At 37.0% G+C, this 144,179-nt stretch overlaps 1 protein-coding gene and 1 long non-coding RNA gene across 3 annotated transcripts; one reads left to right on the forward strand and one right to left on the reverse strand.

Annotated features, from left to right (window-relative positions):
- Positions 1 to 1,691: 1,691 nt before the first annotated feature.
- LOC121133017 lies at positions 1,692 to 20,003 on the reverse strand. The gene is made up of 3 exons (XR_005869747.1): positions 19,666 to 20,003; positions 11,893 to 11,967; positions 1,692 to 2,255 (listed from the first exon to the last, which is right to left on the reverse strand). It is a non-coding gene; the product is annotated as an uncharacterized LOC121133017 (long non-coding RNA).
- A 1,351-nt stretch (positions 20,004 to 21,354) lies between these two features.
- Tfec (transcription factor EC) lies at positions 21,355 to 87,686 on the forward strand. 2 transcript variants are annotated; one of them, XM_021233496.2, is made up of 7 exons: positions 21,355 to 21,507; positions 51,632 to 51,883; positions 76,460 to 76,574; positions 77,689 to 77,745; positions 80,636 to 80,711; positions 85,728 to 85,875; positions 86,736 to 87,686. In XM_021233496.2, exons 2-7 carry the CDS (start codon positions 51,704 to 51,706, stop codon positions 87,111 to 87,113), a joined length of 954 nt encoding a protein of 317 aa, XP_021089155.1. In that variant the 5' UTR covers positions 21,355 to 21,507; positions 51,632 to 51,703; the 3' UTR covers positions 87,114 to 87,686. The 2 variants fall into 2 exon arrangements, with proteins under 2 accessions (XP_021089155.1, XP_040584624.1); XM_040728690.1 differs by having other exon boundaries at positions 51,632 to 51,721.
- The last annotated feature ends 56,493 nt before the right edge of the window (positions 87,687 to 144,179 follow it).

Consider the following 144,179-nt stretch of genomic DNA (forward strand, 5'->3'; position numbering starts at 1 on the left):
GTTGCTTTGTGTGTGTGTGTGTATGTGTGTGCGTGCGTGTGTGTGTCTGTGTGTGTGTGTGTGTATGTGGGTGTGCATGTGCATGTGTGTGTGTGTCTGTGTGTGCATGTGTGCGTGTGTGTGTGTATGTGTGATGCTTGGGTTTGAAACCAGGGCTTTGCACATGCTGGGAAGCTGGGCAGATACTCTACTACTGAGCTACAGTCTCAACTGTTTTCTTCCTCTTTATGCTTTTATGTTTCTATTTCCCTTAATTTGGGAGATATGTTTGTATGTGAGAGCTCAGGGCACTGCTAAAAAAATCAAGGTACGAAAAATTTAAAACACAAGCCTCGTTAGCAAGCTTGAAGAATTACATATTTTCCTTATTCTTAAAGTTGCAGTTGCATTTGTATTATCTCATTACATTCATGGCTAGCATTCATTTGCAGTATTTATTTATTTATTCATTGCAATGGTCTGACTCAATATATCTTTTTTTCCCCAGAAAGTATGATTGTGTATGAAAACTGAGTGTGCCTTCACAATAAAGAAGTGGAAGTGGCTCCATCAAGTGAGATTGTGCATGCTTAGGGTGGTATGCTCACACACAAGAACTGAATGTATCTGCTAGGCCACCAACAGTCTTCTTCTCACTTAGTTGTGTGGTTTTTGCTGTTTAAGACTTAGGGGGATAAAGCATTTTGATAGTATTGCTAAAATCATCATTCGCAGATAGTCTACTTATATATATGTAAATGAACTTTTTTTTCTCTCATACTTCAAAAAATTCCAGCAGGGCAGTGGTGGTACATGCTTATGATCCCAGCACTTGGGAGACAGAGGCAGGAGGATCTCTGTAAGTTCGAGGCCAACCTGGTCTATAAAGTAAGTTCCAGGACAACCAAGGCTGTTACAGAGAAACCCTGCCTCAGAAAAGAAAACAAAACAACAACAAAATCCCAATTTAGCCATTAAAGTAGGACTAAAATACATTGCATATATAATTTAGAGTATTAGAACTCTTTATAACCAGGAACATAGCTTGATTATTCAGACACAAGTAAGCATTTAAGTTTTATCTTCTCACCTACTTGCATTCCCACAACACATGCATGCTTTCATATTGTTGCAGGCTTTTAAAGCCAGATTATCTGAATACTTATTTTAGGTTGCACTTATGTGCAAATTAACCAGACTATACAGTCACAGAATTAGTAACACTGATATAATTTGTCTAGCTCTAGTGAGATTGGGGCTAGACTTACAGCAAAAAGGAACAATTTTCCGTTTACTCAATTTAAGGGAAGCAAGTTGTTCCCACTCTCCACATCTGTCTTCAAAGCCCAGACATGAAATTGCTTCAGTCTTGTTTGAAATCCTCATTTCATTTTAGGACAATTCACAAAATTAGGCATTCATTTGAGATACAGATATTAACCTCCTTCAAAGCAAACAAGAAAAAAGACCCCCATGGTGCACATCTGAATTGATAGATTCTTTTTAAAGTCTCTTTGGTTCTTTGCACAGACAGAGTAGGACTTTTGAAGGAGAAAATTGTGAGAAAACTTAGGGACAAGATTATGAGTGAAGGGACAGTATAGGTGACACAAGGAAACCTAAGTTACAATGAAATTGCCTCATCTCCCTTTCCGTGCTTTATCAGGGCACTGAATATATCAATGAACAAATTGCAAGTTGAATGCTGTATCTTAAGATGAAAATGCTTTATTAGTCAATGAAGAGTAAATGAAGACTTAGTCAAGGAAAAGGTTCATTTTGACTAAAGTAAATTAGGTAAAGTGAGTTTAGCAATAATTGCAATTGCTACGTAGTAGATTTCAAAACTAATTGATAATTTGACAATGAATGCATGCTGATGGAGAGCCGACATGTGTCAATATCCAAAGCAGTTTCACCGGGTAATGCACAGCAGATCAATCTGTATGATGGAAACTTACCCTGTATACGTGGTCTGAGCAACGGAATGTAAAATTCATTGAGTGAAAATGCTTGTAGTCATGGATATCCAGGAATCTTGGCTGAGTAACTGTAGCATGTTTTATATTTATCTTCTGGTATTCATTTTTGGTTCATCTTTTGTTTTATAAAGCAGAGTTAAGAGTGGTTGATTGTTCATTGAGATGGGTAACATTGGGTTATGCTGAAATAAGAAACTTAAGCTTTGCTGATCTTCTCAAATCGTCACTTGATATCACTGATTCCTTCCTGCTGGAGACAGAAACATCCAGGGAAACTGGGTCATGTTTAACCATCTGAAATGAGTAAGACAAAATTCGTGGGAAACGAGAGAGTCTTGAGAAACTTAAACTGTGAAAGACAAGTTCCTTTGCCCTTGCCCCAACTCTGATGGCCTCTTGCTTCTGGCCTGGCAGGTTGTCCCTGGGATTTTTCTTATCATGCTTTGTAAGACTCTACATGTGCATATTAAAATCTAGAACATGTTAGTAAATGAACAAGAGTTTAAATGTCCATTGAAATTCATTTTCACACCTTATATTTTTCCTATTGTTAATACATGTGTACATGTAGTGTATGTATGAGCAAGGGATCGCATGTTCCTCAGCATTCATGTAGACTCAGAGGTGGTTCTCTCCTGCCACCCTGGGTTCCAGACATCAAACTCTTGTCTTCAATCCTGTATGGCAAGTGCTTCACCCTTGCTCAACTATCTTCCTGGATGCATTTTTACCACTCATAACATTTTACCTGATAACATATTCTGCCTCCTTAAATACAAATAATTTTTGGAGTGGATGTTAAAGATTTCACTGAAAATTCTACTTGGTCATCAAGATATGATATGACTGTTAAATAACTGCTGTCTTACTTATTGAATTATATATTGTCTGTGTGTAAACTGTCCCTAGGGAATAACCTAAACCTTGGCAATTGTCCTTTCAAAACCACCAGGATACCCTTCCCATCGTGGATGTGACTGTGTTCACATAGATATAATCCATGCTCCACATTGAAATCTAGAGTTAAAAAAGTTTAAAGTCATAAGTGCATCAAAAATGCACAAAACAATTACAATTTTGTTAAATTGCTTCATCTGGACTAGTTTGTACTTCCCCAGTGAAGTTCAAAGCCCTAAAGCATTTTACACTTGTCCCCAGGCTTATTACAACTCAGAGAAAGGAAGTTTTCATTCCCAGATGTACTTTGACATTTAAAAATTAGGGGAAATATTGCTCTCTAGATTTATCTCCTGTGTGTGTGTGTGTATTACCTGGCAGTTTTGAAAACACAATATACTGTTTCATCTTCACTAACCAATAATTGCAAACTAAAAAACACTTATTTTCTATCATATTAAATGTTGTTTAATCTCTCAGGGATAGGCTTACATTAACCTAGATCAAAAGAAACTTGTAAATTGCATTAATTTCCAATGAGAAATTTAACAATCGCAGGTACTATCCAAGGGACACACTTGATCTTTATAGACCAGCTTTGTGATGGACCTAGGATTAGAGTGAGGGGGTGCCGGCTAAGTGCTTCTAAAGTTCACTAGACTTGAGTGAGTTCAGTCTTCATGAAGCATAGAATGCCCCAGGATCATAGAGTGATATGAACAGGAGGCTTTTTTTTCTTCACCAGTTTTAGAACAGACATCAACAACACAATTCATGCACCACCCTTTCCTCCCCATGTAGTCTCTTTCTCTTTGATTTATTTTCTGTTGGGTAAGCTATTAGTTTCATTAAGGTTGCCTTACTTTTATATTTTATATGAAATTACCTGTTTATTTGAAATGAAATAGAGTTACATCACTTCCCTTTTTTCCCCTTCTTCCTCCAGCCCATCTGATTTATCATCCTTCTACCCCTCCAAAGCCCTCTCCCACTCCAAAGTTGACAGCCTGTTTTTCTTTGATTACTATTGTTACATATATGTATATATACATGTATATATATTTAATTTTTTAATTTGAATTAGAAACAAGCTTGCTTCCCATGTCAATCCCAGCTCCCTGTCCCTCCCCCCTTCCCCTGCTTCCCAACCAGTTTCCCCAGTCCCTCCACCCACCCAATCCCCACTCCATTCCCCAGGGAGGGTGAGGCCCTCCATGGAGGATCTCCAGAGTCTGTCATTTCATTCAGGGAAGGGCCTTGGACCTCCCACAAGAGTCCAGGCTGAAAGAGCATCCCTCATTGTGGGATGGACACCCAAAGTCCATTTGTATGCCAGGGATAAATACTGATCTACTTCCCAAGGCCCCATAGATTGCCTAGGCCTCCTCACTGACTCCCACATTCAGGGATCTGGGTCAGTCCCATGCTGGATTCCCAGCCATCAGTCTGTGGTTCAAGAGCTCCCCCTTGTTCAGGTCAGCTGTTTCTGTGGGTTCCACCAGCCCAATCTTGATCCCTTTGCTCATCAGTCCTCCCACTCTGTCATTGGGTTCCAGGAACTCAGTTCACTGTTTAGCTGTGGGTATCTGCCTCTGCTTTCATCAGTCACTGGGTGAAGGTTCTAGGATGGCATACAAGGTAGACGTTAAGCTTATTATCATGGAGGGGCATTTAAGGTAGTCTCTCCACTATTGCTTAGTTTGCCAATTGGTATCATCCATGTAGATCTCTGGAAATCTCACTAGTGCCAGATCTCTCCTCAAACCTATAATGACTCCTTCTATTATGTTATCTCTTATCCTGCTCTCTGCTATTCTTTCCCCAACTCAACCTTCCTGCTCCCCCATGTCCCCCTCTCCCCTCTATACTGAGTATACATATTCACCAGTTGAATTTGTATTTGTTTTGTGACAAGTGGTTTTTTCCCCCCTTTTAAAGGATGCTAATGCTAGTGGAAACTGTTGTGTTTCTATTCTACTGCAGAGGGCAGTATGATTCTCTGTAGGGTCATCAGGAGATCACTGTTCTTTTGTACTCCTCACAGTAAATCCATGCACAAATATGTACACACTCTTTGATACCTTACATTATCTATTCATACAGAATAGAATGAAGACCAGGGCATCCAGAATGTGATGTATTCTTTATGAAGTTACTTTCTGGGCTGGAGAGATGGCTCAGCCGTTAAAAGCTAGGCTCACGAAGTTACTTTCTAATTCATGCCTTTCTGTGTGAATATGCAGTATTTAAACATTGGTAATAGAGAGAAATATGGTTCTGGTTGCCATTTTCATAAAACCAACAGGAGTTCACGAAGGCTAGGAAATCAAGCAGTCTACTCTACCTTCCCTCTTCTCCACCTCAGGCAAATATATATATATATATATATATATATATATATATATATATGTTTTTATGAGACAGGGTTTCTCTGTATTGTTTTGGAGGCTGTCAGTCCAGCCTGGCCTCGAACTCACAGAGATCTGCCTGCCTCTGCCTCCCAAGTGCTGGGATTAAAGGCGTGTGCCACCACAGCCCGGCTGCCTCAGGCAATTATATTAACGTAACTTTAGCTTATTTGTTAGGTACAAATAAAGTCTTAATAGTGTGGAGTTTGTCAATTTTAGCTATTATCAGTTGATTTACAAGTCTAAAGGATTGAATGTGACTTTTTTACTCACCCCCACAATGCAGTTTCCCTAGTATAATTGTGTTGTTATTTGGTTAATTCAAGGCCTGTGTCTCGTGGAGTTACAAATTATTCTTATTGTCTATTTAAATCCATTTTCTATTGATTAGCAATTGATTCAGAGGCCAAGTCTTTCTAGGACTGTCTGCAGTTTTTCCACAGATTTAAAATTACACCAGTTTAATGTAATTTCATGTTGCAACAAGGGTTGGGAGAAATGCCACTTTACAATACAGACTGGTTACACTTGACAGCTGGGACAGAGTTGTCACACAGGATCTCTCCACCTGTAGCCTCAGAGCACAGCTTCTTCCTCATATCTGAGATTCCTTGCCCCGCCTCACACATGTTTTGGCCCATTTCCTTGTCTGTATGGTAGAAACTTTTCTTTCAGAGGTTTTAAATGATAGATATGAAAAAGTAAAAAAGTCACCGTAGCTTTAGCTTTTTGTCTCTCCTTCCCCAGACTTGTAGGATTCATTTTTTATACCACCCATTTTTATGTCTTATCCTTACTGGGTCATTTTAGGATTTTAATTCATATCCTTAAATTCTCAGAATTTTCCATAAGTTTTATTTATCATTCTTCACATCACAGTCTGTCTCACCTCTTTGTGTGTGGGTGGTTGAAGGGGGTTGGAGGAGTGTGTCTATGTGAGTACCTGAAGATGCCAGAAGAGGGAGTCAGACCCATAGGAGCAGGAGTTACAGACAGCTGTAAATCATCCCAGGAGGATGCTGGCACCTGAACCCAGGTCCTCTGAAAGAGCAGTATATACTATTGGCTTGTGAGTAATTTCTCAAGCCCCCACTCCCGATGGCATTTTAATTATCTTGCATATGAGCATTTCATTTGTAATCTCCAGACGTATCTGGGAAAAATCTAGAGCTTTGGGTACAACACTAAGACCTTCTTGACTGTCCTTGATCCTAGCTGTTATTTTACTTTTATTTTTTTTCGGTGCCATTTAGTCAGTTGCTTTTAACTTTTCATAACTTTTCTTTTTCTTTTCTTTCCTATGTGATCTTCTGGGTTCTGCTCATTAGAGGTTTATTGAAGTTTTATTCACATAGAGCAAACTACATACCTGGAAAGGGTACATTTTTAATTAGTAATTTTGTTGGCAAATAAAAATTATATGTATTTCTTAAGCATAATATATTTTAAAACTTAATATATGACTTTAACTATAAAAATATTCAGATTTTAAAAATAAGAACACAAAGTCTATTTTTCTGGCAGTTTTCAAGAATAGTTGTCAGGATGCACAACATGTCTGTTGAATTCATTCCTCTGTCTAACTCAACTTTTGTGTCCTTTGATCAACATCTCTCTATGTTCTCACCAGTGTTCCACAATCTACATTCTATTCTTTTGTCTTCTGAGGCCATTTTTGGATTGCATGTATCAGTGAGGTCATTCAGTGTTTGTCTTTTTGTGCATCTTTTATTTCACTGGGGAACATGCCAAAAGAAAACAGTTATGTTAATGAGATACCTTGTGTTCATTTTAGCATTAGTCAAAGTAACCAAAGACATGGAATAAGTTTTAATATCCATTAACAAAATAATACATAAAGAAAATGTAGTGTATACACCCAAGAGGGTATTATTCAGTCTTTACAAACAAGGAAATGATAGTATTTGCAGCTAACACTATTCACCTAACAGAGGCAAAATCTTTCCTGCCTCAGACCCCAAGACGGGAAGATTTTCAGGATGGATTGTGGGAAGTGACAATATTCTTGGTTCAGTGTAAGACCTGGACACTTAGCTCTAGCAGGCAGCTGCCTTCTTTTCTAGTATTTTCCTTGCATTGCCCTTTTAATCAGAATGTAGCTAACTACTTTCAGGAGGATAGCTTCACCTCCTCTCTCTAGGGCACTTTGCCTTTGATATTCTGACCTGTTTGGTCTATGCTATCAGACTTCCTCACCTCTGAACCACAGCCTGGAAACTTGGGGTTTTAAGCTAGGGTGGCCACTAGGTTCACTTTTCTTCCTTTTTGACTTTCTATCGCTTAGGAATCACTCCCTTTTTTTCAGTGTGCATTCTATTGAAAGCTTGTGTTTGAAGCACTTTGTCTTTGTTTTATTTGGTTCCATTTAGAGTTACTGATTCCTGTGAGTTTTCTTAGTAATATCAAACAGTACAGTCTTGGAAAGTATTTAAATTACTACTTTAGTGAGATTTCAGCAACATATTAACAATCTTGTGTGCCTGGGCATCAGTGGTTGATATCAGGTGTCTCTCTCCATCTTTCCCACTTTACTTTTAGAGATACAGTCTCTCACAGAGCCTCAAGTTCCTTGAGTTGGCTGGGCTGGCTGGACAATGATCTTCAGGTATGGTCTGCCTGTTTCTGACTTCTGACTCCCAAGATGTGCTGTCAAGGAAGGATCCCACAGAGCCCTGCCTATGATGTGCTTGCTGGAATTTGAATTTATAGTTTCTATTGTGTGACAGACATGTTCTTCACTTGCTATCTCCCCAGTCCTCCATGAAGTGTTTAAACCATTTCATTCTTTGAAAATTCATACACATTTGAAATATATTTAGATTACATAATCCCTCCTCATCTCCCAATTCCGTTTCCAATCCCCCCACCACATCCTCCTCTCAACTCATGTCCTCTCTTCAGAGCTCATTGATTGTAATCAGTATTGTATACAAATACACGGGTGTAGGACTCCCAACTGGAGCACGGGAAACCTATTAGGTCCCACTTTCCAGAAGAAATAGTCTTCTTAAATAGTTTCCAGACACTGCCAATGCTCCTCAGATAGGATTGTGGCTCTCTGAGTTCTTTCTCATTTGTACTGAAATGTTACCTGGCTTCATCTTATGTAGGTCAAACAGAGAGACTGTGGGTTCATGAACGCAGCATTATTGTCATGTCCAGAAGACACTGTTGCACAGCAGCCCACCCCAACTATGATGCTCAGAGTCTTTCCTCTTCATTTTCTTCAGTGTTTCCTGAGCCATGTGGGAGAGTGTGCTACAGATGTCCCATTTAGTGTTGAGCACTTCATAATTACTCATTTTCTGGCTTCTTTGAATCTCTGGATTAATCATCACCCACTGAAAAACAGGAGCTTCTCTGATGAAGGCTAAAAAAATACCTATTTGTATTGTAAAAATACCAATGGGTGTTTTTAACAGCTGTTAATTATAATTTCAACAAAGGCAAGTGATCGTAGAGTATAACATGTATGGGACAGAATTATCTGAACACATAGGCCACTGGACTAGAAAGGTTGTAGATGCAATAATGAGAATATCTTGTTCTTAAATCTCCCATGGATTAGCAGGGGTCTTTTGAATGTTTCTGCTCATACTTGGTTTTATAATTTACCAAGTAATGATAGTAATATCAATGTTCATTCGTATAATTGTGAGTTACTTGCTACAATAATTTTTAATCTGCTTTGAAAAAAATCAACATTATTTACAGTAATATTACATGCAATTATACAGTTTCTTTTAAAAATTATAATTTGGCTTTATAAAATGTTTATTTAAGTATTTTTGTATTGCTTAATTCATGGGTATTTACTATATTACTTATTTCATTCATAGGAAATGCCCAAACTACGAAAACACCAAAAGAGTTAGAGCAGAATGTAAATTACTATGTAGCTAATATTAAAAAATATTTGTATGTTTAATTTATCTAGAATCACATACCTTTCTATTTATGTACGTATTTTCCTATCTTTCATAACTTTTCTACATAATTCAATAAGGTTTAAATTAATAATGAAATAGCATGAAACAGCATTAGTAAAATGTAAAAGAGCCATGTTTTAATGACAGACATTTACAGTATTGATCCCAAATTGTGGGACCCATTACTTTTAAAAGCATAACTTCAAACACAATACTAGATTTGTTTTAAATGTAACTATGGAGTTGCCAAGAAGAATCTTTTCCCATTTACATCAAAGATGAAAGCTGATTTGTGATAATGCACAGGCTATTTTCCTGTCATCATAATTGGACTGTTCACCAAACTGAATTAACAACAGAGAGATGAGTAGGGAGCCTGCCCATTAATACCTTCCTACATACCTAACCAGTGATAAAAATGTTAGATTGCACTTGATGCCATCAAAATACTTTTGCTTTCATAAAATGTCATATGCATTTATATTTTCATGAGAACATATTGTTGTAAGATTATGGAATACATTTGCTATAATTTAGCAAATAGGAGCAGAACTTTGACTTGGTAAGGTTTTGTTCCCCATTTTATTTGTTTAAATTTATGCTTGTGGTGAAGACCTGTCATATCCAGTTTTGGAACTTGGTGTATGAGTGTGACAAATGGGATCTGCAATGTGGGTGCCATTAGTAGGGCTTCTAGATAAAATACAAGATGCTTAGCTACATTTAAAATTCAGATGAACAATAAATAATTTTGGCATATATATGTTCCAAGCAACATTTGAAAGATACTTACACTAAAATATTCATTTTCAAAAATCTGAAATTCAAATGCATTTCTGTTCGTTAGTTCTGGCAAGATTGTTACTCACCAGTCAGCAGGGGAGTGTCAACTCCTTGTTCAGTAGCCTTATAGACCTGGGTTTAAACTATTCTTCCCAAACTAAATCCATTTTTGTAATATCAATGCATCTTCAGATAACTGTTTCTAAATTTTTATGTCTCTTCCTTGCTGTTTTTGTTTTTTTATCTTTTAAATATTTGTTGTTATTTGTGTGTGTGTGTGTGTATGTGTGTGTGTGTGTGTGTGTGTGTGTTGTGTATCCCACATGTGTGCTGGTGCATCCAGTTTCCTGGATATGGAGTTATACGCAGGCGTGAGCCACCTAACATAGGGGTTGGCAACTGGACCCAGAGCACCTAAAAGAGCAACACACTAGTGACTATCAAATCATTTCCCTAGCTCATGATATATTTGTTCAGCGCTTTTTGATTCTCATTACACTGGTTATATTTTTATATGATTATTAACTAGACCCTAACATTCCAAGTGCACCTCTTTGTAGCATGTAGTCCCTAATTCTAAGTACCCCATTCTCTAAGCATCCTGCATTCTAATTTGTCTCTTAGAATACCCTAACTCTAAAATTTGACTTTTACTTTGAAAATAAATTAATGCCTCACCAGTTTTTACTTCATCTGCCATTTTGTTATGTTCATCTTTAATGTTACTAGTTTTTTTTCCATGTGCACCATAGTCCTTCACGGTGGTATAGAATTATTGTTATGTAGAGCAGATGGCCTGGATTTCCAGAGCCTTTTACTGCTTTCACTATTTACTAGTTGTAATTTTAATCCAATTCCAATCTATTTCAGTTGTGGACATCAACAAAATAGAAATGGTAATGAGACAGGCCACATAAGGTAGGTTTTGTGATCAAATATTGTTTGTAAAGTACACAATTTTTTCTGGTCTATGGTAAGCATTATAACAGCTTGTGTTATTATCATCATCATCACTATTATGGCCATCAACAGAACCTAAATCTCCTCATACATTCAACCATCTGCCCATCAAACCTGTCCACCTATAGTCTACGACACTCCATATACAAACATTAAGAAAGAGAGGTTTTGCTTTTAGTTCATAAATGTGAACCTCAACTTGGTCCTCTATACTACCCAGCAGAGGCTCATTCCACCACTTTTTCATGTTTTTTTCTTCTGTCACCAGCTGTGGTCATCTCTATTTAATATTTGGATCTGCTTTGTTGAGAATGTGTAGGTAGATAGAAGTAAACTTCCATAGACTCGTTACCCCTTTTTCGTGCCCAGCATCAGCCTGCACTTACTGGCCTCCACCATGTGGCTCCAAATCTATTCTCAATTGTCCTTAACCTTACTTTTTTGCATGTACATTATCTCTCTCCACTTATTTTATGTTGAGCATCTAGGAGACATGACAAGTGTCACACCCCTGACTTCTTCTTCAGATCACCTACATCCCAAGTCCCACCTTGCAATTCCTTAGCACAAAACCTCTGATTCCTACTTTTTTCTCATAGTGCATGTCTTCTACATAAGGTCCAGGCATCGTCCCTTTACATAAAAAGTTAATTTACATAATGCTTTTGTGCATTAGTCTGGAAAAACTAAATTATAGAAAGTAAACAATTCTTGCCAAAATTCATGGAAGAATTAAATTAACAACCCATGAAAGCACTGAAAATTCTGTTTTATGAAAATACTAACAAATAATTACAGCTATTTTTGAGCCTATCAATACATATTTTCTCCTCAATAAAATTGACGTTGAGTGTGCTGATACAGACAAACACACATAAATATAAAATATAACAGGCTTAAAAGCCATTAGATGTCTATCAACATAAAACGTACCACACTGTTATTCCTAGATTTGTAGAAAGACTTCTCCGTTTTCAACTGTTCATGTGATACTCCTTTGAAAAGTGCCTAGAATAAAGAAAAAATGTTTAGCTGTACTGAAAGTTTAAGGAATATATTAAATGTTTTCCACTTTCATTCATCCAACAAATAGTTATAAAACTCTAAACACTATGTGTGATGTTCTAAGGTATAGATGGGTCATAATTATGAGTCCACTACAGTGCTTTTGTGAGAAATTAAGAGAAACATTATTCATAAATGGCTGTAAGAGCAACCTTTTCTTTTCTTTGGATAATCCCTTTGGATTAAGTTCTAACAATGACTACTTTTCCTTTTTAGCACTATGCGATGTAGGCATTTAGGAGTCACTGAAAAAGAAACAATGGAACTCATTGGATTAAATTACTCTTTTGCTCAGGTTCCTTCACACAATTTCTCACCTAACTGGTCAAACCTAATTTGGCCTCATTTCCATGGAAGTAGATAGTGTTTCTCAGTGCAAGTAAACAAAACAAAACAATTCTCTTTATCCTAGTTGAATATTTTGCATCTGGCATAGGGAAGTCACAAACAGGACTGCAGACTGTGCCTCCCTCTACACCCGAGTACAGGTGTGTGATGTCAGCATCTGTACTCATTTCAAGTGTTAGAGAATCATGCACACAGTCTGGCTTTTGACCACAAGCAGGCAATTGACTTCATTCCTTAACCTTAAACATGCTTCCCAAATAAGAGTGGGGAAGGAATGAACGGAGGAAACAGAAGAGTAGCCCGAGAAAATAAGCACCTATTCTGATAAATGTTTTGTAGTAAGTAAACTGTAAGTTAGTCAAGTCTGTTTCTGCACCTATAACTGTTATGGTAAAATACTCCAAACTATTGACATTTCATGTTCAAGGTAAGTAATAAATGTTGTGTTATATCACTACAGTAAAAATAAATTTATTTTGACTATCACTTAGCATATTGTCATTATTATTATCTAGAATAAGTATCTCAAATATGTCTTATACAAATTCCTTGTAATATTAGAAACAAGCAATCGTTATTTTTCTGACTTGTAGCCTGTACCATTAGCTCTGGGCACAGTGAAAAAAGTTCATAAGATAACTTTGTATTATTTAATGAATTCATGTCCCGACTTCTTTGGGGAAAATTACTTTAATGTTTATTATTCAGAGGTCAAAATCTGTAACTGCAGACTAAAACTTTTTAGTTTTCAGGATGGAAGATTCTAACTCCACCCTAAAATCAGATGGCATGCTCTTAGACAGTGTAGAACATCTGTTTGATTATAGGAAATAACTGCATTACAGGGTGGCTTGAGGTTTCCAGCAAGTGCTTCCTATTTTTTAGGCTTACAGTCAGAAAGACCTGGTAGGGTCTCACTCCACACAGTCATGCTCCTATACTCACATCCAGCTTTATTAACCCCAAAGCACAGTAGCTCTTGTTAATTTGATTTCTTTGAGCACAGCAACTATGTATGAGTATTTTCTTTGAGAAGAAGAGATGGTTTATGTTTGGTCCATTTTGATAAATGGAAATTAATAATTCAAAATCAATCATAGCTTGCTTAGTGAAATTTGTAAGAAAAAACCCTTATTTCACTTACATCCTTGTCCATTATTTCCAAATTTAACAGGTTTTCATTTTAGCACACTGTTGTCTTACTCATAGGCTTATTGTTGTTTATAATAAGCTTACTTACAGTGACTATATCTATATTTTTTTTAAAAACTTTAGCTTTTGATTTGTAGTGTGAGGCATCTATTACTAATGAAATATTGGTGTTTTCCCCCCTTGAATTGCCTTAAAAAATAGCATTCTCTTATTTGGAAAAAGTCCTTTGGATAGGAGTGTTCTTACAGAAAAATCACTATATCCGCATATATTCTTAAGATTCACTATTAAACTTAGTAGTCCCATCACACGTGAGCTACAGATATTGTTGCTTTAATGCATTCCCTCACTACTTTGATAAAAGCCTTAAGATGTTACCACTAGTTCTTTGATGATATCCTCTGATGTTACAGTACCTTTCTTTTTTTCCTCAAAATTCTGTTTTGCATAAACATGAGAAGTCAAGGCAGTTTGAATTAACGAGTAAAGATATTCAAGTTTTAGCAACAAAGATGCATCTATTTATAGCTAATTTCTCTCCCATGTTGTAACTATCTCCCAATCTAAGGAAATATTATGTTAGATTTCTAGAAAATACGAACAATTAACTTTAAAGAAGTCCAAATATGTCATTCAAGTTTATAATTTTGAGATTTGTTCAGCAGTGTACTACTGAATTAATGAGATTTTTAATGGAATTTAGGAAGAGGAGAGTCATATTGACCTAGATATTGACTTATTCTGATTCATTTCTCTGTCACCTCATCTCCTGAATGAGTTCCATATTCTGCTTCATGGCTGTGACTGCTTTCTTTAAAAAATGTTTAGTTTTTAGCTTCCAGGTACTCTGTAGGGATTATTAGTAATAACAAGCCATTGTAGAATATTTATTACGTCCAAAGCTAAGTTTAACATTTCTATTGGGATAAACTGTTCACAAATCACCCATGAACTCAAATTGTCTAAATTGTCTATTTTAACCCTGAAGTTGACCTTCTGTTAAGTATGTTCTGTTCAGATTTGAATGCTGCTAGCCAAAGACCCCTAAAGAATTGCTGATGCTGTAGGCTGCCTGCTTCACATTGCTTCTCATAGTCAGGTATGCTGTGTCTCCCTGACCTAGCATAACCCATTTAGTTGCTTTCTTGTCATGTATAATGTAGCTCTTCGGATGCTTACACTGTATTATATATATTTTAAAGCTAAGAATGTTCTTCCACAGCTCTATTCTAGGACAGAATGCCATCCTGCCAACTCTCTGTGGTACCTGTGGGATTACTCTTTTCCCATTGTGATGAAATGTCATTTTTACTTTTCTTCCCGTACTGTGTGAATTGATGATTTAGACATCTAAAATCTGACTGCGTCTGATATTTTCACCCTGTTTTCCCCCCTTAAAATGAGGGTTACTAGGTTTCCCTCCTACCTTTGTCCTTCCTCTGTCACACCTGTTGTCTTTCTCTCCTAGCAGACTGGGCGCTTTGTGTCTGCAGTCAAAGGAGAACATTTGTAGGTCAGCACATTGTGAGGAAGATGGGTGTCTCTTCTGTGTTTTTGGAACTGCCTCATCTTGTACTGTCCTGGAGGGGTTAAAGTCAACCACAGCCAAACTGCTTGCATGTGTACAAGTATGCACGGGTCATGTCTCTTTGTTTCAGAGATCCCAACCAAGATACAGAAGAAGCCTAGCAAAGAATGTAAAAGCTGTGCCATTTGTACTTTTTAAAATGCTGTCTGCTTTGTGTTGAAACTGTACGATGAAGTACAGTTTTCTACATATTTAGCAAGCTCTAGACACAGAAGCCAAAAAAAAAAAACCCTCTTCTGAGCATGCCATTGTTTGTTCGGGCTTTTCAGATACTCTGTCGAAGCCACTGTAAATAGTCAGTGCTCTCTTATTTACACTGCAAGTTCTCCAAGAGGTCTAATTTTTCAGTGTTCTAATTTTACAATTTATAAGGTTTGTTGTCTGATTTTAGTTTGCTTTGTTTCTTAAACCACTGTCTGTTATAGCACATGTAAGGAAGAGCTGGCATTCAATACATGGGTTCTACTTGCTTGAAACTAGACCGATATTTTTAAATATAATTGTGTTTATATCGTAAATGTTTGATATTTTGTCTCTCACCTTTTTTAATATGTTTCTTTTGTTTTTTTGTGCCTTCTTACTATTATTAGTTATGGCTCACTTCCTCATAAGTTGTCACTAGCAAAATGAAAGGATAAACCACAGGTTACAGTACATATGTTATACTAAGAGATAAGGCCATTCATGTACCAATCAATGCAATTAGTATATTTAGTAATATCAGTATAGTATCCATTTACTTAAATGGTAGGATTTTGTAGATTTAAGGAATCCTTTTGGTCTTTGTGTGAAGACAAAGACAATGCTGGGGATGGATGAATTGTATAATGGACAAGTGAGAATTGACTTTTTCTTGATGGAAACTTCTACTAAATTGGAATCCACTTAACATTTTTTTCAGCTGTGAAAATGCATCTTTTTCCATTTTAATTCTGTTCAAATAAAAGAAATACAATATTTATTCTTTACCACACAGTGTAAAAATTTTAACACTCATCAAATTATGTGCCATGTAGAGAGCATGGAAATCTGGAGTTAAACCATTGAGCCCATTCCTAAGTGGTGGCGAGAAAGCTAGGGAAGTGATGCGGAAAGAGAAAACAGTTTCCAATAGTCAGGATAGGCCCAGTATTGTGGGTTGTGATTATATATTTGAATTTTCCAGGTTCCATGTTTTTTATTCAGGAACTCACATCGCAGCATGTGCACTTTTATCTCTATAATAGTCTTTAAAAATTGTTATAATTTTGACAATATTGTACATGTATGAATATTATTCTAATCACATTCATACCCCGAAATCTTTTTCTTACCCAATCATTACTGCTAACAATCTTATTCTTCTCAGCTTCCTACTTTCATGTTTCTTTTTGGTGCTGATTTTGTGCAGGAGGTCATAGCAAATTCTTTTTGCAAGAAGGGAATACGTATTTAAAGAGAGCATATAAAATTCAGTCAGCACTCTTAACCACTGAACCGTCTTTCTGACACATTTTTATAGCATTTTGCAGTATACACATGTATAGAGTTCTTAATTGTAGTTTGATCTCCAGTTGATGCTACTATCACTTTCAAATGTTTTTCTTCATGCTTCCCCCCATCTTTCTATAACTCTTATATGATCTTTTCCTCTTACCTTTTACTTTTAGCTACTGTAAAGGATGAAGAACATGCTTACAGCTTAATTGATGGACTGTTTGTTCACTACATGACATTATAGGAGAACCACATTTGCTAAAAATGCAATTCTTAGCAACAAGTCAGACTGTATAACCACTGTTACAATTAAATAAACTAAGTTCTCTTTTCTTAGCTTGCGTTAGGGTTGCAAGCTCATTGTTTTTAGAAACAGGTAGAGCCATTGAAGGCTTTGAACAATAAACTATGGACTGAAATGAAGACTATCATTTCCAACAGAATCTTCAAGAGCTGTTTATTATTCTCCATATTCCATGTTCTCCAGTGTGCAGAAATCACATCTGGAGATGAGTGTCTGTCATTCTAGGTCCTTAAGTGACCAGATGGAACAACTTTCTCACCATTACAAATCGCACACGCACGCACACACACACACACACACACACACACACACACACATACACATACACAGACTAATTTTTGGAGTTGTTGTTATGACAGCATATTCCACCCTATCCTTTCTGACAGGGAATAATTGTGTAAGACTTGTCATTTTTTTCTTATCTCTAGGGAAGTGAATTGTCAATCATGGGAGATGACATCTAATTTGGAATACCCTAACATTACAAAGAAAGAAGATACGCTTTTATTTATTTTACAGATAACATGGTGTCAAGTCTCTGTATACCATGCTCAGACTAAATGGAAGACTACATGAGGATTTTTGCTTGTTTGAAGATGTTTGTATATAACCCTTTCTTTCCAACATTAAGTTTACCTTCTCTTCTTTTAGGTCATATTAACTTTGAAATATAAATGTCTTTGTGGGAGGTTATTGTAATTTTATTACTCGCTTATTCCTTAGTGGGTAAGGTATGTAATGAGTTAGAGTGTTTTCTAAAAATAGTTTTAGATGGCATGAAAAATGGAGACATGATAAAGGGCCGTGGCACCTGTCTGGAAACAGGAAAAAAGGCAAAGAGATTGATTGTTGAAAACTAATTTTGTCTACTTCCAAAATTTTAGTTGGACTTGGTCCTTGTGTAATTAATACTCTAGTGAATTTTACAATTAAATATAAGCTCTAGAGAAAATTTAAGATTCTTGGTATTATAGAAAATTAATTTGTATTTATGCCATAGGGTTTCTAGAGATTTCTGTTCTTCAAAACTGGTGTGTTGGGGACAGAAAACTTTGGAAAGTAATTTGCTTATTTTAAGTATTTTTACTGCTTTTAATGGAACAATGGTGAGTATATAAACTTCTGCTGAGATTGTTGAGAAATCAATGAACTGGTCTCAGATTTCGTTGACATGAACAAAAAATATTTAGAAGTGAAAACACCCCACTCCTGTCATTATATAGCAATGCCCATGCGTGGAATATATCCAGTAGCACTTCTGCAGGGAGTGTTTCTAGTTAAGAACTTCATCAGTTTGGTCAAGAAAGTTTTAGTGCAGTTTTATAGATATCTTAAATGTTTACAAGTAGTTTACTTACTAATAATATCCTTAGTTCTACTCAACCTGGACCTAATACTAGATTTGTCATTTACTGTTTTTTCTCAAAGTGTTATCCAAGCAACATTTGTTCTCAACACATATATAAAAAAGCTTTTAGCTTTATAACATCTGTCCTTCTCCAAAGTGCTAATGAAAACAAGCTTTTGGATGATATTTCTTTGACAGTGCTCTTGTGTATAATATTAATCTTTCTAGATATAACTTCCATTAACAAATAGCATAAAATAGACAGTTCTATATATTATATCTTATCTTTGGCTTGTTTTCTGGGGTCATATTGATTTTCCACTTTGTGTTATGAGATTTATCTTTTCCTTGGTTTAAATTTTTAGGAGACTTTAGTTCTTTTTTAGAGCTTAATATTGAAAGTTTTCAATAAAGTAATTATTGTCTGTAACTAGTAGATATGTATAACACACAAATCTCTCTCTCTCTCTCTCTCTCACACACACACACACACACACACACACACACACGTGCACACACAAGAGATGATCCTTATAGGCATAACAACCAAAATTCCTTGAAAAAAATCAACTCTTATTAGAAGGACTTTTTGTTCAATGACTTTTATTTTTGAGAGTTTAGTGAAGGTAATAACTGAAGTAAGAGGAAATATATGTTTTTCCTGCTTTTGAAGGCCTAACATAAGAATTTTAAGTAAAACTGTTTTCAGAATCCATTTACAAATTATGCTAGCTGTTACATGATAACCAGATTTGTTAATATTTTTGACTTAAAAATTATCTTACTGATCATTGCCTTCATTATCATTGCAAACCATACTCTCTCTCTCTCTCTCTCTCTGTTTCATTTTCATTGTTCTCTGTCTTTCCAAAGGCCTGGTCTAATGAAGACTCTCATCCTGGCATCAATTTTATTTCTTATTTCACATATTTTCTTACTAAATCCTTAGTTTACTGTCATGAACTAATCTAAGCAATGAGTGATCTATCCTTAAAAACTGGGTTGGAGCTCTTGGAAGGCAAAAGCAGTTGGGCCTTTCCCCTATCCATATTGGTGGGTCATCTGGTGTTTTTAGGGTGCAGGTCTTGTTTAGGTGACCATGTTTTTGAAATTTCATGAGTGCACCTCCCTAAAAAAATTAGAAAATAAAATCATAAATAAATGAATAAGTATTGTACTTCTTTTGCTGGGGAGGCTAATATAGATAAAACTATGAATTATTTTTATTCATATTATCTAGTATGTGGCAAGACTTATTCCAAGTGGTCACAGCAGCTGTAATTGATATTTGATCTCTACTTCCATAGAAATGCTGCCTTTTTTTGCCTTTGAAACAAATACCTGAAGAAATATCAAATAGCAAGGAAAGTATATATATGGGATCACATTTCTAGGATGTTTCAGTTCAAAGATTAGTTGACTTACCACTCTGTGGCTTGGAAGGTGATTTGTGGAAAGAATGGCTGCCAGAAGGAATCAGCTCTCTTCAAGGCCTGAGGGCAGAAGCGTAAGACAGATGTCCACTGGAGACCCACAGAACTCTTCAAAAGCATGTCTGCAGCAACCAGTGCCTTTCACCAAGTCCTGCTTCTTCAAGCGTTCCACTATTTCTTAAGAGTGCCAAACTCAGACCAGCCATTTTAGTACATGAGCCTTTGGAAAACATTTGCGATCCGAACCACAGCAAAAGCCTACATACTTTAGAGGATGTCAGCTTCCTTTCCAGCATACAGAGGTTTTGTTGAGGTTGCAGAAGGGAGAAAAACCCTGCAAATAATTCAATTGTAGAAATCAGAAAAAAGAAGGAAATGGAAAAGGACATCTGAACACCTAGGGAACAGGAGAGTGTCTGAGTGTGCTACCCTGAAAGAGCATGAAGATGAAGGTGGTGAGGCCTACTACTCTATATAACTGGTGTTCACTGACAGAAATGGAAGAAGATATCAAAGGCTTCATAACCTATGCTGTTGGTGTACAATATAGATTGGAACTGAAGAAAATGACTGCCAGTGGTCATATTGATGAAGCTAGCTAAGGTGTTCTGATCAGAAGTGTTTTAAAGAGAACGCAAAATGTGGAATCTCAGGCAGCGAGCACAAACTTCACTGGAGCTTTCAGATGGAGACAAAGAAATACAGATGCTACTGTGGTCATCCATTTGTGGATTATGCAAGTATGCCATTACAGTAATAGAGCCCAGGAGTTGTAAATGGTATGTGCCCTGACAAGCACACAACATTTATTATCTTGTTCTTTGCAGGAAATGTGTATCAAATTTCCTTATAGAAGACATTTGCATTATGGTTTCAAAATTAGACTCATCTACTGGCTCCTGACCTGGATTCTTATGAGAATCATTTGGGATTCTGGCGAAAAGGTCATATTTTAGCCTCTCAAATCAATCAAATCTGATTGAGTACAAAAGAGCAAGCAAGCAAGAAAGAAAGCAAGGATGAAGAAAGAAAGAAAAACAGAAAGGAAGAAACAAAGTCAGGTGATAGCTGATTTGAGAGCAGCACTGAGGGTCAAGAGGAAGGGTGTTGCTTTTTTTGTTTCCTTTTTAGTGAAGGACCATATATCTCAGAAATTCAATTTCGTATTTCTATCTAATGTTCTTGGGAAGATCAGTTATTCTTGGTCAATATTTATGATGAAGTCTTTGAGAGCAATTGAAATGTAAAAAAAACTTGCATTATGTGAAATTTGGGAAATCATCTTAAAGCAAAACCTCAGTCTATTAGCACTCAAAGCCAAAGTGCAATTCTTAACTGAAAAGTGGGGAAGGTCAGTGTTCTGAAGAAACTCCCTTGTAAAGCAGATGTGTTGCAATAACTGTGGGGTCTTAGTCCACTCTGATAACAACCACACATGGCCTCTGTAAATTCTGGGGAAAATGTTCATTATGGGGCAACCATGGCATCAATGACAAGAGTGTTCCATTGTAGCCACAGCTTTGTGGTATAGTTCGGCTGGAATGCTGTTTCTCAAATTAGTAGCATATTTCAGATAAAGAAAGGAAGTCGCCTTAACTTGAAACTGCTGTGTCATTTCTTCTTCCTTAACTGAAATTCCTACCAGAGTTCAGGAAATGCCCCTAATGAGTGACTTCTCTTTTCTCCTTCCTCAACTAAGTGGATTCCAAGCAGTTCTAACCATTCATTACTTGCGAACAGATCCTTGACTTTTGTGCTTAAGTTATGGGACAGGGGACTGTAATTTGGAGCTGTTCGTAGAGGTGATGACACTGCTGGAATCCAATCACTGCTGGTAGGTAACCAACCTGGAAGGTTAATTTTCTATACTTCAAATAAATGTGAAACCGAGTTCAATCAATACCTGTTTTACTTTGGTATGTAGAGCTCGCTTGTAATTATGCTTTCGTCTTGTGTGATAACCAGCTATCAGGATATTAGAGCAGTCAAACTATGATTTGCTATAACGTGGATGAAATATAACTGGATTGCTATTAATGTCTTAGTTTAATCAAGATGTAGAAATCACTGTTTTAGTTCTTGATAACCAAGGGAATCTCTTCTTTCAGTTTAATATTCTCAGATATTTACTATATTGGAATATAATTTACATTTTATTGCATCGCATGCTATTTTATGAGTAAGTGTTAATTTCTATTTACAATCTAGCAATGTCTATTTTATTTGTTTTTAGAGGTAAACATATATATATGCATATATATATATATATATATATATATATATATAAGTTTTATTCAAAGCAGAAATAACACCAGGCTGGATTTTAACTCATGCTCTTTCCCCCAGGTTAGGTTATTCTATTCTTTTTGAACACATATAGATCTAACTATTTTGTTTAGCAGCTTTCAAGTATACTAGTTATTTTAAAGTAAAAATTTTACATAGGAACAAATAAGAGTTACTATAAGGTCTTAACGACTAGGGTCAGGGTTGTTTCCCTCTAAGTGCACAAACATAAATATAGAAATGTTGTATATGACTATATACATATATTTGTTTCTATGATTATTCCATATTATCAGTGCTGTCTCACGTATGCATTAGGAGTAGACATTTTGAGAAGAATAACGAACCTGAGATAATATTTAATTCTGTTAAAGTAGTTCATTGTAATTTATTTACTAGAAACTTCACTTAGTGATAAAAGACTTTTCAATGCCCTTGACAGTTTTTCCTTCTTCAGAGGCTGTGTCAACAAAGTAAGCTGAAATGAAATGGAGGGTTCAGCAAGATCATGAGAGAAGGCTGCTTCCCTTGGATCTTACATGAAACTGATTGTGGCTAGACACTTTCAAGTAGCTTTTGAATTAAATCTTTCCCATGTTTGGTGAAAGCAACCTTAAATAGGTCAAATTTGAGGTTGACACTTGAGTGTTTAAAGAAATGTTAAAAGCTATGAACTCGACGGAATACATATAATCTTCACATTGTCTCTTCTGTGGTTTTTGACTGTTACTTCCTAGTCTTTGGTTTCTTTGTGAAGCAGTAGAGCAGTGGTGGAGTATATGAGCCCCCTTTGCTGATCTGAAACTTGTGATTGATGTCAAAAACAAAACAAGTTTCTTAGAAGTTATCTCAACTATAATGCTTTAGAGATGAGCGCTTAAATTCTAACTAGCCAAGATACTTGCAAGATGTTTGTGTATATGCCAAAATTTAGCACAAGTGCACCTTTCAGGAATTGTAGTGATTTGCATAGTGGAAAAAGAAAATGATTTTAAAAACAGTGGCTTGTATACCCAGAAAGGAGAAATAGGGAAAGCAGAAACTGAAAAAACAAAGTGTCTTTACACAATGGTTTGAATACATGGATTGAAAGTTGCTTCAGGTGGAGCCATGTGGATACCGATAGAAATCCTGTATGTTCATCTTTTGTCCATTGGTGTACAACTAAAACTATTTCAAATCAGCTCAACATTGTGGAATTTTCAGGAAGATCAACTCTTACAGTTAAAAACCATCAGGACAACACCATAGTAAGAAATGTAGAGATGACAGATCTAGAAAATGTCAAAGTTTGCAAAGAACAGATCACTATTGCCAGCCTGTTTACAAATGACACGTTGCTATGGATAACTGTTGGCAACAAACAAAGCTACTGTAGAGAGTAAAATGTTGTTCCTCAGGTTTCACTGGTAGTACTTCTTATGACCTAGCAGATGAATTCAAGGAAAAAGCAGAAAAGAATGACAGAAGCACAAAACAAAAAAACCAATGAAGCCTGGGTAGTAGATTTGTTGGAGAGAAAGGAGGGAGTGAGGAGTGAACAGGAAATGAATCTCTCTCTCTCTCTCTCTCTCTCTCTCTCTCTCTCTCTCTCTCTCTGTTTCTCTCTCTCCTAAAACTATTCTAGAGCTAAGCTACCCTCAGAAATTTCCTTTGACTACAAAGTTCTTTCCTACTAAGTCAACCTATAGCACTCTTTAAAAATGAATCTGATCTTTTTATCATAGACAGTCATGGAGATTTTTCTCTTTCTCCTCAGAAAAACTACAATAGCTAGCTTCATCACAGTTTCTGAAACTAAGTAGACCTTATTCCTGTTGATATAAAAGAAAAGAGCATTAAGACATCCTTAAAAACTGAGTCTACAAAACTTGCCTTTGTACAGTTGTGAATTGCAATCCAGGACTCAGTGAAGATGAATTGCAGGTGTTTGGAAATGTCTCATCATTTGGCTGACCTCACATTGTGAATGCAGTTGATTGCTGGTCTTGTCATTCCATGAAATTGTATTCTTTAGGACATGAAAAGTCCCAAACACTTCAAACTGCAACATGAGCAGTGTAAGCATAGAGGCAATTTATATTAGAAATTAAGAAAGTTGGGGAAAGGCAAGTGTTGGAAAGGTGAAATGTTGTGCAATTTCCTGAGGAGACCAGTGTTAAAAATAGATTGGTTGCCAGGCATAGTGGTGAATGCTTGTAATCCCTGAACTTGGCTAGCAGAGGTGGAAAGATCATGAGTTTACATTCCAGGTTAACATGGGTGAATAGTGAATCCCAGTGGAGAGGAAGCCCTTACTATTGCTTTTTAAAAATCACTCCCAGAGAAAACAGGAGGTTGAGCCCAGTAACACCAAAGACCCATTAGGTTGCACTTTTTTTTTCTTTTATCTTTTCGGATTTGAAGGAGGAGGTGAGAAGTTGATGTAGAAGTTTCCCTTGATGTACATTTTTGAGAATAGATCCACAGGGCTAGAACTGGACCTCTGCTAGGATTCCTGTGCTCTCATGTTGGTTTCTGTGTCACACTGAAGAGTTTTCCAAATCATCTCTTGTACTGACTGAAGCAGTCTTTAGCTTGCCCAATGAAGACATTATGTTTATGCTTTAGCTGCTTCCACTGGACCAGAGACTTCTACCCTCTCTTCTACTTCCTCCCTTATTTCTTTCTTACACAAACATGCTTCCAACGCTTAGAAGACTGTGAACAAGGATAAATATTTGGTTTTCTTAGTACTTAAACCCAAATGAGAGGGTGAGCCAGGACTTTCTACATAATTAGATATTTGTTTTCTTGTCTGCCCATTGCCAATAGTTATTCCATTAAGCACCTTTATACAACAATCTAGATCAGGATCTGCTACACTGGAGATCTTTCTCTAGGCATGTGGTGTTTTCATGTCTTCTGTTCCCTTAGGGGAGGGGTTCTCAACCTGTGGGTCAAAACCCCTTTGGGGGTTGCATATCAGATATCCTGCATATCAGATATTTACATAGCAATTCATAACAGTAGCAAAATTACAATTAAGAAGTAGCAAACAGTGCTGAAGGGTTGGCTCAGCCATTAAAGGCTAGGCTCACAACCAAGAAGTAGTAAACAATAATACAAATATTATTTTATGGTTTTGGATCACCACCACTGGAAGAACTGTATTAAAAGGTCAGAACATTAGAAAGGTTTTGTTAATGTAAACACATTCAAACCCACTAGACCACCCTTTACCAGCCGAGTTTTGGTAGGCAGCATTTCAACTATCAGATTTTAAACGTTGGTAAAATTCTATGCTTCTCTTTAATAAATTTTAGTGAGCAGGCATCTGGCCCTTTGACCATCCTCTCACATGTTTCTCTACAATTTGAAAATCACTTTTCTCTTCTATAATTATAATTTGCAGGCAATTTTCTAGCAAAGGATAATTTGTTCTTTCTATCAAAATTGTAGTTACCATTATAAATCTTTTTTTTTCCTGTGAAGTCCATTCAAATCTTTTGAATTTTTCTCAGTATTTTCAAATTTTAATCATCAGTCTCTCTCTCATTCTTTTTAAGTGAAAATAACCATTGCTCATGAGCTTTTCCCACAATTATATGAAGAGACAAGTGTCATATTAGAAGTGTAGACGAATTCTCTGAGTCTGAGGGTGTGAGAAGGTCACAGAGATATGAAGGATGAAGTGTATCTTGAAAAACAGTTGGCTATTCTCTAGATAGACAAAATGAGGCACAAAGTTTCCTTTAGAGCTTGGGGCCATTGTGAGGAACAGCAAGAAGGAAAAGAGAAGACCTTGACGAGTTCTGTTTTCTTTTAAGACTTGAAGGAATTTGTTGAGAGGTATAGCTTGATCTGACCACACATCAGCATCAGTATCTGAACAGCCTCTTTGGTTCTAGTCATTCGGAGGAGAAATTAAAAGACAAATGCCTCAAGTGGATTAGCTGTGTAATTTTGTTTGCAGAATGCTACTATGCCTGCTTTAACCCATTGGGGTTCCAGTTCTGAGAGGGGGTTAGTCGACATGATCTTCCATCCCTAACGCAGAAGGTCTTTCAAATTCACATCTGCTTCCAAAAGAAAAGCTAATTCTTCCCAATGAAGTCTCACTGGTCTCATTAACCATTTAAGTGTAGGCCTATTCTGAAGCAGTATATGGTCAACACAAAATAAGCTCAATGGTATCTTCGAGGACATTTTGTCGCATGTTGCTTTTTTTTTGTCTTACCAGTGTTTTACCTGTATATCATAGTTTCTGATTTTGTATTTTTATGTGTGTGTGTTTATTTTTGCCTTTTTTGTTCTGCATTTGTGTGTGTGTGTGTGTGTGTGTATGTGTGTGTGTGTGTGTGTGTGTGTGCGTGAGTGCTGGTTTGTTTTCTAAAGAAAGAGAGAAAGACAGGACATGGAGTTGGATAGATAGGGAGATGGGAAGGTAGGAGCATCTGGGAAGAGTTATGGTCAGGGGGAACTATGATCAGAATATGTTGAATGAAAAAACATTTTAAATAAAATAATATATATAAACATATATATGTATGTATGTAAGTATGTATTTCTGGGCCGTATTTTGCTAAGAGGTGTACTATTGGCAATCAGAAAGCACATCGCAGAGAATATGATAGACCCCACCTCATGACAGAACTGAAGGCGATATGCTGTGACATTTCCCAGTGTAGAAATATTCATTTTTGTTAGCATACGTTATCTCTCAAACAAATTGTTCAAGCAAACACATGATTCAGGGATTTCTCTGTGGTTGCCTGGTGTGGAGTTGGTGGAACACACAGTGAATAGGAAGTCAGATGATCAGCATTTTTAGTTTGTTACTCATTTCCCATGTGATTTTGAATAAGTCTCTTTACATTTGTGTAACTCTAGGAATTACTGCCTAGTGTGGAGAGTGAAGGCTCAGGTCACAGCATGAGGGAAAAGCATAAGCAATCTCATGGAGCTTAAAGTCCACTCTTTGAATCTATTCTTAGCAGGTCAAACTTGCTTTGGACACAGGAGTTATGAGACTGAAAGTTTACCTCTGAGCATAAAAAGAAGCCTTTCCCTGACTCCTTGTGAAGTCTCAATTTCACATTTTTGACAGATTTCCAAAGCACAAATTGTATCAATGAGCTCCTGCCTCACACTGAACCTTCTAATATTGTCTCCTGTTAGAGAGCTCTGCTTTGGGATAGAACTATCAGAGCACAATGAAGCAAAGAATAAGGTAACTGTGCATAATTTGGGAATTAACTGTCACTTTGCTGTTTATAAGGTATTACACATCTTCTTAGTCTCCAGAATGCATTACCAATACATTCACTTTCTGCTGTTTGTGCTAACACGTCTCCACTCCACTAAACACAGCCAATGGGACATTTGATGATGCTTTTGTCAATTTGTGTAGAGATGGAACAAATCACCACAGCAACAAAAACTACACTCACCATCATCCACAATTGTCTAAGAAAAGAAAAATACTTACAAAACAGTTAGTAAGCTGGTTTTAACTCTTTCAGTGGGAAACCAACTTTAGTACTAACCACTCCTGCCTGAGTAGCAGTCTGTTTAGATGAATTTTAACACATGCCCAAAGCAGTTATATTTGGTGGAATCTTCTTCTCCATTTCCCACCTCTTCTTCCCTATCTCTCATCCCCTCACCTTCCCTCCTCTCCTCTCTGTGAACTCTTTTTTTCTCTCATCTCTTCTTGCAGTTGTTTTTTTCTTAGGTGATCATAGGAAACACTGATTATGTATTAAGTACGACTAGAAGCTTTCCATGAACTCATCATTTGAGTCTGACAATACTCTTGAAGCAAGTGGTGCTATCACTATGTCTCTAAACGGACAATGATGATTTGAAGACCACTTGACTTCTCCACAAGAGCTGATGGTTGAGCAATGCCCTGGGCCTGGAATGGATATGGGTCTGTCTGTGCTTAAACACATCATTTGTTGTAGACAAGCCCTCATCTTTATAGCAGAAAAGGGGGAAACTGTTTAAGGTGGGAGAGGACCCATCAGAATCCATGCTACACTGTTTCCTAGGTTCACACAGGATAACGAGGCCTCTAACTGTATTCAATTTGCAAAAATAGCAGATGCAGAGGTAGCAAGGGACCAGAAAAAATGTCTGCATTTCATGAAAGAAAGGGGCAAAGTGAAGAGACTCATTAATGTCGAAGCAGTAGATGGATAACCAGTGACAAATATCAAGTAGATTTGCTTCAGTTTGGGCAGAGAAAGGTCATTGATTATTTTTGGTTAAACTGGTTCACAGAGGCCAGGTCTCCACTAAAAAAGGGAATTAATTGCTTCCATTTCCCACTAATTGCCTCAACATTTCCCTTTGCTTTGTCATTGGAGATTTGGTCAGAGAGGAGAAAAGTCAGAAGTCAGAGTTTGATGGAATCTACATAAAAAGGGAATCTGAGGAGACCAAATTATGGCATTTGGTGTAATAATGATAATGATATTTAGCATTTTCCCTGGGAGTGCTGTGGATTTTTAGAGCCCTTTTCAATCTTTAATCAGACCATAGGGCACATTTAAAAGAGTTCACTGTTTTTATTTCCATCTAGAGGATAAGGCATCACAGAGCGATGAGCTGACCCAGGGCAAGTCCCCTGAGATGTTAATCCTGTACATTAGATCATACCCTCCAATGTTGAGTTTTAGCTGGAATCCCGGGCTCTTCCCAGTAGTGTAGTTCAGTCCTGCTCCTCCAGTCTTTAGGAATTTTGCACACTACTCTTTGAGATTATGGTCTCTAGCGAGGACTGAAAAGTCACCCTTGAAAGCAGTATGAAATGATCTTGATACTGTAAACATTTCTCAGTTTTCTGCCTATTTATATGGGGTTATCGTCATGTGACAAGGCATTATACCTTGTGTTTCCTGGAAAAGTTAGTCTTTAAAGTCCTTTAGAGCTCCAAGTCCTTTGAAACCTGGGAACTTTATCTGGAAAACACTCATTGTTTTGGAGCCTAATGTATCAATCTAGAAAGAAGACTAGCATAGTATTCTGCACATGCTAGGTAAGTGTTAGATGACTATAGTATCTATGGTTTACTGACAATTCCTTCTGAGTGACACCTGTCTCTTCAGGAAGTTCCAAACCTTCAATAGCAACCACTCTCTTTGCTGGGTAACCCAAAATGTAAACCATTATTAAGTGTATTATGCATTCTTAGAAACATGTATTGAAACATGTATTTCTAAAATGCCCTTGTCATATCAGCTGTTTGATCCCAGGTAGGTAAAGTGATTTATGGAATTCACCTTCTTTATTTGTGACTCTGATCTATGTGCCAGGACTTCTAAGGCTGTTAAACCAGAAACCAAGGACAAAACTTATCATTAATGTCTGCACAGAATAACAATCCTGCAATCTTGGCCATTATGCTTATTAGTGTTGTTATTGGATATTGGAAATATATTGAATGGTTAACTGTTAATGTGACTATACTGAAACAGCATATGCTGTTTAGACTACTACTTAATAAAATACTTCATTTGAAGAGGAAGCTTTCAATATTATGGAACCTTTGAGCTGGAACATCCTCCTGTGGAGCACAAGGCATTATCAAATGTTGGAAATGATCTTCCAAAATGAAGTAGTTTTGGTTGGAACAAGCCTGGAAATTATGTTGCTGTACTATGTCTATTGGGTAATTAAGTGTATAGGCACACTGGTAATGAATATCTGGTCCAAAGCCATAAGGCTTGCTATTCAGTGGGGAATCAGGTTTCATGACTAGCTGGATTGATTCTAGAGCTTGCAATCTAACACCTGCTTTGTAAGTTCTGGAACACATTTCCACATTGGCATTTCTCAATGAGTAGTTGAATTGCTTTCACCCTCATTTTCAAATGTAGTAAGGATGTATTTTCATGGTTGTCTCTTTCCTGACAAAATGGCTACTCATCCTGAGAATGAAAACGGACTGATATCACTTTCCCTAGATCTTCCATGGGATTGTCCTTTGTGTTTTGCTACATCTCAGAAAGAATGGTGAGCATGTACCTTTGTTTGGACACATGTTAACCTCCTAACTAAGAATTGTGGTCCCAAGTTCTCTTCTACAGCTCCTACCACTTGCCTCTTTTCCGTAGTTCTCAGACAGTCTATGAGCCTTTCCTCTTTGTGGAAGTTGTGAACTCACTCCAGTGTCAAGAGTTCAAACTAGCAGCTCACAACTTTTTGAACTTGCTATTCCTAAACAATGCCATGTAATAAAACTCTCTTCAAGAATACAAACAGAACACACCTACAGAAACAGCAGACCTGAGATTGTATACATGGGAAACCTGGTTTGACTATTTTGATTAACTTGACTGCTCAAGTCAGTCAAAATGTAATCACCAGTGAAGGCAACGGTTTGACAGATTTTTTGGCCTGCTGATTGCTGATTTGGTTGGCTTGCCTGTCAGGTTGAAGTGGTCAGATTGACTGGAGACATCCTAACAGACAAATTTGACTCAGGAGGACGTGGGTGGCTGTATACCAGAATGTACTTTAAATAACTTATTTGAAATCTGCACCTATTTCTCTGGGACCAGGGAGAGAAATGTGAAAGTGACATGCTACAGCATTTGACTTTCCAGACTGAGATGTCTCAGCAATAGTTAGAGTTAGCAATATGTATTTATAGGCTACCACACAATCACACTTTCCTGATACACACACTGTTCAATAAGACTGAAACTTTTTTCCAACTTGGGAGCATGCTAAGAAAGCCTTGCTTTTGCTGACTTTTCTGAAGGGCTGATGATAGATATATGATAGTAAGTGATTTCTCAGATATGGTGTAACTCATTTAATCAGCAGTGCATTTAATCAGCAGTGTGTTTTAGTAAACAAAGTTGACCTTGACAACAGTAATGGTCCTTTTAGAAAGAACTGATGAGATAAAACAAAAACAAAACACTGAATAGAACATAAGAGACAAGAAAGTTTGGCTGAACTTATTATTTGAGCTAGTTTTGAAGGAAGCCATTTCAGGTATCATTTATAATGTCCCCTCAGAAACTTGATTTTGTAATGAACTCCCAAACTCAGGCAAGACAAAAATAACACTATAAAAATGGAAAGAATGATTTATGCTTATATTATAGTCTTGGATTTTATGGGGAAGACATAACGAGGTTATTGTCTGCTCTAAGCATATTTTTATAAAGTCTGGTTTATGTTGGTTGAGTAGCCTAATGTATTTACATTGAGAATCTGAAACATCCTGTTATTGTTAGGCTGAATTATTTATGTGCTGTTCCTTAACTCCCCCCAAATTCTTACTTTTCATGTGAAAATGTTTTGTAAATGTGCAGGATTTAGATGTTATCTCATGTACTTAAAAAAATAAACTCAATGGTAAGTTTAGGTAGAAGTTAGGAGTAGAATGTTTGCAAAGACTTTAAAATAATGACAGGTTTCTTTATATAGCCTAACACTCATATTTTCTCTACATTAGAGTCACCTAATCTATCATGCAATTTTTTAAAATTTGTGATTGATCAAGAGAAAGGAAGCTTACTTTGGCTGTGCTGTCAAGTTTATGTTTCCTAGCCATATTATGAATAACTGTTCTTAGCAATAAAGCCTTTTACACGAGTGAGATAGCTATGTAAAATTTCTTACTATAAGAAATGTTGTCACAGGGGCTTTGGGTTATACATTCAAATACCATATATTCTTAAGCTGTAATATCAGTATTCATACTGTTTCAGTGACCATCTTGATGCCTCACATCATTTACACATTTAAGAGTATTTCATTAGGCTATGCAAAAGTATTGTACATTTTACCTTACCGGGGGATGATTTTTAGAATGTTCCCTCCTCAACATTAGCAATTTTCATGAAGATATTTGTCAACTTGAGTAGCAAAACTTTCAATGATGGATGCTGGTTGAAGCAATGAATTGGTTTTGGGTACTTGCTTTGTTCTGTCACCTACTTCCAATCTATAACATATTGTGTAGGGCATATGTGTAGGATTCTCCACTCACTGGCTAGATATATGGCCAGATAAGAAAAGGTAGACAGAACAGCAAGAAATTGATATGATCCAAAGAAAACAGTATATATCTACCAAGCTTTACTATTATTAGTAAGAGTATGAATATAATTTTTAACTTCAAAATAAACACAAGGACAGATGTAAGTAAACTTGGTTTGCTTTTAAGTCTGTAATCTTTATGTCTCTGCATCTTAGCTAATTAATTGAAATAAAATAAGGAATGCTTATTATGGTAATTAAGTTGGAGATCATAAAAGGGAAGAATTCAATGGACTTAAGAATTTTCTGTGAATAAATATTATTGCATAAGAATCAAATTCAATGTCATTATAATATAATCCTATAACCTTGCAGCTGCATATTAAAAAACCCAGCCTGCATGCTATATATACTGAGCCTCTGATGGAGAGTGAAGTTACCAGTGGTGGAAACCTTGAGCCACCAAATTGTGCACCATATCACTATTTTTGCTGTGCTCATGGGAAGTGGAAATATTTAATGCTAAGAAAATGTCTTCTACTTTGTCATTGTAGAGATCTATACACATCATAACAATGAAGTCAGAGCTGTGTTTGCCCCTGAAGTTTGAAGAAGCATGGTTGATAGACAAGCTAACTTTCTATACCTCTTTCATGGTGAACAAGAGTCAGGGCTGACAAGCATGTGAATTTGCTGTTAGGTTGAGCATCCTCTTAAATGGTCGGTGAACAATTGTAGGGGAAGGTGCAAGTGCTGCAAAAAGTCTATGTGAGTAGATCAGGGAGATCTGGACTCTGAGGCTGAAGTGTGTTCAGAAGGGTTCCAAGACCCTAGGCTAGATTCCAGAGCTCAGTCTGCAGCTCTTTCGCTCTCTCCCTCTCTGTGTATTCTCTTTGGTCTAATGGGATCCTTTCATCCACTGGATCCTCTGCTTTCTTCCTGCTTGACCAGGCCCTCATTCACTTTCACATCCAGCTTTTCCTAATTACAATGACATGTCTTGTCTCTTTCTTCTGCTATTTCACTAGCTCATCCATGGCCAGTGTAGTCTGCATGGTGCTGTCATAGAAGAGAGTCTTACAACAATATGTAATACTATTGCCACAAGTCTCCAGTTGCAGCTGGGACTTCTAGTCCACATGACCACACTCTAGCCTCTCTTCCTTCTCATTGGGCAAATTTCTTGTATTTAGCTTCTCTCATCCAGCTTCAGATGTTGTCAGCCCTCTCTACATTCTGAGTAGATGACTTTGTAAATAACCATATTGAGATAATATAATACAGAGATTCTCAGTCCCTTTTCAGAAATATAAAATGTTAGATGCTTTTCCCCAGAAAGAGAATATTTCTGATTAAGCTTGGGTCTCTGCTTTGGTCTAAAACCCGTTTTCAGTCAGCTATGTAATAAATTACGCCTTCCCCTTGGGTCTTCTGCTTGTGTTTAATAACCAATTACCTTCTGCCTATAAACACTGTGGTATCTCTGTAAGCATCCATGTAAACATGTTGTACACACACCTCTGTTCACCATAGAACCATTGCAATAACTGAAAACCACAAAATGTGTCTTATTGTTTATGATTTGGCACCACAACCTCCAGTGCACACACACAAACTTAAAAAATAAGAGCTTTTGATTATGAACACGCCTTTGAAGTATCCCTTGGTAACCACTGGATGGCATCACCTACACAAAGGTAAGGAGAGGTTCTGCTGAGTGCCATCTATTTCACAGATCACTGCATTCCTGATGCTACACCACACAGAGATCTTCTACTGAGAAGGCATTCACATGTAGCTGGCCTTTCAAACTAAATTATCAGATGAGCCCCTCCATGAAGCTTGTGGACAGAGAGGGGTCAACACCCCCATCTAAGTCATACCATCTCCTTGTTCACATTGTACTGTCCCTGCAGGCTGCTTCCACCCTCTGTCCATACCTGAGAAGGGTTCCCCTGAGAATCCCGAGTGACCCAGTTATTTCCAGGTCTGCTGACAGCATCTCCTACTCATTATCTTCTGTCTTCTCTGCGGCATTTGACTTTGTTAGACCCTCTTTTCCTCAAACCCTGCCCTACTTTGACCTTGTGATCTTACACTGTCCTCATTTCCTAGTACATTTGGGAGATTCTTTCTTCCTTCCACCACTTTGTGCTCCTCAGAATTCTGAATGCTTTGCCCTTCTGATTTTTGTTCTCCTGGATGACTTTATAAAAAAAACCAAAAACAACTCAGTGACTTCTTCCAAGTCTAAGTCTATCCTTCTACCTGTATCTCAGCCTCACACAAACTCCCTCTGAGGTGCTCCTTGGACTCCAATGTCTTTAAGCTTATGCCGAATTTAATCTTTTCTTCAAAACACACTTTGTGTGTTAATTCACGTCTATACTTTTTCTTATTTCATATCATAAAATCACAGAATATGGGACTATTCTTCCTCTTGATTGCCTGTGTAAATTTGTCACAGCTACACTTGTTGTTAATAATTACTTTGTATATATTATGATTAACACTTGGCTTGTATTTTACCACTACAAAAACTATTGCCTTCTCTTGAGCCCTCTGTTATAGTCTCCCAAGTTATTGAAAACTGCTATTTTTCTTGGCTCTAAGATGGTCTTCTAATAACTTAGTCTGCATTTCATTGCTGGAGGGATATGTCTTAGAGATAAGCTGATTATAAAACTGTCTTAAAAAAAATCAACTCTCAGTATTTCAATAGGGCTTTAAGAACAAAGCTCATAGTACTTTTTCACCTCTTTATCAGTTGTCTTCTACCTCGCTTTCTAGGTTTATTTCTTTTCATTTATATTTTGTTGAGGTCATTGTGAGAAGAAGGGATAGGGAGAATGAAGAGAAAAGATAGAGAGAAAGAGGGAAAAAGGGAGGGAGAGTGAGCGAGTAAAGAAGGAGAGAGGAAGGGAGGGAAGGAGGGAGGGAGGGGGGAGGGCTAGTTTTACCATCTGGGGAACTATTTTTTGGGCCAGCATTTTCTCAAGCATAGCTATGATTGGGAAATCCCATATTCTCAGCATTTGTAGGCTGGCTGTTTCTTAGAAGTCCTCTGCAAAATCCGTAATATCACTAGCAGGAGCAAGTAAAACAGAATTAATAAAAAGCATATCCTCATTTCTTTATCATTGCTGCTATAACTATTTTTGCTAACATATTTATATTTTAAAATCAGGACATAAATCTATTGCCTTTGAGTCTGATGGGTAAAGTCCTCACAGAGTTGTCTTGGGCTATGCTCTGGACATAGGCAAGGCTTAGTTAGTTCCTTTCTAGAGGCTCCAGGGAGTTTCTGTTTCCTTCCTTCTCCAGCTTTCTTGGTGAGTTTCCTGCATCATGTTGACTTCAGCACTTATTGCCACATCTTCCTCTGTTTGACTGTCCTGTCTCTTTCTAGTGGGACCCTTAGGGTTACATTTGACCTGGACAGCTGATCCTAGGTATATATCCATCTTAAGAACCTCAATTACATCTACAGAGTTCCTTGTACATTGAAAATTTCATATGCAGGTTTCTTCTAGGATCGTCTGAAGTTCTGAGAATTAGGATATTATCATCTTTGATGGGGGAGATATTATCAGAAAGGGTTAAACTGTCTTGTTAGTATAGTTTTCTCCTTTTTGTCATCAATACAAAGATGTTTCTCTTTTATTTCTTAATTAGTTTTTTCTTTTTAAAAAAGTATGGAAAAGAGATCCTAAGTCTGAAATTATGCTAGAAATTTTCTGTACATTCCAAATATCACTTAGCATTTGGGTTTTATTTTATGTGTCTAGATTAAGGGCTCCAGAAGAAATATTTAGTAGACATTCTTTCTGTCACAGTAACTGTATCCAGCTTCTTATAGTTTTAAAAATACTTTATTCGTTAGTTTGTGTGTGGGCATGGTGTGTGTGTGCGTGTGTGTGTGTGAACATGTGTACATCAGAGGACAATTTTGATAGGTTGTGCAAACTTTTTGGGGTGAAACTGTAGGCAAGCTTTGTTACCTACCTGCATCTGACAGCCCTCCAAGAAGTGTGAAGACAATCACTTGAATGATCGGAATGTGTGATTTAACTTGTGACTCATTGCTGTGTTTTTGCATTTTGGGTCATTCAACTAGTCCACCAGCTTCTGTGACTCCTCCCATTGAATTAATATTTCTTGGATAGATAATACCTTTTGTATTCATAAAAATTCAAACAGATGCATGTTTCCTTGATGCAAAGGAAATGTTCTTCAGTTACTAGGGGAGGTAAATCTGTAACAATTGTACATCTGTGGGTCATTTCTAAGGTGACACAATGCTTGAGAAATTTGATAGTATCGATATTATAATAAAAAGTACACATAAAACATAGAAAGCCAAAAAAACCTATCATATATCCTGTTACATAAAGCAAAGGTCAGATAAGTTTTACCCTCTTCTCACAAGGACTAGCAATCTCTGTAAAAACTGGATGATGGAAATGTACTCATGAACAAGGCCAGTGTCTGTAGTTTGTCAATCAAGATGAATAATCTTAAAGTCTCATTTTCAATTAGACCATTTTAATATTTAACTACCTAAAATGCCCCAATCATACTCTTCAGAAAATGTTAGACTAGAATACTGCAGTTCTAATGATGACATTTTATTATGATAGAAATGACTTCATTAATTGATGATCATATATCAACCCATAAAGTAGATAAAAGATATAAAAAATTTGAGTCAAAGACAGTTTAGAGACATTTTAATTGTTTAGTTTTTTTCTAAAGAGTAAACCTTTATATAACACTTCAGGTCTTACAAAAAATATGAAAATTTCATACATATATGTATATACATATTAATTTCAAGAAAATTAAATAGCCCATGGATTTCATTTATAAAGTTAAAATAAATTGACATTATATTGGTATCATCCCAAATGCAAATGCTAAAATGATAAATGTAGTAGATGTGTAACAGAATGATGCAAGACATTTCAAAAACAGTGAGTTTTGGATTTTTATCACAAACATTCTCTTTTGTGACTTCAGATCTATTTTAGAATGTAGAGATTGTTTTTAAAAGTACATTGGTAACTTTCCAAAAATATTTGAAACATGACCTTTTAAAGAAGTCAGTCCTGTTTCCCATTTATTCTCCGCACCATTGAAAGAACATTTGCCACTTCATAATGAAAATAATATCAAAAGGTCACTGGGGATGAAAAATAGTACAGTCAAGCATTACAGGAGAGTTTTGCTTTAACTGGTAAGTGAGTAAGAAATACAGAGTATTATTTAAACATGTTTGTTGACTCCTCTTAATAAATATTAGTATTTAAGCTCCCATGAAATCAGATAAGCCCTCCCCCTCGTCCTCTTGTTTTCTAGTTTCCACTCCATGTTAAATAAATGTAACTCAAAATAATTGAAGAGTCAAAGCTGGGAGCCATATATAAGAGAGGACATGTGGCAGTTGGCTTTATGGGCTCGGGTTGCATTACCCTGTATTTTTTTCAATTCCACCCATTTCTATGAAAATTTCATAGTTCAGTTTTTCTTTACAAAGGTGTCACATTCAATTGTATATATATATATAATATATATATCACTCTCTTTATAATTCATGAGTTAGTGGAATACAAGCTGCTTTCATCTCCTAGTTATTGTGAATAGAACAACAATGGACAAAAATATCTAAGTATTCACATCACAGAGTATAGTGCCCTTTGCTGAGGAGTGTATATTAGGGTCATGTAGTAGCTGTCTTTTTTTTATGAGAAACCTCCAGGATGCAATATCTTACACTTCCACTAACAGTGTGTAAGCGTTTCCTTTCCCCCACATCTACACCTGCATGAGTTATTATTAGTAGTTATTAATGGTAGTCATTCTGCTGGGGGGCATGGAATCTTATAGTGGTGTTGCATTACTCTTCACATTTCTTCTTCTGAGAACACGTCACCTATACCAGGATTTTGTCTAGCTTGTTAGTACACAGATCTGGGGTATGAAGGCTCAGGTGCTGAGAGTTCATATCTGCATTGGTGTTGCTGTGTCTGTAAAATGTTGTTTTCCCACAGATTCTCACTACTCCTGGCTCCTCCAGTCTCCATGCTCTCTCTTCCGTGATGATCCCTAATGTTCTTTGCAGGGACAGATTGTGACACTACTGTCTTAGTTAATCTCCATGTGTTGGTCAGTTGTGATTCTCACCATTTACTTTATAAAGAAGCTTCTGTAACATTTAAAGATGCACTAATCTGTGGATATACATAAAAATCTTATGTATTAATTTTATGTGGTAATTTATTACTATGTACATTCACTAGGAAAATAACATTAGATTTTCTCCTAGCTCCTGGGACCTAGTCACAGATTTTGATCCTGTTCAATGTACTATCCATGAATGAGTCTTAAATCTAATCAGAAAGTGGTTGGCTGCTCTCATCACATTTGTGTCACTATTATATCAGTGAACACACCATGAAAGGCTCATCATCACAGCTTTCAGCTGGCTTAAACTGTTTATTGTTTTACTCCCCTGTTGCCCATTTAAAAATTGGAATGTTTGGTTCTTGGTACTTAGCTTTTTAAATTCTTGGTATATTCTCATCCTGAATCATTTGTCAGATGCATGGCTGGCAAAAATAATACACAATTCCCAATCCTATAAAAAAAACCAGTTGCACAGTGATGGGCATTACTATCCATCCAGTTTTTAAGCCAGAGAACTTGGTTTTTCAACAACACATTTTTTTTTTTGGTTTTTCGAGACAGGGTTTCTCTGTGGCTTTGGAGGCTGTCCTGGAACTCGCTCTGTAGACCAGGCTGGCCTTGAACTCACAGAGATCCGCCTGCCTCTGCCTCCTGAGTGTCTTCAATCCATTTCCCTTTTCTGCTTGACCCTCTTAACTCTTATCATAGAGCAACTCTTAGTTTTTACCCCTTAAAAATTCACAGATGGACTTCTAACATGTACTCCTTGGGATGAGGAAAGTGAAACCATTAAATACCCCAAAGAAGAAATTTCAATCACTCTTGCAGTCTCAGTCTATGGCATATATGCTTTGGTCCAGCTTATTCCCTTCAGTGATTTTTTTCCTTATCTATTACTTCCTATTCCATGGCCCTTACACAAGATGCTACACCTTGCTGCAATGTTTTTTACCTTATACTTGAAGGTCTAGCCCTCAACGTCTTCAATGACATCTTCCTAGAATTCTGCTAAGATAGTATCTCTTTTCACATTCTCATAGTCATATTTATCTTTTTACTATTGCCTAGAGCATTTGAAGACATATAGTCATCTTTATGATTGTTTGATTAAAATCTTTACAAAAAGAGGGGCCACCTTAAACTTTTTGGCTATTGGGACCAGTTTAATATCTACTGAACACAAGTCTCCATGCATTTGTTTAAGTAGCACAAATTACTTTTCATTTGATTAACTCGCTTACATTTTGCCGAGGACTTTCATGCATGATTTTATGGCATCTTTTGGTTTCATCGAACTGGTCACATTTAATTATAAGTATATGTTTAAATATTGATCTCTCAGACTGTGACTACTTTGAAGAATGCATTGTATCTGACATGTACTAGGCACAGAAAAAAATTTTGTAAAATTGAGTTGAGGGTTGTATTTCAGAGATAGGTTAGTTATTTAGTTTTCATTGAGTCTGACCAGGGTTCAGTCTCTACCACTGGGACCAAGGAAAATAACTAATGAATATTAAACTTGTAAATATAACACTAACTAAATGTAGGATTTTAAAGTATCATGACTTTAAAGTATTATGAATGCTTTATAGTTATGCACAATACTTACTGACTTCAATGTGTGTGCATGTTGTACTGTTTTGAAATCTAGGTGATGGAGTTAATTTCTGAAGTGATTCCAGATTATTGCTTATGCCTCACCAATTTTCATTTCAATGTATTTAAGAGTAGGTCAGATTAAACAGTTTCCTGGTATGGACTGATAATTTGAAGAATTCATATAAACCAAACTAGTAAGCACCTGTACAAATGGGGCTGGATGGAATTAAAAAGGAAGCTAGATTTCTTTGAATCTCATCAAAGTAAACATTTTACTGCTAGACTGATATTGAACTAGGAAAATCCGGCTTAACAATATTCATGTCTTGCTAAAGTGTCTTAAGTGTAGATTTTTCCTTAAAGACACATCATTGGAATTATCCGAATTCAAATGATTGAGGCTGAAGGAATATGTTACAATCACATTTTACATCATTATCCATTAAATGGCTCTGAATTATATAACACTCTACTGAAATATGCTGACAGTTATTCAGAAACCTAAGTAAAACTTTTGATGAACTGAGTCCTACTTTAGTTCGGTAGTTACATCTCAATCAGACAGGCTCGGCTGTATAATTTTAGGTTTAGTCAAGATGAGATTTATGGGTATATCATATTCCCAGACTACTGTGAGGAAAGTAAGATGTGAAGAAATGAGTTATTAATCTTCACTGCAGAACATTAAGAAATGTCATGTGGCTATTATAAGTTGGTACCTAGGAGGTAGTGGATTCATAGCCCCCCAAAATAGATTTCTTCCTATATACCTCTGGTATCTGAGACATAATTAATTATTACCTATTAGTCACTTGTGAAGTCCAAATGTTTAACTTCATTTGTTATGTTCAAATGAAGTATAAAATTACCAAAGTTTCTTAAGGGCTGTCATGTTGTAGAGAACATGGCTGTCTATCATCCTTCTTAGCGTTTGTTTACATGAACATGTATAACTGGTGATTGCATATGAGCTTTGTTTGGTATCACCAAGTTATATACTTTCAATTTGTTAATACATTTTATTTTTATTTCACTGATGATATTCTTAGCTATGGGCCTGTGTTTGCTTTGCTAGTCAAAATAGTGGTGACAACAGTCTTGTTACTGAGACGACTGTGATGTGATATTTGCTGTCACTCTAGTTTTGAGTTTCTGTAGAGAGGTGGTACCCAGAGGTGGATGCATCTCCTAACAGGTATTTTTTTTGTTCTCAGTTTGAATAAATGATGTTCAGATGGATGGTGACATGTGGGTCATAGTTTTGTTTTCTGGAGAGGAATAACTTTCTCTTGGGATTGTTTTCTTTATAATAGGAAACATTTAAATGCTTGTTGAATGGTTGTTGAATTAGCCGAGAGCTTTCATCAATTGTCTTCTTTCTGCATACTAAAAGATAACTTTAAAAAGAAGCAAAAAATGTAATCCTATAATATAGAGCAATTTATATTATTCATAACAAGACTTAAAGATATATAAGTAGACAGTATTATAGAATACAAAAATCACTGGGTCTGCATGTAGAGTTAGTTGGTTTTGACATAAATAACCCACTTGCAACTTAAATTTCCTTGCAGAAAGTAAAACAAAACAAAAACAAACAAACAAAACCTGTTATCTATTTGATGGGTTCTAAAATCCATGGAGGAGCTAGGTCAAAAGGCTTTTTACTATACCTTGATGAGTACACTGAATTAACAATGCGAAAACTGCTGTTTCCATGTGAAAATGTGTGAAAAGGCATGTATCTCCAGGATCCCTGCTGCAAGCCATCCTTGTCTGTTTTACCCCAGTAGCCCTTCTAGCAGCATTCTGTCTGGCTGCCAATGTCTCTTCTGACAGTGGAAAGCTTGTTATCATTGACCAACTTACGTTGAACCCTCCTCACCTTTCCTCACAGTCTGACGCTTACCGTAAGGTTTACCTAAGGTACTGTTTATGCCATGGATTTTTTAAAATGGAGAATAGCATGTGTCTACCATGCTATAAAGACTAGTTTTACTGTTTTGAAGATCTAGCATTCTGTAGTCCATCCACTTCTACTCCTCCTCCAGCCTAGTGCATACCCGGCATTCTGATTACCCTTGTGCTTTTCTTTTCTAAATGTCATCTAGTTGTAGGATGTAACCTTTTTAGATGGACTATTTCACTGAGTGACATGCTTTTATGTTTCCTTTATGTCTTCTAATTGTATCAATCATTTATTATTTCTGGGTGGGGTTTTGCTTACCGAGGCCATAATAGGGTGTTTGATCTGGAGCTCAAGTTCTAGGCAGTTGTAAGTTGCCTTTTGTGGTTGCTGGCAGCTGAGTGTAGGTCCTCTGCAAGAGCAGCAGGTGCTTTTAACTACTGAGCCATTTCTACAGCTCACATTCATTTATTTTACATGTCTAATAACATTCCGTTGTCTGGATGTACCAAGTCAATATATCCATTCAGCTTTTAGGAGAAACCTTAAGACCACTTCTGAGTTTTCAGTCTTTAATAAAGCTTTCATTTAGGCATTTGGTGAATTTGTTTGCAGTTAATTTAGGTAAATAACAAGGATACAGATGTTGAGTTGCATAGTAAGAGTATGACTGATTAAAAACATCATAAAATTATCTCACAAAACAGCTTTACCACTTTACACTCCTACCAGTAATGAATGAGAGCCCACATGGCTCCACCCCCACTTAATTGTGGACATCACTAGTGTTCTCTAAGAGGTATACAGTGGGAACTTATTGTTTTAATCTGCATTTCCATGATGACATGCGTCTCAAAGCATCCCTGTTGTGATGTCTGAATGGGCTTTGGCCCATTTTTCAGTTAGGTTGTTTGCATTTTTCTATTGTTTATTTGAAAGTTCTTTCAGTATTATGGATAACAGTTCTTCATCAGATACAGGTTGCTTTTGGAAATATGTTGTTGTGGCTTCTCTTCTATTAACCTGATAGTGTCTTTTTACAGGGAAGAAAACTGTATTCTTGATGGTAAAGCCTATGACATTTTTCATTGTGATACCTTAAAAATTGTACTAAACTAAAGACACATGCTTTAATAGTAATTAAGCTTCTTTAGTAGATAATGATCTAACAGAGCGTTTCCAATTTGATGGGTTTTGGTGCATTATGTACTTCAGAAAGTTGGTCCATTTCATCTAGATTGCCAAAGTATCAAAGCTAGAGTTTTATATTGCGTTAGTTTGTTATCCTTTACTGTTTTAGACTGAGGGTGTATTTCTTCTTCTTCTTCTTCTTCTTCTTCTTCTTCTTCTTCTTCTTCTTCTTCTTCTTCTTCTTCTTCTTCTTCTTCTCTCCTCCTCCTCCTCCTCCTCCTCCTCCTCCTCCTCTCTCCTCCTCCTTCTCTTCCTTCTTCTTCTTGCTTTTCATTCATTGTTTCTTTTTTCTTTTTATTTAACAAAAAATCTGGATTTGCTACCCAGCCTAATTTCAAACTTGTGGGCTGTTATAAGCTACCTACCTCAAATTCCCAAGTAGCTGAGACAACAGGTGTGTACCACTATACCTGACTTTACATATTAATAGTTTGGAACATTTCTCAGTTTTATTAGAGAACCTAAGGACAAGATTATTAATTTTCAAGAATATTTTTAAAGAATCAGCTTTTGGTTTTATTTTCTCAACTGAATTCTGATTTTCACCTTCCCTGTTTTCCAACTCTAATTATGTTATTATATTTTACTGTTTATCTTGTATCTGATTTGCTTTTCCATATTTAGTTTACTAAAATGTAAATTTAGATTTTTTAATTTCAAATTTTTGATTTCTTTTTATAAATTATATTCTATATTGTTAATACATGTAGATAAAAGAAGTAGATTTTTTTCAAAAGACGATGAAAATGTTGACATCTCTTTGGGCATATATTTGAGTTTTGGAGGGCTACAAGATATTTTAATTAAAAAAGGATTATCTCATTTTTCCCTTTCCCTTTCCTCTCTCTAGTTTCTCCAGGTTAACCTTATTCCAACCCTTCCCATTCCCTCTGCAACCTCTCCCAATTACCTCCACTCTGACATTGATAGTCTCTTTTTTAATTATTGCTGTTACACACACACACACACACACACACACACACACAAATATGTAAATATAATCCTTAGTTGCTGTCTTAGTCACTGTCCTATTGCTATGAAGAAACACCATGACCAAGGAACTCTTATTTAAAAAAAGCATTTAATTTAATCCTTTAATAAAGTTTCAGAAATTTAGTGCCTGATCTCCATGGTTGGGGCATAGCAGCTCACAGAGAGAGAGGAGGGAGGGGAGGGAGAAGGGAGCGAGGGAGGAAGGGAGGGAGAGAACTGGACTTAACATGACCTTTGAAAACCTCAAAGTGTGCTCATCCTCCAGGAGCACACTTTCTTCAAGCAGAGTACTTCTACTACTCCAAAGCCACACCTTCCTGTCCTTGTAATTTTTCAAATAGTGCCACTCCCTAGTGAATAAAAATTAAAATATATGAGCGTATAGTGATCATTCTACGCAAATCTCCACAGTTGCTTATAATTCTTTGCACAGGGGTAGGATCCCATAAAATTTATATTGATATTTCCATTATTCTAGTCTTGTTTATACAGTCACTTCCAGGAGAGGCTGTTTCAAACCAGAGTTCCTGGTGTTCTGGCTCTCACAGTCTTTCAGCCCTTCTCCAGTAACTTCTCTGAAGAATAGACACACGAGCTGTGAGATAGATGAGCCTAGGTTCCTCATTGTACCTTGATTTCAGGCATTGCATCCACTTGTGTGTTTTGGTGATGCATCTGCAGTAAAGAGAAGCTTCTTTGATAAAGTGTGGTAGATAGACTTCTATCAGAAGATCTGTAGTTAGCAACCGCAGACCAACAGGAACATTTTATTAGTTTTGGTCTGACCTTAGCCTTTAATGGCTGAACCATCACTCCAGCCCATGAGAACATTTTATTTTAGAACTGTGTGTGCATATCCATATCTCTCGATAGTTGCAGATTTCTATTTTCACTGAAAGGTACAAAATCTGAAAAGTTTTGTTTTCATTTTCTTTAGTAAAAAATGCTTCAAAAGTCCTTTTGAGAAATCTTTGACTCATACAATTTAGAACGGTGTTTCTCTAAGTACGTTGGGATGTTCAATTAGCTCTGTTGTGGTATTTCTGGTAGAATTCTACTTTCTCATACAAACAACCATTTTATGGTATGTTTTCAAGTTGTTAAAATGATTTGTGGTGCCCAATGTAGTTCATTCAGTATTTTGTGTGAGCTTCAGAGAAATGGGTGTTATGGTCTTGTGGATGAAGTAGTCAATAGATGTCAGCCATATTCATTTGACAGTGTTGAATTCATCTTACACTCACTGATTGTCCATTGAATCTCACAGCTACAATAGTGGATTCATTCCTCATGCTGGCATTTCCATCTTCTTCTGACACAGGATTCGTTGTTCTGTTGCTGCAGACACATTAAGTACTTTGTTATCATTTAGAAGAAGTAATCACTTATCATTCCTTGGAGCCAGGGTCTCTTACTAAACTTGAGGCTAGTCCTAGCAGCCACCAAACCCTAGCCATACTCCCATCTCCAATTGTCACATCACTGGAGTTACAGAGATACCTGACAAAGCTCTAGTTCTTAGGCGGAATTGGGGATTTGATCTCATGTACTTATGCTTGGCAAGCTAGAACTCTTACCCACTGAACCATTCCCTAACTGCTGGATCTCAGTGTTCCGGATAACTTTCTTATCTGAGCTTTGCTCTATGTGAAATTATCATAGTTGTTCCTGTGTTATGGGAGACTAGTATTCACATAATATATTTTTTCTATTCATTTATTTATAATCTATGGGTGCCTTTATATTGAAAATGGATTACTAGGTTATTTTTTTACTTTGAGATGATAATTTAATTACATCATTTGCCCAATCCCTTTCCTATCTTAAATTCCTCCTTATGACCCCCTTACTCTCTTTAATTCATGGTCTCTTTTGCTTTGTTGTTCTCTCTTTCTTTCTCTGTGTGTCTCCCTGTATCTCTGTCTGGGTGTGTGTTATAAATATAACCTGATCAGCCTATACAATTTTACTTTTATGCATGTTTTCCAGTTGATGTGCTCTTTCCTAGGTAAGACTACTTTTCCTGCCCTCAGCACTTCTCAGTTGTCTACAGTTCTTTGTCTAGGGCTGAGGCCTCCTGAGGTATCCCCTTGCATGCCTACTGGTGATGCCCCTGTTTAGGTCATTTTTTGTCAGTCATGGTGGTAAGACCTTATAGATGTAGTTTCCCCGATATTCTTAGGAGAAAATCTCACAATAAACTCCCTGTTCCTCTGGGTCTTAAAGTCTTTCTGTCCCCTCTTCCTTGAATACTCCCGAGTCTTAAGACACAGGAATTGTGTTGTAGATTGATCAGTTTGATTGGGCTCTACAACTCTGCCTTTTGACTTCAGGTTGTGGTTTTCTGTAATGACCTCCATCTGTTGCAAAAAGAAGTTTCTTGATGAAGGGTGAGCACGACATAATCCATCTAGATCCTGGTGAAGGGCGTTTAGTGCCTGGCTGGTTGGAGCGTTGGATGTAGTGTGAGAAGGGCTTCGATGTTGGGCACAGAGAAGGCATTTCCTGGTGGAAGCCTATGAGACTTCTATAACTACTGTAAATAGAGACCCAGGCAGGCGTGGCCAGAAGAAACTGGGGTACTGGATGTGAGATGTGTGGAATGGAGGACCAGACAGACCCTGTGAATGGATGTGCCAGATCTGCCTGAATAGAGAACTTGCTCTTGATTATTTATTTGTTGGTTTGTTTGTTGCTTGTTTATACAGTTAATTACTAAGTATCCTTGAATTCTTCCTATGTTTGCTACCTTTCTTATCTGGTGGCTGTGTTTTTTGTTTGTTTGTTTGTTTTTGATTCTTTTTAATTGTTTGGGACTTTAATCGAACACTTTATTTAAATTATTTCTAGTTTATATGAATGAGTGTTTGTATGTGCACCATGTGTGTGCAATGCCTGTGGTGGCCAGAAGAGGGCATCCGATCAACATGAACTGTGGCTCTAGACAAACTGAATTGCAGTAAGCCTAATTGTGGGTGCTGTGACTGGACCCTCAGTCTTTTGGAAGAAAAGCAAGTGCTTTTAACTGCTGAGCGATCTCTGCAGCCCCTTGAGGAGCACTTTTTAATGGTGTTATTCTCTCATTGATTTTGCATATAGGTTGTGCTTTTTAATGGCTATACTGTGTTTCTCAAAATTCATTTAAAAACAGTCCATGCATATTTTCAAATAACCTTATGAATTAGTAGTTGGTGGTGCATATTCCTTATGGTAACAAAAACAACCCTTATTCTTCCTGCCTGCTGCCTGTGTCCTACCACTACCATCCTTCACTAGTTCATAAACATCGAACTTAAAAAGGACATGCAAGACACGCACAGTCAATAGCTCATCACCAGTGTTTTGAAAAAAAATATCACGGATTAAAGTCAATTAAAAGTAACAGACAATTTAAAAATTCACTTCCTGTTGCTTGTGGCTTTCTACTGCTTTCCTGTTTATGGGGTCTTTAATTTCGGCCTGAGGAAGGACTTTTAACTCCTCTCTCAAGACAAGGCTACTGGCAGGAATTTTCATCAATTTCTATTTCTTTGAAAATTTCCTTGTTGTTCCTTCACCTTTAGAGGGAAGTTTTACGTGGCACTCAGCTCAAGCCTGTATCTGTCCCCTCAACTTGTTGACTGCTTCACTTCATCTTCTCGTTATGTGCATGGTGACTGAAGACAAGCCATGCATCCTAATTCCTGCTTATCTATGGGAAAAAAGATTTTCACCGTCTTCTTTCAGTATTATTTTCTGTGAGTTTTGACTATTACGTGCCCAGGCAAACTCTGTTTCCTTCTGCTCCCTCTCATTTATTTATTTATTTATTTGGTTTTTCTTTTCCTCCTGCCTTCCTATTTTCCTCGCTTCCCTCCTTTTCTTTCCCCACCTTTCCTTGGATATTTGTCCTTCTTGGCATTTTCTGGGAATTCGGTGTCTGTGGCTTGCTCTGTCACAATGCCATCCAGCCACTGTCAGCCCTTATTGTTTCAAGACATCTCTGTCTTATCATCTAGCATTTCCATTAAGCAATGAAACTTTGGTTATAGTTTTATAGCTACTCTATATTCTGGGTTTTCAAAAGAACTTTTATTTCTCTTAGTGTCTTAGTACTTGAGGTGTCTACTGAGGCATTTTTTTTTCTCACAGATACTTTCACCAGCTGTGTCTGACACAATAAGCCCACCAAAGGCATTCTTCATTTTTTTCTGGCAGTGTTTTAGTCTTTAGAATTTCTTCTTGTTTTTATTGGAATTTCTACAAACTGGTTTGCATTGCTCTGTGACCCAGCTACCTAGCATCCTCAGCACATTAATCATCAGCACTTTAATCTCTAGTCGACAACTCTAGCTTCTCTTCCCTGCATTTCGTTCTGATACTTTCTTTGAGATATAAACTTCAAAGTGTTTTTATTTCTTGGCTATTAGCATAACTTTTAAGAGTCCAAAGATAGCCAGACATGATGTGATAGGCAAAACTAAACAGTGAAACTCCCAAATTGTAATAAATAGGCCTTGGGTAGTGTGAAATCACCAGGTGTGTGGGAGTGGATGCTTGCTATGTGTACTTTATCTTGTAACAACAGTGTATTGGGAAAATACGTTAAAACACAGTTAATAATTTTGGAAATGTGACCCTTTCCAACAGCAAAATTTCCTTCCTTTGCAATGGTCCAATGACAGTCCAGGGAGACATGTTGCAAACCGTGGCAACTGTAGCTTTCTATGTAAAGACTGGTACTCTGCCTATGCCTGAGAAGCAGCATGTCCATGGATTCCCAAAGCTACTTGCCTTCCTCACTGCACTCATACACACTGCAGTCTTATGACCTACGTATTCATTCAACCACCGCACAATTCTCTTTTAGGGACATGCTATGTATCTCTGCGTTGAGACCAGGGGCATGGTAGCAGAGCGACCAGTGTGAAGAGCTTGGTCTTTGCCTGTAGTGAGCTCCTTTCCTTCCTTTCTGGCCATAGTGAGACTAGACAAAGATACTTGAACTCAGACACAAAGGGCAGTCTCCCTCTACACTTCACCACGTTTCTCAGAGCCACAGGCTTGACTCTTAAAAGTCATGGAGTTGGTGCATAAATGAACAGCAACATACAATTAAACTTACCAAACATCAGAAAAGATTGGGGTATTCAGTAGAACAAATTGAGCAGATGCTTTGCGTTTTTTTTTTTTTTAGAACCCAAGCAATTTAAGTATTACGAATGTTGCTTGATGTGTGTTTTGCCCCGAGCTCTCCCATTGTTTTGATATCAGTCTGTGACTGGAAAAGTCAGAGATCTGGGTGGGGGGGTGCCTTATCACAGTTTATTGACTCTTCCTGTAGGCAGGAAACAAAGACTTTCCTGCTTAGTTGACTGTAGATAGCACCAAACACAATCCCCATGGTTGCTTGCTAAGCCCTGTCGCCAACCATTCAGATAGGCTGTTCCCATTGTGAATCTTCTATCATTACAGAGACAAAGTGCTGTTTAGAAGGGCATCTGTGTGGCTTCTAAAGGGACACAGATTTGTGACATTACTCCCACTTGATAATTTATCTTATTTCCATCCAACACTCCCTTTCATTACCCTTCTGTGTAGGACTGTCTCTCCATAGACCACCTACCTATAACCACCTACTCTTCTAAGATGTTCATAAAAAGCACTGCTTTTTCATGTCATTTGAAATTCATTGAGTATACTACTGAGCCTTTCTGCTGTACTCTGCTAATTTGACTAATTCATTCAGAAGCCAGTGTTACTGTGCCTAGGGGATAGGGTAGGTATTCTAATTCTCTCCCCACTAGCTGAAGGTAACAGGTATGCTATTTAATGTTTCTGAATCTCAGGTACAGTTAACATAGTTCTAACGGTACATATCTCTTCATATCTCTTGGGTTTTAAATGAAGATTAAAAATAACAACACTATGTGCAAACTGTCTATCCCAGTGACCAGTAACTGTTGCTTTGCTTACTGTTGTGGTTGACATGGTTGCTCTAGTTAAATTAGTTCCAACCAATAGATTATGAACTCCAAGAATTCTGGGATCACATAGAAAACATTTATTCTTGATATCCCATGGAAGCATGAAGTTCAGTAAAAATCTATAGCATCAATGGGTGAAAGGTGAAAAAGGAATTAGTTAATGAATTGAATTCTAATTCCAAATGCCTTACTTTAAAGATGAGATATGGTCCATTTGTAAGTACGATGCTCTATTGTTACATACAATTCATGTGGTTACATAGTCTGAAAGATTTTTCAGATCTGTGAAACTGTAAGTATTCTTTATCATGTCTGTTTTGTAACTGTGTACAGACTAAGAGGGATTCGTTGCAATTTAGGATCATCTAGACATCTACACTTAAAAAATTACTATTGGCATCTTAATGAAATGTTATTTTACAGCTTTAAAACTCATAGCAGTATAATTAGTAATATGTGTAATCTTTATGGCCAGTCTTAATCTTTTTTATATGACTGAAAAATTATTTTATGGTAGTACAATTAAAATAATGCTAAAAATGTCAGCATAACAGAATTAGACTAAAGTAACTACTACAATATTGTACCCCAAACCAGCTAATATAAATGCAAAATACTTTCTACAGGCTATTTATTTGAACTAATACATGGTGAGGGATTTAAGGAGTAGTTTGTGTAATGAAATAAAAAGAAAAATAAGCACTGTACAGCGATCTTTGCTATTGTTTAACACAAGGGAAAATTAAGTAGGTTTATATATAGGCCACTTGAGGAAAATGTATTAAAAGTCACATCACAGCATTGTAAATATAAAGGCAACTGGCAGGCAATACTCCATTTTATAGGTTTTTTTTAATATGAATACTCCATTTGCATGTTTTTAAATGGAAGGCTGAGGTGCTTAAAGCTATCCTTATACAAATGATGGGGTAATATTAACTATGACAATCAAACTGAGTATGCCCAGAATTCCTTGTTAAATTTGTTCCTTGCCATTTTTATACATGTACACAATGTTCTCTGGCTACTCTCCCCACCCTACCCTCCCTTCTTCCCCTATCAGACCCATCCTGCTTCCATTTTTATGTGCTTTGGTTTTGGGACCATGTGTCTGTAACCATGGCCATCTGTGTGAGCCTGGTTGCCCAGAATTCTAATGATATATTTTATAAAAGGATGTCATGACAGTTGTTTAGTTGGCACACCAGAATAGTTAGAATTTTTCACAATGCTTTTACCTGTTGATTCATGGGAATACATACTAATTTGTTGTCATTATTTGTTTTAGAAAATAGAAAAAAATGAATAAATTTTAAAACAAAACTCTGTTCAGTATGGAAACACTGGAAAATACAGAAACGTCAAAAAAACAAACACCCAGGATTTTGCCACTATCATACTTTAACAGTGTATCTAATTCTAGTGTCTGCTTCCTTATGAACACTTTTTAATTTTTTAATAAAACCTGTTATTAAAAATTTCTTATTAAAACCAAATATATAATATAGCATGTTTTGTATAAAGACCAACTTACGTTATTGAAGCTTCCTTGTAACATTTTAAGACTTCTTTTTCTAGATACTCAAATAGTATTAATGTTTTCATACTTATTCTGAATTGTTATAGAGATCCACTTTTCAAGCCTTGCTAATACTACATACTTTCATTAATTTTAGCTCCTTTCTGAAAAATCATCATATCATTAGAATCCTGTTATGTTAGGACAGAAGCATCAATTTAATCTGAAAGTATCCAGGTTATAGTATGCTTTTCCTTTGCAGGAAAAGAAAAGCTGGCTTCTTACATTGTGTTCCACGTGCCATTTATTTGTTTTGAATCCACAGGTCCAGGCACACTTGGAAAGCTCTACAAGGCCTCAGCTACAGAAGGTCCAGGGACAGCAAGTAGCACCTTTCATGACCCTTGACCATCAGGTATTCAACCAGACTCTCAAGAGTACACCACCTCCTGCACCAAGCTGTATGCCTCTGGCAGAGCATGGACCCATGAGCCCGGACAGTGATGCTGGCTGTGCAGGAAACCCATTCTCAAAATTGCTGGCTCTTGGGAGAGAAGATGGTGGTACAGAATGGCACGTATGTTCAATGGCTGGTTATGAAGTCTGTCATAAGTGCTAGGAATTGAAGTTAGCAATTTTGCAGAAACTATTTCAGATGATAGTATAACAAAAGAAATGTATCTTTAACTAATTGGTTTGCTATTATTAATCATATGCAAGTCAATTATGCATACTAAATTGTAAGCGACCATTTCAATACTAAATTAACTAATTCATTTTAATATCGAATTAGTTATCAATGAGCCACTAATAACCGTACATATTTAGGAGGTTTAATTCTAACTGTAAAGGTTTATATTTTATGAGTGACTTTAGTTGAATTTATCAATATTTTAAATAGCCATGGAATTGAAACCTATAGAGGTTATATAAAGAATACCAATTTTGTGGTCTTAAAATGTTCACTATAACAAAATGAGTTACCTTATTTCATTAAATATTTCATGGAATTATAAATACACTTTTTACATTTGATTTTTAATACATTTTTAAAAATTTAAATAAATTCTTCCTTACCACTTACTAGATACCGGGCATGGAGTGATGCTGAGGATTCAAAATAAATAAGAATAGCTAGCTTCATAGAACATCTTTTGCTTTTAAATGAATCTTCAAGAATACTGAAAAATGATACAAAGTAAGAAATAACTAGAATGTTGAATGACCTTTAGTATCTTCTTGTAGATAACTTATTCTGATTATGGAGTTTTCTGTAAGAAGAGGTTCTTTGTCCTGGCTGGGTCCTGTAGCTGTTTGATCCCAAATGAACACATAGACACTATTTAATTATGAAACTGTTGGCTGGTGACTAGGGCTTATGATTGGCTAACTTTGTCTTAAACTAACCCATTTCTATTAATCTAAGTATTTCCACGCAGTCTTATCTTACTGGAGAAGGGTCTGGATCTGTTACTCCTTTGGTGGCCTATATGGTAACTGCTCTGGAGGGCCCTCTCTGCCTAACTTTTCCAGAATTCTTCTCATCCTAGTCTCACCTATCTTTCTGACTCATTAGCCAGACAGTGTTTTATTCATTAACCAATAAGAGAAACATATATACAGAAGGACTTCCCCCATCATCTTTCTTTTCCCTTTCCTTGTTTATGTTGAGTGTTTGGTGGAACTCTGTTCTATCCCACCTAATCTAAATTACCCATGAGTGCTCCCTCTTCAAGTTGGTGCTTTTACAACATTAAATTCACAGCCTTGATAAACAAAAGCAGAGGACTCAGGGTTTCATTTGAATCCCAAGAGAAAAGGAAGAGTTTTTAAAAATGAGTTTTATGTTAGCTTGGAGAGTAGGAAAGAATGAAGACCTGATAGATTATTCAATGAAAAGCAAAATTATTATACTGTAGGACTTCTTGAAATACAAAACCTAATGTCAATCTTTATATGTATATTTAAACTTTTTAGTAGTGGATATGTGTATGTGTGTGTGTGTGCACGCATATGTGCGTGTGTATGCATATGGAAATTTATAGAGTTTATAAACACATTCATATACATGTATATGAATATACATACATATGTATGTATACATATGTATATATACATATGGAACTTTCAAAAGTGGAATATAGAGCCAGTTTTCTTGTTCACTTCATGAAGAACAAACTATGTGTGAGATGAAAGTCACCTGCACAGTAAATATTAGAACCACACCCAATTCAATTTATCCTTCAACTATCCCTTCCAGTTTATTTTTTGTAAGGATGATTTATTTTTCAAGAAGAATCAATTACCAAAGGTAATGAATATGCCAATCCATGTGTGTCAAACAAGCTATAAGCTGGATGGTCTCAAATTAATCTTTTACTAGTATTCTAATACATTGAAGATTTTGTTTATTTATTGATTTGGGTTTTGTATCGAGCAACAAAAATAAGCATAAAAAAGGGAACATTTCATTCATCCAATGATGACCATAGCATGACCTCATGAGTTCGTGAGAGTATGCTCAGGTTCAGGCGTGATGATTAGAATTAGAGACAAGCCAGAGAGCAGAGGTCTCTGGCACAGAGATAAGTAATATTGAGAGAAGCACTTCACAGTATGTCCTTTTCTGGGATGAAACTGACATTTGTTCTGACAAGAGTGACAGGTTCCTTTTATACTAACCCTTGCTCACCCCTCTACAGCTCTGTGTTTGGACATATAGACCCACCCACGCGTGGCTCTCTAGAGTTCAGGACTTCCTCACGTGTTTTCTTTACCTCCTCTCATTCATTCTTTGCCATTTGTCTAAATGATTTTAATTCTCTCTGAAACACAAACTTGAGATCCCCCCACCCCCTTTAAGTTTTTCCTTCATGATTCTCCATGTAGATTTGGTACTTCAATGACTGCACTCATTATGGTATTGTCTTACCACATGATACATTTTAAATATTCAATAACATTTTCCCATTCTTTTTGTTGGTTACTTCATTGACAAAAATGTCATACCTTACTCACAGGCAAATTTATGCCCAATGGTAATTGATAGATACTGTTGGAAGGTTAGAGAATGAATGAGTAAAGAGTTCAGTCAACTCCATGTAATGTGTTCCACTGTTTACAGCTTGCTTCTTCAGTAGAGCTTGAATTCCATGGCGGTAAGAACTTCTCACTGTTGGTTGCTGTAGTAATACTTCTAGTTCTTGAACTTGGTAACTATTATTTGAATGGTTTCATGAAATTATTGGCAAGTCAATTTTGGGCATATCCTAATAGAGTCTCTCAACACTTGACTCAAGTTGATCAACCAACCTGCTTAGAATACAAGAGTAATGGGATTGTATGACAGTTTCATGTATTTGGAAGTATTTACTATTGATTATTTCTTTTTGTCATGGGAAACTCATAACTGGACCATGTAGTTCAACTCAGCAGTCACACCTTCTTCATATATATATATATATATATATATATATATATATATATATATATATATATGAATATTTCACTAAAGGCAGTGCAATGGAAGGAAGAGAACTGAGCTTCAGCAGTTGCTACTTTCATTTCTGTTGCTGTGAGGAAATACCCCAACCAAATGAAAGTTACAGGAGAAGTGGTTTGTTGTAGCTCACAATTCGAGGTTATCATCCACTAGTGTGTGGAAGGTCAGGTGGTAGGAACTTGAAGTAGCTAGCTATATTACATCTATAGCTAAGAGGACAGAGAGGAAATACATGTTAGTACTGAGCTCATTTCTTCCTTCTTGTAGAGTCCATGGTCCAGTCCAGGAAATGGTGCCCACATTTAGGGTAGGTCTTCCCACCTCAACTAATGCAATTAGAAACAAAATCTTTTACAGGCATGTCCATAGTTCAGTGTGATCCAGATGACCTTCACTGAGAGGCTATTCTTATGTCCAGTTGACAGTCACAGCTTACTAATACAAGTATATCGGTGAAAATGCATAAACAGAGCAAAAGAGAAGCATGCAGTCTTTTTTTTTTTTAAGTATAAACCTTTAAAAACCTTCCTCATCTACTAGTTATTTCTTAAGCCATATCTGCAGAGAAAAGGAAGCTCTTAGTGGGGAAAAAATGAAAATGCAACCATAGATTAGATTGAGGTTAGGACTATAGATTCCAGAGTTCAGGAGTTCAAACTTGACTCTGTCATTCACTACATAGGTAATGTGGAGCAAGGTGGGCAATTTATTTTCCTTTTGATTTCCTTTTGTATGATGAGGATAAGTACTGAATTCATCCCATGGGCTCCTGTGAAGCTTAAATAATTGGGTCATCACTGACCTTCGAACATTCACAAAACATTTTAAAAGAAAAATGATAATATAGAAGCCCTCTGTCAACTTGTTAAGGCTGTGGACTTTGGTTTGAAGCCCTTCACGAGATGGACTCTGCTGATATAGATGCTGATTGCAGTGAGTGTGAGCTGAGGGGGCCTTGTATAGTAGACACCAGGGAACACAGGGAAGGTGATTCAGGGAAAGCAGCCAATCAAAGCAGAGGATTCAGCTCTCAGATATTGTGGTCTTTGATATACACACTAAGTATTTTAAAACTTAAAGAGGAAAAATAAATTTTCAGTCGTCACTGAATTTCTCTGTGATTTCAAATGAAAGCACCACTCTCACCATTATTTACGGTATTCTGAATGCACTGGATTCTTATATTTTTATTGTTGGGGTTATGATCAGTATGGAATTGTTTTAAAGAGGAAAGAATAGACCCTTTTCTACTAGCGTAAAGAACAGTAACTGCTTACAGACCACAAAAGGTCGAAAGTACTAAAATGAATAATCATGTTGGCTCATTTGACTGGGAAATGGTGTTTTCTTCTGCACTCTTGAAATAGACAGTAGGCAACAATGAATATAGCTAAATACACAAAAAGATCACATAATGTTGAGAAAGATTATAGGGTTCCCCTGTTCTCTCTTTGTGTGTATCTGTATATAAATGTGTGTTTATGTATGTATCTCTCCGTATGTATGTATATGTGTGTATGTATGTACATATCTATATATCTATCTTCCATTTATCCATATTATATTCAAGCATGCAATTCTGTATCTAATCTGCTGTAGAATTATCCAAGAATGACTTAATTTTGACATTCCTTTTAGAAACATTGCCTATAATCAAGCACATTCATGAGGTCCCAATGCAGTTTTGACTTTTTCACTGTGATTACTAGATTGAGACTCATAGGCTTTACTCCCTTGTTGAAGACAGAAAAATTACTATGATAAAATATGAATCATTTTTGAGCCAACATTCAGAGGTGAAAAAAGGAGAGAGGCCTTGTCACCTTAATGTAGAAAGAATTTTGTGTTGAAGTCAGTATTAATTCCTGGAATCATATTCCAAGAAGGATGTTATCTTATCTTCATTTGATTACTTTACTCAGTGTCGAAATGCTTGTCTCAGAAATGTTATCTTTAAAGTTTGTATGTATGCTTTCCACATATCTTGAAGGTTGAGTGTTGTCTGCTTAGTTTGTGGGTTAAGATCCTTTAGAAATTGCAAGAAGATGGAATGTAGAAGGTTTTAATGAAATTGTTACTTTAGAGATTCCATTTGAAGAATGTGGGTGACTGCATTTTGTAGGCTGAGGTCACCGTTGATCAGTGAATTATTTACTTAAACAATGTTAAGATAGATGCTTATAGCATTCAGGGCCTTAGAAGAGGTCTATGAAAGCATCTATTTCATTTTTACTAAATCTAAATAAACTTTCTATTGAGAGAAATGTCTCTTCCTCCTTCTTCTAGCATGCAGGACTCTGGATATCACAGCTGAGCGAGAATCACACACAGACGTTGACTGTTGTACTAGTCTCCCACAATCCCCTCAAATCTCACCAGACCAAAGAGTTCTATTTGAACACATTTGCTTTCTGGCCACCATGTTATTTCAGTGCACAAATACTCTTCCCCCGACCACCTCCCACACACCTCAAAACAAAACTCACTGCCTCCATTTCCTCCCTTCCAGCATCATCTGATGGCCCATTCTTTCCTCTCCAATCAAGGTTTTGTTTTCATGATTTTAAAAGGACTCTTAACACCAATCATTTGAAAGAGTTTTTCTGAGATTATAATACAATTATATAATTTCCCCATTTCCTTTTTCTTCCACCAAACCCTCAAAATAAAAAATACATATATCAACTTAATATCTGTTATCAAAGTCTCTATTCTCATTTGGCTTGACTTCCAAGTTACATTTGACATGGTTAACCATACCTTGAGTCACTTTCTGATATCCATCTTAGATTGTCTGCGTTTGTATCTATTTTGCTAGCTCTTTCATTTCTAATATATGACAAAATTCTGTGTCTCTAGGCCCAGTCTTCAGCCATCTCTTCTTATGTATCTATCTTTGTAGATGATGTCATGCCATCTCCAACCTGGTCCTTTCTTCTCCATGTTATTTGTCCTATGCTTGTTTGATATCCATTGTGTTACAACAGATGTCTCAAACTTACAATGGCTGAAGAGACTTTGTTTCCCCAAATCTATTTTGGGTGATGTGGAAAACTAATAATAATATCAAGAACTCCAAGTATCATGCTGTACTCTTCTCTGTTTTATTTTCCTCTACATTTAGAGTCTGTCCCAATCACACCCAATATTTCTAAAATCTCTGTTTCTCAATATTTTCTCTCCTCAAACAACATTCTGCTCAGTAGTTTATCATAAGCAATTAGCACAGCGCCTCACACAACATGTGTCAGCAATTAAATACTAAAGTACTGTAAACTCAGGTACAATATTGTAATTAATTGTTCCCACTAGATTCCTATTTATGAGTACTCTAATGGCTATAAGGCAGCAGTATCACATCAGGGACAACAATAAAATATAGTCATTTTTCCTTGGCTACACAGTATGGTAATGGCTATAATGTAATTTTCATGAAAAGCTGTATATGCTCTTCAGGAAAAAATGCATGTGATAAAGGCTAATTATATATTTTTTTCTTTTTTTAACTTAAGTTAGAAACAAGCTTGTTTCACATGTCAAACACAGCTCCCTCTCCCTCCCCTCCTCCCCATCCCTCCCCACCAGACCCTCCCAGTCCCCCACCCAAACTCCACTCCAAACCCCAGGGAGGGTGAAGCCCTTCATGGTGGATCTCCAGAGTCTGTCATGCCATCCAGGGTAGGGTCTAGGCCCTCCTGAAGAGTCCAGGCTGAGAGAGCATCCCACATTGTGGCATGGGCATTCAAAGTCTATTTGTATGACAGGGATAAATATTACCCAAGGCCCCAGTCCTCCTCACTGACACCCACATTCACTAGGTCTGGGTCAGTCCCATGCTTTCCACAAGGCCATCAATCTGGGGTCCAAGAGCTCCCCGTTGTTCAGGTCAACTGTTTCTGTGGGTTAAACCAGCCCAGTCTGAACTCCTTTGTCCATCAGTTCTCCCTTTCTGTCACTGGATTCCAGGAGTTCAGTTCAGGGTTTAGCTGTGGGTGTCTGCCTCTGCTTTCATCAGTTGCTGGATGAAGGTTCTGTTTCCTAGACTTTCTGGCAGTGGAATAGTATGCTGGCACTCCCCTGATTCATGTCTAAAATCCATATATGAGTGAGTACATACCATGTTTCTCTTTTTGTGACTGGGTTACCTCACTCAGGATGGTTTCTTTTAGTGCCATCTGTATGTCTGCAACTTTCAAGATTCCATTGTTTTTTCCCTCTGAATAGTACTCCATTGTGTAAATTTACCACATTTTCTCTATCCACTCTTCAGTTGAGGGGCATCTAGGTTGCTTCCAGGTTCTGGCTATTACAAATAATGCTGCTATGAACATAGTGGAACAGACGTCCCTGTTGTATGAATGTGCCTCTTTTGGGTATATGCCAAAGAGTGGAATTGCTGGGTCTTGTGGTAGACTGATTCCCATTTTCCTGAGGAATCTCCATACTGATTTCCAAAGTGGTTGTACGAGTCATTACTCCCACCAGCAGTGGAGGAGTGTTCCCCTTTCTCAATATCCTCCCCAGCATAATTCTATCATTGGAGTTTTTGATTTTAGCCATTCTGACAGGAGAAAAATGGTATCTCAGAGTTGTTTTGATTTGCATTTCCTGGATGACTAGAAAGTTGAGCACTTTCTCAATTGTCCCTCAGCCATTTTAGACTCCTCTACTGAGAATTCTCTATTTAGTTCTGTACCTCACTTTTTAATTGGATCCTTTGGCGTTTTGGAGACTTGCTTCTTGAGTTCTTTGTAAAGCCAGGCATTGGTGGCACACGCCTTTAATGCCAGCACTGGGAAGCAGAGGCAGGCGGATCTCTGTGAATTTGAGGCCAGTCTAGTCTACAAGAGGTGGTTCCAGGACAGCCTCCAAAGCCACAGAGAAACCCTGTCTCAATAAAACAAAAAAACAAAAACCCAAAACAAGCAAAAAAAAAAGACTGATTATATTTTTAAAAAGCAGAAAGATTCTGAGTAAGGCGGTCAAACTTATACCTTGAATGAATGGTTCAGAGCTTGATACCATCCCTGTAAGAAAACCATACGATAGTGGTCTCATACCTCTGTGTCAGCCATTATTTAAAAAAAAGTAACTAGTTCCTAGACTTGTGAGAAAACCTGAGACAGGCCTGGCTCTCTGCTCCATTGAAGCTGGATGACTAGTTAACTTCTAAGTTTAGATATCATCCTGTAATTTCTGTCTATTGACTTTACTTCATTCTTTCCTCTTAGAGATAGTGTGGTAGATAGTAACTCATTTATGTTAACGTGCTCAGGTACTTTTCAGTCAGGTATCTGCAAATTCTGGTGGCATTTGGCAATCTAAGTAAACTGTTATAGTTCAAGACCATTCCAGAGACAAGGACTGAGTAAACATTAACAAGCCCCCGTGCTTGCTTGGAACTTGAAAAGACTGCATGACATCAATGAACAAGCTTTTGTCAGTCACAATCTAGGCCAGATTAGTCTTAAAGTCCAAGGAAGAAGCAAAGTTCACCTTAGTGCAGGAGCTTCTGTATGCCTCTCCTGGTTAGTGTTTGCAAGCTCAAGAAGAGTAAAATGATGAAGGAGAAAGAGAAGACCATTGCTATTGTGAAGGTTATAGACCCTTCCAAGTTGAAACTGGTAAGCATTCACAATTTGAAATTCTTTCACTGTTTGGAGAGGAAAATGGCTTAACTGCAGAAAATTTAAAATTTATAGAGTTGCAGTTGGTAAAATAAACTATGTAGACATTAACATCGAAATGTGTAAGCTATAATTAACTGTGTTTTGAAGAGCTTGTTTACTTACAAACAGCTTTGGAGTGTTCCGGGGTATGTTAAGAAATTATGTAGTATATTTAGTCAAAAATGCTAAAATTAATGTTTTATTGTGACTTTTGTATAAAATGTGAGGATTTGGTTAATTGTTTCTCTTGTACTTATGCTACAAACTTTCATTATGTTAGTGCTAAAAGAATAATGAACATGTAGTATATGTGAGGTGAAGCTGTGAGCATACAGTTTTGTATTTTCCTATTTGTGTTAAAGCTAGCTTGCCAAGGAAATGCCAGCTCCAGCCCCACTCATTATTTTTATTCACTTACAATGGAACAAAAATAATAATAACAAAATAACGCGGCAGGATTTCATGGCTCAGTGCTTGTCACTTAAGCCTCTCAGTGATGTTTCAACAAATAAAATAAGGTTGGAGGCAATTGGTGGTGTATATCCTAATGCTGAAAAAATCTGCCTCACTGAATCTAAATGAATCAATACCCACAAGGAAGGAAAATAATCTTTGGAAAGTCCGTGTTTCATGTGTGCATACATTCTCCAGCCTACGCTTCCCTGCGGTGGGCCTCTTTAGAACAGGAATTTATCTCCTTTTATACACAGTTCTCTATCAAACAGTCTCCTGTTAGGCTTTACCATTTCAGATTCAGTGAATATCTTCATAGGAAAGCAGAAAGCGAGGATCTAAACAAATAAATCTGTCAGTATCCTTTGAAAACTCACAATAAATATGTGATGTCTCACACACACACATAAACACACCAATTAGGGCTCCTTTTGCTTTTTGTTATTTCACTGAAAATTTACTTGCAAATTTACCTAGTAACTTTCCATAAGTTTTGTATGTTTTTGAGTATCTATACTGAGATTGTCAAGTGATACACACACATTTCAGAAAAATTACAGGGTTTTCTAAAGCAATATTATTTCTAGGAACATACTGAGTGTATACAGTGGGGGTCCTTTCAGTTGCTAAGTGAACGTAAAGGAAAAGCATTGCAGTCATAAGTATAAATTAAATTTAAGGGTTCACTTATGTTTATTAGTCCTACGATACTTTGGTGAAGAGAAACAAGCCAGGTTACCTCCCAGGAGCTTGTTGGATAGGGCTGGGCCCCTGAGTTAACCCCTGGAGACACAGGAACTGTTTGGTTTTGATACTTAAGGGTGGGGTGAAGTTCATAAAAGAACAGTGCAGAAGAAAAATGCAGTCAGTAGCTCCTAATTGTTCTGACTATTCAAAACAGTAAAACAAATTAAAGACAAGACTGCTTTGGCAGTGGGGTAGATAATAGAGAACCCAGCCTTGGTGTCTTACAAGCATGGATTTAGGTTATTATTTCTTTTTGGAGGTGGTGTCTCCCACTGACTGTGACCTCACAGAGTAGGTGAGGTTGGGTGGCCTGTTAGTCTCCAGCACCTGATTCCAAGTCCCTGGTGCTGGCATTGCAAGTAAATGTCACTGCCCTTGATTTTTCTTCAAATGGGTTTTGGAGATCAGGCTTATGTCATTGTGTTTACAAGACACTGAGCTGTCCCATTGCAACCTCTGTTGCATTTATAGGTGTATTATTCCTAGACCATTACTTCAATTCTGAGCTGCAATTGCTTTACAGAGTGACAGTCACACATACCCTACAAAATTGCTATAAAGGTGACTTAAGTTGTTTGAGTTATTATATTATACCTGACATGTAACAAATTATCAACTCTGGCATATCAGATGTTATTGTGTTCTGTTTGACTGTCTTTGAAAATTCCTCATCTACAAATTCATAGATTCACTATAATCACAATCAGCACCCACAGTGAAGTCTGAAATCTGTTGAAAATCCTAGCATGGTTCATGAGTTCCCACAAGCTTGGTTCAGCTGTCTCTGTAGATTTCCCCTTCATGATCTTGGCCTCCATTTCTCATATACTCCCTCTTCCCTTTCTTCAAATGGTTTCCAGGAGCTTGGCCTGGTGCTTGGTTGTGGATCTCTGCATCTGGTTCCATCAATTAATGGATAAAAGTTCTATGATGACATGTGTAGCTTGGTCTATCGGAGGGGCCCCTGGCAATAGAACCAGGATCTATCATCTGTGGTACATGAGCTAGCTTGTTGGAACCCACTATATATGCTTGGCTTTAATGCAAGGGAGAAGGGCTTGGTCCTGCTTTGGGGGGCAGAGGTGGAAGGAGGAGAGTGGGAGGGAGAACTATTGCTGAGAATTAAAAAAAAAATAAAAAGAACAAGAACACCCTAGTATGTGTATGCATAATAATGACAAGTCTTTAAAATTTTACAAGTAGTGGAAATAACATTGAATCAGTAAAAAAAAAACTTTAATGAAATTCTGAATGCTAGACATAAGAGTTCGGGCTTATATATGAGTTAAATGGCAGGGAGTTTAGACTTCAGATTCTTGAGGTCAACTAGATCTTAGGTGTAGCTTAAATATGCTGGTATGGGAAGCAAAGTGGGAGTTTATGGATTTAAATACACTAGATGGGGATGCATAATTTAGGTGTAGGGACATGAAAAGCTTGAGGAATAAAATCAGAGATGAAATTCCAGAGTGGACATCATTATTTTAAAATGTCATGTCAGGGGTCAGATTGCAAGAAGAGTAAGGATCATTTTAAAGTGGAATTTAGGTCACAGTGTGTGTGGTTTCCTCGAAAGAGACGACGGATGTACACACAATTTATAGTTTGTGTAGATGCTTCTGCAATAACTTTGGCTGTAGAATGCTTTCTTATCCAGACAGCACCGATTATAAACAAAGGCAAAGCTATTTTTCTCTGGTGTCACTGAAAGTTATATTTTGACAAACAGTGTTCTGCTGATTGCACCATTATCAAGAGCTCTGCATTTTCTCCTAAGAGTCTTACAGTTGCATAGCTTGCGTTTAGTTCTTTAACCCACTGTGAGTTAATTTTTAAATATGTGGAAGATAAGATCCCAGAATCATTCTTAGATATCCATTGAAATCAATACCATTCATTGAAAAGACTGCCCTTTGCCACTGGGTGGTCTTGATTTTACTACGAAGTTTCTTTTGGCCTTTGTTATTATGCCCTACAGGTCTGTGTAATTGTCTTGATGTCAGCATGACAGTCTGTGTTGCCACAGAACTTTAATCAGCTTGGAAATCCATAAGTGTTAGTTCTCTATTTTGTTCTTTTCCAAGACTCTTTTTAGTTTTTTAGTGTTGCTTAATAATCCATGTGAATTTGAACAAATGTTTTCAATTCCCTCAAAAATGTGCTTGGCATTTGATGGCAACAACACTGAATAAGTGAATGCTTTGTGTAGTGTTATCGTCTTGACAATATTATCTCATTCCCGAAATATGGTGTATTTTCCATTTCTTATGTCTTCCTTAATTTTATCTGTACTTTTGCTTTTTCAGCCTATATATCTTTCCTTTATGGGAGTTAACCTTATTCCCAAGTCTTTCTTTTTGAGTTTATTTTAAATGAAAATGTGTTAATTTGTTTTTCAGATTGCTCATCACGCATGTATATAAATACAACTGATTTTCATGTGTTGATTTTATGTTTTGCGACTTCAGTTGTTAGTTTCAGTTGTTAGTTTAAATAAGGTTGGGGTTGGGTTATGTTTTGGTGTGTTTTGTTTTTTATGGAATCTCTGGATTTCTAAATATAAGATCATGAATCATGTTGTCTGTAAACAGACAATTTTGAATTCTTTGTTTTTCTTGACTAACTGTCCTGTCTAGACTATCAATGACAGATGGGAAAGCAGACAAACTTATCTTGGTTCAGCTACTAGAGGAAAGTTTTTATTTATTATTTTTATTTTATTAAAAATTCTTTCATACAAGACTGAGCATGATGGCGCATGTCTTTAATCCCAGCACTTGAGTGTCAGAGGCAGGCTCAATCTCTGTGACTTCAAAACCAGCCTAGTCTACATAGAGAGCTCCAGGCAGCCAGGGCAAGTGAATCTAATTAATATGCTTCCCTTCCCCCAGCTCATCTCAGAACCTCCCCATCTCCCATCCCACTAACTTCCTGTTTTCTCTATCTCAAAAAGGAAAAAAACAAAAAGTGAGAATTCAAACACACACACACACACACACACACACACACACACACACCTAAATACTATACAAGCCAACCAACTAAACACACAAAAAATTCCAGCATCAATAATAAAACGAATAAGCAAACAAATGAAAAACAAAAACCCTAAACAACATGGAATTTGTTTTGTGTTGGCCAACAACTCCTGGGCCAGGAGCCTGACTTGGAGTATGGTTGATATAGCCAATGACACTCAATTAGACAAAAATGATGTTGTCTTTTCTAGCATCAATTACAAATAGATTCTTGGTTAGGGATGGGACTTTGTGTCCACTTTCCCTTCTCAATGCATGGGTTTTGTTCGGTTTGAATGTGTTTAGGTCTTGCCATGCTGTCACCGTCTTTCTGAATTCATGTGTATATCAGTTATCTTGTGTCTGTAAGTTATTTTTTCCATGGAGACATCAGCTACCACCTCTGGGTCTTAAATCTTATTGCCTCTTCTTCACAGATAGCTGAACCTTAAAGGTCATTTAGTAATGACATTCCCACTTAATATCGAGTACTCCAAAGTCTCTTACTCTCTGCATATTGTTCAGTTGTGGGTCTCTTCCAAGATTAATTGTCTCTGATGAGGGCTGAGTGATGATCTGCTGTATGGAATACCAGTATGTCATTAGGAGTCATCGGTCTATGACCTATCAAGTCTCAGGTCATTGGCTGCTTTAGCAGTGCCATGAATTGGTTCCTGATCATGGATTGGACCTTAAATTTAGGCAAAAGTGCCACCATATAAACTCCCTCTCTAATTGTATGCTCTGTCTATTTAAATGTTTATTTTATCTTCTTTCTTTAATCAGTCTTTTAGAAACATGATAGTATTATTAATTTATTTCTCCTCAAATGATTTGTGCTTTGGGAATTTACTTTCCGTTACTTTCCTGTTATTTTATTAGTTGATTATTTTTTATCCTGACCTCTTGAAAATAATAGTATATCTAATTTCAACCTTAATCTGTTTTCCTCAGGTTATTATTTAAGACTGAGATTTTAGTTTTTATCATATGCTAGACACTACTTTATGTGTGTTTTTGTTTCAGTTGTTAAATTTACACATGATTCATCTTTACTCCTCTTTATCTATCACCTATCTGCTTATCATCTATCTATCATCTATCTGTATTCTTCTCTCATACATTGTATCCTGACCATAATTTCCACTCCATCCCTTCACCCCAGTCTCTCCTCTCCCATCTCTCCGGATCTACCCCCTTCTGCCTACCCTGAGAGAAGAACAGACCGCTGTTCAACCAAACATGGTATAACAAGATACAATAAGACTAAGCATGGACTATAACATCAAGGCTAGACAAGGCAACCCAGTAGGAGGAAAAGGATCTCACAGTAGGCAAAAGATTCAGAGACAGGCCCTGCTCCCTCCATTTAGAGTCCCACAAGAACACCAAGCTACTCAGCCATAATATATATGAAGAAGACTTAGACAGGCTCTGTGATCTCTGTGAACCTCCATGAGTCCCTGTCATTGGTTCTTGTGGACTGTATTATCATGGTATCCCTGACCACTCAGATCTTTCCCCCATCTCCTCCCTAGGACTCCCGAGCTCCTCCTAATGTTTGGCTGTGGGACTCTGCATCTGCTCCTATCAGTTGCTGGATGAACACTCTCTGGTTTTTTTGATGATGATTTTGCTAGGTTCTGATCCCAGAACACTCTGAAGGCAGGACAAACTGTAGGTAGAAGGTTTTGTGGCTGGGTTGCAGTCTCAGTCCTTCCACGAGAGGCCTTGACTGGTTACAGAAAATGACTGGTATAGGCTCCATGTCCCCTGTTACTAGGTGTCTTTGCTAGGATTACTCTAGTAGATTCCATGAAGTTGTCATTGCTAGATTACTCCTCACCTTTGAAATGACCCCAAATTCCAATTGTTTCTTCCAATAATTTATCCCTTCCCTTTCCATCCAATCCCCACTGCTCCCAAGCCCACATATTGCCAGTCCACCTGCAAAATCTATTCTGTTCTCCCTACCCAAGGAGATCTCTGTCTCCCTTTTAGCCCTCCTTGTTACTTAGCTTCTCTAGGTCTCTGGATTATAGCATGGTTATCTTTTCTTTTACAGCTAACATTTACTTATAAAGGAGTACATACCATGATTGTCTTTCTGGGTCTGGGTTATCTCACTCAGGATGACTTTTTTTTTTTGTAGTTCCATCCATTTGCTTTCAAATGGTGTCGTTGCTTTTAACAGTTGAGTAACACTCCATTATGTAAATGCACCACAATTTTTTCATCCATTCTTTGCTTGAGGAACTTTTAGGTTGTTTACAGTTTCTGCCTATTATGAATAAAATTGCTATGAACATAGTTGAGCAAGTGTCCTTGTGGTATGAGCATCCTAGGAGTGGTATAGCTAGGTCTTGGGGCAGATTGGTTCCCAGTTTTCTATAAATCACCATATTGATTTCCAAAGTTTGTGCTCCCAACAACAGTAGTGTTCCTCTTGCTCCATATCCTTGCAGGATATGGTTTTGATCTTAGTCATTCTGACAGGCGTAAGATGGAATCTCAAATTCATCTTTACTCTTGAGTTCCCAATAACTTTAAAATTTTTCCAAATCAAGTGACACATGAACTTTGTGTTGAGGTTTTCTTTTGGCTGACTATATAGTCAATGTTTGAATATTTCAACAATATTTGGGAAAATCATGTGTACTCTACTTTTGCAAGTACTATAAACATATCTATGAAGTCACATTATTACTTTCATTAAAGTCTTTCACAGCGTTCCTTATTGTTTTGTCTGCTTGACTTTTAAAAATGAAAAGGAATGCATAGGAATCTTCTACTCTGATGTTAGGTTATTAACTTCTGTAGATTTTAGCATACTTCACATATTTGTTGTGGTTTTCTTTAGGTACATGCATGCTTATAATTAGTCTTTTTGTAAAAATCACTTTTTATATGTAGTACTTTGTCCTTTTATTAGTTGTTGTCTTAGAAGAGACACCATGACCATGGCAACTCTTATAAAGAAAACATTTATTTGAGGTGGCTCGCTTACAGTTTCAGAGGTTCAGTCCATTATCACGAGGATCGGGGATATGGCATTATGCAGGCAGATGTGGTGCTAGAGCTGACAGTCCTTACATCTTAACTCAGAGGCAACAGCAAATCGACTGACAGTCACACTGAAGGAAGCTTGAGGAAGGCCTCAAAGCCTGCCCCACATGACACACTTCCTCCAATAAGGCCATACCTTCCAATAGTGTCACACCCTAAGTGTCTATGGGAGCCAATTACATTCAAACCACCACAGTTACAGATTTCTTTACTGGGACAAAATAGTTGACAGGAATGATTTAAGGAAGGAAGGAAAGGTTTATTTTAGTTCACATTTTGGGGGCACAGTTTACCAAAGTGGAGGAGTCATGGCAATGGCAACCTAAGGAAGCTGGCTGTATGACATTTTCAGTCACGGTTAGCTCTCTTTTGCATGCATTTAGGACCCTGGCCTGTTCCACTTCAACTAGCAGAGTCTTCATACAGATATGTCCAGAAGTTCATCTCCTAGGTTTCTAGGGACTGTTAAACTTACCATTGATATTATCATAATCATTAATGAAGTTTCTAAGTTTAAAGCTTATTTTTTTCTGATATTAGTTATGGTGGTGTCAGCTCCCTTATAGTTATAATCTGCTGGCATTTCTGATTTCTTTTTTTCTTCATTCAACATTTATGTATCTTTTAGTAGTTGTCTCTTGTTAGCTACATCTGTCTAGTGATAGTTTATTTAGCCGGTTTACTTTTTAGATAGGGTGACTGAGTGATATTGATAATTGTTATCCATATGTGATGGCTATGCATTGTTGCCAACTTGACTACATTGGGAGTTAAATCATTCTACATGGAAGACCCACATTGAATCTGGATCTTTTGTGGGTCAACACATCTTTAATCCAGATCTTTGATGTGAGACTCTGCACCTTTAATCTGAGACAAGCACTCTGTTGGAAGCCCACCTGAAAGGCATGGGAGGAGGAAATGCTTCCTACTTGCCTGCTTTCCCTCACTCTCACTACCAAGTCCATTCCTTCACAAGATTAGTGCCTACTTCTTTGGGGTTCTGACATATACTAAAGGCCAGTTGAGATATCCACCATCACAGACTGAATGACTACTAGATTCTTGACCTCCTGTTGGTAGACAGCCATTGTTGCACTAGCTATACCCCAGACTGTAAACCATTCTAACAAATTCCTTATATACACATATGTATACGTATGCATATACATATATATGCATATGTATATATAGAGAGTGTATATATATTTTTCATTCTGTAAATTCTGTTCCTCTAGAGAACTCTGACTAACACAAAATATTTTCATGGTTTGTCTCTCACTTTAGATTATTTATGTTCTGGTTTTAATGCCTATTTCCTGGTGTTGGAGAAGTAACTCTGTAGTTAAGAATATTGACTGCTCATCTAGAGGTTCCAAATTCAATTCCCATCACCCATGAGGCATTCACAACTGTCTGTAATCCCAGTCCCAGGAGATCTTCTACCCTCTGTGGCATCTACAGCACTAGGCTCTCACATGATGCCAGATATACAATAAATAAGCAAAACACCCATACACATAAATAATTTTTCCTTTTTTTAATTTAAGTTAGAAACAAGTTTGTTTCATATGTCAAACCCAGCTCCCTCTCCCTCCCCTTCTCCCCACCCCTCCCCACCAGCCCTCCCAGCCCCCCATCCAATCTCCACTCCGATCCCCAGGTAGAGTGAGGCCCTCCATGGTGGATCTCCAGAGTCTGTCATGCCATCCATGGTACGGTCTAGGCCCTCCTGAAGAGTCCAGGCTGAGAGAGCATCTCTCATTGTGGGATGGGCACTCAAAGTCTATTTGTACGCCAGGGATAAATACTACCCAAGGCCCCATAGATTACCTAGGCCTCCTCACTGACACCCACATTCAGGGAGTCTGGGTCAGTCCCATGCTTTCCACATAGCCATCAATCTGGGGTCCAAGAGCTCCCCCTTGTTCAGGTCAACTGTTTCTGTGGGTTAAACCAGCCCAGTCTGAACTCCTTTGCCCATAAGTTCTCCCTTTCTGACACTGGATTCCAGGAGTTCAGTTCAGGGTTTAGCTGTGGGTGTCTGCCTCTGCTTTCATCAGTCACTGGATGAAGGTTCTGTTTCCCAGACTCTCTGGCAATGGGAGTGTATGCTGCCACTCCCCTGATTCATGTCTAAAATCCATAAATGAGTGAGTACATACAATGTTTGTCTTTTTGTGACTGGGTTACCTCACTCAGGATGGTTTCTTTGGGTGGCTTCTGTATGTCTGCAACCTTCAAGATTCCATTGTTTTTTCCTCTGAATAGTACTCCATTATGTAAATGTACCACATTTTCTCTATCCACTGTTCAGTTGAGGGGCATCTAGGTTGCTTCCAGGTTCTGGCTATTACAAATAATGCTGCTATGAACATAGTGGAACAGACATCCTTGTTGTATGAATGTGCCTCTTTTGAGTATATGCCAAAGAGTGGAATTGCTGGGTCTTGTGGTAGACTGATTCCCATTTTCCTGAGGAATCTCCATACTGATTTCCAAAGTGGTTGTACGAGTCATTACTCCCACCAGCAGTGGAGGAGTGTTCCCCTTTCTCTACATCCTCTCCAGTATAATTCTGTCATTGGAGTTTTTGATTTTAGCCATCCTGACATTCTCTAAGATGGTATCACAGAGTTGTTTTGATTTGCATTTCCTGGATGGCTAGGGAATTTGAGCACTATCTTAAGTGTCTCTCGGCCATTTTAGACTCCTCTACTGAGAATTCTCTATTTAGTTCTGTACCCCACTTTTTGATTGAAAGAAATTAAAGAAGACACAATAAAATGGAAAGATCTCCCATGCTCTTGGATAGGTAGGATCAACATATTAAAAATGGCAATCTTACCAAAAGCAATATGCATATTTAACACAATCCCCATTAATATCCCAGCACAGCCGGGCAGTGGTGGCACACGCCTTTAATCCCAGCACTCGGGAGGCAGAAGCAGGCGGTCTGTGAGTTCGAGGCCAAGCTGGACCCACAGCCTCCAAAACAATACAGAGAAACCCTGTCTCATAAAAACAAACAAAAAAATCCCAGCACAATTCTTCACAGACCTTGAAAGAACAATTCTCAACTTTATATGGAAAAACAAAAGATCCAGGATAACCAAACCAACCCTATTCAACAAGGCAACATCTGGAGGTATCACCATCCCTGACTTCAAGCTGTATTACAGAGCTATAGTCCTGAAAACAGTTTGGTATTGGCACAAAAATAGACAGATAGACCAATGGAATCGAATTGAACACCCTAACATTAACCCATACACGTATGAGCACCTAATTTTTGACAAAGAAGCCAAAATTATACAATGGAAAAAGAAAGCATCGTCAACAAATTGTGCTGGCGTAACTGGAGTCTGGCATGTAGAAGAATGCGGATAGATCCATGTCTTTTGCCATGCACAAAACCTAAATCCAAATGAATCATAGACCTCAACATAAATCCAGTCACATTGAACCTGTTAGAAGAGAAAGTGGGAGTTACCATTGAACGAATTGGTACAGGAAACCGCTTCCTGAACATAACTCCAAGATTGACAATTAATAAATGGGACCTCCTGAAACTGAGAAGCTTATGGGAGGCAAAAGACACAGTCAGCAAGACAAAAAGGTAGAGGGATAACACCAATTGGCAAGCTAAGCAATAGTGGAGAGACCACCTCGAATGCCCATTCCTGATAATGAACTTGATGTCTATAACCATCCGGGAGCCTTCATCCTGTGACTGATGGAAGCAGAGGCAAACACACAATTAATCACTGAACTGAACCCAAGGAACCCAGTGACAGAGAGAGAGGAGTGATGAGCAAATTGGCAAAGAATGGGCTGGCAAAACCAGCAGAGATAGCTGACCTGAACAGGGGAGAGCTCTTGGACCCCAGACTGACAGTGGGGAGGCCAGCATGGGACTGATCTGGATCCCCCAAATGTGAGTGTCAGCGAGAAGGCCTGGGCAACCTATGGGGCCCTGAGCTGTGGATCAGTGTCTATCCCTGGTATACAAACAGTCTTCGTGTGCCTATAGCACAAAGAGGGATGGTCTCTCAGCCTGGACTCTTAGGGGAGTGCCTGGACCCTACCCAGAGTAAAATGACAGACTCTAGATATCCCCTATGTGGAAGGATTTGGCAATAGGGTGGGAGGGGGGGGAAGGGGAGTGCGGGAGGAGGGGAGGGAGAGGGAACTGGGATTGACATGTAAAACAAGCTATTTAAAATTAAAATAAAAAATGATAAAAAAAGGTAACCCACAGATTGGGAAAAGATATTCACTAACCCCACATCTGACAGAGGCCTGATCTCTAAAATTTACAAAGAACTCAAGAAGCAAGTCTCCAAAACACATAAATAATTTTAAAATATATTTCCATAATAATTTCTTATCAGTTCCTTGTTACCCCAATTTACTCTGGCTGGAATTATGAAAACTGAAGATTTCTCTTGTCTTTGATTTCAGTGGCCACCGTCACCTTTTTCTTACATTCCACAATCACTTTTCTAAAGTATTTGATCCATTTTATCTCATATTCTCTGAAACACAGTTTTAAGTATCTCCTCCTTTTCAATGTTCTCTTTGTTTGCAGTGTTACTCTTTGTGGAAGTAAGCCCTTTTTATAATTAATTCATTAAAATTTTAGGTAGTATATTATGCTTATTTTATTTTCCCTTCTCCCAACTCCTCCCAGATCATCCTCACTTCCATAACAACCCAACTTTGGTTTTCCTTTTTTCAAAGATAGATAAACTTAACACTGTATGCTTAGAAATATTATTATCATGGTCTCATACATGCATGTCATCAAGGCTGGAATAAAAAGACATGTATAATTATTTCCTTCATGTTATAAAATTCATTCATTTCTCACTTTGCACTTAATTCCTAATTGTGTTACTGAAAAAAACTTACATATATTCTCATTATTATATAAGCATTTTATAGTTCTGTTTCATTAACTCAAATTTTTTCTTTATTCTTGAGATTTTCATACTAGCATATAATGGAATATGATCACATTTACACTCATTCTTGCTTCCTTCTCTCAACCCCCAACACATCCTCTTTCCAACTGAGTATCTTTTTTATTGATAGCCCACTAACTCTGGTTAGTACTGTCCATCTGTGCTTGGATGTGGGGCCATCTGCTGGGGCATGGGGAACCTACCAGTGGCCACATCCTTATGAAAAGAATGCCTCTCCCTCAGTATCTGTCCACTGCCGATTGCTGCTCTGTAATAGGATCTGGTGGTCATCTACCTATCTGTGCTGGGACTTGGGCTGGCTTCATCTTGCGCAGGTGGCACAGGTGTTGTGAGTTTATGAACAGGGTGGCTGTGGTGTGGCCAGAAGACTGCATTTCACACCACTCTCCTCCATAGTCTGGCTCTTACATTCTTTCTCTCTCCTCTACTGGAATGTGCAATGTTTCCTGAGCCTTGAAGTTGGACTAAGACAGATGTCCTGTTTAGGCTGAGCACCCCATTTCATCTATTCTTTTCAGCACACTGAGCAGTTATCCACCACCATTCACTGGTTTCCACTGATGAAGGAAGCTTCTTGGACCTGGCGAATCTCAGCCTAGGTCTACCCATATGAACATAAGTATTTGGAAGGTAATTTCACAGTATGACAGTTCAGTAGAATAACAACAGCAGGTTCTTTCTAAAGGTCTATGACTCCCCTGGCCACAGGATTTTGATCAGGATTACAGTACCAGACATAAAATTCTCTCCTGCAGGCTCACTGTTATGTTTACTTATTATTTTATTGTAAATTATTATAAACCTTCCCCTTATTTATTTTATGCTAGTTTAACAAACTGGATCTCATTTGTTTTTCTGTTTCTTTTCCTTTTATGTCATTTCTAATGTTTTGTTTTTTATTTCCCAAAATAATCGCATTCCTATATTTTGCCATTTTGACACGAGAATACCACCCCCTTCCCGGAAGTGCTGGCTGCTTTGAAAGGATCTGTCACTTGCTAGGGCTGGATCCGGGTTATTTCTGTTCTGTTATTTCTCAGGAGTGGATATGTGAATAAAATCTAGATATCATGAGGTCACTGTCAATCACTGCTCATCATTGAGCAGCTTCTTAGAAATACTTTTCTTTCTCTACCAGAGAATTGCATCCTCTTTCACAGATGTATACTTGATCCTTTTAAATGGATTTTAAGATAGATTATTTGTTTTTATTTGGTTTGGTAATAAGACATTCATTCACTGTCATATCAAATATATTGCCTTACTGAGAAATCAGTCTGCCTTTTCTTAACAAGAATAAAACATCTTCACAAAATAACTATCTATTTGCTTATTGGTCTACAATGACAGGCCTTGTTACTGATTAACGTACACCTCTGACACAGGTAGATGAAAATTTGCTTTGTAAGCGCTTTTCAATGGGTGTGTATGCATTCAATGCTCACCAACCCTGCCCTCTTACAATTTTTAATGGGGAGAAGCCTTCTTAGATGACCTGAAGTGTATTACATGCTTGGAAAATCAACAGTCTAATGATAGTCAAAAAGTGATTAGCCATTTACATGAAATAGAAGAGTACCTACAGCATAAAATTAAATAGGGCATTAATCATTATGCTTTAAGGCACAAAGTAGACTGTAACCGAGGTCAGGGGATGACGTCACCTTGCTAGAGTAAGCAGTATTAGATTTATGGTCAGAACCCTGTCCTGTTTCTAAGGAATTCTGCAGGAGGACTGACTGTCTGAGCAGGAACTGTGGACCCCTTGTTTAGGAGCCTCTCTCTCTGCATTGTTACAGTCCATGATCCAGAGCCCCTTTTCTTCTTTTAACGTTTCTGCAATTTGCCAGTCTACATTGAAATCCATCTGAATTCAAGCTCTTGAGAAGAAAAGTGCCCTTTCCCCTAGTTCCTTCCCCTCCACTCCCTGTCTTTTTGTTCTGCTCATCCATTATATTTCTCAAAAGCACAATGGAAATGAACAACTCAGGTGGGGATGCCTCGGCTCATAACCAACAAGCTATTCAAACATGACCATGAAAAATGTGTGTGTTTAAAGCTCCGTTTAAATGATGCACGTCTTAGGGAAATGGTCTGTATTGCGGAACACCTCCTAATTGTATTTGCTAGAGATTCACGTACGTCATCTTTCCAATTCAGTCAACCTTTGTTTGTTTTTAAAATAAGTAAGCTGAAAAGGAGTAAGTACTTCAATATCCTGCATCTAAAATCCGTCAAGTAAAACCACATTTCAAAATAATGAGTTTGTAGGGTCAAGGGTGTAGCTCACGATAGAGCATGCGCATAGCATATTTCAGGCCCTGGGTTGACCCTGAGCGCTGTAAAAAACTCAATGTAAGTGAATGTAAGTAATATATAAGCTGGATAAATAAAAGATGAGGCTTTTGAAAAACCTTAATGATGAAGATACCAGTATATAAAAATATATGCCATAGTGACAAAGGCGGATATGAACACAAATTTTTGTATTAGATAACTTAATCATAGTTGATTTTCCTTAGAAACACATATTTATTTAGTATTTAGTATACTGTAATAACTTATCCTCCTGAATATTAATTTCAGCCTTAATGAGCACTTCCTTCATATTGATTGCCAAACTGATTTTCTCAATCTTGAAATATTTGCTCAAATTGAACTGGAATTTCACAATAAGTAGGAATGTATAGTTAATTTCTCTGTGATAATTTTGGTATAGCTGTGTTTGATTATTTTATATATACACACACATATAAATATGTATATATGTATATATACATATACATATGATATTATATTATATTTCTGTAGACGTTAAGGAAAAGAAAAAATGTTGCTTCTTATTCAGTCTTTGGTTAACTGCCCAGAAATAGAGTAAAGATATATAAGATAGAAATATTTTATAATTTTGAATCCTATGTTGTAAATGTAACTTTTTCTGAAATAATGTACATTTATTTAAAATATGAATATTATTTAAATAAAATCTTGTTGCATGATCAATAAGCATAGTTTGGGGAAAGAATCAGTACAATTTTGAATTGCATATAAAGTACCTTAGGTTTCTCAGAAATTGTTCGTAAGAAGAGTATCAAGAACTGCACAGTTCATAATTGGATAGAGCCTATCTTCACTAGGGTCAAATGAGTCTTAGGGTGCTCTTACTTGCCAGCTGGGGTGTTAATGTCAACTTAGAACATCAGTGTACAGTGGAGACAAGTACTCCTTCCAGGAAGCATAGTTTCCCACTTTATTAACAACATAAAATCCCTCTTGATGGCAGATGCTGAGAGTACTGACAGCACTCTGAAACTCCCAAAGGTTTTGCCATTGTGCTTGACTTGTGGTCTGCAAGGAACTTCTAGATTTTCTAAGATGTGCATTGCTTTTCCAAAAGCTATTTTAATAGTACTAATTTACAACCATGTCATAATCTAGCTCAACTCCCTATAGGTTTGTAAATTTTCCTCAACACATGAACTTATGTCTCTTCTTATTGCAATCCAAATACAATTTCCTACATATCTTATCCACATCATTACATAATGGATTTTAAAAAGTCAATATATATTTCTGTGTAAAACTAACATAGTATTAATTTCATGATCATTACAAAGTGACAAATTTAGAGGGATTTAATGTACAATATTAAATATATATTTGTATACAGTGGTGTTAATTAGTTGATCTTTTCTCTCCTTTTTCTGTAAGTTATCTAGTAGTATTTTGGATGTGTACAGTGGTGAGCAGGGGATTTCTCCAGTTAATGCGAATCTGATGAGTGCTTCCTGTCCAAGCATTCTGCCCATGAAAAAGGAAGTTGCAGGTAATGTTGATTTTTTAAAAAGGTTAACCTTTGAAACTTTTTATCAGTTTCATAATATGTGAATGACATAGTGTCATGCTGAATATTTCTTTAAAGTATTATCACAATAGCTAAGTGAGAGAAGTGTTGAGAGTAATTCTGTCATTTCTTAATATCACTAAACAATAGTCCATTTTAATTGAATGGATGGTACCAACTCATATGCTTCTCTCAACCATTAACAATTTTATTCCATCCAGGGATCCAGATCCAGGAGAAGTTAAGCCAATTGTTATGATTTGGAGTCTCTTATGGAGCTATGCTCTGGAAATCATCCATCCAGAGTAGAGACTGTGACATGAGATTGCGGCTAGACAATACATTTTAAAACTGGTGCATGCATAGGTTGTGAAGATACTGTCAGCTGACAAGTAGCTGCATGCACCTCTCCATAAGGTCCTACAGATGACACAATAAAAGTAGCTTTGAGACCAACCTTGGTCTTTTTCTTAACATTCTGTTGGTATCGTAATCCCAATTGATGCTACTACCCGTGTTATGAAGATCAGGGAGTAAGAATCTCTGTGGACTCTTTTGAAAGTTGATGGACAACCAATCTGTAGAGAATTTTGTTATTTCCTGAGTGGCATAATAGTTTTGACACACATGTCTGAGATATACAGCTAGCTCCAATGTAGCAATCACAAATATTTTTGAAGGGACTTGGTTAATTTATGGATCTCAAAATTATGGGAATAATAGTAGAAGTTAGTGAAGAGCTTAGTGTTTTCCATGCAACTTGCCTGTAGAACACTCCCATTGTTTGCCAGGTGCTATTGAGTTATGGTCATTTCACAGGTGATGAGCCTGAGGCAACAAGTTTGATAACTGATCATGTGGCTGTTATATGGAAAGCTAGAAATAAGGTCAGTTTTTTTCTACTCCAGGTCTTAACGACTTTGTCATTGTTTGTTAAAATATCCCCTGCTATAATTTCCTTCATATTGGCATCAAACATATTATTACAACATCCTAGAACAAGTAATATTCTATTTCTAGCCAGTGTTTCTGAATGCTGCGTGGAAAGGGTTCAAAGTAGAACTCAGCTCCTCTTCAATTATTTTGTTTTGTTCAGAAACTGACACTAGAGCTTTGGCGAAAGAGAGACAGAAAAAGGACAACCACAACCTCAGTGAGTATGTTTTCTTTTTTCTTCCAACAAAACCAATACAAGAGGAGATGCGTGGAGAGCAAAGCAGAGTCTATTGCTGTCATACCATTACTACTTGAAGTTGGATGGTTGAAATTAATTGTTCATGCTTAGCATCTTGAACCAGTTTTGGAAGTGCAAACCTTGAGATCTCTTGAAACGAGACAAGCTGAGTTGCCTTTTGATGCTTCCTTCTTGGGTAGGATGTGCTTAACGGAGACGAGTGCATTTGGTTATGTTTTAGCAGTGTTGTGATTCACCAACTCATACATTGAAGGAAACAAACTGGATGTATCCCTAGTGTACGAATGGACATTGGGAGCCCATTCTCCATGGAGGGATACTCTCTAAGCCTAGACACATGGGGGAAGGCCTAGGCCATGCCCCAAATGATGTGACAGACTTTGATGATCCTCCATGGAAGACCTCACCCTTTCTGTGAAGCAGAAGAGGGATGGGATGGGGGCCAGTGGGGAACATGGGAGAATGGGAGGGAGGGGGAGGTGGGATTGCTATATAAAATAAATTTTTTCTAATTTCAATTTAAAATAGGAAAAAAATTAAAGAAAAAAAGAAACAAACTTACTATAAAATGTACTTCATGTTGTTGGAAACAAGTGAGTGTTCTCATTTTTCAGAATCAGTTTGCTCCTTCCTTTTCAATGGAAGGCATGATTTATATTGTCATGCTGAATTCCTTATACCTTCTCGAGGCCAATTTGACTCTGAGTTGTGACAGTCACATGAGATGGAGAAATGTTGGTGAGAGAGGTAGATTAGCAGCAAGGCCTGCATTTAGAGTGCTCAGTCTTGCCTTAAGAGCTTCAGTATCTCCAGTGACTTCAATAAATAACTTACATATGCAAGAACAACTCAAGTAATAATTATCCATTGAAAATGGTGTAAATAGAATCTAAGGAGAGTAAAGAAGTTTTCTTTTCTTTTTTTGTATGCACAATGTGGCATTAGGTAAAATATTTTGAACAAACATAAAAGTAACCTCTTTGGAGATAAAATCATGAATTTTCTTCATTGTTGTTGTATGTTTCATTGATGATATAGCGATAACATATGTGAAGACAGAATTTTTATCAAATTCTCTACTTTTCTATCAGTTTTACTTTTGTTTATTTATGTAGAAACATTTAGCGAAGCAGAAAAGGAGAATTAGTGAACAGGGTGAACAAGCTCAATGATTGATTGCATTCTAACTTGAATGTGCTGTTACCAAAGACCAAGCTCATTAATGGCACCTCAGTTTGTAGAGAAGGTTTATGAAGGCAAATAATTTTTGATAGTGACTTCCCTCATTTCATGTAGCAGATATTAGTTCTCAAAGAGGCACTATTTAGGTATTTGACAATGTTTTTGAAGTATGCTTTTCCTTTTTCATGGCCCTTTTTTGTGAAAATTTCCTGGAATACTTACTTTGTACATGTAACCCACTGCAAAAATATTATATAATACCAATATAGGAAATTTTATGTCACTGATAGTGAGTAGTTTCTACATACACAAAATTTCTATGGATAATAAACGTATAGAAAAACGAAGAGAGAGACGTTTTAAAGAGCGCATATCCACATTACTTGAATGGCCAGCATTACACATGTAATAATAAGAGTCTCACCTAATAAAATTTTAGAAGTGCATATTCTGACCTACAAAAACCAGAATTCCTAGGTGAGGTAAAAATTGGTTCAGCAATCCTTCCAGATATGTTTGCTTCCAGAAAGAGTTTGGAAACCACTTGTCTATATGAAAACTTAAAAGTAGGAAGGTAGGACGAGGGAGACAGTTCAATGGTTGAAGGTGCTGCTGCAGTGACTGACAAGCCAAGTTTGATCCCTAGGAGCCACACAATGCAAGGAGAGTATCTGTCCCCACCATATGTCCTCTGACCTCTGCACATGCTATTGTGTGTATGTCTACACACACACACACACACACACACAATAAATAAATAAATGTTAATTAAAGAAAAACAAACTCGTCATCTAATTCACATACATTTAGTTAAGAGATAACATCTTTGTTTTGGTTTTTGGTTCTTTTGTTTGGTTTGTTTTAAGTTTTTTTTAAAACACAGTTTCTCTGTATAGCCTTGGCCGTCCTGGAACTCTGTAGACCAGGTCCTGAACTCATAGAGATCTGCCTGCCTCTGCCTCTTCTCCTGAGTGTTGGGATTAAAAGCTTGTGCCTCCACCACCTTGCTCTCAAACAAAACAAAACAAAAAACTTTCAATTTTTATTTATTTACTTAGATGTATTTTATTATTATTTTATGTGTATCAGTTCTTTGCCCTACATGTATGCCTGATGCCCAAATTGGTGGTGAGCTTCCATTTAAGTATTAGGAATCAAACCCGGGACCTTTTGAAGAACAACAAGGGCTCTTAACTACTGAGCCAGCTCACCAGCCCAAGGGATACAGTTATAGTTAGTTGATCACATGTACTGGCAATGTGCTAAACATTGAGGGGAGTGTATGAGAAGGGTAAAGCATGGTGAATGCCCTTGAAATATTACACTATAGACCGCCAAAATGTGTATGTGTGAGGTATCAACCAAACAGAATAAGCATATGAGTGTGGTGTGTCTATGTGTATTGCACTGTGAGCAAATTCAAAGAATAAAAGTATTTTGTGTCAAAGCGTTTTATCATGTTATAAAGTACATATTTACAATTCTATTATTACAAATTTTCCTGCTAGTATAAGACATATTTGAATTTTTATCTTATTATTAAAACTGTCCTTTGACTAACGGGGAATGTCTTTTTTACTATTTTTGAAATATTATTAAATTTACAGCTGACCAACAGTGAACTGTATTTTAATGAGAATAATCAATAATATTTCTTTCTTAATAGTTGAAAGAAGAAGAAGGTATAATATTAATTACCGAATCAAGGAGCTTGGCACTCTTATTCCAAAGTCTAATGATCCGTGAGTTCAAAATCATTTGTGCAATAACGTTGTAGTTTCAGTATCCCACAAATGGGTGGGTGGGAAAAGGGAGGACAGTTCCAATGACCAGGAAATGAAGCATCTTATAGCAAAGACAAGTCTACTTCTGGGCTCCCTTTGAAATATCTATTTCAAAGTGGTAGTTATTAAGCATAAAGGCATTTCCTAGGCTCATTCTTCTGATAGGAAAAATAAGTATATGAGTTGCCCTCAGATCATAGTGACGATCAGCATACTAACAATATTGCAATTTAATGATAGTGTCAAAAGCTGTTTATGATAATGACTGGGATATTCAACTTATGATAATAGCATTTCTTCCAACTTAAAATTTATATGAACACTAAAATTAAATTGTCACAATATCAAATATGTTCAAGTTCTGGAGATACACATGTTAAGATGGAATTGTAAAGTACTGTTGATTGATGCCAACCAGATTTTGGTGGCAAACACAAAGCCAAATGTGGTGTTTGAGATTGTAAATGTCAAGACATAACTTATCAAAATTTCAATTTTGAAATTAGAGCTTTGTACAGCAAGCAAAGTCATGATCTGCAGCTTGAATGATGATTTTAAAAAATCTCTCTAAATATCAGCAATTTCCTCATCCAGAAATGGGGTTTTGATGACTTGTGAGAATTGAAAATAGTCTTTCCTGAAATCTAAATGTTATAACTAACTTGGGCAATTAAATAACTCATGTTAAAAAAAAGTGTGATATTTATTGTCATGAGCACACTGGGCTATACAGGGTTAGAGGTGAACATAGCAGAAGGATCCACCCAGCAGAGAGATCTCAAGAACTCAGGCCTAGTTTGGGCTTTAGTGATAATCATTAAAACCTGCTAAAGTCACTAAATGGAGAACTCTTTTTCATTCAAAGGGAACACTGAGTCTGGGGAGATAAGTCAATGGTTAAGAATGCTCGCTGCTCTTCCAGAGCAACTGAATTTGGTTTCCAGCACCTATGTTGGTCAGCTAATACCTGCCTGTTGCTCAACATCAAGGCGTCCAGCATCTTCTGGCACACAGACAGGCACATATACAGATAAACTTACTTATTCTTAGATTGATTTATGTTGTTGTTATATATATTAATACAAATGCATATATGTTTATGAATATTTTCCCTGCACCAATGTATGTCGACCATATGCCTAACATCACAGGAGTCAGAAGAAGGCATCAGATTCTCTAATAAGTTACAGGCATTTGTTAGCTTCTATGTGGGTGTTGAGTATCACCCCCTGGGTACTCTGAAGTAACAACAAGTGCCTTAGACACTGAGCCAACTCTCCCCTCCATGTACACAAAAATTGCTTTTATAAAATATCAATAAGATATATGAGAATACATTATAAAGATTGTTTGAACTATTGTAATCTTTAACATTTTATAGATACTTTGATAATCTGCTTCTTTCTGGCTTAACTCATTGTATAGCACATGACAAGGTTTTCCTATAAATATCTCAAGCCTTATGTTTTATGTAGGCTGTATTGAAGTTATTTAACTCTGCCACTATAACCCCCAAATCAGACCAAGACTACATGTAAATGAATGAGGGTGATTAGCCACAAAGCTATTGACAAAAACTGTCTGAGGTTATCATTGTCTCATTCTGGCCTATAATATGGTAAATCAATTTACCACAGACGCAGATGGAAGAGAAGATTGTTGCGAAAGCTTCAGTATATGAATTCTTGAGCATCTTTTTCTTCATTATGGAAATCAGTCAGTCCTCTTGACTCTCATGTTTGATAACACTATCTGTATGCAAACATTAAGATCTTACTGTAAACACACTGAGTAGTAAAATGATGAATACGTCTATGTGTCTCTATACATAGCTGCTAGCATGCCATTCAAACACCTGAACACTAAATTCTGCTTTGGTGTATTTCCTCCCCTGGATTGGAGAGACCTCACCTGTTATTTCAGTGTTCAATGTTCCTTGGGGTTTAGCGATGAGGATGCCAAGGCTAAATCTAGAATGTAGCATCATGAAAAGAATTTTACTAGAGCAGACTCTGGATCCAAAACCTCTGGAATAACTATGAAACAGTTGGAACTGATTGGTTGAGTTTTAGATGTCAAGACAGATAATTTAAAAGCTTCAGGCAAAATACTAGGGAAAGTTTGTTGGGACAATGCAGAGAAGGCAGGATTCCATTTGAAGGAGGCAAAGTGAATAAGAAATAGCATTACTAAGTTATGCCAATGGATAAACTAAAAAGTCAATTGGAAAACACCAGAAATATCAAGAGATTATCAGTTTTGCTTGCATAGGTGACAACCATTAGGATGACTGGAGATATTTTATTTTTAGTTCAAGGAAATAGCTGGATGTGGTAGCTCACATCTATAATTCTAGTACTTAGAAAGCAGAGACAGGAGGGTCTCTATGAGTCTGAGGGCAATCCTGACTATGTAGTGAGTTCTAGTCTATCCCAGGTCACATAACAAACCCTGTCTCAAAAAAAAGCCACATGTCTACAGAAGACAAGTAAAGTGAGCAAGGAGACCTGGAGTTCACCTTCTAAATGTCACCTGTCCCTGGGCACAGGCATGGAGAAATGTCCTCTGCTGAGGGCCTTTCCAGCTCTCTTGACTGAACATTAGGGAATGAAGCCAGAGCTACTTCAGAGATGCTGAATTCAATGGCATAGCCATTTTTATATACCAAAACATTCAGAAATTTGTACTTCTTTGCAAAACAAAATCATGGAGTTAATAGAGAAAATTATACAGAAAAACTGGAGCTGAGAAATTAATTTGAGAAAAATACAAATCAGATGTGTCCTGGTATTTTTTTGCATTTCTTGGTTATAAAATTCTAATGTTTTGAAGTGGATGTCACACACAAGGTGACAGCTCATGTGCATTTTCTGCAGCTTTACCTGAAGGAAATTCTACACCAATTTACACTGTAGGCCATATTGTCTTATGGAAAATGAAAGGACAATGTCTCTCTTCTTTGTTTAGCCATGACTTCACAACCCAAATTTCTATAACAACATTACATTTTTTCAGTTTTTTAATCCTGAAGCATTTGAAATTATTTAGGTAGACAGAACTTTCCATATATATGGACATTTTTAAGCATTTGAAGAGCAAACATTATCTAGTCAAATATTCTCAGATACAGTGAATTTCAAAAACAGAATGCCATCAGGTGCAATCAAAAGGTACTGTATTCTTCCTCCCCATTTTGTAGATATTTTAGATTTAATTTAGCAGGACTTTAGGGTTCAGATATGACTGTGCTTGTCCTTTACTTTTATTTTTTTCTTTATTGGAAATTTTATGCATGTATACAAAGAAATTGAATATATCCCTCCCTTATTTCTGCCTCAACACTTCCATATCCCCAAACAACAAACAACACACCCCTCCCAACTTCATGTCATATATATATATACATATATATGCATATATATATATGTACATCATGCTCGTCATATATGCATGGGTGTGAGCTGTGTCCTTTGCTTCTTATTCTTTCTCCTTCATTTGCCCTTCCCCCACATTGGAGGAAATGAAACAAAAATAAGGTTCTATAGGGTTCCTGCTACTGCTTAAGAGTTCCAATTCAGGAGACCACAATATTTCTCAGTTACAAACATCTCTTGTTTCAACAGCAAACACGGCAGTGGTTTGGTACATTTCAGTAGATGGTTGGCCACTCAAATGTCTTTAAGCCTTGCTGCTTTTAATGATAAGCTCAACCGAGCTGTTCCTATGAGTAGTATTCAAATGGATGTTTCCTATATTCCTACATCTGGCCCATAATAAGTAATTAATTAACTTTATTATACTTTACAAAGATTACACAAACCAGAACTAATTTCAGTATATATTTAGACAATGTAAAGCAAAAACAGCTGTAGGAATATGTTTAATTTTTGCTATATGCTTATATTATATTGTATGTAAATAACTTTTAGAGTGAGGGACATGGCTCAGTGGGGAGTACTGGCTGCTCGTGCTGGAGGATCTGAGTCCAGACCCTGCACCCACTAAAAAAAATCCAGCTTGGGTGTGCATGCTTGTAATCCCTCTGCTGGGAGTTAGAGACAGGAGGATCTCAGAGCTTGCTTGGCAGCCAATTTAGTGGAGTCAATGATCTTCAGGATCAGTCACCAGCATCTTCTAACCACTTTAATTAACATTTGGTAATTAGTTTGTTCTTATTATTAATGCATATTAATAGTTCTCATGCTGCATTACATCCACAGGGTTTTCAGATACTAAGATCATTAATAGCCTCTTCTACACTTCTATATTATTATTTCTCCTATGTTCAGAAATCCTTAATTCTATTCACTTATCTTAGATATTTAAGGATACTAAAATTTTTAAAAATAGTGTTCTGAACACAGTCTTAAAAATACCAATGTTATCATTTGTGCATAAAATTGATTAAATGGTTTCAGGAAGCTTGCTCTATTGCATAAAGCAATGTTGCCCAACTCTGCTGTCTTTCCCAACCACTTAGGATCACCATTCAGGGGAGAATATTTTTTTTTCTTTCTTAGAAACAAAAGCAGCCATATTAGGAAATAGGTTAAAAGATTGGTACATCTGAAATGATCTTAAAAAATTTAGGCTTAAGTCGTCAGTAATGTACATTTCCTAGTTCATTAATGCAGAAATACTGCACATAGATTTTAATCTTAGAGTTAATAATAAAAGCAATTTTCACTAAAAATATAAAAACTGTAATGGTAGAATCATGATATTGCATTTAGCTCTCCCACAAAAAGTCACTTTATTACTTTCTTTTGACACTTATTTTCATTCTGGGATTAATTTTACTATATAAGGGCTTCTTAACTATTCTATTAAAATTTCTATTCAGAAGCAATAATATCTAAGAGTGAATAATAGTCATGTAAATCATTATTTCATATTAATGTAAAAGATTTTGTAAGTTCTTATGAATTCTGCTGACATGCACAATTGTGAAAAGGTTATCTCCCTCTTCTACAGTGATATGCGCTGGAACAAAGGAACCATTCTGAAGGCATCAGTGGAGTACATCAAGTGGCTACAAAAAGAACAACAGAGAGCCCGGGAGTTAGAACACAGACAGAAGAAATTGGAGCAGGCTAACCGGCAGCTTGTTCTCCGGATTCAGGTCGATATAAAATGGTTGCCACGTGCTATACAGCGAACATATTGCTCTCCTGGCACTGCTTCATTCACTGGTCTCATTTGTATATTTTCTTATTAATAATTTCCCCCTTTGGAAAAATAACTTTACGGACTTTTAGAAGCTTCTGAATTGGGTTGTCTCAATTTGATTTTGATTGGAGATCTAAGATCAAGAAGACTTAAATAGACATAGAATGGATGAGAACCAGCTATCAAATGAAGAAAGGAATCTTCATTTAACACACAGAGATAGCATCATCACACACACACAGCACTGAAAAGCAGAAAACAGGCCAAACAAAATGAAGCGTTTGTTTCTGTAAGATGATTTTGGACACTAAGTTTCTCACTCGTCTTTAATTTCTTTAGTAACATTGTTATGGATTTCATTGGTTGGAAGTATATTCTACCAGTTTACATTGTTGCCTTTCATCTGTTTACATGTCACACAGTATTGAAATATGGGCTTGGTAACTGTATCTCTTATTAACACAAACAAGAGCATGGTCAAATCAAATGCTTTCCCTATCTTAGTGAAATGCTCTGGAGTTATGACAGGAGATTAACTGGAAGACCACTATTTAGCCCAAGTCACTATGCTACCTCACATGCCATGGAGTTTACAGACACCTCACTTTTTTTTATTTGTTTAATTAATTTTGAGGAATTGCAAGTACACCAGATTTCTTTACTTGTAAAATGTTTTTGTAGTTTGCACTCTTCATCTTTTTGATCATTAGGTAACATTTTGTTTTTTGTTTTTTTCCAGTTTGATTTCAATAATTATGTCAACTTCTCCAGTGCATCATTTAATCATTTATAATCTCTTGTTGGAAATTGCAGGAACTAGAAATACAAGCACGTGCTCATGGTCTGCCAATGCTGGCTTCACTTGGCACAGCTGATTTCAGTCCCTACATCACCAAACAGCAGGCCCATCCTGAGAAGAACTCAGTAGGCTGCTGCCAGCAACTGACTCCATCTCAGGGGACAAGCCCGGAGTTCTGTGAGCAAGCTGTGGCCTTCTCTGATCCTTTGTCTCACTTCACAGATTTATCATTTAGTGCCGCCTTGAAAGAGGAACAAAGATTGGACGGCATGCTACTAAGTGATACAATCTGCCCCTTTGGAACAGACCCACTCCTCTCTGCCACTTCCCCCGCAGTCTCCAAAGCGAACAGTCGAAGTAGCTTTAGCTCGGAGGATAGTGATGAATTGTAAGCCACAAACAGGCTCACATCATCAACCAGGAAGCAACTCCATGCTGGTGCTATGCGATCATGACCTGCATTATTTTCACTTAGTTCTCTGAAAGGAATTACGTTGCCCGTGGCTGGGGAAATGATTAGAAGCAAAGGGAGAATGCATGGGAAGAAGAAACATGGTGTTAAAGAGCCGCTGAAGATCACAGTATTGTTTCCCCGTTTCTCTACAGAGTCCAGATTTCCTTAAATTTGGTTTTCCTGGAAAGTGGTTCAATTCAATAATGGCTCTAGTATGATACCTTCAGAACAGTGACATGATATTATTGGAACTATAGTCCTTCGAGACTGCAGTATAACTTTCCTCTCACTTCCGTATTCTGTCTCACCTCTTATAATATCATTTTTTTAAAGAATCAAGACTAACAAATTAGGTGATAATTTCCTTTCCATTGTCTCGTGGATATATACGTAAGTTTGAACACTGGTCAGGAAAATAAATATAAAATGTATGTTTTTGACATGTACTTGAAACTCAGTCTGTAATAACATGAGAATTTTTCAAAATAAAGTGACGAACATTTCTAAAAAATTTTTTTCTAAACTTAGATCCTGACTTTTTCAATCAGTTCAGTGAGATTAATTCTGAACATCTTCTCACAGATTTATGTATATATGTTCTCTTCAGGAAAAGGAACATGGTGAGGACTCTCCTCCAGGACATGGTCCTCTGTTTAACCATTTTGCACAAATACACATCCACATAATGTAGGTAGGATATATTATTTTATTTTGCTTCATTTCTCTGATTATCGGATCAATGTCATAACTTATATTCCAAGTTTTGCTTTGTTCTTCAAACGGTGTATGATATTAACTTTTAGTAACTAAAATATAAAATGTCCCCATACTAGAAAAATTTATCTGGATTTAACATTTGTCATCATGTCCTCTGTGAGATGTAGATTTCTTTCTTTTTTTTTTTTTTTTTTTTTTGGTTTTTCGAGACAGGGTTTCTCTGTAGCTTTGGAGGCTGTCCTGGAACTCACTTTGTAGATCAGGCTGGCCTTGAACTCACAGAGATCCACCTGTCTCTGCCTCCCGAGTGCTGGGATTAAAGGCGTGTGCCACCAACACCCAGCTGAGATGTAGATTTCTTATCGATACAGGTTATCTCAAACATTGACTAAATATTGACTATTAGATCACCAATTGATAATCTGTTAGGTGAAATTACATTTTATTTTATTCAAATGTGAGTGGAAGATGAAGTTTTTTCCCTTGAATCTTGCAGTGCCCCATGGTCTTCCTTTCTGTCACCATTTAGTACAAGTATTTGTATATGCAGTACTCCATTTGTGTTGTTTTTTCTTGAATCTGTCTAAACTTTGGGAATTTTATCAGTACACATACTGCTATGTCTGTCATTATGACTGGACCTCGATGAATGATTGTGACTCAATCAGCATTGATGTGGGAATAGTTATAACTGTGCTGGACCCTATGAAAATGTTGAACAGATAAGTACATGATGTAGTTCTTGAGGAGACACTTAATAAGACAACATGAGAACAAAACCAAAGAGTAGAGGATGTGCAGAATTAAAATCTAAACACAAGCTGTAAGTAGGAGAGTTCAGAGAAAGATGGCTGCAAATTTGAGGAGAACGGCACTATGTAAAATGCACAAGATGAATACAAGGGGGTTTATTAGAGGGGACTAATATCAACCGAATGGCCAAAGAAAATAGGCATGGAAATACAGTCACAAGACACTTGACTGACAGATCTGCATACCTTTCTTCAGGAGATTTTAAAAACTGATGTTGACATCTGGTTATAGAAACAAATAAGTCTAGGATGTCATAATAAATTAGGTGCTAAAATTGTTACTAGAATAGAAACTTAAATAACAAAGTGTGTAATCCTTGGTTGAGTTATGATATCTAAAATATTTAAGCATGCTTAGTATTTTGTCCACAATATGTCACCAAAAACTTTCAAGTCCTTATGTCAATGAAAAGGGCCTAAATGTGAACTACTTCTGGATATCAGCCATCTCTTGCTTGCCATATAACAGTGCTAATTTGGGAGTATGTTCTATCTAGAGGATTATTTCTTTTGTGTTCCTGTGGTCACCTTTCACCATATTCTAAGGCTTGCGCAGGTAATGTTCTTATTCTGACATCATGTTCCATTCCCTTGAAGTGATTCTGCTTGTCCATGAAATGGAGGTCTCATAGTATTGGGTAACATGACAACGTGGCACATGTTGATAATTCTGGAGAAGAGGCTAATAAATTTAATGTTCCATTCAGAATGTGTGATTTCAGGGAATTACAAAAATGGGTAAAAGTGTTTTTAAGACAGAGTAGAATGGTTTTATGTTCCCTGTTGACCAAAATAATTAAAAAAATAGATAGTGATTTTTAACTTTTCATGGCATAGATGCTTTGAGAACTTAGCATTTATTCTTTTCCTAGAAAAAATAGAGAGCTATGTAATGACAGTAATTTCCCCGTGTCGTAAGGTTTTAAAGCTCCCCACAATGTTTCCATGGACACCAAATGAAAAGTTTCTGTATCATATCTGTAACTCACACACAACTACCTAAAGTACCCTCTATTGGAACACAGGTATGGTAGACAACACCTTAAACAGTGGAGAAACTACTTAATACCATCAACATTCCCATTCTAATAATGTTGAGGTTGTATAGGAAAGTAAAAGCCTACCAAACATATGGCATGACACATAAATTTCAAGTTAAAATAATGTAAACTGAAAAATAAGTTATTTGAGCAAATAAGAGACTTAGAAAAAAACCTGGTAATCTTTGTTCTATGTCTAAAATTCATATATGAGTGAGTACCTACCATGTTTGTCTTTTTGTGACTAGGTTACTTCACTCAAAGTGGTTTCTTCTAATTCCATTCATTTGCCTGCGAATTTCAAGATTCCATTGATTTTTTTTCCACTGAGTAGTACTCCATTGTGTAAATGTACCACATATTCTTTATCCATTCTTCAGTTGAGGGGCATCTAGGTTGCTTCCAGGTTCTGGCTATTACAAATAATGCTGCTATGAATAGATGTCCTTGTTATATGAATATGCATCTTTTGGGTATATGCCTAAGAGTGGAGTTGCTGGATCTTGTGTTAGGCTGATAAGCATTTTCCTGAGGAATTTCCATACTGATTTCCAAAGAGGCTGTATGAGTTTGCACTTCTACCAGCAGTGGAGGAGTGTTCTCCTTTCTCCACATCCTCTCTAGCATAAACATTTTTGATTTTAGTCATTCTAACAGGAGTAAGATGGTATCTCAGAGTTGTTTTGACTTGCATTTTTATGATGGCTAAGGATGTGGAGCACTTTTGTAAATGTCTTTCAGCCATTTTAGACTCCTCTATTGAGAATTCTCTATTTAGTTCTGTACCCTACTTTTTAATTGGATTATTTTGTGGTTTGGTGACTAGCTTCTTATGTTCTTTGTATATTTTGGAAGTCAGCCCTTTGTCAGATGTGGGTTGGGTGAATATTTTTTCCCATTCTGTGGGCTGCAGTTTTGTCTTGTTGACTATGTCCTTTGCCTTACAGAAGCTTCTCAGTTTCAGGAGGTCCCATTTATTAATGTCCATCTGTGTCTGTGCTACTGGTATTATGTTCAGGAAGTGATCTCCTGAACCAATTTGTTCAAGGGTACGTCCCAATTTGTCTTCTAAGAGATTCAGTGTGGCTGGATTTATGTTGAGGTCTTTGATCCTTTTGAACTTAAATTTTGTGCATGACAATAGATACTGATCTGTCTGCAATCTTCTACACACCAGCATCCAGTTCAGTGACAAGATTGCTTAAGCAAATTGGGAGAATGGGGGGGGGAAGGGAGAGGGAGTTAGGTGAAAGAGAAGGGGAGAAGAGGAAGGGAGAGGAGGACAGGAGGGAGAGGAATACTCAGTTCAGGGAAGAATAGAGGAGAGCAAGAAAAAAGATACCATAATAGAGGGAGCCATTATAGGTTTCAAGGGAAATATGTCACAAGTTTAATATCCAGAGATCTACAAGGATGACACCAATTAGCAATCTAAGCAGTAGCAGAGAAGCTATCTTAAATGCCCTTCCCTGATAATGAGATTGATGACTACCTTATATGCCGTCCTAGAGCCTTCATCAGTAACTGATGGAAGCAGAAGCAGACACCCACAGCTAAACACAGAACTGAACTCCTGGAATTCAGTTGCAGAGAGGGAGTAAGGATGAGGAAATGGGTCAAGACCGGGCTGGAGAAACCCAGAGAAACAGCTGACCTGAACAAGGGGAGCTCATGGACCCCAGAATGGTAGCTGGGAAAGCAGCATAGGACCAATCTAGACCCCCTGATTGTGGGTGTCAGTTAGGAGGCCTGGGATATTATTTTATGGGGCCTCTGGCAGTGGATCAGTATTTATGCCTAGTATAGGAATGAACTTTGGAAGCCCATTCCACATAGAGGGATACTCTCTCAGCCTAGACCCACAGGGGAGGGCATAGGCCCTGCCCCCAAATGATATGACAGACTCTGAAAATTCCCCATGGAATGCCTCCCCCTTCCTAGGGAGCAGAAAGTGGATGGGATAGGGGATTGGTGGGAGATAGGGCATGAAGGGAGGGAGAAGGAACTGGGATTGACATGTAAAACAAGCTTGTTTCTAATTTAAGTTTAAAAAAAGAGTTAAAAAAGAAAAAACCCTCATGAAAACAGATGAATAAAGAATATTGTTACAGAGTTTACCTATCAGTGAAAGAAAAATCGTTTGTCAAAGAATTCTGTCAGAGAAGACTGATTATTAAATCACTATTAATAAACAATTTGCTAATCATGTCAAGAATTAATGCACAATTTCAATGATAAGTTTAGTAAAATTTTCAAGATAATGACCAAGCCAATCTATTCTCCCATTTATTATAAAATGCTGGATTCTTTCTTGTGGATTTGCATTAATCAGCCTTTTCCATTTCCCAATTCTCTGACAATAATGAAGACCCCCCCCCAATGATTAGATGTAACTGTGTAGTTTTCATTTTCTTTAATGCTTGTTCTCTGGATCATTTCCTGTATCAGTTGGAGAACATGTGCCCAGAACATACTTCCTCAGTTGACAGTCTTATCAGTGACCCTAGCTTTCTCTGTAAAGGTTAAAAGTAATTCCTATGAAAAATAAATAACAAAATGGGCTGGAGATAGAAATAGTCTTCCTCTTCATTTGTAGTGTCATTCATTCATACTCATATGTGACTGTACACAAAAATGTTTAATAGGGCTTTCCTTAAAGAATTTCTTGATTCAGTGTGTCCATTTACTACCAGCTTAGAAGAAATTACATTTCCTAAAAGAAAAATCATTTATTTTTCCTTTCCTTTAATATTATAAGTAATATTAGGATATTTTTATATTTTGTACTATTATAAAAATGGTCCCTATTACAAGGGATTTAAAAATCTAAGTAAATGGATAATGACCATAACTCAATACTCTAATTTTTAATTGGACATGTATTATTGACTGTAGGGCCAATACACAGCGCATTGTGTGTCTCAAAAAGAATTTGAGCTCATCGAACTTTTCTACAATATCTTTGCACTGATATCTTCTCTCCTCATAACATCTGAGATGTGCATGAAACCTGAAATCCATTAATCATATTGCTGTTTTATCAGCATTAGATCAGTCTGGGTTTGGTGAAAACAACATAGGCTTGAATTTACTTCAGTATAGATAAGAGAAGAGTCTGGAGATGCTGCAAAGGAGTATCATTTGACCTACCCCAAGCCCGGTCTCTTTGAAGTTCATGGAAATCACCTGTACAGAGATTTCACCCCACTGCCTATCAAATGAGAGCTGATTCTGTGATAAACTTCGCATTATTATTCATAGCTATAGTTTATTATTTCTATGTTTTTTAAACTGGAAATATTTTTTAAGTTGAGGAGTTAAAAACCTTCAAGATGCTATCCTTCATCTGGATCATGTGGTATACCCTTGTAATAAGAAAGCTTGGGAAACTCGAACAGGTGAAGCAAGAGTTCAAAAATCAAGACTATGAGAGAGTTTCAAGACTAGCCAACATAGTCAGCTCCTGATTTGGTGGTGGTGGTGGTTTGGTTTTTCAAAACCTACTTCACGGTTTCTGTGCCACATGCTTTTTTCCTGTGAGTTTCATACAGAACGGGAGTGTATGAGAAATTATCAGAACTGAGTTATTTTGATATAAAAACACTCTCTCCTAATATTTATCTAATATGAGGATAAAATGCGCTTGGTGTACTTTATACATAAAGAAGAACCTTTTATCCTCATTGGGGGCCTCACTTTCTGTATTTCTTGTATTAGGGCTCATTATGTGTATTTCTTAACAAACAAATTAATGTTATTGTTTCTAATGATAAAATCCTCAGTAAAATTCCAGTTTTTATAGCTTAGATGGTTTAAAGAGTAACAATAATGACTTTACTATTTGCAAAATTACAAGCCTATTTCCATGCTACCTTTATTGTTAAAGATGATACAGTTTTCTACCAAAACAAACTTTATATGTTATGTAAATCTTATTTTTGTGTAGCAAATAAAATAGTTCAAAAAAAAGAAAAGACCATTATTTTCCCAAAAGTATTTTATAACCATAATATATTTCTTACTTTGAAAAATATGAGTATGAAGGCTTAGAAAACTAAATTCCAGAATCTTATCTAGCAGCAGAGGTTGCTTATGGCATGCAAAGCTAAAAATTAATTCAGCTATTTAATCTTAATAACAATGTAGTTTAAAATGTTTGACTGTAATAACATTACATATATATGAATAGCTGAAGTAACATTCCAATAATTTTAGTCTAACATTGGTTATATCAAGAAAACATTGTTAATATAATAAGACTGTAGAATTCATAATTATTGCTATTTTTCATTTTAATAACAAAGTAATGTGTCTTATTTTCTATGAAAATGAAGAACATTGGTGTACTTTAAATGCATACATGAATTTTTGTACAAGTACTTTTTAAATGTACCAATATTTTCTTTGCATATATTAAGTGAAAGAGTATAACCATTCCGTGTTATAATATAGTTCTCCTTATTCTGTCCTTGTATATAGACTGCAGAAGGAGATGCCATACGGGTTAATCATCTGACAGGATACTTAAGTGCTGCAAGACTTCACAACTGACAACTGCTTTCTACACAGGCCAGGCTGACAACAATGATCCAATATTTTTTCCATTATGAAAAGTAACTGTTACATTCTCTAATATGGTCTCCTGCCATCTGCTTCTGCATGCTGTTATGGCTTTGATTTATGGAAAATATTTATCAGGATGTTGCAAAATTGCTAACAGGCATAATGGTAGCAGTGAAATCACCACGAAACTGCAAAGCCTTTAATATACTAGATACTCCCCAGACTATCTAGGATAAATAGAATACTGTATTCTAATATGTAAAACGTTTTAAAGCTGCTAATTGCTATTGACTACACCATCCCTTGATAATGAAATTAATAAGGGATTCATAAGCATTATGACTTTCTAATATTTAATACCATGTTTATGGATTTTGTTCCTATATATTTGTACCAAAAATGATAAAACTGGCTCTATTTAAATTAAACATAAAAATGATACTTTCATTGAAATGTAAGTTAATTACTTTTTAAGGATAACAACCAGAAAATAGATGCTGTAAAACACTTATCAATTCTCAAAATACAGGTCAATATGATAATACTTATATGGAAAAAATAGCCAATTTATTACACATGAAGATAAACCAATGATTTTAAAAACATAGACTATAAAGGTAGATGGCAGGAACGATTTTGTTTCTGTCCTTTGAATGTATATGAACATGGATGGTATGTTCTTTACCTAAGAGCTTTTCTTTATATTTTAAGGATTTTGATACAAATGAGTGTGCTATTCTTCATTATTATAAAATCAGACATAGAAGTAGCATTTGAAGCCATCTTAAATCTCTTTTATTGGACACACACATACATATACACACAATGCACACATGAGGCACACACACATACATCTACACCAAAGCACACATACACGGAGGCACACACTCGCTAGTGCACACACACAACTTTGAGTTCAGGCAAAAGTTGAGAAAGCTTTAACACCCGCTAGTGTTTCTCACTAAAATAGTGGTGTTTGTAATTTTAATACATGAGGATATTGTATAAATGATGATTTTGCTAACCACCAGAAAGAAGGTTAAAACCCACCTTGAAAGTTGTTAAAAATTAGTCACCTTCAGAGTTCTGAGTATGTGCTTGCTAAAAGGTACAATATGCTGTCACTTACTTGTTATGTAACGTACCTATCCTGTTAAATAGGTATCAGCTTCATTAATTGGCAACCATGAGACAAGATTACAGCCTTCTGGATGGTGAGGATTTTGAGAGAATCCACCACATTGTGGTTAAGTATATGATTCACATAATAAGAAAAAGTTGCCTCTGGGCTATTGTTCCTAGCATGGATTAAAATTTACATATTGCTTCTCCTTATGTCAAAACATCTGGTGCCTGCAAATGCTAATGTTTCCTTAAAAAGTTTCACAATCCAGGAAAAGTGGATTGGAAACATCACATGTGAATCATTTAAACATTATAATAGAATAAGAGCTATGCTTGGAAAAAAATTAAATTGTTGAACACAAAACTGTAGTCAAAATTGTAATTTATTTGCTTATATGTGAAAAGTAATGTGTGTATATATAGAGATAAAATGGTGTTTGGTGTTATTTCAGTCTCTTTAAAATACTTATTCTGTATAAGTATATGGAACAGGTAGGTATTTTGTTTTTGTTGTTTTTTGAGACAGGGTCCCTCTCTGAAGCCTTGGCTGTCCTGAAATTCACTCTGTAGACCAGACTGACCTCAAACTCACAGAAACTCACCTGCCTCTACTCCTGAGTGCTGGGATTAAAGGCGTGCACCACCACCTGACAGAATATGTAGATTTTTAATATATTCAAGATTTGCTGTTACTTTAACAGTGTTGGAAGCAGTTCACAGTTACAAAAAGCCCATTCCTATGTGTCTGGAATATTTCTACTTATTCATGGGTAGACAAGAGAATTGCATTGGAATGCAGACTTATCTTTTCCATGTAGACCCTCAATTCAATACTGTGAGTCTTTGAAATGACTGCTCTAGTGTGTTTATGTTCTTTCTCTAACCAGGCCATTCAGGATTTTTCCATTTGTAAGACTTGTTTTTCCTCAATCACAGCAGTCAGTGATTGTCACCATCATAATTCTCTCTAGATGTACCAGTCAGGTGACCCTCAAATTCTACTCTTGGGTTGCTGTCTAATGCATAGATTATCTATGTGGATGAACCTAGACACAAACACATATGTACTTGCATATATATTTGTGTGAGCTGGTGTTTGTTTATATGTGTGTGTGTGTGTGTGTGTGTGTGCTTGTATGTATGTTCGTCAGCTGTCTCTCTCTTCTACATTATGTGTCCTTGCATTTTGCTTAGCGTACTGTACTCATAGTTAATGATTCTTCCTGGCTGATAAGAGAAGTGCCTGTGTATCAGATTTTTCAGATAACAAGACAGTGCTTGCTCAGGACTCTGACAACCCAGTTGTCATTACCTTTCCATCATTTCTACAGTTCTTTCAAATGCATTGAGTACATCTCTGTATCTTTTTGAGGATTATATAAAATATGACTCCTAGAAATGAAAATAATATCACGTATTGTAATGATAAAAGAATAGAGGAAGTTTTTTCTAGAGTATCTCATTTATTTCTTCCTTTAATAAATGTAGCTAAAGATAAGTGCTTGTTATTGAAGAGAATATGAAGTTCCCACAACCAAAATTTTGCCGTACAGTGTGAAAGTGGAATGTTGGGAGAATCACGGTATTCTTCAAGTACACATCAGAGCACCTGAATTTCCCTTAGGTAAACTGAGATCTAAAGGCAAATGAGAGTTAATTTGGTATAGTGAGCAGGTGGGAAGAATTCTATATGCAGACAAGCTGTCAGGTCACCATTCCTCATTCAGGCCACACTGATACTTTTGATATAGCAGACTTTAATTCTTTGGGGTTTCAGAGTATTTGAGTTTACATCAAGTACTGCACCTTATGAACACCTTATTTATTTACTTTTATTTTAAAATACATTGTACATGAAAATAAAATGACATCACTTTCCTTATAGGAGATTGATGACTGCTGGAAGAAGGAGAGTTAGCCTTTCTCAGGGTTGAGCCACCTTCCTGGTTATCCAGTACGGAGTGGTTATATACTATATACACATAACAGAAATGGACACAGAAAGTTATATTTATATATTTGTATGTACATATAGTGTGTTTGTGTACATGTGTGTATATTTAACTATTAATAAGATCAATTCAATTACAGAGAATCCATGTTATCCAAGTTATTCAGAAAAGGGAAACCTGGTCCAGAAGTTCCTTTTGATACTTTTCTTAAACCACAAATAATACCTTTCTGTGTTTCTGTATCTGTCCCTCTTTCTAATATGTGTATGTGTATACGTATAGAGGAGGGGGGAAAATCATGCTTATATATGGAACCTAGAGTACGGTTATCAAAAATCTCTACCACAACTCACTTCCCCTTCCCAGACAGAATATATTTTCTTACTAACACTATCATATTGTAAAGCCTATCCCTCCAGCCAGCAGTCCCTCATTTTAAGCAACTCACATTAATTATGCAGAACCAGAAGTAACCAGTAAAATCTTGTTTTTCTTTATCAACAGTCTTCATATTTCATGTAAGACATTTAATGTAGAAAGAACCATCTGAAGAAAAAAGAGAAGAGAGGGAAGACAAAGACCACATCTCAGTATCTCACCAGTCAAAACTGTGGCACTGTGCATGAAGGAACTATTCACGGGACAGAACCAAACCCAAGGAAATAATGACATTAACATAAAGCAAGCATTATAAAGCAACCCAGTGGAGACAGTTCTGGAAATGGTGTCAAAATGGCACCAGGTGTCTGCTGGATGAGACTTAGAGATATCCATTGAGTGGAATATTGTGCCCTGTCCTAAGAGAAGAATGGTAAAGACTACTATGGTCTAATATGGAAAAAATATTGTAAGAATAGATTATTTTGGCTTATAAATATACGATACAGAACTACATATAAGGTGTTTTCTTCTAAGTGATGACAAGAACATAGAAGTCTATATAATAAAACAGAAATAAAGTGCAGAAGAATATACAGGAGACTAGTTATGTTAATGGTGGGAAAATGTAAGAACATCTTTACAATATATATTTTAATTATTTATATATTTTTATATATTTATATATTATTTTATATATTTATATATTATTTATAAATTCATATATTTATATAACCCTAGTCCTTTAGGTACATACACAAACACACATACACCACATACACCACACACACACACACACACACACACACACACACATATAAATATTACAAAAGTAAAACTCAAGATTCATTAAATTTACATTAATGGTTTATTGTTAACTTCATTTTTCATCATCCTATAGTACCTCTTATACTGTTAAGTTTTGAATCCTGGCCAGTGATCCTTCTATCTTATATGTTTACGCAAAAAAACAAGCAGCAGAAACAAGACAGGGATGGTCTACTTGTACTTATTTTATGGGACAGTCTTAGAAGGAAGCATATCTCTATCATTACATTAATAACTAGCTTTCTTTAAAAAGTGATGATTAGTTGTTAACACCCAAGAGATAGCCTCATTCTTATTGTGAACTGTGTTGAATAAGTTACCACGTGGCAACACAAATTTCTCAGTTTTGTTTAAAATCAGACCTTTCAAATGACAGAATGTCATATTGTGATGGGTCCAATCCAATATCATGGGACTTTTCAGGCACCTGTGCTCAGAATGCCAAGAAGCTCTCCACTCATCTAAGATAGGAGTGGTGCAACTTATTGTTTTACAGAGCTAGATCTAGGGCTGGAAACCCAGGCCACCACACTGTCTGTCTATTGTGCCATTTTGCATTTGGTACCAAATCAGCTGATATGGTGTTTGGAAGACAGTTGTTTTCTCAATTAAAAACTCACTTAATTAATTAGATTTAGAGTTTCCATTTAAAAAGTACTTCTCAAGATTTCAGATCATGGAGAGGAAGGTCACAATGATGACACAGATGCAGATTATGAATAATGGATTCTAGGGTAGAGTGTGATAGTTGAGTTTTTTTTTTTACATCACTGAGGAATCTCAGAAAGATTGTACCTTAGTCCATTGAAGCTGCTGTATCAAAAAGTACCATCCATGAGGTTTATCGACAGTAGAAATATATGTTGTATGTATGTCTAAGACGGAGACTTGAAGAATAAAAATACTGGCAGACAGAGTGTCCTGTATGGCCTGCTTCCTGACACCAAGGTCTGTTTCTCTTTGCATGGAAAGATAGCTGAACAGGTTATCTGCATTCTTTTTTATAAAAACACACATTCCACTCAGAAAGTCCCTGCTCTGTATAGAGTCTTCCAAAGGTCCCATCTCCTACCATGGTCAGCTTCTATGTATGAATTTCAAGGGTCCACAGACACTCCATCCATAGCAGATTTGAGACTTTGCAATGCAGAGCTGTTGTTTGCCAATGGCAGTAGGTAGCATCTTGCAAGTGTAAAACAGAAGAAATTGTAAAGACACAAAGTATTAAAAGTAGCAAAGAGGAGGGACAATAGTGGAAACAAAGACATAGACAGGATGAAGGGAGGAGCTCCCGGGACTGGAAGGAAATAGGATTGGATAAAGGAAGAAGTAGTGATGAGCACAGCCTATGGAGTTCCCTTATTATGCCTGAGGAGGAAGGCTGAGGTTCTGCATGACTCTTTTTGCTTCAAAACATACTTCTCTACCCTAGATCGTTCTAAACAACATTTTTGAGTACCTCATTAATTTAAGATGTTTTCCCAAACACATCGCATTCATTTGACAAAAGCAGTCACTCGGGGGTCTCCTGTGATGAGCTCCCAGGAACGGGCACGGTAACTGTGAGGCAGTGTATAATATTCGACAGCTCACAGTCTCTCAGCCAGACAGGCTTGATTCAAGCTCTTTCTCTCCATTTAGTGTCATGTGACCTTGATGCTGTGCTGCATTGCTTAGTGTAGGTCTCATGTATAAAACAACCCTAACAATCACACTTCAGGTCTTGGCTTGGTTTAAATGAAGTAGCACAGAAAAGCCCAGACCTTCGTAGATGACATAGTGTCAAGTAAACAAAACTGGGAACTGTTATCGAAGATGAGAGTTTCTCTCCATTACTGTTTCTGAACAGAGCTGAGATCCGTTTCTACAGGGAATCCTTGGTGATGTTCTATTTCCACAGCTTCTACTGCACTTCCTAGCTTTTCTGTCCATCTGCCTCTAAATCCATTCATCCTTATACACATCCATTGAAAGGATCCTTATTGTGGAAAGACACTAACATCTCTAGCACCTTACGATTTTCAAGGTGTCTACTTATTCTTTTACCACTTACATATCATAGGCATCCAGAATCTCAGCACAAACATGATGAACATCCCACCATCTTATATCCTGTAATTCAGATCACAGCTTCTAGACTAACTTAACTCATTTTCCTTTTTTTCCAGCACAAAAGGTGTTATCTATACTCTGTTAGGCATCATTACACATACAAGATATAATAATAAATAATGATAATACTCTGATTTGATCTAATTTGCGTGCAAATTTGAAGTACGGACAATTGATAAATAACAAATATAAAGTCGTTGAACTTTTATGGCATTCTATAACTACTGTGAAGAACACAAAGGGGGATAAAATGGAAGACATAGCTGGCAGTGGAGAAAACTGACAATGATTGGTGAGATCTTCCCATGCCAGGTGAAACCGGAGTTGAGCTCATCAGACGGTGAATATGAAACCTGTGTAAAGAATCGCAGAGAAAAAAAGTAAATTTTAAAGGGGACTCAAACTAGATACAAATGAGCTAAATCTGGAGAAAAATTAGAAGCCAATATGGGGTTAGATAGTTTTGTGGGTGTAAGCCTTACTGTGAAACGTGAGGTGCAAAATTCCAATCCCCAGAAATCACACCATTGTGCAATCCCAGTTCTCCTACAGTGAAGATGGAGACAGACAGAACTTCCCAAAGCCTTGGCCAACTAGCCTAGAACCCACAGCAGCAAACAAAAAGCAAGATCCCTGTCTGGCAGGGTGGAGAGCAAGGACAGATCCATAATATTATCTTCTGACCTCCACATGTATCTCTCTCACACACACACACACACACACACACACACACACACACACACACACCATAGAAAGAGAGAGAGAGAGAAAAGATTGAAATCCTGTTAAAAAGAGTTCCAGGGTACTATACTGTAAAGAAATTAGAATACATTAAGTGTAGATTTGAAACTATAGAGACTTTAAGTATGCAGCTATTATCTTGGTGTTTTTCTGCTACAGATTATTTTCCCAAATTTGTCACATGACAGTACAAGTCTGTTTGGAGTTACTCATGTTCTAAGAGTGTGCCTGTATTTATAACACTGTGTTATAAATGTGTTTGTATGTGGAAGGCCCTCCGATGCTCAGTGTGCTAAAAGCCTCAAGCCTTTAAGAGCTGATGACTACTGTGCAGTTTTAGGTCATTGAGAGTAAACATTTAAGGAGATTTGAAGGCCTCTTTTCATTCCCTTTTCTCTTTTACATCCTGTCCATTAACTAGAACTTTACTTTTACCCACTCTCCACCATGCTTGGTTGTCATCTTTCTACACTCTAAAGCCTGAAACCTCCGTATCTGTAAGCCAATTATGCCCCTTTGCTTTTTCCACCAAATTAAACGTGTGCTTTGACAGTTCCGTCTTGTTTAAATAAAGCATTCTGATCACCCTCTCTCTCTGTCCTCTTATATCCCTCCCACAGCTGCCAATCCCTCCCCTCTTCCTTAAACATTGCTTTCACACATTGATGTCTTTTTGTTTTGTTTTGTAACCCACTAAATTTAACCAGGACTGTCCTTGTGATGCTAAGCTTCCAGCTGTCCATTGGAGCCCAGAGGGCTCACCACTGGGCACACAGCTGATGATAATAACCACTTTCCCAGCTTCCAACAGTAGTCAATAGTTCTTAGGGAGGGATAGAGCCTCAGGATCCTCTTCCTCATCTGTAGATTGACTGTTGACAGGACCAGTCTTATACAAACCCAGTATAGATAACCACAGATGCTATGAGTTCATGGTGATAATGTCTGTATCAAACCTAAGACAGCATTTCATGCTGCTCTCAACATCTTCTGTCTATTACATTCTTCCTGTGCCATGAGTCTTAGAGAAAATAGTAAAAATGTGTTTTTATCATTTATTTTTATCACTTATGGTAGCTGTGAGTCTCTGCGCTTACTGAATCAAAAGTTTTTCTGATTAAGGCTGAGAATAGCATTTGCCTAAGGATATAAACAGATACTTTTAAGATAATTTGATACTATACCTTTAAGCTAAGCAACAGTTGTCAGTTCCTTCCAGGCATTATGACTTCTCTAGTTAGGTGATTTTGATCTGGTATAAAGTAGCAGACGTAGTTTTCTGTGGAACAGACCTTGAGTACAATCAGAAAGTCATCGGTCACTCTTATAACTACCATGTCACCGTTGCATAGGTGATCTTATCTTGCCTGTTGGGTTGGATATATTCTTATAAATAGGTATCAGTAAGCAAATAAAAGCTTACCTCCCAGATATTTTCTTATAAACACAAACTGCTGAAACCATCTTCAACAATGAAAATACAGCATCAGCCCTTTGTCAACTCAGGGCTTCCTTACTAGGTAACATTGGTGGGAATGATTTCATCTGCGTTTCAAATATGGCTTCTAGTCATATGTCTGAGCTTCTCAGGTTTAAGAGTCCCAGACGTAAAATAGTTAATGATCTTTTCTTATCAAGATACTTGGTTGCAGAGAGGTACATTTCTCAGAAATTTCAGAAATTTTAATGATGCTGCAAAGTTATTTGCTTGGTATCTATCCGTGTTTCTGAATGAGGCAGATGAAGGGTCCACATTGTCAGTCACCTTCTCATCTGGACAAAAGTACATCTCAGGGCAAAGCAGACAGATTTGAGAGAAAGGAGATTAGAGAATTTCAAAGGAGTTAGATTGGAACTCTAATTGAATCCTATCAACAGTCTGTTCTAGCATGTGTCTTTTAAACCTCACTGCACTGCAACTCAAACAGTTTGAGTTGGAATTTCTACTGTGAAATGAAAATATGCTAATGGATGCTCTCACACCAAGGATATTCTCCTATTCTTCTGATAGACTTGCAGCATGTGTGAGACACAGCCACCTCTAGAGCAACCAAGCATGCTTCTCATGTGGTCATTTTTAAGTGACCATCAGGAGTTCCAGAGTATCTCCATCTGAGCCAGTCCTAGACAAAAGCAACAATTCATTTGTTGAAACTCTCACTTCCCATATTTTATGCTTATGCATCCTGTGTGCCAAGTTCCTTTGACTGGAGATCTGTTGCTGGAGGAAATTGAGATGTCTGTCAACTCTCTCTCTCTCTCTCTCTCTCTTTCAAACAGAGAAGAACTTGCTCATAATTGCTTTTCAGATAGTTCTTAACATGACTAGATTCTTCTAATAGAAACAAAAATAATCTTTACACAATCTAAAAAGCTAAATGTTGATAATCATAGAATTGCACCCTATTTTGCAAAGAGAACACAGAGGTCCGTGTGAAAACATGGCTTCCTCCAGTCACCCTGGTCCAGCTGTAGGCACACAGAGATGAGATTTCTTTCGTTTCCCCATTAAAGAACTTGTTGTGGAAAGTAGGTGAACTTGCTCCCTAGTAAGCAAGTAACCACATAGGAAGCCTAATTAACCAGAACTCATAAAGAATGAAAAGAAAATGTTTAGTGTTTTCTGTGATGAGTTGTGCTCAGTGTTGTTTTAAGCATGTTCTTAAAGGTTTAGACACAAGTATTTCATTTATTTTTTTATTTGTTGGGCGTATCACATATTTCTGTCATTTCCCCTTCCAATTCCTCTCTAAGCACTCCCATATCTCTTTCAAATTCATAGCTTATTTTAGGTAGTTATTCTCTCTCTCTCTCTCTCTCTCTCTCTCTCTCTCTATCTATCTATCTATCTCTGTCTCTCTGTCTGTCTGTCTCTTTCTCCCTCCCTCCTTCCTCCCTCTGTGTGTGTGTATGTTTGTGTTCTTAACACATAGATCCATCTCATTTTGGTTAATGTTGCTTGTGTATAAGTTTTCTGGGCTGATCATTCAGTATTAAATAACCTAGAACTGAGCATTTTGCTGGGAAGATTTTTCCTCTAGTTTTCAGAAATTCCCTGTTGCCTGTAGTTCTTTGTCTACAGTTGAGACCTCCTGGGCTTTCCCTTGTGCCCTTTAGCATGTCTACTGTTGCTGTTCTTGCTTGGCTTGTGTTTAGGTAGTCATGTTGGTGAGACTTCATGTGTGCAGCTTCTGGCATTCCTAGGAAACAGAATCTTAGAACAAACTCCCTATTTCTCTGGCTCCTACTGTCATACCATACTGTCTTCCACAATGATTCCTGAGTTTTGAATTCCGGAGTTGTGTGTTATATATCACAGCTGGGACTAGGTACTACATTTCTGCCTTTGCTTTATTCTGGTTTTCTTTAAGAGAGATCGGATAAAGTTTTTACATTCCCACCATGTAGAGAGAGTTTATCACTTTGACTGGCTTTTTATTACCCAATTATTTTACAATCTGAAAGAACAAATACAAACATATAATTGTTAGTAATGTGGAACTATTTTTGTACCAAAGCAAAGAAATGATGCAAAACAGTTTTGTCTGTTAGTCATAAAATTAATTCCAATTATGACTGTTAGATGCCTGTAACATATAACAATGTTGTGTTTATTTTTTAAAAAATAACATTTGTGCTGATTACACACTTGTAATCCTATCACTAGGCTGGAAGGTTTTGCGTTCCAGACCAGCCTAGGTTACACAATGAAACTCTCTTTTAACACAGACGCATGTGTTCACATACACACTACGTGGGATGAAAGCTGGCAGTCTTGAGAAGTATCTAGTCCTCAACTGTATGTTTGCTGTAATTGTTGCGTAAATGTGTTTAGTGGACAAAGGAAATTCCCTTCCTTCTTTGTTGTCTATTGTTGCGCCAGACCTTACTGCCTTGCAATAACAGCACTAGTTACCCCGGAGTTCAGTGGGTCATGATGGTGACAGGGTTGAGCTGTAGCATTTGATCCTTGGTCTTGACAAGTCTGTCATCCTCACAAAGTTTATCTAGGAAATGCTCCATCTTCGGGGCACTCACATGCCTTCTCCGAAAGTTGAGTCACTTATAAAAATTTTGTTTCTTTTTTCTTAATTTGTGGATTTTGGGGGGCAAACTGCAGAAATGTTTAAACTGTCCAGTTTATTTCATGTCATGCTCACTCTAAACAAGCTCAGTGAAGAATGCGGTTACTTTGTCCTTTCTATGTGGTTGATGAGAATGGGCACTCTCTCCGGTCCTTTGTGTGTGCTGTGAGTTTTCAGTTTGCTATCCAGATGTTCTTTCTTTCGGCTTGCAGCCTTCTCGGGCACATATGCTGAGCAATGTTCTGGTGGATACCCAAGGAATCTGCTGTCCAATACTAGGCCTTTCTGGCTGTCTAAGACTTCACTTCCTGGCACTCTGCAACCTCTACCTGAATTTCCAGTCTTTAGATTCTTAACTCTCTCTTCCTGACTCAAGTCATCCCCCAAGTTACACCTGGATTGACTTTTTTGGATCCTGGCCTCCAAACTCTCTCAGTATATTGAGCTGGGGCAGTCACAATTTATTTTATTTGTATTCTGTCCCTCATGAATGCTTGTCTTGTCTCCTTATATCCAGTGTCTTCCTAATTGTTTTTTTTTTCTTCACCATGCAGATTGCATCTTAAGAGAAAGCTATTACTTCAAGTGGAAGCATACGTTTATTTCCCATGCTTTGTATTTATCATTAGTTGTGAGTTGCTTTATAAAACTGCATGTAAAGGGATGTATGTATATAGTGACTTAAGTAATAGAATTAAACAAAACAAAACAATACGATGCACAAAGCAAGTATCAGATAACTGTAAAACTAGAGTTGTCTGATAAAAATGATTTGTATGTCTTAGTTTTTCAGTTAGTTTTATGATACACAAACAATCCTTTATTTACTAAAATTTCCAACTAGTAATTAGGTAGTAAGGCAGTCATAACACCCCGTGCATAGCTACCAAATTTTAAACATTTTATTCTCCCTTTTCAATGTACACATTCTCCGGTTCGATTTTTATTTCATGAGAGCTGGTCTTAAACACTATAGGGTTACTGGAGTCAGAATTAGTTTCCCTTCTCAAATATCAACACATCTTAGTTAAAACAAGCAAAGTAACTCTTTACAACATTGAATAGCAATTAAGAAAATTTGTTATAATTTTTGAAAATGTAAAAGTCCAAAAATTGGTTTTCATATTTCTGAAATACAGAATTAGAAATTGATGAAAATCCCTTTTGGGGAAGATGCAGCTAGAATCTAGGGCTGGATTCCGAGGCTTGTAGATTTGAAAGACAAGTACCAAAGAAGAGTCACTGTCTAACTACTAGATAAAACTCCCTCCTCCCAGCCAATGCCTGTACTAAACATGATGTACAGAACAGGAAGCTACTTAAAACATTTGCTTTTAGAGGGTTGGGTATAAATTACATTATTCATGAACATCTATGAGGAAATTGAAATTCAGGCCCAGATAAAGTGGGGTATCTTTGATCAGTATCAGATTTTTAGTCCCCGAAGTGTATGTCCTGGGTTCAAATATCACGCCACGAGAATTGGTATGAATTTTCCAACTTAGCTGGTCTCACTTTAAACCTAAAACCATGGCCTAGCAGATACAAATCACCTTCCAATAATTTGACAGTCTTACAAAAATCAATAGTACAGACAAAAATAAATATTATGCTCTACAAAATAACATGGTCCATAATTTTGCTACTGTGTGTTTGCAATAGAATATCACATCACTATGTATGTAAAGAATAAGAAAAAGAATCTTCAAATTCAGTAGGAAGAGAACAATGGCACATCTTGCAGTTCCAGCACTCAGGGAGCTGAGGCAAGAAGATCTGGAGTGCCAGGTCAGCCTAGGCTACATGGTGAAACTCACTGAAAGCTAAACTTGGTTATAATGTGAAGTAAAACAAACCCTAGCACATCTGTGAGATGTTCACTAGAGAGAGCTCACTAGGGTGGAGGACTGTCTCTGAAGGTGGGTGTCACCAACACGTAGTCTGATGACTCATCTGTAGCAAAAGTGTGGGAAGGAGGTAGTCTGTAACACAGGCTTCTGCTTCCAGCCCTTACTGGCTGTTATACTGTACACTTCTCTGTTCTATGCTCCCTCTCTACCACGATTCACTTTAACTTCCGAAACTGTGAGCAAAATAAATCATTGAAGCTGTTTCTCTTGGGTTTTCATAGCACGAACTAAAACAAAACAACATAAATAATGCAGAGATCCAAAAATCCAGATGTCGTATCTACCAGCTACTTTAACAGAGATGAGAATATGTTTATAAATATCCACTGGAACTACAAGATGTGACGTTTCATTTTGAGAACGCATTAAATAGGCCAAAGAACTTACCACAAAGCACCAAGTAAAGTTTGAAAACTTAACGATAAATCAGCATAGCAATATTAAAACTCCAGCTAACAGGAAAGAAACTTTGAAAATCCCACAAAGCAAAGCAAAGCAAAGCAAAGCAAATATAAACAAACAAAACATACCTGAATTAGAAATGTGGAATTGGTTTCTATGTACAAGTAAATACTTTTATAATTTCATATAAACCTTTGTCTATACTTGGGAATGTTTTCTTAAGATATATTCTTCGAAGGGCCCAGTTTCATGAGGAAATAGTCACAGATAGAGAGAAAAAAAGAGATCCCAGAGACAAAGTGATGTCTAAAGAAATGAAGGACAAGACATTCCTAACTTGTGTAAAACACAATCCCACCCAGAAGTGCACTGAACTCTGAAGAGGAAAACCGCTAAGAAAAATTCCGTGTGCTGTGTGCTCTGTGGTTTAGGTTGACCTTTCCTAGCTTAAGAATCTTTTTTACAAATATACGGTCTCTCCTAATAAAGCGTACCTTTTTACGTATTTTTAGTTCTTCCAAAAATACTATTTTGCTTTAAAAGTAAAGAAGAATCTCTTTTTCCTGTGGTAACTGCTAACATCCTCACAGGTGGATGGATGGATGGCCCCTGAGAAAGGGAAGATAAATGTAAGGAAATAAATGAAATCATTAATTAATAAGGTTAACAGATATTTCCAAGCCCAAACTGAAACTTTAAATGACAGCGGTACATATTGAGACAACTTTGTTTATCCCTTGGAGGAGAATAAAATTTCTATGTATTCCAGTGGCACATTATACAACAGAAACAACTAAATCTTTAGTGTATTTGACACTTACTCCCCAGAACGTACCTTAAGGAAACACTTAATGTGTCTTACGGAAACACTTCCAGATGTAGAAAAAGATTTATATGTAAGTATAATAGTATTTGTATGTAAACAGAAATCAGTCTTATAAATAGCAATGGCTAAATATAAGAAAAACCATCAACTACCCATGGAATTGACAGGGAGCTAAGATACGACAGCGTAGAACACTGATGATGATGCATTAACCATATTTATAAAGATATGTAGCTTTCGGATATTTAGTATTTTTAAAGCTGAGTAAGATGTAATTAAAATATTAATACTTATTGTTATTAACTATAGTGATGCGATAAAAATGCGCTATTTCTACATTACTGTATTTTTATGGTACTTTCAGAGAAGACGTCTCCTAGTCTCTTGTTGCACACCAGAACTTCCCACCTTCCTGCTTGGAGGTCTAGCTAATCAAGTCTCCTCTAGGATGACTGTGCTTTTATCTCTCTGTGCTGATTAACATTCACAATTCCATTAGATTTCCCTTCCTCACAGAAATACTCCATGGAACCTTTAACAGGAGGTCAGCTTTATCATGTTGGCCGTGTCGGAGTTCACTATGTCTGCCCTTTAAATCCCTGGATTATCCCAATCTAAGTTACTCCTAGTAAACCATTCATAAGAATCTACACAGCGCTGTAATCCTTGGGTTGGCAATGAATATAGATAGTTTATTAGTCAGTGAATTTTTATCTTTGCTTTTAAGCAATGTTACTTGAGTTGATTTCTGTCTTTTGAAAGAGAATGGTAACAAAAGCCCAAAATTGTACAACGTGACTGTGACAGATGATAATCCAGATTAAATGTCTGCAGTGGCCTATTTTATTTGCGGGAAGTTAGAAAGCATCTTGGAGTTGTTGGGCAATGCTGGTCACAATCTAGGAAAGAAAGGAAGGACATCCTCAAACCTTGACCTCTTCATTTTAAATCAGGATTAACTTCTTTTAGAGAAATTAATATGAAAACCCTAAAACCCACCTAAAAGTTACAAAACAGTGTCGGCAGTCTACTGTGTGTCATTTATTTTGTTTCTTAGAAGAAAAGGCCACTAGCATGTGACAAACTCTCTGGAAATTAAATTGGGGCCTCTTGCTTAATTGCATAGATCCATCCTCGGGAAAACTGACTCACAACAGAAGCCACGACAGCTAAAAGAGATGGCAGACTGGAATTCCTCTTCATTGTCAGAGATGTGCAGAGAATAGCTGTAGAATTGCTGGTGATGTTTTGTCTTCCTCGAAAGAAAACTGCATGTCCAGATTATTTTAGAGCTTCAGAGTTCCTGTGTGTTCAGCGCAGTGTACAAAACCCAGTCGGTATAGTTCAAGACCCGCAAGAAATGTGATTTTCTCTTTGACTTGCCTGTGCTAGATTGATTGGTCATTCACGGCCTTCACCTTATTTACGGAAATATTTACAGAAGAGCATCATGCTGCCACATGGTGTGATTTAGTTGAATACTAACAAACCTCCTCGTGTTTGCGGATAGCACACAGCCAATGGTCTTTTGTGCTTCGTTAGATTACATGTGACCTATCAGAATATGTTCTGACTTCTGTGGTCTACTTACAAAAATTTTCCCTTTAAAATGGCTGGTCTGCAGTCCCGGACTTCCAATTTGTGACTCAAATACATCTTCTTGAATAAAAGAAGCTTGTAAGTACTCAGGAAATTATGTCTCCATTTTCATTTTTTTATACTTTATCCTTAATTACAAATAGCAGTCCCTGCTTGTGGTTCATAATTCTAATAATATAATGCATTCTTAGCGTTTTACTGCCATTCATAAACTGCTTCAACAGAACTACTTGTGATTTATGGAATCAATAGAACTCTTTAAATTACATCCTATATTATGTTGTAGGGCATGTATTGCCCTATGGTTTCACATGCAATGTCAGAGACAGAGGGAACAAGAATGGAAAATTGTGATTTCACTGTAAATCAAAGTATAGGTGTTGTTTATGAGCACTAGGGATTTAACACTTGATACATTTCACTTGTTTTTATTTTGTCTAGAGCAGCTTACCTGATATGGGACAAAATTTAAATGAATGAATAATCCCTTACAGTTTAATGTCTTCAGTATAAATACTAATATTAATACTTATAAAACCAAATCTAGTATTTATTTAGTATCAATACTGAATAATAATCAATAAAACTAGGTGTTAGAGATATATTTTATTTTCTAACAAAATTGTTTTGTTTTAAAATATTGATCACATTTTTACTGTATAAACAAAAAGACTAATGGTATAAATGTACACAGTGTGAGTACTCTAAAATATTCTTGACTTTCACATTCATTTTAATAATAATGAACCAAAATTAGACTTTTTATCTATAAGTATTTAATATAGGAAACAAAAAGATCAAAATCGTACTGAGGAAGCTGTGCTTAGTCACCAATAAGCTAAAAATATTAATTTGAATTCCATGCTTTGATAAAATAAGTCAGACTCTCAAACAAAAATAATTAGATTTAGAGAAAGCACCAAATCCCTCGTGTGCCCCCAAATTCCAGGTTATCTAATGTTATCTTTGGTAATGTATTTCAGAGTCACATTAATGACTGAGGTTTTTTTTAAAAGCATTTCAAGGAAAATGGCGAGCTCACCTTGCTTGTTTTATAGACTAAAGAGTCTTTTGACCTCAGATATTTCCAACCATGAGCTTAGCAGTGATCCTAAGTAGCTAGAGATCAGGATCCTCAGTTGAGATTCAAGTGCAGCCCTTTCATCTGAGCATCACCACATGATGTGGATGAGATAAGACTGGGAGAGACAGTCAGGAAGGGTAAATATGCATAAAAGAACCCAACAGCCGACTTCTTATCATGACCAACTCTTAGAACCTACTTAGAATAGCATTCCTGCTTCCCAGTGACTATGTAAAATTTGTTATTTGTGATATGTTGTATACTGTGAGGACATTTTATGTGTCCAGTCCCTTATCAGATCATATTACTGCTGCAACCATAGTATTTCTAACAAAAATTTCTTTATCTATATGCCTGCATATATCTATAGATAAAGATAGGCAGATATATAACAATGTTTTAAAATTAGTTTTATAGGCCTATTTGGATTCAAGTAATCACTAAAATGTCTACTTAAGAAACCAAAGAAATGGATAAAATTATTTATATATTCTATGTGTCTAATATTTACCTGCAGGCATATATGAAATACTTCTTAAATGCCGGGGACTACTTAAAATTTACAGAATTCACCCTCTTCACAGAGGCTTGCTCTTCAGCTGACAAAAACCAGATAGTCCCCTAATGTGACTCTGAGGAGTTTAAACTGACTCTGTTAAAGCTGAGGTTATTTGCCTTGGGGATGCCTAATGGAAGGGTTATTATAACACTGTCCACAAATAGGGGCCTTGAGAGAGAAAGTCTATTGCACTCCACTGACAGCTGGTAGATTGGGCTGTTGCCATGTCACACTGATCTCCAAGGCCATAGGTCATATCTCTCCCTTAATATTTAAATAAAGATACTTGACAAGAGCAAAATACACCCAGTGCATGGCTGGGACTCGATTTATAAGAACCTTTGGAAAGTCATGCTAATTCCTAGACTTCTTAGAATGCATAGTAACCTTTCATAAATCCATCTTTTCCAGGTGTCCTTGGAAATGACAGTTATAAAACTGTAAATGATTTGTAATGCAAAACGTGACTGACAATCTTGAAGACAGGATGCCCTGTACTAAAATGAGCAAGATTATAGCTAACAAAAGGCATAAAATGCATCAATAAAGTAGCTACTGAAGTAACTCAAAATCTCACTGTGTAGCCTCACCAAATGCTAGAACAAAAGCAAGTAAGAAAATCCAGGCTTCAATACCATAAGTAGAAATTTACTTTATGAACGTGAGGGTAAAGAATTCCTCTGTGTCAGCATCTGGATGAAGGATAACAACCTGCCTTGTTTTCTTCAGGGAGTGAGTCTTTTTTATCATATCATTTTTATTACACATAAATTTCAGTTTTTCACAACTTTGAGCAATATCAGACACATTGAACTTGGTCATGCACTCTTTCCATTCAACTTCCAGAAAACAATGATGCACCTTATATTAGTGATGAAATGAGCATTAAAACTACTAAAAAGCATTTCCTTTACAAGTATTTATTACAGGATAATCTATATAGTCCCAGGATACGCTGGGGTTGTGGGCTTAAGCAATACCACCAACTCTCTTTAAATGCCTGTTTTTATTTGAATGTGATTGAGTAACTTGAGCAAGTAGAATGCTGCAGATCGAGCCTTTGAATATTTTAGAGCTAGCGGGACACCTTCTATTGTTTTGTATAAGTTTGAGCAACCCGGACAGTAGGCCATGTTCCCTGTGGCGCTTTAAAGACTGTCTCTGAATCAACTGGGCATTCTAGCACTATGAAATTCCCATAGGCCACACTGGAGAAGATGCTCACAGAAGGCCCCACCAACGGTCGTCCACTTTGTGGGATCTCTTATTGTGATCTTCATTGAATTTAATTCCTCCTGTTTCGTACTCAGGTTTTCTATTTCTAATGTATGTTTTAAAATATAAGAATGAGCCCATAGCTGTTAACTAGGTTTGGACAGATCGAAAAACAAAAACCCTTCACATCGGGGTAAATCTTCAGGTTCCCGTGCTTTCTTTGAATTCCGAGAGCTGGAAAGTGAGTCATAAGCTGATCAGAACCCAGGACTACAGTTAGAGTAAAGTCTTCCTTGTGGAAAAGAGAAATACATTGTTAAAATAGGACATAATACATTTTCACGGAAGGTTTTATGTGACTAGTTGTATTTGTTAGATAAAAGTAGGAAGTTCCTTTATACACATTTCTGAAAGCCATTCTCATGCTAAATTTAGTTGACCATAAAAAAGATATGACAAAATCATGTAAGAAAGTTTTTTCCTTTGCTTGCTTATTTTTTCATTGCCATATAATGTATGTGCATGTTTACAATATTACAAATTGTTGTCATAAGCACAACACAAATGCAGATGAATATTTTAGTTGTGGATTTAAAACACCTCAGAAGATATGAGCCCCATGAAACCCAAATGGCATTTTGAGGCAGAGGAAAACAATGGGAAGGATGGAACCAGGGCATATTTTTCCTGTTACAAGGTACATTTACTCTTTCTTTCTCAGTCTATCCCTGAAATGACTGGGTAACTGGGTGAGGAAAACTGTATTTGTGAGCCTGTGGTACTCACACTCCTAACTAGCTTTTTCTAGATTATTTGAGCATCAGGCCTACAGATTTAATTTTATTCCCTTACCAACCAGTAACTTTACTTTGATTTATTCAGTGGAACTGGGAAAAATAGTCATCATCATGTCTTTTGAAAATGAGATCTGCAATGTTTATTCATTCATCTATCCATTCGTTCTTTCATTCATTCTAAATGTATTAGCAACTCTTCTAGATAGTATAGTCTACCAAGACGATGAATTCAGGGCATCTGCTTCTGAGAGCTTAACTTTATACCTTCATTTGATGGCTTGGCCACCTTCATCTTAACCTGTCATCTCCATTATTAGTCACATGTTCATTGGAAGAAGCTATTGTGCTTGGCTTTGAGCTTACAAGCTGCAAATACCAAAAGAGAAAGAAAAAATTCTCCTGCATTCTTACACTTCCAAGGTAAATGTTGAACAAAATTTTCCGAATTAATAAATTAGCAAAAGAATGAATAAGCTAATAAATGGGACAATTGACCGTAGAATTATATTTGAGTGTGATCTCTTGCTAGGTTGCTTTTCAACCCAACATATTCAGACAACCCATGACACAGTATTTCATATCATTTGGAAAATGATTCCTTTCCCATACCTTGGTGTGGAAAATTTTGAAAACAACAGAAGCTTGCAATTCAAATGTGGCTGACAGATGTCTTTGCTCACAACACAGCTATGTCATCTGGGAATATGCTCACAACACAACTATGTTATCTGGGAATAAAACTTATTCAAAGTCAGGATGAGATTCTCAGAACATTCTACATGATCTACCAAACAAGGTCTGTTATGTTGCCTTTAAAAACTTACAGGCTTTGCTTCCATCGTTCCTCAGCAGATAGTTCTTCCAGCAGCCTTAACATAGGCTGATGCGTTGTTGATGCCAATCAATATGCATATCTTGTAGTCTGATGCTCTTCTGTGATTCTCCATATTGTTTTCAGTTCACACTAGCAGACACCATTTTCCAGTCTTCCTTTCCACCTCCCCTTCTGGTTGCAACACAGAGGCCTTTTGAGTAACTTATTCTTTTTTTCTCTTTTTAATATGAATCCAGCCTGGCAGGCTCAGTGTGATGTGTAGACTGGATTGTATCAAAACAGTCTTCTCTTTCCTTCCGCCTGTGTGCATAGGAAGTGATATTAACAAGAATCAGATTTTCCTGGACCTGTAACAGAGCAAACAACTTCTGGCATCGTAATTCTTTGAACTGGAACCACAAGGGCATGTAGTAATGTCTCCTTTCCACCACATGCACAAAGAGCAGAGCTGTTGGTTTCTTTCTTCTTCTTCTGACTGTTGAAATGGACTGGCTCAAATTTGCGGTGCTAAATGTTTGGAATTAAGTGAATATTTTGATTCGTTTTGAAAGTTTCAATGTTCACAATTCATCTGGTCCCATGAGGAGGTCCAGCTCTGATGGTGTGCAATTTACTTCTGGAATAGATTTAAGAAGGAGGTAGGAAGATAGAGTATAAGTATTTTTCAGAACTTTTGTTAAGAAGAAAAAGGTGTAAGACAAATAATTCAACAGTAATTATAACCCGATAATGTGAAGTTGGATTAGCAGAAATCTTCATCACCTACCTACAGGATTTAGAGAGGAACCTGGAGCCTGGGATCTGCCACCGATCAGCTGAGTTAATCGGATCCATGTAACCTGACAGCTCTGAAACTCACCTCCATCATCTGTAAAAATGGAAATAGTTAAAACAACCTCATCCAGGTGTTCAAATTCATAGTGTGTCATGGGAGGAAAGGTGCTTTTCTATCTGTCTATTTGTTCAAATTATCTCAAATTATTTTATGTCCATCAGACCATGAGATCTACTTAGCTGGAATCATATTGATTCATCCTCATACAAAATTATGCAACACTATGCCAGTTTGTGGTTCATGCTCAATAAACGTTGAGGAAATGTATGAATGGATAAATTCAGGGTACTGGAGCTACATAGATTAATAGGGTCCCTCCTCTAAGCAAACCCATAATCAAGAGAGGCGATGGGTGGATGCAGTGTACTGTAACGTAATTTGAAATTATACCTGTACACCTCTCTGGTATTTTCTCTATTCTTTCTTTTCATGTACAAAGATATGTGTGTATATATACGCATATATATGCAAATACACATTCAAGATCATATTAACAGATACATTTAAAGCTCCTGTGAATTTCAACCACTTGCAAAAGAATAATTTGTTTTCCTGAGTGGAGTTTCACTGAGTAGATAAATCACCCTTAAGACCTGGTCACATGTCCAGCAGTAGATGGCTAATACAAGAAGAACTCAATGGCATTTTTGTAGATTTCTTTTTCTCATATTGTTTTGTTTGCCATTTTTTAACCTCACTGTTTTTTGGTTGTAAAATGTATAATTTTGTACTTTATGATTGTGTGTGTGTGTGTTATGTATGTGTTTCTCATGCTTTTTTCTTTGTTCACCTTTTCTAAACTCAGAAAGAAAGCAAGAGGTATGTAGAGGATCCAGGAAGTGATAAGGGATGAGAAATTGTGATCAGAATATATTGTATGAAAAACAAATTATTTTCAATAAAAACAAACAAAATTTGGCCACATAAAGAATAAAAAAGTCAGAATTGTTTATATATACATATATATATATATATACATATATGAGAATGAATGTAAAATTGAGATGGAATGGAATGTTTAGATGATTTCTGGAGTGGGAAAGTGTGCTTGTTAGTTTTTGCCAAATTAACACAACTGGAGTCTGCTAAGTAGAAAGCCTCAACTGAAGAATTGCCCTGATTGTTAATGGTCAGAGGTTCACTCTGCCTTCTGTATGTGGCGCCTTCCCTCAGGTGGATCTGGTATGGATAAGGAAAGTAACTAGGTAAGCAGTGGTCTCTGCTTCAGTTCTTGCCTCCAGGTTCCTGTTGAGTACCTACTCCCTCTCCCCCCCCCCATGGTGCTCTCAATCATGGTGTTTATCAAAGCAATATAAAGGGATGCAAGGATAGAAAGTTAAGTCTGTACTGTATATGTATTCACTTCTATTTCTTATTTCCTTGTATTAGAGGCAGAAACAGTGACACACGGATGATCTTTTGGATATCTCATAAGAAAGGTTAAATAAAACTAAAGCTTAACCATAATGGAAAACAATCTTAACTCGGGTAAGAGCCAGTTAGAATAACTCTATCTTAAGAAACATTTTCCTCCTGCATGTAATCTTGTTAAAAAAAAAACAAAACAAAACAGAGAGATCTCAGCTCTCTTAGTAGTGCTGCTTCAGGGACTTCTTTGCCATGAATGGACTACATGACCTCCTAGGTAAGGAATTCCTTGAGAATGAAACACTATTAACTAGTGGAAGCCAGATCCTCCATCCCTTCTTGGTGTGAGTACAACTGTGACCTAAAACCACCTTCCTCTTGTACAGTGATGTTGAGTACTAGTGGGCCATAGATTCTCTAGAAGCAGGAAAACATGACCAAGTCAACTAAAAATACCGTTTAGTCTCAGTTATGATTCTGTTCAGTCATTCATGCGATTATAATAAGGTCTGTGTACCAAAACAATGGGCACAAATCTAAGTTAATCGATTTAGAGTTCAGCAACAGTTCTCCAGGTATAGCGCTCTTGTGACTGCTCTTTTCAATTTAAGACACAACGGACCTCTATGTTTCCCAAATACTTTATCTTTTCATTGTTATTCCGATAGGGGAAATATTTAAATATTTGTAATAAAAACCTGTGACCTTAGTAGAAACAATTATCTAGCCTTGTAATTGCTTTTAGTAAGTGTGTGTGTGTGTGTGTGTGTGTGTGTGTGTGTAAGTCACCTTCAACCTCTTCTTATATTCGTTTTTGTGACAGGGTATGTCACTGAACCTGGGTCTTATCGGTTTCAATGGGCTGGCTGGCCCAAGAGCTCTCTGGATCCTTCGGTCTCCATTCCACCTGGGTTGGTTTCTCCCCAACTTTTTCTGTATAGAGCAATGATGTCCTTAAGTCTCAAGTGTCACAGTGTTGTGACTGGAAGGTTAGTGTCTCAGTCTCTTGAGAAACAGAATCGTGACTTCTCCTGTGTGTATTCTAGCAGAGTCTGATGTTTTGTTTCCATCTTCCTTTTTTTGTTCTTAAATTTTAAGGGGTTTTAAGATCAATTTTTTTATAGAGAAAGAATAATGAGACCTAGTCAGACAGGAAGGAAGACAGGAGAGGATTCAGGAGATGCACATTGTTGTTATTTTGTAAAAGTTTAAAAATTCTTTCGATAAGAGATCGAGAGGAGGGAGATAGACATGAGAGAGGTGAAGGGGGTAAGAGCAGAGCAGAAGAGGGTAAGGGAGGGAGAAGGAGAGGAAGAAGAAGGAGGGGGAGAGAGGGGAGGGAGCCAGCAGGTGAGGGAGGAGAAAGGATGGTGCTAGGGAGCTTAAAAGCTTAAAAGCAGGAGCCTGCACATGAACACTGAGTCCCTTGGCAGGGTCACCATGCATGCCCAGGCCATCGCCAAGGAGGGGCGGAGTCAGCATAATGCCAGAGTTGGACCACACATGCCAGTAGAGCCCCGTGTTCCATAGGCCCTGGAAGGGAAGGGAGCAGCTGTGACCTGAATTGTGCAAGTTTATTTAAAGGCAGGGTAGCAGCACAGTGAAGCTAATTCAAGCTTAAAAGGTGATAATGTGCAAGAGAACACACAAATACGATGTAATATGCTTTCATGTCTCGAGGATATTTCTTCAGTCAGCATGTTGATTTAGATAGATAGGAAGAAACAAATGTCATCTATATTTTTCAAATTTTTATTTATTTTCTTTTTTTAAAAAAATCTTTCTTGACCAGAAAAGCTTCTATCCTAAACTAGGAGAAATAAAATGTGTGACACTCATTAATTCCTGTCCTCCTCCTTTCCTTGCACTTAAGTGGCTCCCAGTCACCAGCTCAGATCTGAAGAGTCATGAACTGTACTTCCTCTGAATAATGATGTCCCGTTCGAAGACATGCTTCAACTTGGTAAGAGGGGAAAGGCAGACCTCCCCAGAGCTGGTGGCAGTCCATTAGCTGGGGAAAGAGCTACCTGGCAAATAGCCTCTAAACTGTCATCATCATGAAATTTCATTTCAGATAGAGTTCATTATTAAAAACAAACGGTAGAATTTAACAACTAGATAAGGATCTAGGGTACTGACAGAGAAAGCAGTTTTGCTCTAAATGTGTACAACATAGAAGAGACCAGTTGCAAAGCTTCTCTGGGGGCACTGCCACTGGTTACATTTGCCACCACCACATAATAGAATCTGAGGACTTGTTATGGTAATCAACTAGTTCTTACAGCCAGAGAGTTTCTCCTCAAAGCAGAGGGAGACCAACTCCGGTGCTGTGTTAACATGATAATGCTGGATCCCTAACCGATTTCACTTTTCCCCTTGGTCCGGAATACTTTCTTAACCCACATGTTTTCTGATCACATTGCCTTCCTGAACTAGTGCTCATTTAAGATAGGAGTTATACTACTTCCCAGCTGGTAAACACTATGATGCAGATTTCTTCACAGGAAATCCCTAGCCAGGCAATATACCATAATTTCCATATTCATCATTAATGTTATTTAAAAGAGTTTAGAAGACAGTTAAAATGAACCTATATGTATCTGAGGACAATCTAGAAGCAGCTGCGTGGAAAACAAAGGAGAAATATTCTTGGGAATGCATTAGTCAAATGAACTACTCTGTAATTCAGAGGCAAGGATTTTTGTTAACTAACCTGTACTTGGCACCTCTTTAGTCTCACATCAGGGACTTCATGAGGTTGTTTTCTTAAAAGTAACTTTGGCTGGATGGCTAATGTATTCTGTTATTGCATTTAGTATTTTGAAAGGCTGGAAACTTTGATGCTATTATAAGTAAAAAGAATTGTCTACAATAATAGTCTAGCTTCTACACAGTAAAAAACAAAAGAAAACAAAAAGTATGATTTGTAAAGGATTGAGTTCCTCCAGTGTCTGGGTACCCCGTCTTCACACGCCTCAGACACCTGTGATTTAGTTTTCAAAATGTAATGGCTAAGAAGTTGAGCATCTATCTCTAAGGCACTTTTCACGGCTTTACTCAGAAAAGCGTCATTGGCTTGAACAAATCGCCTGTGCAGAGCATTCGGGAGGCATTTGGCTGGCTGCCTTGTGGACGCTACCTGAATAACGTGTGCAAGTTCTGTTTCTCCGACCAAGCATAAACAATAAAACGATTTCCAAGACACTTGCATGTTTTCCCACTAGAGGTCTCTCTCGTAACGGCTTTCCTTTGGTTGGACTCATTAATTATTTTACTCAAAGGAACAATTCCACCTTTTAGACTAGAATGCTGCACTTAACATGTTATGCTAGAGAAAGATAGAATGCCGCTCTGCTTCCTCTCCTCCTTGATGAGTAGATATTAAGGTGACTGAATGAATCACTTTGGGTATTTCATTACACAATGGAGACACTTTAGGAATGAAGTTTGAACTTTCATCTATGTTTCCAAAAGTTTCACAATTTGACTGGTTAAAACTGTTTGCCAAAATAAATGTTCCTTATCAATGAGTACGAAATGCCAGAGCTTTGCATTCTCCTGATAATACCCAATATACAGTCTCAGAATTGCAAGACTGAACTATTTAATGTTCATTTCTTTCACTTTTAGGGGCGAAAAAGGGAACATGCTCCCATTTGTAGAGGAATATTCAGTTTTTTTCTGTTTCTGTTCTATTCCTTGCATAGACAATAAACTATTAACTCCAAGACAATCCACATATTATTGTGAAACTCTTATTTTTTTAAATGTGCCATTTGAAGGAAGTATCAATTAGAAACTTTGCTTTTAATCAGAAAAAAAGAATCCCATAACATTAACTTAGTCACAGAGACCAGTATGTTCCCATCAATTTAAAACAGAAAGAATTTAAAATGAAAATAAGCACAGAAAATCGCGCAGAGCTCGTTAGTACAGAATGAGACACAGTGACATCTGTCACAAAGCTATTGAAATATTCAGAAAACCCAAAGACTGTTCAGATGTCTGAGGACCGAGGTAGAAAGGCAGAACCCTGTCCTGGGCAGGAGAAATTCAATGGGAAGATGAGAAACCACAAGGAAGCAACTCAGTGCCTAGCGAATCAACGGTAGTGTTAGACTGAGGGTAGCCTATGTCTGCAGGAGCCAATACGGTGGCTAAGCACAGAGCAACACTGTACAATGCAAAAGGGTGCAATCCAGCAAGGAAATTTGACAAGCAGCAAAATGTACCACGACCTGGCCAGGAGAGCACAGACTTGTCAAGCAACCATCTGGGAATCTGAAAGGGTTTTAGTTGGAGCAGAAAATACACAATGCATTGTTTACATTGCTGAAGTTTTATTTCGGCTCCCCTGAGAATGCACCCAATACCTCGTCTAAGGACTGTAAATTATTAAGCAATTAAGTACATATTTCTACCAATATCATTTTAGTGTACCACTTTGTCGTCAAAGCTGAGCCCACAACAACTACCACTTCAACTGCTGGAAGGTTGGATGGTGACTAGAAATCCTCAGTGCTATCAAATGTGGGACTAGTTGAATATTTATACCTTTATGAGATTAAAAGGCACACATGTTTTTCTTTCCAAAGTTTTTCTCTCCTGTATTCTTGGTAGGTACCCCATGGTAGCCCAGGCAGAGAAGGAGATCTGTTTGAACAATTTGGTGGATGGAAGAATCCCGAGACATCACAGACTCATAGAAGTTTAGTTCAGGAAAATATAGCTTTGTTCGTTTTAGCTTTAAAGTCAGGAGTCAATACGGTCAAGTGACCATTGTAGGAACCCTCAGTAAATAGATGATCCTGCTTGTTGGGAGAAAAGATCCAACAAGTTAAATATGAACTGAGCAAGCATACAAAGAGACATCAGCTTGGCAAAAATCATAGCGTACAGACACCACAGAAACACTGAGTACTGAAGGCTGAGGCTTAAGGACATGCTAGCGACATTTTAAGGATGAACACTTTTTTTTTTAACAAAAAAGGTTGGCATTTTAGTGAAATGTAAAATAAATGTGATCATTAGGAAAGATGGCCTTTCAGGATAGGTATTATATTCAGGGGTGTGGTGTGGTTAATTTATTAGTGGACAAACTGCCCTTAAAGATACATTCCATGCATGTCTCCTTGAACAGCTTCTGAGATGGTATGCACACCTCCAAGCAGTTATTGTTATTTTTGTATAGCAAACACTATTCCGATTGAGAACAGAAGAGATTAACTGGTGGGTGACCCTGCTTGGACAGATAACAACATCCATCACATGATAGCCAGAAGAGCTGTGCAGTTGACTAAGGGTGCCCCACTCACTTTTTTGCCTAGGCAGCTTGTTGCTCAGGTTAGTCCACAGCCAAAACTGTACATCCCAACGGTAAATGTTGAAAGAGGAAATGCAAAATATACTGTATTAAAGCAAGCAAGCTGAAAGCTTCTGTAAGAAAGATAAGCGTTTTGTTTTGTTTCTCTCTGAAAGAATCCAGTGCTATGGCTTCCTGGGGTCTGTCTGTACATATAATCCATAAGCAGGGCAGCTAGTGGTAACATTCCTATGTAGTTATTTTTATTTAGACAAAATATAACATTCTTAATTTAGACATAGCTTTTGCATGGTGGGGGGAGTGAGGCAGCAGCACCATTTAAACCTTTAAAATGATGCATTGTTCCTTTTGTCTCAGAATTGTTTAGATACAATTTGTATTTCTTTCTGACCAGGGAATTATAAAGGAATTCAGTTGGTTTGATGTAGATGGATTCAGGCTTGCCTATAGCCTTAATCATCAGTATTTCTCTTTTTAGTGTGTTTCAGAGTAAGGTAAGACAAGTTGGAATGTAAATAAGGTTTTTCTCATTTCCTCATCCCTGATTATTTCCCCCTCTATCATTTAATCCTTCTTTTAATTCTCGTTTCCTTCATTATCCTGTGACATTTTAGAAAGTTATTTACTTAACTTTTGTTCACATCTTCCATTTTAAATACTGGGTGAGTTTCCCCGAGGTCAGTGAAACCTCTTGCAAGACAATGTAAATACGTTTTAGTGATTTTTTTTAAGTGTGTGTTTTTTTAATTCATATCTTTAACTTTTTGTGTCCATGGTTGCAACAGAACTATTGAGATACTCCTTCTCTCCTGGTATTAAATTATAAATCATAGAAATAGCTGGTCAGAGATGAAAATGTCAAGAAGATGTTGCTCAGCCATGTGTTTCTCTCCCTCTCCAGTGAGAACCTTGACTACATCGCCCAGGTGACAGGATGTTTCTGATCTTGCGCAGCCGTCCAGGTGCCTGTAGTTCAGGAGACAGACAGCAAAGTTGCTTTTTGTTTTCCTTTTGGAAAATTTCGGTGTTTTCCTCTGAACATCAAGCTTTTAACAAGTGCTTCTCTTGATGGAGTAATTTACAGCGGCTGGTAGAGTGAAAAGATGCCCGTTAGCCTGCCTGGGCTGTGAATGTTCACTGCTTAGATCACAGCGGAGTTGCTGAAGGAAGAGAGCAACAGGCGTTCCGGTACTGACTCTGACTTGAGTGAACTTAAAAGGAAACTGTGGCTCTTTGTTCTTTAAAGGAATTTTTTCTTAATGGACAAAGATTGCTTTTCTGAAGCAAATGTTTGAACCATCTTGTTGACAGTTTGGAGGAAACCAAAACGGCACAGAAAACATATAGAAGGGGGTCACTGCTTGGTTCTGCTTTTAGGAAGAGCTAATTCATTTTCTTAGGGCTTTGACATGTTTATGTGATATTTTTTTTCCTTTAAAGTATATATGAACAGCCTTAAAAACACTGTCAGTGGTCACCTGATACATCATTTATATAACCAAATTCTGGCAAAAGAAGTAAATATGAATATTAAATCAGTACAAACGCCTTGCACATTTGGTGCTGTAAATTCTGCATCAGTTGTCATCATGAGACGAACTCTGTTGAGGAAAATGTTTGGTGTATGTAGTCAGAACAATGTGTAATATGGTAACACATATGACTTCCTGCCAAGCCCAACCTATTTACAAGCCACAGTCTGCATCTTGAGAAGTTTCATAAATGAAGAGTTTTACATCTACCAAAAAGAAATACACTGGTTTTGCACACCAATGAAAACTTGGAGCAGAAGAAAAACATGGGCAATCAGATAAATGCGATCAAACATTTAAAATGTGATAGTTCAATATTTTTATAGCATAAATTTTCATTAAAATTGTATCAGTGTTTCTTGATGATCTTACTCTGAAAGGTTCTTAGAGATCTAGTCAGAAAGGCCCTTTTGGTTTCATCTTCTGGTTTCTGAAGCTCAGCTCAAACATGCAGACATGACAGAATGCCTGTGATGATGTCTGTTACATGCATGTGTGCCAAAGTCGATCGACATGTGTGAAATGCCACTGTCCCGTCAATAGGACATGGATGCCTTCTTGAAGGACAAAATAGCCAATAGGTATGCCAAGAGGGAGCCTGGAAAACACACAGTTTCTTTTCAATGACCTTGGAGCTCTCAGGGAAATCCCTTTGACTTCAGATTTAAGATTCCTGTGTTTGGGTTAGCTACAGAGTTTCACCACTGTGCTCACCTTTTCTACCTCCTGCTTAGGTAACCTCATTGCCATTAAAAACTTAAGTGAAACAGGACAAAGATTCATCATTTACATTTTAGAAAATTTTACTTGCCCTGTGTCCTGAAGTGACTCCAGGAATTACCCATGCCTGGATTATCTTGGTTGTTCTTAATCTCCTTGGGCATGTATTTGCACAAAGCACTTCATTCTATGTTTTAAAAATAATTGAAAATAACTATGCACATGGTGTAAGTATGGCATTTTAAAATGTAATTTTGAAAGAAATCCTAATAGCTGATTAATAAGTAACGATTTTTACTAGGATTTGAGTCACTGCTATTTTCCATAAATGTCTAAAGGTAGCTGATCTACATTGACACAAAAGCATTGTAGCAAACTGCTAGATATTTTCTCCTTAGTTAGGCTAGATCTTCCCTGAATTCACCATCAACCTTCTTCATTCACCATTTCTACAGATGGTGCATGCATAAGACAGAGCCAGACAGAAGGGATGGAGGTCAGGGCACCTTATGTTAAGAGAGCCTACTGGTTATTTGTCACCTGCATACAGATACATACTGTGAACAGAGTGTTTTGAAGTGTTCTGTTTTGTAAGTTCTCACCTTAATCATCATCTTCCAAAACAGTCATTAAGTAGATAAACTTAAACTTTAAACTCACCCTTACTTTTAGCCTCTTCAAGCTTACTGGTGGTAAACTTAGTGTGTCTTTGTAAATAAATTGCAGTTCTATAAAATCTGCTATAAGAAACTGTTAGAACTTCAAATGAAAATATGACATTGATCAAACTTGATTAGGAAAAGTTAGTGCTAGACAGGTGTTTTGTACCCACAGCTAAATACTGAACTGAACTCCTGAAACCTAGTGACAGAGATGGAGGAGTGATGAGCAAAGGGGTCAAGACCATGATGGTGAAACCCACAAAGACAGCTGACTGGATAAGAAGGAGCTCTTGAATCCCAGACTGATGCCTGAGAGGCCAAGAGGGGACTGATCCAGACTCCATGAATGTAGTCTCAGTGAGGAGGCCACAGAAATCACTGGGGCCTTGGGTAGTAGATCAGTGTTTACCATAGTTTATGAATGATCTTTGGGAGCCCATTCCAAATAGAGGGATGCTTTCTCAGCCTGGACACATGGGGAAGGGCCTAGGTCCTGCCCTGGATGAAATGACAGACTTTAGAGATACCCCCAAAGTGGGCCTCACTCTCCCTGGGAAATGATGTGGGGATTGGGTGGGGGGCTGGGAGACTGGTGGAGGGATAAGGGAGGAGGGGTGGGAGAGGGATCCGGGATTGGCATGTGAAGCATTCATGTTTCTAATTTAAATAAAAAACAACAACAACAACAAAAGAAAAGTTAGTGCTTCCATGTTATTCCAAAGACTTATGCTTGTTTTTTTAAAAAGTTTTTAAATATACTTATAGGATAAAGAAAGCAAAATTAGATCTTTCCTTCCTTGTATAAAATTGATTCATTGAGGTATATATGTCTATGAGATTGCGTTGATCTTTATAGGAAATTATTATTTAAAAGACTGCTGTCTCTGAAATGTGTTCATGGTATTGACAAAACTGAACAATTATAAAGTTTAAAGTACTAAACAGTATGTAAAGTTAAAGGTTGGGATGATTTTATTTTATGACTTTTTTTCCCCAGCACAGGGTTTCTCTCTGGCTTTGGAGGCTGTGCTGGAACTAGCTCTTGTAGACCAGGCTGATCTTGAACTCACGGACATCTGCCTGCCTCTGCCTCCTGAGTGCTGAGATTAAAGGCATACACCAACACTGCCCTGTGACATTTTTTCTTATCAAGATAGGATTTCAATGTGCAACTCTGGCTGTCCAGGAAATTGCTCGTAGACCAGGCTAGTCTACAGAACTCAGAGATCTGCCTGCTTCTGTCTCTGAGTGCTGAAATTAAAGGTGCGCACCGCTGCCTGGCTTGGGATGATTTTAAATTCGTTCTACATGTTTACTTTTCTTTGTATATTGACTATAATATTCATATCAGTTTCAGTAAAAATGATGGGTATATCCAAGCATTTCCTTAGATTTCTTTCCATTGAAAGAATTATAACCTTTTCATTTTTATTTATTTTTTTGTTTTTCGAGTTTCTCTGTATTGTTTTGGAGGCTGTCCTGGAACTCGCTCTGTAGACCAGGCTGGCCTCGAACGCACAGAGATCTGCCTGCCTCTGCCTTCTGAGTGCTGGGATTAAAGGCATGCACCAACAATGGTCGTCCCTTTTTAAATTTTTAGTGACAATTCTTAATGGTACAAGTTACAGTGACACATTTAATATTTTATAATTGAACATTTTCATGAAAAAAAGGAAAGTTAATTTTCTGATTTCTTGTTCTCAAGTTCTATCAATAACTCACATATTTGCTTATAATAAAAGGTAATCATTGGGGAAAATAAAGAAAATTCATTTTAAAAATAAATAGTCCAATTTCTAGATATAAAATATCATTAAAGCTAGAAATACTGTGACATCTATCTGTCTGTATGTCTATCTATCTATCTCACAAAAGAAAACCAGTACTGTATTCTCCCAATTGAAATTACTGCTAGTAAATGAAAAGAAGAACTTAAGATCAGAACTGTAAGAGTCATTAGATAAGTGTGGTCTTGTCATTGTCTACTACACAGGTGTTTTTAATGGTCACGCAGACAGTGAATTGATCAATCTGACTAGCCCTTTCTTCCAAGTGAAAACACTAAAGTTTCCCAAGTACTCATTTGAACTTGGACAAAGAAACTAAAGATTATTTTTACATGCTATTCAAGGGGGGGTGGGGGAGTTTTCAAATTATTTGTGTTTATCATACCTTTTTGTCTCTAAGAAACCATTCTTTTCATTTTGTTACATTATTAGTGTGTATATATGTATTTGTGCATGTGTGTAGGTGTAGGGATCACACGTGGGAAGGGCACTCATCCATGTGTATGTGAGGAGGACACAGGTGGATGGCAGGTACCCTGACTCTACCACTCTCCACCTTATATTTTGAGATAATGCCCCTCCGTGAACCTGGAGCTCAACACTTCATCCAGAGGGCAGGTCTGGAAGCCTAAGGATCGGGCCATTTTGCCTCACCCAGCCCTGTGCTAACAACTGACTGACACAGGGTACTGGGGATCTGAGCTCGGATCCTCAGGCCATGTAGAAGGCATTTACACACTATGCAATCTTCTCAGTCCTCAACCTTGTTAGTTATAATTCTATTTATATGAAATATTCATATTCAAACAAATTTAGAGAAAATATTTCCATGAGTATGAAGCCAGTTACACTGCAAATAGGATATAAATAACTAAGTACAATCAATACATTTTGTGCTGTTTTTATGGACCCTTCAGTGTGGAACTGTAAGTCCATGGTGGTACATTGTGGACAGTGCTTCCTAATTGAAAGGGCTCACATACAACAGGAGAAGGTATACCCTCATGTGAAAAGTTAGGAAATTTACAAGGAATCATTGACCTTGGCACAGAAATGTCCCATCATTCCAGGGACTTTGACATATAAGGCTCATTTCATAAATGTAAAATTTGGCTCTCAGAAAGATGAATGGTCACATACCAACTTAATGAAAACAGAACTAGAATTAGAGATTTGGATAATTTGGGTTGGTGCTCTATTCTCTTACTACCATGCTGTCATATTCATGAAGATGTATATTTGAATGATCCTGTAGTCACTTCATTTAAGCATACATATATTTAAAATTGACATTAGAGTAATTAAACTGCACTTTAAAAAATACTTGTTTCGGTATGTATATGAGTATACATACGTACATGTGTATGTAGAGGCCCACAAAGGCCAGAAGAGAGCATTGGGCTTCTAGGGTGGGAATTACAGGTAGTTGAGAACTACCCAATGTATGCACTGGGAACTGAACTTAGGTCTTTTGAAAGAGGGAATCATCTGCACAACCTGTAACAAATGAGAGCAAGAATAATTGGCTCTGTGCTCAAGGTGGTCCCAGCTACAGGACGCAAGAGACACAACTCTAATAGAAACTTGAAAAAGGCTTTGCAAAAGTCTCTGACAGGGAAGACAACATGACTTTCTGAGAGAGCCTCACAACCCCAGAATTCATTCATGGGAGAAAATCAACAAAACAGAATCAGGGGAAATCAAAACCAGAACAAAACAATAGGGGCTGGGCAGATCAATCAGCAATTAAGAAAACTGGCTGTGTTTCAGTAGACCTGCCTGTTTGATACCCAGCACCCAGTGGCAACTAACAACTGACTATAACTCCAGTTCAGGGAAGTCAGTGCTCTCTTCTGGCCACTGTAAGCACCACACACATGTAGTGCATAAATATACATATAGGTAAGATTCTCTCTCTCTCTCTCTCTCTCTCTCTCTCTCTCTCTCTCTCTCTCTCTCTCTCACACACACACACACACACACACACACACACACACACACAAACCAAAAACTTAAAACAACTTTTAAAACAACAAAAGTCATATCTGCCTACATTTCTATATCAGAAGCTGTGTTCTCTGAAAGGAGATGTTCTTGAGCCTTTCAGAGCTGTGCTGTTCAAAGTTTCCAACCCAGAGTTAACAGTGCAGCCATGTGGGTAGTTATATCAATGTGTATTCAGAAATTTCTCTAAAATCTTTGAGGGCTAAGGACATGACTGAACTGGTAGTGGCCTTTGCTAGCGAATCTGACATTTGCTCTTTGGGACCTGCATGGTGGAAAGTTTCAATCCCTACAAGCTATTCTCTGAGTGTGCACACACGTATATACCCATAAAATGTAATAAAATTGCTTAAGATCACTCAAAATTTCAAAAACGACTTGAAGAAAATCTCAAAATGTTTTTATGTGGTTAAATAACAATCCAGCAGTAGATGCTTTTATCAAATTTATTTTCAGAGATCCCAGAGTTTCTATTATACTATATATGTGTATGTAAGGTTTCAATGGTGATACAATTATTTGTTTTTCATACCTATTTACCATGGAGATGATAGAAACATACCCATTTCTTTCAAAAAATGTTCTTGTCATTCTTAGTAATTGAAGTTAAAGCTGATTTACTTATGATGTGAGAATTTTAAACAGATCCCTCCATCACCTACATGTGAGGCTTCATGGATAGTTCGTTTCCTATGTGACTCCTGGAAAGAGATTCTGAGAGAAGATTGCATATTTTTCTCTTCAGTCAGCACCACAAGGATTCCCAGCTGGGCTTTCCCAGCATCACAGCATGTGCAGAGCAAAAGGCAAAGCCTTCAGCTTCATTAGTACACCATTCTGAAGAATCTTCATGCCTCATCTTCTCCAATACTCTAAGCGTGATGAAGTTATGACACAGTATTACATCAATATTTTGAGAAGTAAAACTTTAACTCTCATCCCAAATACTGTCTCTTAAAAGTTTACTTTTTCTTGAACTTTGCAGAGGTTTCTTTTCCTACCAAATTCCTTTTTCTTAAGACTAAATTCTTTTTTTCTGACTACATATTTTTGTCATTAAAATTCATGCTGTACTAAATGTAGCTTCTAATTAATGGTGTTCTCATTATGTGGTCTAAGTATCAAGGTTAGCTTATTATTCAACTCAATTTTTTTCCAAAGCATGAATACTGAAATGTGAAGAAATGCAGTTTGATGGTTAATAGTTATTAAGAAAGGCAACCATCATATTTAAGAAATGAATGTAAGTGTGGTTAATCCATGAATCATATCTGTTTAAAAAATCTTTAGAAAGCATCAAAACAACACAATGGACTGAATGCACCCACAAAAGAAGTTGAATGACATGTAAAAGTCTAAAGTGTTTTTCAGAAAAATAGGAATGATGTGGTGTCAGTCAAAAGCCTCTGTCCCCTGTTATGATAAGATGTTTGGCTGCATTTGTATTACTTCTTCTAAGGAGAAATAAGGGGATGTCTTAGGTTGTACTTTGAAGTGGATTTGATAAGTTTCCCTAGGATGATAAGCACCCATTCAGTGGTGTGCCACATCAACTATCCATAAATAATATGCATTTTCAAGTCTCCTGGAGGATATTTTCCTTTAGACAGCATGCAACAACGTTTATTGAAGACAATAAATATTTTGGCAGGAGTGGTTAAAATGATGAGACTTTTGTGGCATTCTATGGAGACTCTAGAATGGCCTAGACATTTTAGTATGGTCACCAAGCCTCTTGAAGCTAAATGATACATTCAGAGAACACTTTAAAGCCTTGAAAATCAGAATATGCTGCCTTAAAATCTATATTCAAAAGATAATGTCTTTATTACAAGTCACACAATTCATTACAAAGAAGTTAGAAAAATAGTAATTTTGAATGAATCCAAGGTAAAAAAACTTGAAATGGAAATAAATTAGGAATAACAATGAAATTTATTTTGGTTAATTTTATTCCTAATTTTCTTCTTTATAAACAAAATCTGATGCACATTCTGTACAATATAGTAGGATACCATTTAATGATAAATGTCTAATAATGTATGAGGTACACAATGCTTTACTATCAGTAAAATAAATTTTTAGATAATTAAAGTAGTATACATATGTATTCTTTAAAGAATTCAAAACAATGTGAGTTAATATGAGTTTAATTTTATCATTGAGGCTAAAACACATTAGATCATACTGTAACATGTAATAAAATAATGAGAAGAAAAATATATTACAAACTAACAATATTGGATTTTTCCTTGAATTCACAGGAACAATGAAAAGAATCAAAAAATAACATGCCAAACTACATAAAACTATTTGTTTTGCTGTCTTTGCTTCTTAAAAGACAAAATATCCTAAATGAAGTAATTATTTTGTTTTGTTTTGGTTTTACGAGACAGGGTTTCTCTGTATTGTTTTGGAGGCTGTCGGTCCAGCCTAGCCTTGAACTCACAGATAACAATAATGATATACATATACAAACCTAGCAACATAGCCCCAAGTTAGAGGAAGTGCAGACTGAGTGAACATAGGGGAACTATGCAATTCTATAATGATAGTTGAAGTATCCAGTACTTCAGTTTTCTTCAGCTTTGAGAAATAGAATAATTAATTAAGTGACCAATAAAATATAAAATCACAACAGTGGAAACCAGCAGCAAAATTTACATAATCTCACATATATTTAACAGTATAAAAATAGATTCTATATTAGTTCACAAACCATAATTTCTGTAAAATTGCTGAATTTATTAAAAAGTATGTTTTGGAACATAGTTATTAAGTTAAAGATTAATAAGAAAAAGTTTCACAAATGTGAAATTAAGAAATCTTTAAATAATCAGTGGGTCAAAGAAGAATACAATCTTAATAAGTACACTGAAATAAATGAGAATAAAACCTATAAAGCCAAACATCTGATGTAGCTAAAGGTTCACATAACAAGAATTTTAAAAGGGACTATGCCTATGTTAAAGATAAAATAACTCAAGTCCTAAAGGCTACTTCCCAATTAAACTTGAATAGTGGTGACAGTTGTACAACTCAGTAACTATAGTAAAAATCATTGAATTGTATACTCAAAATACTCAAATTTTATGGTATGTGAATTATGTCAATAAATCTGTTAAAAATAAATCAAGAGTGTTTTCATTTTAATAAGGTGTGACATAACTATTATACATCTTACTTCAAAACTATGTGTATTTTGGTGGTAGAACATTATGGGTCTGTTCTATAATTTACATAACTAAATGCACTTCTGAATTGTTTTAATTATCCATGCATGTTAGTAAATTCTAAATAAATATTTACCAGAAGTTGCAGCTCCTAACTACTTATGGGTTTTCATTTCTAGATATGAATGTATTAAATGGAAACTCATTCAATTGTTAGTTTTTTTATTAATTCTGCCAAATTAAAACCCTGTTCTTCTTACAAATTATGCTTAAAATCTGGATTCTGATTATCACAAGAATCTCCAGTATGTGGATATTTAAGTCTATGTAACAATCTCTTTATTTACACACTAGTGAAAATGTTACAATTTTAAAACTTTTATTATGCAAACTATGTATGTGTAGAAAAGATGATATCTCAAATACATTTAGAATCCTTTGGTTACTGTACAGCTGTATTTTAGTTTTACTTGCCAAAAATGTTAATGCTTTTACATCACAAAATAATGTACTTATGAATATAAAAATGATAATAACTCTGTATCAATAAACATCACTTGAAAATATGTGATAAAACAGTAAAGAGTACGTACTGTTCTGCTACATTGCTTACTGTGTTAGAACTTGATTTCCTATTCATAAAGTTTATTAATATATATTTTATATTATGTGGTATGTTATAGTCTGATAATGTTGGTTTGGATCCATTTATATAACTTTGGAATTTGTTACCAATTTCCTGAAAAACTATTAAATCCTCAGACATATGATCCATACAACTCTATATCAATGTTTCTAGAATCGTTATACTTTGGAGTGTTTTCAAATGTTTGTTTGCTTCAATTTCGCTATGACTTTAATAACCTCTTTCCTTGGAAGAACACAGTTAAGAATTTCTCCTCTTATTAGGATGGGATTACATATGTTATTTTGGGGTTATTTTTTAATAACCTGTAGGTTTGTGTTTATACTTTCCTAATCTTCATTGTGTCATTTGTTTTGATTAAAATAAATGGATTCTGAGTATGTGTACTATTTCTAAATCTAACTTGCAAACTTGTAGATACCAATTTCTTTATTTTTTTTCATTTAGGGTCTGCAATCAGAGGGTGTAGTTAAGAGGGAGCTAAGACTGAGTCTCATGTTGGCAGTTGAACATGGTAGTGTAAGAATTTACCAGGTAAACTTGTTTTGGAGGCATGAACAAGCGATGAAGAGCAGCTGCATGTTGGCTCAGTAAGATGCCAAGACAACCTCAGTAGCATCGAAAACTCCAGAATTGAAGCAATCATAAAGAGTGACTGAGGCTTGGCATCATGTGGCAGATTCAAAGTCCCAGAAAAGAAGCCAGGAGAGGCTGTTGGTGGAAGTATAGCCTGATTGCAAGTAAAGATTCAGCCAGTTTGGAGATTCCAGTATCATGGAGTGACCACCAAGAACAGCAACGTGGGTGAAATGTGGTCACTCGATCTTCAGGAAACAAATTAAGTATGCTGTAGATGGCTGCCCAAGGTCTGTGGAGGATCCCAGAGTGTTCCAGGAGTCTGAAACTGAGTTTTAAACAGTTGAACTTTGGTTCATTTTAATTTTATTGTGACTGTATCCTGGTTCTACACTCTTGGAATAGGAAAATGCGTAGCTTACTTTTTATTTTACAGAAGCTCACAGTAGAGAGACTGGAATTTTACAGAAACTTAGGAAACATTGAAAGAAACTATGAATATTTTAGAAACTTTTGATATTTCAGAGAGGCTTTGAACAATTAAGGGGACTTTGGGTATTTTAAAGAAACTGAATTTTAAAAACAGTAGGGCTTTTACAAAGTTATGTTTTACTAGTAATAATGACTTCTTGGGGGCAAAAAGAAAGAAACAGTTATTTCATAACATGTGATGTGTTTGTCAAACTGACAATGGATCAATTATTCTGTTTGGTTTTGTGAACTTGATACAAACATAGACTCATCTAGGAAGATAAACTCTTGAATGAAAAATATTCATCTATGAACTTGTAATTTTTGCTGGTCTGGGGTATTGTCTTGATCAATGATTGACATAGAAAGGCAAAACCCCTGTGGGTAGTGCCATCCTAGGGCTGCTAGTCCTGCGTGCTATAAGAAAAAAGGTTGAGCAAGCCATAAGGAGCAAAGCAGTCAGTAGAACTCCTCAAGTTTACAAATATTTCAGTTCCTGCCTGTAGGTTGCTGCCTTGAGTTCCTGTCCTGCCTTCTCTTAGTGACAGAAAGTTGGAAGTTTAAATAAAAAAATATTTCCTCCTCAAGTTGATCTTGGTCATGATGTTTTATCACAATAATATAAACCCACAGCTAAGTAAGATACCGGCACAAGCTAAAATTGATGTTAAACCAGATAAATGCCTTATAGAATCACCAGCAAAGCAAAGCTGAGATTCCAGGTATAAAGTTCATCAGCATTCTATAAAACCTGATTACTACAGAGATAATCTTTAATCTGGATAAGAACACTATCTTCCTACATGAGTCATGGCAACTGTGGAATTCAGACTCTTGCCTCCATTACTGAAATTCAGAAATCATCCTAATCAAGATAAGGAAATTTCCCAGACCATTATACCAGCCCCAAATCAATATTTTACAATCTGTTCATTAAAACAGATGCCAAGTATTCTACCTGATTGACCTCTGCTTACAGTGCATAAAGAAAAAAATGCATACCCCTATCCATGGTTGGCAGTAAACATAAAAAAATATCCCCTGTACTTGCATCTGTCTAAAAACAACTATTAGGTCAGAGTATTTCCTAAACAGCAGACCTATCCAGAATCTTAGTTCAGTCTGGAAATTAACTGTGATTTTTGTTGTTTGCTCTCTTGTTTGCTTAAAACTTTGATTCTGGCAGGTTTTGGAGATAACTTTACAGAGAAGTTGAATGTGGAGAATCTGTTACCTACATGAAGTTAGCTTTCATATGTGAACTTGACGTACAACCTCCTTTACAAACTTAAACCCTCAGATGACAGCAGTAGAGCAGCGAATGATTATGACCACAAAGCACCTTCACTCACTAATGAAACTCCAAGTAAAATCAAGCCTTCTCTTTGAAAAAGAAGGTCTTGGGCTGGAGAGATGGCTCAGTCATTAAAGGTAATGTTCACAACCAGAATAGAAGGTTTAGAATCCCATCACCTCTGTCGCATATACAAGTTCTTAATGCTTATAGCTTATTTCTACTTATATCCAATTGTCTTGCTATGATAATCTTTAAGTTAGGAAGAAAAGTTACAGAATAAACTAGCACATGATCACACACACCTGTGTGCTTGTGCATGCACACGCAAGCACACGCGTGCATACTCCACACACCCACACAGACACAGACACACACACACACACACACACACACACACACACACACTCTTACCCTGTTGTGACCTGTGCAGCTTGGGGCATGGAACCCTGGATAAGGGTAAGGAGGAAATTAAAAAAGACAGATAAGCAGGCACATGTGCAGTAAAGCTGGGATTCAATGGAGATGTGCACTTTGATGGAGTATATCTCCCACAGGCAACCTGGAATTTTAGCATGTTTATCAGGTAGAACATGGAGAGCCATTAGCCATTCTCAGGAGATAGCATCTGCAGAGCGCACCCTGGGGTTGTGAACATGTAGGAGAAAACTATGCTTGCAAGGTTTTGTGCATACTGATCAGTCACCCATGAACACTCATACCTGGACTCCTGCAGATTTCTTGGCCATACGTCTTGAGCCTGACCCATATGAGGAAACAGACTTGACAATTTTGCATGAGTTTGAGGCCTTGGATTCATGGACATGGATATACTAATCAATGTCAACAATATGCATTCTCTCATCATTTCACTCTTTCTGGGATTCCTCTGCTATTATCCAATTTTTATCTCACTTTGATATTCTGTAATTTAGGGAAAAAGTTATAAAGTAAACTAAAACGCATGCACAAATACCTTTGTAAAATAACAAGAGAAAAAATGAGGAAAAGAAAAATTTTAACAGACAGATTAGGAGCTCACAAATAAGACTATACACTTAGTCAGTATTTCTGTATTTGATGTTAAGACCAAAATTTATTATTTATGATTTCTATCCCTCAGAAACCCTTCCATGCCTCAGATTCAGATCGTTCTTGGTGTGTTCTTAGTGGAAGCCATCTCTCTCTCTCTAGGTTACCATGACCTCTAAATTTACAGAGGAACAGTGGCAGAAATGACAGACAAAAAAATACCACAATAGGAGCATCACATGTACAACACAACATTTGGGGGCTTAAAGCATGCATCATCCAATAGGTACTATTTTAGCTAAGACATGGATTAGTAATTTTCAGTTGTCTAGTCTGTTTTCAAAAAGGTCTGTTGTTGCTAAGTACATTTTAAGAGTAGTAAACCCTTTATATGACAGCCCACTTTGTCACCTTTTCTTTGTATAAAATGAATTTAGCAGTCAGTTGGGTATTGAATTGTGTTGTAATACCAGGACTAAAAATAAACTTCCCAGTGAATAAAGAAATACTGCTTTGCACACTAGGAAGTCAAAGAAAATTTTTTCTCCAAATAAATATACACTTTAACCAGTAGATTCAACTTTACACATGGGACAAAGGAACAATAGAATCAATCTGTCTTGAGCTGCTAGTAGCCAACCTGGCAATGTAGCACTGGGTTCTGTGTGCCCAAAACATCAATGAAAGTTCATACTTTCCATGTATGATGGTGATGCTTGCCATGATAGGTCTACTTTCTAACACTAATACCACTGCACCCTGCAAGTTCAACCAGTTCAGGAAATCATCCGTTTGGTGCTGCATTATTTTCTTGTTTCCTATAACACTAAAGCATACTCATCACAGTACAAATTATAAACTAGAACACCAATGCAACCCAATGGACCCTGGAACTTGTAAGTTGCCTGAGGCAAATGGTTACTACACACACATCCTACCTCTCAACATCCACATATGCTTCGTAGGACATTGACTAATGTGGCTTCCGTGAAAACAAACATTTCTCCTCCGTCACACCTGCAGCTAATGTTTCTCAGCCTTGCTTAAAGCAGCCATTGTGAAACCTAGATGCTCTTTGAATTTCAAGGTGGAGACCTTTAGGAAACTTTTTAAGACTTCTACCTTAATATGGAATGAGGAGGTTAATGAAGAGAGGCAAATGCAGTACCAGCCTCCTGTCAGCTGCCATTTCCCCCACACAGTGTCTCCCCCCCATGCTGGATTTGTCCATTCACTTTGCAACACTTGTCTATGCTTATCATCTCATTAGTTGCAAGACCATTGTCTGGGTTATATAGGAACATACTTTGATCCTAATAGGTGACCTATTACTATTAGGTTTTACTGGAGTTTTGATAGACCAAAACAGATACTATTATCCATTTATTTCTACCTTCACATGAAAGAAAGAGAAGAAGAAAAGCACTTACTAGTGGGTGCTAACTTGGGTATCTCAGAAGCTCTTTATATTTTCAGCCTGGATTCTGTTACTTCATTTGGTCCTGAAAGAAGAAGCATCATAGGTTGGAAGTCTGCTCAGAAACGGAGTTTTGTTTTAGGTCCCCACATTATACATTCAATTGGTCTCAATTTTTTGAGTTGAGATGTTCTGTTGCAGGGCTGGCGAATGCCAGCTTATATTTTGATGGGGAAGTCCTGTGTATATGTCAATAAAGCACTGTTGGACAATAGGGAAGCAAGATAGGTGGATCTAGGAGTCGAGGAAGACTCTGGGAAGGAGAAACACAGGGAGTCATTATGTAGCTGCCATAGGGGTGAGAAGTCTGGACCCTTTTCTCTCGAAAGAGAAATACTTAGATTAACAATTATGGAGTAAATACTTAAGTCAGAGCTAGCCAGTAAGAAACAAGCAAGGACAACAGCTTCATAATTAATATGGTGTCCTGTGTGTTCATTTGGGACTGATGCGGCTCTGGGACCAGGCTGGTGGGAAGGCTTCTCCCAACAATATTTAGCTTGTGGAGGCATAGTTTTCCCAGAGACACAAAGAGCAGGTTCAACATTCAACTGCAGAGCTTCTCTGGCAAAGGAAATCATTCACTGAGCAGTTTCTTCTGGGTCTGGAAAAGCTTTTCAAGTAGGATACAGTGCTCAACGCTCTGATTCATCCTTACAGAAAGATTTTACTAGGTTGCATCATGACTGCTTCTGCTAAGCCTACTTCCTTGCATTTAATGATGAGGAAGAGAAGGGGAAATATTGAACAACAGATTACAATTTAACAAAATTAATGAAAAATTTAAAAAATATGCAACAGTGATATTTCAAATATAAGCATGTGGCATCCTGTATTCACTAAGACATGTAGAAAGACAGTGTCCCATAACCCATGGGGTCCTTTGTGCATAGTCAATAATCCAATACAGAAGATGACATTGCTGAGTTATCCAATAACTTACCTTCCAAATCTGGAGGACATTAGTTTGTATAATCCACACTAAGCACTGAGTGTTTAGAAAAATAATAGACCATAATAAACCTTTATAACTATTAGATATTAGTCATTAATTTCACTAAAACTGAAAATTTTAGCACCTCACCCAAAGAACTGATTAGGAATGCAGTTTATCTAAACAGTGAAGGTAATATTAAAGGGAGGCACTCCATGGGTTTGAAAGGAGAAAACAGAAGGGAGAAACAATGTAATTATATTATAATCTTTAAAAAATGTTATCTTAAAATGTCACAGATCACAAAAGAAAAAGCAGTTATACTAAACTTCGGCTCACCACTTTCCCAAGGATGATTCGTGCCCCTACCCCATACTGATGCTCAAATTAGGAAGGTTTGAGTGGTCGGCCAGTCCACCTTGTGATTACACCAGAATCTGAACCACTGTCTCCAGAGGAGAATGTTGAACTGTCATTTCGTCTGCACTAAATCTAGCAGAAATCTTTGGACTATTTCTGACAATGGAAATGATAACCCTTGTCTGGTCTTTTAACTGATGCAGATTAATGTCTATTTTTAAATTCCTTTGGTCATTTCAGGAGGTATGAAAGAGGATGGAAATTAGACCCCTGGACTCAAATTATCAGCTTTCTCAGTTTTGTGAGCATAGAAAGAGCCTTCAGTTTGTTTTAATCGCTTGACTGTATTGATAGTTAATAACGGGCAGGCCACTTAAAATTCAGAGGGACAATGTGGAGAAAAGGCTGGTCAGTGTGAGTGTCGCTGACATGCTCACATCTGTGTTGTTTATAAATGTGAGCTCAAATCTCCTTACTAGCTCTTTACGTGTTAATATATGAAATTCCCTTTCTGTAGTTAATGTAATACAGATCTAATCCGTATGCAATGACTCTAGCCTAGGATTCTTTCCAGGCCTCTGGAGTTATTTATATGCAATTTTCAAACAGAGGTGATCTTTGCTATATGCACTAATAATATTTACATTTTTAAATGGAACACAGACTGAAAGTTGAGGTGGGGGGTTACGAGGTCAAAGAAACACGGAGATTAGATCTTTAACCAAAACAGACCGTTGCATATTGAACACATCGATATCATATTATTAAAACTTTTGTGCTCTCATTGGTGACATAGCTGCCTAGCAGATGGAAAAATTTGTTGCAAAAGAACAACTGTGTTTGTCAACAGCTATTAAGCAGAAAATATAGAGTTTTGACTACTAAGACAAAAACACATCTGGAAAACTTTCAAAAATGAAGTCTAAAATATTGGCTAAAGGTGACTGGGGTAATATATAGTTATGTTTAAACCACCAAAAGGGAAAATCAAATACAAAATTATAGTTAAATTATAGTTACTGAAACAAATATTGCCAATGGAAGTTTAGTATTTGCAATTCAGCCAAATAATAAAAGATGATGAAGATGGTGTTAATGGTGTTGCATACAACTCTTGATAAATTAAAATTTTAAAATAAACATCATGGGATGAACACAGAGGCAAAGCAAACTCTGCACGCAAAACCCAGGAGAACAGAGGAAGCCATCCCATCTCTAATTTTGGGGAGTCTCCCTGGTGAAGGGTGTAGTTTAGGAAAGGGCAATGGACAGACTCACTAGCTTGCAAGGGTCTTACTGCCATTTCACATTAGAATAAGCCTTGTATGGTTTTGTGCAATCATTGATTATTTCTGCTCTCCATTTGATCTTTTATAGAGCTAAGAAGCAGCCCCATTATGTCTACAGCAGAAAATTTGCTGCATTATACCTCAAATGGAGACTTGTGCTTTTGAGATTGGATTTTCTGGTTGTTGAACGTGCTGACTCTACTTGCCAAGTCTAGTGTATGGTTCTCTGCAAAACCTTTCTTTCTGTCTCTCTCTCTCTCTCTCTCTCTCTCTCTCTCTCTCTCTCTCTCTCTCTCTCTCTGTCTCTCTCTCTCTCTCCGTCTGTCTGTCTGTCTGTCTGTCTGTCTCATACATACACCATACAAACAAACACACACACAAACATATACACACACACACACACACACACACACACAGAGAGGTGGAGGGGAGAAAGAACGAGGATTATAGGTTATGATATCATGTTCTCTCTATTTAGAAATGTTGACGGTCACATTCAACCTCTACATCTAAGTCTGGGGATTATTGTGTATGTGAGTGTGTGTGTGTTGCAATAAATATTTTGTAAAGAGGTGAGTCAGACTTTTGCTTTAATGCCCAGATAATATTTTAAGATCGAAGGGCTACACAGTCTTCACTGTAGTCCTGCCATCCTGACACTTAGAAGACTACATTTTATACAATATGTAAATGAGTAAAGGTGTGCTGACTTTCGATGATACCACACTGTGGGACTTTATTTTTCCACCCTTGATATTAGAATCTCACACAGAGTGTCTTTACTTGTCTACGTTAAATCTATCTATCTAAACAAACAAAAAATAAATAAATGTAAATCACAGAATATTCCTTTACTGTATATGCATATATATGAAAAAGCGATGTTATCTTTTTTATATCAATAAAAAATTCAAAATTAGGAGGAATGTTTTATAAATACAGGCTTTCAAACCTTCTAATTTTTTTCTTTTTTTAATTAAATTAGAAACAAGCTTGCTTCACATATCAATCCCATCTCCCTCTCCCTTCCCATCCTCCCTTGCCCTCCCCACCAGGCCCCCCAGCCCCCACCCAATCCCCACTCCATTCCCCAGGGAGGGTAAGGCCCTCCAAGTGGGATCTCCAGAGTCTATCATTTCCTTCAGGGTAGGGTCTAGGTCCTCCTGAAGAGTCCAGTCTGAGAGAACATCCCTCATTGTGGGATGGGCACCCAAAGTCCATTTGTATGACAGGGATAGATACTAATCTACTACCCAAGGTCCCATATTGCCTAGGCCTCCTAACTGACACCCACATTCAGGGAGTCTGGATCAGTCCCATTCTAGCCTCCCAGCCATCAGTCTGGGGTCCAAGAGCTCCCCCTAGTTCAGGTCATCTGTTTCTGTGGGTTAAACCAGCCCTGTCTTGACCCCTTTGCTCATCACTCCTCCCTCTCTGTCACTGGGTTCCAGGAGTTCAGTTCAGTGTTTAGCTGTGGGTGTCTGCCTCTGCTTCCTTCAGTCACTGGATGAAGGAAACCTTCTAATTTTTATACTAAAGGATCTCTCTCTGTATTTCTTTAATTTTTACTCAATTTACATAAATAAAATGAATACAGGATAATCAAAAATGTTTTTAACTTTAGGAAGAACAGTCTAAAATAAGCTCAGTGAACCATTCAGAAGTCCACCCTGATGTTAGAGAGAAAGCCAGACACTTGAATTTAAACTATTAACATCATATAGCATCCAACACAGCTTACATAACATATTGACTAAAGTGTTCAGAAATGGAGGCAGAAGAGTAATGAAGAATATGTAACTTTTCAAAATGGAAACAATTCAATCCCATGCACCTGACATATGAATAAATTCCATTTGAAATTCTCAATAGAAGCATAGTGGGTTAAAGAACAAAGGAAGCAGCTTCAGGCTGTTTTTCATAATTTTTCTAATTCTTTGTTTTAATGGAATAGAAGAGTTCTGTGGGACTGAAGGAAGAAAAAGAAGCCCTGTCTGATGACTTCTGCATTTGCAAATAGTACCTGCCACCTGAATAAAGTAGAGCACTTTGAATGATGGTGATATTGTCAATGATGTATTTTAAATCAATGTATCTCTAAAGAAGACAAGATCTTTTCTTCATTTCACATTAATGTATTTACCATTTTTCTGGGCTTTCCCTAGGTCATAAATAATAGAAGAACTGATATTAGCAAAGAAAGGCGGAGAATTCTAAATCCTAGTTGTATTAATAATAATTACTGTATTAATACCTGTAATAACTATTTAAGAAGAAATCGGAGTTCTTCCATTAAGATTAAAGTCTATAATATACATCCATGAGAAATGCCTTGGAAATTGCAGTAACCCATTAAGGAAAGAAGAGTAGGATAGTCCAAGTGTCCTTCCTTTTATAAATGTAAAACTCCTACAGATTTCAAAGGGAGCCTCCCGATATTTTCCCCTTAATCTGGGGAAATACATTCTACCAGATCATTTTTAAATGCAATGAGCTGAATCTTATGAAGAAAATGTTAGATGAGTCACCCAGAGGCCCTTTTGTAGCATCTTTTGTCAGAAAATACTAGTTATAAGACACGAATACACCATGGGGAAGGGGAATGTCTTCTAAGCCATATGACCAGAGAAACTCTGCATCACAATATACCAAAGAACTCCACTGAAGCAAACACATCACTTGTGTTACAGGAAGTGTGTGTTAACAAGATCTGGGGCAAAGAGTGGGATCGAACGTGTGACTAGCTGAGCAAAAGCCTTTTTCCCCATTGCAGCAAGTGCTCACCTTAGACCTCAGAGCTAAATCAACTGCACAGTGCCATTGTCAGGTCTGGGCTCTGCCTTCTAATAATTAAAAGAGACTGGAAAGCATTCCATATCCTAGATTCACTCACTTTTCTGTTAGGAAAGTAGAGAAATATGCCTTGTGGGGGAGCTCAGTGTGTTTCTTGATGAACCAGAAACCACAATGGGATTTTCATACTCAATTTTAGCCCTAGGTTAAGACAGGAAGAGCAGTGTCTCAAAATTAGAATAAAATAAAAGAGCTCATTAAAGACATGTTATAACCAGGAGCATTTAGTCTTAGTTAGATAAGGCTTTGAAAGGAGGTTATAATAAATAACTTTCACAATGTCAAGATATATAGTTGACTGCTGTGTAAGATACCACCACTTAAGTAAACCCGATGGCCATCCATGTGAAAAGCAGTCATATTTTACATTATTTTATTATCCTCCTAGAATAGAAAGTCTATTTTGCATGTAGAAAGTCTAAATTTTGTGTTACTATTATTGGCATTTTCAATAGCATGGGTCTTGTAGTTACTGGAGACCTTCTTACAGACTGATAAGTAGATAAATTTAGAAATGTTCATTCTAAATAAAGAGTGAAGGAAAATATTATTGTTTTCAAAATTAAAAAGAAAGGAAATGCACTATGAAAAATGAAGCCAACAAAATATACTTAAAATGTACATCATAGATTAAACATTTGTATACTATATGAGATAACAAAATAATCTAATTCGGTACTGGTGTTGTTAAATTAAACATCAATGCTGGAATCATTCTCAAGTTTCTTCCTTCAAAGGTGCTCATGTCAAGGAAAGGTTGTGGTATTTCTCTTTTGTCTCAAACAACAGCCGAATAAACAAACACCAGTCTATATCTCTGCCATATATAAGGTTAAAATAGAAACACAATAAACATGCTTTGTTTCTCTTGTTCCCATCCCCAGTGAAGGCAGACAAGCATTTAGAACTGGGATGCTTATTAATCCAGGCTCCCAATTTCTGTTTCCAAACTGAAATTGGTTCTGACAGAAGATCATTGATTACAATGAAAACAAGCATGCTCATATTGTTTCTACACCACATGGATGGTTGCCATTAAGTGCAATGTGATGAAGACTTAAAGCCAGAAAGCAAAGGAATGATGGAGA

Source organism: Mesocricetus auratus, unplaced genomic scaffold (assembly GCF_017639785.1).
Source record: "Mesocricetus auratus isolate SY011 unplaced genomic scaffold, BCM_Maur_2.0 Super-Scaffold_100019, whole genome shotgun sequence".
NCBI lineage: Eukaryota > Metazoa > Chordata > Mammalia > Rodentia > Cricetidae > Mesocricetus > Mesocricetus auratus.

Excerpts from the sequence above, each read along its gene's own strand:
- Tfec (XM_021233496.2), top strand. The coding sequence starts at position 51,704 with ATGACCCTTGACCATCAGGTATTCAACCAGACTCTCAAGAGTACACCA. Across the intron at positions 77,746-80,635 it reads AAAGGACAACCACAACCTCA|TTGAAAGAAGAAGAAGGTAT; the intron begins GTGAGTATGTTT and ends CTTTCTTAATAG. Across the intron at positions 85,876-86,735 it reads AGCTTGTTCTCCGGATTCAG|GAACTAGAAATACAAGCACG; the intron begins GTCGATATAAAA and ends TGGAAATTGCAG.